Source organism: Gossypium hirsutum, chromosome D07, assembly GCF_007990345.1.
Source record: "Gossypium hirsutum isolate 1008001.06 chromosome D07, Gossypium_hirsutum_v2.1, whole genome shotgun sequence".
NCBI lineage: Eukaryota > Viridiplantae > Streptophyta > Magnoliopsida > Malvales > Malvaceae > Gossypium > Gossypium hirsutum.
This window is the reverse complement of record NC_053443.1, coordinates 57,649,777-57,793,389: the sequence shown is the minus strand read 5'-3', so window position 1 is coordinate 57,793,389 and position 143,613 is coordinate 57,649,777. Positions and strand designations below refer to the sequence as shown.

The following is a 143,613-nucleotide window of genomic DNA, read 5'->3' as shown; positions in this document are numbered from 1 at the left end:
AATAACATAAAAATAACCTTAAATTCATGAAAAAGGGGGGAACAGACCTGGTAGCGGTCATTAAGCATCTGGAGATTATACTGTTTATCAGCACGCAGTTCCTGAACAGCGTTAGCGTTTTGCAAGAAAGTAACGAGAGGAGCGGCGGCATCTTCCAAAGCTTTGAGACGAGCGACAACCTCGACTCTCCTATCGACCATGTCCTGAGGGACATCATCGGTGCGGTACAGGCTCTTATGGAATATTTGTCTTGTTCAAAAGCTCGATCTTTGCTTTCAAGATCTGTTCATCTGGGTATAGTTGTCGCTCTTGCAAGAACTCCAGCAATGGTTGTAAAGTAAAAGAAAAGAAAAGGTTGAGAGACAGAGGGAGCAAATCGACAGAAGGCAGAAGGAAGGAAGAGGAGACGCAATAGGAAAGCCAATCAGGAGGGTAAAACAGGGAGGGTAAACGAAGCAGCACCTAAACTGAGCTTTGGGGATGTATTACAAATCGGTGAATTTCACTGATTAGGTCAGGAATGTATTACACCCGTAATAGCATTACCATGAACCAAACAAGGGAATGTATTACCTGTCCTTACCATATGTCAAATTTTTATAATGAGAATATGTAGATATGCATGCATGGCTATCCAAAGCCGTAATCAGTGTATCATTTCATTTTCACATCACGGATTGTTGCTTCAACTTTTAAACTTAATTTGCTGCTATCTTTGCTCTCATCAGCGGTGACTTAGGTTCATGTTGGTCTTCACCTGCCTTTATGTACAAGCTTTAAACAATGCATGTCTACTCTTCATTTTTCAATTATCACGACAATTTTTTTTTATAATAATAGACATGTAGCCCACCTTTCTGGTTTGTTCATTTAAGTGCCAACACCATGGAAAAGATTTGGAGACATTTCTTTTTTATTACCACAAACAACCTAATAAAATCTTTGTCAATAATACATACAGAGCACAACAAAACACACACATACAACAGTATATAACGTCATCAAATTTTCACAAAAGATTAAGGTACAAATGTATTGCGTATGGTATTCATTAAATGATTTTATTTATTTATTAAAAAAGTCATAATTATGCTCATCCCTAGAGCAATGCCATCCTACTAGGTACGTTAATTTGTCAATATCTCCTTTGCTTCTATTTTGTTCTTTTAGCCATATAGTCATTAGGGTTTAACTTTTTTCAAACATTTTGCATGTGCTTTACCCGGTTTTAAGGGGTTTAAAAAGTAATGTTTTGAGCCATAATTTCATGCTAGGCCATTAAGGTATAAGTAGATTTGGGTTTGAGTTATTTTTATATTTTATATTTAAATCTTACCCATAATTCAATTTTTCTTTTTGGTTTAAAGTCTAAACTTTGAAGATGTATATCATCTCTACATATATTTATATTATATATGAAATAGTTAAACGAGTTGGTGTTATGAGTCAACTTAATATTACTTAATTGTGAAATTATTAAAATATCATTATTTTAAAGTGTAATTAATATTATTATAAAGGTATTTTCATATTTTCATACTTTTATATAATTTTCAAATAAAATAGCTGAAAAATATTTATAATTTTTTTGGTAGGATAAAACAGCTTTAAGCGAAAACTATAAAATTACATTAACTCCTCATAGAATCGAAATAGTTCATCTGAGCTAACTCCCGTACCGAGTGTGGAGGTTCTTCAAACAATTGGATTCCTGTAAAATTTGTAGCCGTAGACTTAGCCATATGGTCAGCAACTGTATTTTGAGTTCTCGGAATATGGCGATATAGACCTTCTGGTTCCGATGTAACAAACGATGAATAAGGCACAATTCCATCATATTACTATCAACAGTTCCACCAGCTAAAATCGTCTCTACCAAAAGGACATTATCACATTCAAGCTCCAACTGTTGGAACCCTTTTTTCCATGCAAAGCGTAGACCTTTTAAAATAGCTCTCGCTTCAATTTTAAAAATTGTGTCCTTACTTAGCAACATAAAAATTCCACATAGTCAATTTACATCAACATCTCTCAACACTTCCCTAATGGCAGCAAAATATTCGTTTAGCGATACCACTCTATTTGTATTTAGCTTAACCCATCCTCTATTTAGGGCTGACCACTTCTTAGCAGTAACCATAGGATTAACATAGACAAAAATGCATTCATCTTGACATAACTCATTGTCTAACTTGTACCCATATCCACAATTTCTTGAGCACAACTATGGCTACTAGAAAACACATACATGTTCCTATTTTTCCATAGCAACCAGCACACTATTGGAAAAAAAGTTCTCCATTCTATCTCGTGACTACTGCAATACCCTATGTTCTGCATATTCCATAAAATTCATTCATCAAGTGGCATAGAGAAAAAAATTTACTTGATTGTGGATCTGCACAACAAAACACCACACCGCCTTTGAAAATGTGTAGTCACGAATTGCATGGATCCCCAATTCGTTGACGTTGCTGCATCTCAGACAATGGCTTTCATTCTCCATATGTCTCATTGCTCTCTCTCTCCATTAGCCAATAATTTATCCTTCCACAAAATTCAAATGAACATCCTAACCCTTTGAGGAACCTTGGCTTTCCAGATCAACTTTTAAACACTAGAAGTATCAACAGAGTCAAATTGATGAATACCCCTATAAGTTTCAGCCAAAGAGAAAGCCTCCCTTGTTGCCCATCTCCATGATAGACGATCTGGTCCAGCATCAATTGAAGGTGGTAACATAACTGCTATCTGCAAAACAATATGGTCTGGAAGAAAACTCCTTAAACGATCCCAATCCCAATTACCATATTCATCCACCACATCATAAACACGTAACATGTTATCCAGTTGCACTGACCTTATGTGAAACACTCTAGCTTCAATAATGGTTCTCCAAATGAAATTTTAAGCCAATTTTTTAATCTCACCACATAACGAGATAGGCATACGAACCGTGGCTATGAAATAGTTTAGTATAGCTAAAAGAACTGGTTTTGCTAACGTTATCTTGTCGGCCAAAGATAATTTTTTTGCTTTCTACCCATTCAGTCTGTTTCAGACTTTATTAACCACAAACTCAAATGTACTTACTCTAAATCTCTTATGCAAAATTGGCAAGCCAAGATACTTCCCAAGATCATTAGCATGAACAAATCCCACTTTTCTACAAATAGCATTAGTTAAATCTTTCGGTACATTAGGTGAGAAAAAGATTTGGGACTTACTCCTATTCACCTTCTGCCCCGAGTAGTAACAGAACGTATTTAGGATACCCTTAACAATATCTACTTGCCCCAGATCAACCTCACAAAATAGCATTAAGTCATCCGTAAAAAACAGATGAGACAAAGTTGGACCTCTCCTAAACAACCACAAAGGTTTCCACCTCTCTTGAGCAACAGCTTCATCAATTAAATGACCCAACCTCTCTATACAAAACACAAACAAATAAGGCGATAGAGGATCTCATTGTCGTACACCTTGTGATGGCTTAAAATCCTCCGTAACCACGCCATTCCAAAGTACCTAAAATGATGATGATGACACACAATTTAGAATAACCTTATTTAGCATAGCTAGAATACTTGCTTATGAAAGCATATATTCTAAGAAATCCCATCTGATCCGATTATAAGCTTTTTCAAGATCAATTTTTAAAACCATCCCAAATTTCATGCCCCTGAAGTTTATCATAGAATGTACTGCCTCCTAAGCGATAATGATATTATTCGAAATATTTATGCCCATCACAAAACTGGCATGATTCTGTTTAGTAAGCTTCACCATCAATGGTTGTAACCTATTAACGATTGTCTTCGTGATAATCTTGTATAGCATTGTACATAGACTAATTGGCCAAAATTGCGTAATCATTTCCGAACCATGAACCTTGGGAAGCAAAACAAGTAAGGTTCTAGTTATCATAGTATCCAAAAGTTACCCTTCCATCACATGTTGTACCAACAAACATATCGATGACAACATCTCACTGCGATTGATAAAATTTTGTATGAAATCTATCAACTCTCGGTGCTTTAAGGGGAGCCATACCAAACACTACCTTACGAACTTCCTCATACGACACCACCCTTTCCAGACCATCTTTCTCAACCTGTGATGGGTGTCGAATCTACCAGTATAAACCTACATCTAATTTTGCAAATTTAAGCAGTATAGGGAGTAGGGTCGATCCCTCAGAGACTGGGTTTACTACAAATTGTTGCTCTCTTGACCAGATTTATTTCGGGGAAATTGTCGTGCCCAAGAAGTTCGGGGGGATAAAATTTGAAGACCTGAAATAAATAAATAAAATGCGTGAAAAGTAAAAGTTGAAAATAGAATAATAAAAACAGTTAAATAAATATGAAGAAAAATTAATTAGAATAAGCTTAGCTTTAGGCACGAGTTTTTCCTCGTCTTTGAACCGATCCTCGAAATTAGATGAACACCTCTTTTCCAATAAGGTAGTTATAGCTACCAAGGATGCCTCAGACACCAACTCTTCCTTGTGTAAATTAGTTATGGAATGTCCAATAACTAACCCTTACTGATCGAACAACCACGAAACGTTCGTGATTTAGAAGTCTGGCAGCTTTGCGTTCTAGAAGAGCTTAGCTCGAACCAATGTCTTCAACTGCGTGGGACATTTAAATCCGGTTACTACTTCCCTTGAAGGAACCAAACATCTATCTCCAGTTGGCACGCCAATGTGTTCACAGAAAACCGATTAGAAACGTTCCTTTCGGAATTTCAACTGTACGTCTAACCACACTAAATCAAACGACGTCTTTTTGACTTAGTGTTGATCTGAATTTATGAGCTGACAAAATCATACTCTTAATCCGGAGAAATAATAAGTACTGGAATTTAGGAGTTAATTTGCTCGGGTTCGTAACTCATGGGTTTTGACGAGGCTAATTCTGACCTAAAGTTGAAAATGGATTTAGTTGGCTAAGGTTTGGGACATGTTGGTATTGGATAAATTAAATAAGGTAAAATGGGTGAAAGGATGGGTGACGTGATTGAGTATGGGGGCTGGAAAAATATATTAAAGTGGGGTGGTTGACTATTGGAAATGAAAAGGGAATTTGAAAAAGTTGTAAATGGTAAGTGGTAACAAGCTGGAAATTTAGGAATTGAAAGTAAAAGAAACTAAAGACAATAAATAAATTCATGAATAGTTGAAAGTAAAGGTAAATAAGTGGTTGGCTACTGGAAATTAATAAATTGAAGGAAAAGAAACTAAAGACAACAAAATGCTACGTGAGAATTTAAGAAAAGATTGCTTTCAAAGATGAGAGCTTGATTTATAACTTGATTGATGATTAAAATGAACAATGTAGCCTCTATTTATACTAGTGGCCTTGCTAAATTAAGAGCCAACTAGTATAGAAAATGAAGGAAAAATATTCCATGATAAAAAAAAATATCCCAAAATAATCTCCCACTAAGTCAACAATTTCAGCTAATTATTCTTGGAAAAATTCTGCTTTGGCCCTCCTTCTTTGCTTCTTTCTTCAATCTAGCCCAATTGTTTCATTTTTCTTCTATTTAGCCCCAAATTGCACCCCTGCACAAAATTCAACAAAAAATGGAAAAATTAGTGGTGCACTCTCATAAATTAACCAATTTAATTACATAAAATATGTAACTTTGGCATTTAATCAACCTGTAACAAACTAGAAAATTTCCCCTGACACGAAAGAACTCTACTAACTAAATAGTCTGTTACATAGAGATTCTTGAAAAACCCTACTACATGTTGTTGCTATAATGCAGAATCAAAACAACAATCGTCACCCTCAACCTTTAAGCCCTCAATTCTATTTCTTTGGCGTCTAGCAAGTGTTCGACTATGAAAATACTTCGTGTTTCTATCTCCATTAATAAGCCAAGTAGACTGGGATTTTTGAAGCCACAACAGCTTCTCATGCTTTAAAATCTCCTCAACTTCCTGCCTCAACTCTATTTCATGATTACAAAGCCTAGAAGATGCCCTCAACTCCAATATCCTTTGCACCTGTTTAAGTTCCAAAATTAACTGGCGTTTCTAGACAAAAAAATTTCCATACACATATTTATTCTATTCCTAGACCTCTATATCAAATTGTTCTAAATTATCACCTTCTGGATCATCAGCTATCCAATTACTAGTAACCAGAGCCTTAAACTCAGCACGGAGCATCCAACTATCTAGGCAAAAAAATGGCTTGTACCCTTTATTTTGAACTAGTCTTAAGGATACTAAAATCAAACAATGATCAGACTTCAGCCGTTGAAGGTTGCGTACCAAGCATTCTAGTGCAAAGGAGTCACAGGCTGCATTACCCACTAATTGATCCAACCGTTGAGATAACCCCCTCTACTCCATGTAAACTGTGACCCACAACAACCTAAATCTTGAAGACAATTATTAAACAAAAACTCTTGAAAATACACACCAATTTCGTGTTGTAACCGCACCACCTATTAGTTCTGAAGCATCAAAAATTAAATTGAACTCACCAGCAATGACTAGTGGCTTATTAATCAGACATGCCAGAGAACATAAGTAATGCCAAAACAACATTCTTTTAGTCGGTTGGGGGCTAGTACACACCGCTGAACAAAGAAAACCTGACAAGTTATGACCACTATGAATCCTCATGTGGATCGCTTGAAAGTGTAAACCTAAGATATCAACAGTAACAGTGTCATTCTAAAGTACTCAAATCCCCCTAGCAAAACCAACTGCTTCAATTCTACAATAATTTAGGAAACTAATTTTGCCAATAATTCCACCAACACAAAAACCACTAACTCGGGTTTCAAACAAACAAGAAAAACATCCTGATTAAATTCATTTCTATATTTAACAACCATTTTGTGGAAACGGAGGACCTGGTTCCCTAAAAATTAAAAAATATAAGTTTTGAATCCATAAACAAAATGGCTAGAAAAAGAGACAAACAAACCATAAACAACCTCAAATTCACAATGGTCAACAACATACCTTCGCTTCCCGATTCGATTTCACATCCATAACTTCTACCACAGACGATGAAGAACCCTCCAAAATGGCCTACGTCTAAGACCACTTAATTTCTTTTACTATTCCCTCTATGGCCTCCGATATATCTACTCTGGACTGGCCATGAATCTTCGACCCAACATCAGGCGGTTTCTTCCGTTAAAACTCTTCATTCGATGCAATACCAATTCCGTGTTCTATGCTTTCTTTTCTGGTAACACCAAAGCGGAACACACCATTTTTTTCCAACTCTCGTCCTTTGAGGTTTAGTAACTCGAAAAGCCTTATATTTTACTTTGTCCAAATTCAGCCTAAGAGACACTGCCTAGACCTGTACTTGATCCATTTTTCCATCATAACCCAATAGGCCATTCTTAGATCCATCTTCAAACTCGCCAATACCCTTTTAAAAATTATGCCTATAACAACAATTAATAGGATTTAATTTTTGCATGCCCGTTTTAGGCCCATTACCTATATAAATCTCTTTCCCCTTAACCCTAGCCTCTCATTTTTTACCACTACCAGCCTCTCCAACTGCATTTAAACCTTTCCCACCCACAAATCTCATCAAATCCACCTCCAATTCAAACTTTTCTTCTTGTTTCCCATTATGATCGGAGTGCTTTTCGAATCCAATCTCAACTCCATCCGTCTCTAGGATGAAGAAACACAAGCCACCAAAGCAATTGTCAACTCCATCGACCTTTGCTACTGATAGACCTCTCTCTTTCCCCTTCCATCGGCGTTTACACTAGCATCCACGGATCAAACGATCCTCCTCAACCCGAGTATGTAGATCAGATTTCTCCACCGCTGGTTCGCTACAACCAGTACTGTTCTCCACCATGGTTAACTTACTCCGTAAACATAGGGTTGAACTATACTCGTATAACCCACACGTAAAGCATACATTTGGCAAAGACTCATATTCAACCCTCTGCATTCTACCATTGATTCTGACTTTGGAAATCAACGGCTTCTTCAAATCCACACACACTGCCAACCTAGCAAAACATCCTCTTACTGTTGTGTTTGTGTGCTCATTGATTTTAACCACAGGACCAATCACTTGGTCGATAACCCGAAGTAATTTTTTAAATAATAACCTTCCGATAACCTAGGTAATATCCAAACTACTTGGGTATCCACCTCATTGTTAGTTGTCGAAAACTTAGACGGACCAAGGTTTCACTGTTAAATAATATCCAAAGATTACCCACGGGCCACCCACCAATACCTTGTCAAAATCATCCTTGTCATGAAATCTGATAAGATAGAAGTCATTTTCCAGATCCATTAGTTGAAACTGATTCCCAAGTTTCCATAATGATGACACCTTATTGAGTAAAGCATTAAATCTTATTTTCTTCCCTAATAGTTTAATAACAATTGTCCAAGCCACCTTCCGCTCAATGAATTGATGTATGCAATCGGAAAAAGTAATTGATGAGACTCCATCCACCACCTCCTTAGCCACATCCCCATCTTGTAATTCAAAATCCTTCTCCATATTAACAGTTGAATTTTGTCCCGATAAGGCACTCAATAACTTTGTCTTATATGAATTATTTGCCACATTTTCAATCTGAATCGCCTGCCCATTCTCATCCACGGTTGGGTCATTCAAATCTTGAGGCAAATCTGTGTGCTGCCTTACCTTCTTCGTTGCGTTGCCAATACCACTATTCAAACTCGTAAAATTCGTCCCGACCCCAAAATCAACCAAAGACAGTGTTTCAACTTTTTTTATTAATAGAAAATATTTTCATCCACCCACATTGCGGGTGTGGTAAAATCTATATACATATTTGAATTTTTGAATTAATTCAATTGAGTTTGAATTACAAACTTAATTATAAAACAATATACATATTAATAAAAAAATATTTTTTTAAATGTCTTGATTTGAATGGAGCGATGGTCAAAAATTTAGTCAGATACTCGTCTAATACAGATTTGAACCTTGTTACTTCATCCCTATCCTTAATATTGTATAATTTTTTTAAAAGAAAATAATAAAAGCGATTTTTAGTCTGAACTCAAATAAGAAGATTAAAGTTCAGGTGATCATATATTTGACCCATTAGACAGATTTAATTACGGCGAGATAAAAGTAAACATTGACTTAATTAAATCATTGCATTATTTAAAGGAAAAATAAAAAAACAATAAGAATTATTTGTTTGAAAAATGAAAGTCAACAATACGCCATTTTCTCAAGTGAAATTTTAGATTTAATGATTTTAAAGACAATTATTTTTAGAGTTTCAGTTTTTTAATTAATTTTTCTTGCGAAAGTGTATTGCATTTAACATTTGTTTAATATATCATTTGGCAGTAGAATTTGACACTTTTTTTAATGTGGTACTTATATTTTTGGGGGATCGAATCTGGTACGAGTACTTGACAAAAATTATATATTTTGGTATCCAAATGTAACAATGTTAACTTTTAATGTTTAATTCGGGTTTTAAAGTTGATGTGGTGAAAATTAATTGTTGTAACTATTAGATTTAAACTTTTCATGACTTTGTTAATAGAATAAATTTTGTGTAGATTGTGAATTTGTTTAATTTTGCTTTTAATTTATCAAAAACTGTTCAATAGATGTGATTTTATTTGAGTTTTAGGATTGATTTGATTAAAGTTAATTTTTAATCTTATTAGCTAATAATGAATTTTCATCAAATCAATTCTAAAATCCAAATTAAACATTAAAAGTTTTACATTGTTACCTTTAGGTACGAAAGATACAAATACCCTATTTGACCAAAAAAATAACATAGGTACCAAATTAGAAAAAAAATGCCAAATTTAGATATCAAATCATGTATTAAGTGTAATGAGTACTAATGCATACAATATTTCAAGCCCGATTTTTAGAATCAAATTGGTGGTCAAACCGATCAAGCCACTGGTTTACCTATTTAACCGGTTCAATTAAATAAATTATTAAAAATTTTATAAAAAAATATTTAAAAAATTGAAAATCCAGTTTAAACGATTCAATGTTCTTCTCCATATCAATACCCTGATTGATTCCTGATCCATGAATCTGATCCAATAAGCTTGAATTATTTCCTAAGTCTTGTATTTCATTAAACTGTATAGCACGTGAACTGCTTATACCTTCCTATATATATATATCAGCTAACTAATCCAATATCTCCACGAATCACATAAACATAAAAGAAGCATTTTATAACTGTCCAAAACCTGTCTTTTCTTTTTTTTTCAAGTTCAAGATGTGTAGGGTTAATTCGACAATTATCGCATTTCTTAGTGTTTTGCTGTTTTGGTTTTCGAGCTTTGAGGTGACGTACAGTGCTAGGGAAGGCAAACAGTGGAGGAAGCAGAGCATAGCTGGTGGTTTCCGCCGTCTAATGGCGGAGGGAGGAAACTCTGACCTCGTAGCCGACGCCACTACCACCTTTAATGTGTTGGACTACGGTGCCAAAGGTGATGGACGCACAGATGACTCCAAGGTGCGTGTTACTACTACATTTAATATTAAAAAAAAACATAATATCATATATTTTAAAATTTTATTTTTAAAATTATTTGTTGATGTAACATATAAAAAATAGTATTATGTTAGCATTAAGTACATATAGATTGCCAGGCTAGTTACAACACCAACATCATTTAAAAGATTATGTTTTAGTAAAGATTTTCATTAAAAAACCGATTTAATTTTTTAAAAAATATTAATGATATTAAAAGAAGAAGTAAATTAATAAAAATCTTAAGAATCAAATTTATTATTATGCATATAAAAAAATATATTTAATTATTTAATTAAAAATAAATAAATAAAACCCATATTTTCTAAGCCTTGAACTTACCAAATCAGACAGGCTTCCACACTTTTAAGTTAATGATATCACACATATATATATATAAAAACCATTTACGATTTGATCCGATTCACATCTCAGTAAATTTGATCTCCAAATTTGAAATAAAGATGTGGTTGATTGCAAAACCAGGCATTGGAAGCCGCATGGGCTGATGCTTGTAAAGTTGAGGCATCAACAGTGATGGTTCCATCGGGTTCAACATTCCTTGTTGGACCAGTTTCTTTCTCAGGCCCCAGTTGTCAACCCAATATCGTCTTTCAGGTAAATAAATCAATTCAGTAAGTTTAATATTCCAATACTTCCGCATACCAAGAGACTAATGCATTAAAAAAAATGATGTAGTTGGATGGGAAGATTATAGCTCCAACAAGTTCCAAAGCTTGGGGGTCGGGCCTCTTGCAATGGATTGAATTTACAAAACTTAAGGGGATTACAATTAAAGGCAAAGGTACCATTGATGGTCAAGGTTCTGTGTGGTGGAATGACTCACCCACTGCTCAACCACAAGATTCCACAACTAGTCACACGGTAAGCTACTAAAAATGGTAAATTTGTCATCAAGGCCCCTGTATCGTGAGTTAATTTGGGACCAATTAATTAATGCATATTAAATTGTTAGAAAATAAATCATCCATCTCTGCACGGAAATATACTTCATGCTAAAGCACAAAAACTGGTTTTTAATTGTAAATATGGATGAATTTTTTTGATAGAAAAAACAATTTGCTCTTTGATAAGGACTAAATTATCTATTTTTTTAATAGAAGGGAAAAATTACAACTCCCCTCCCCTCCTAAATAGTTTTACTCAAAAATGAATTTTAATCTTAATTGTTTTTTATTTGCTTGTGTGTGGAGGCAGATAAGTGGCGAGCTGGATGGAAAAATGCCAAGCACCAAACCAACAGTAAGTCATCCTTGTTTAAAACTCCATATTTTATAAGCTGACTTGATTGATGATGATGATGTGGTATTGGCAACGCATGCATGCAGGCATTAAGATTCTATGGAAGTAATGGTGTAACAGTGAGTGGGATAACGATACAAAACAGCCCCCAAACACACTTGAAGTTCGATGACTGCACCGGCGTTCAGATTTCCAACTTCGTTGCTTCGTCCCCCAGTGACAGCCCCAACACCGATGGCATTCACCTCCAGAACTCCCAAGATGTCGTCATCTCCGCCGCTACTCTTGCTTGTGGTAATTTGTTTTTCAAGTTTTTCTACGTATTTGAAGAGTTATACACTCGTAATATGACTGAATATGTATCGGATTCTGGAATCAAATACCAATATTTCAAGAAAAATGAATACTTGAAGCAGCTTAGCTCTTATTCAAACTTAAGTACAAGTTTTGGCCTACAAAGATATAAATTATTAAAATTGTGAAATAGTATTTTGACTATCATAAAATATATATAACTTAATTTCAGCCTTCCCAAAAAAAAATTTCTGACTTCGCTCCTAGACTCAGATAGATATAGATACGTGTCAACACAAATACGTTTAAATTCTTTTAAAATCTTCTATATATTTAAAGGTTACATGAAAAGTAATATTACATGTTCATATTAAAATATTTGTACACATGTATCTAAATGAACAAGTTACTAACCAAGAGATTGCTTTTGGCTTGTGTAGGGGATGATTGTGTGTCGATACAAACAGGGTGCTCAAATGTATATATCCACGATGTGAAATGTGGACCAGGCCATGGAATCAGCATCGGAGGACTTGGAAAAGACAGAACCAAAGCCTGTGTTTCCAACATTACTGTTCGAGATGTCAATTTACAAAGCACATTAACTGGTGTCCGAATCAAGACATGGCAGGGAGGTTCTGGTTCAGTGAAACAAGTGACATTCTCAGACATACAAGTATCAGAAGTTGAAACTCCAATAATGATCGATCAATTTTATTGTGACAAAGGCCACTGCTCGAATCAATCTTCGGCTGTAGAAGTATCGGAGATAAACTACGTAAACATACGAGGAACCTATACAGTTCAACCGGTCCACTTCGCGTGCAGCGATAGCTTGCCGTGCAGTGGGGTTTCGTTAAGTACCATCGAGCTGCAATCAGTTAAAGAAAACCATCCTCTCAGTGGACCTTTCTGTTGGGAAACATATGGTGAGCTCAAAATTTTTTATCAACTGAACCACCAATTAGTTGTTTGGAGAGTGGGAAACCATCCAACGCTGGAACTCAATCCAGTTCCGATTCTTGTTGATGAATACCCGATATCAGTACGTAGCAGTTATATGATTAGTAGAAATATACGGTTTGGGGCTTTTAGTTACAATATGTTTCAAATTGGTACCAAGTGTATTGTAATTTGTTGCCTGCAGGAAGTTATGTTTACTCGGCAATGTAGGTAAAAGGATTTAGTTTAGTTTGTGGCCATATTTAATATGGGTGTGCAATGCAAAATTTATCATATACAAGTAAAAGGTATTTGGTTTGGTTTGCTATTTGCAATCCAATATTTCTATTCCACATCTATTCAAACATGAATATTGTACATATATCTTACTTGTGGATGAATCATTTTACGTAAAATAAAATAATTTTTAATTATATTGAGTGACTAAAACGTAAATTTCTAATAGTTTAGTGATGTAGAGTGTAGTTTACCCTTTAATTTATTTAGCTTTCTTATATTTATTTTTTGATGAATTTCAAGGGAAGGGTAAAGCTAAGGCGACCCAGGTCACACGTAAGGCGATGAACACCTTGGCCATTTAGGTCAATACACATATCAAACAAAATTTACTATTATTTTTTAAGGGTAATTTGCACCCTTAGTCATTAAATTATGGGTAAATTTTTATTTTAGTCACTTAACTAAAAAAAGTTATAATTTAATAACTAAATTATTCGAAAGTTTTCATTTAAGTCATCGAATTATTCAAAAAAATTTATATTTAAGTCACTAATTTTTTTTTTCTTTTTAAAGTTCTGCTAGTGAGCTTCAAGCAATAATTTGACGATTGGTATGGTGGATTAATATCCATCAACGAGAAAGAACATACCTTAGCTCCAAGTTGATCTATCTGCCAGTGTCGGAGATTGGTGAAAAAAGCTGTTTGAATTTTGGTGCGTAGATCTGTGATGTTCGAAGTTGTTTCATGAAAAAAAACTAAACTATAGAAGAGAAAGAAAGAGAAAAAGAGCTTTCATAGACAGTGTAAACAGAGAAAGCCATATAGTATTGATTTTAACAGTCTAATAATTTAAATGAAAACTTTTGAATAGTTCAGTGACCAAATAGTAATTTTTTTAATTAAGTGACCAAAATAAAAAGTTACTCATATTTTAGTGACTAATGATATAGTTTACCTTTTTCTTTAAATAAAATTCATGTTAAGCCCCTGGGAAACTTTGGAATTCCAGGAACTACCCTGGAATGAAATTATTTGAGCAGATTGTTTTTAGATGCCACTGATTAAATAAAAGAATAAAATAAGCTGAGACATAAACGGAGAGACTCTGAGGAGAAATAATATCAGATCCTCTTTCTAAGCTCTCCACAAAGGTAACCTAATTAAAACTCCTTTTTCTCCTTTTATTTTCCCCCTAAAATCTAAGTTCTTTTATCGAGATCAAAGCAGGTAAAAAACCGTTTATTTTCAATGATTTTTTCAAAGTTTTAACCCTTTTCATTTAACTCGTTTTTATTCAGGGCTTGTTTGATATATCTGCTTTTGTTATTATTATTTATTTTAATTTTTCTGGGTTTATGTTATTTTTCTGAATTTAGGATTCATTTTAACGCTTTGGGTTTTTCTTTTTGTGTATGTATATGATTATTCTTATGCCTTTGCTTTTTTTCCCTTTTTCTTTAGATTTTTGGGTTAAATAATTTTTGATATTTTCTATCAAGTTCATGTATATATCTGTTTATGTTTTAAGTTTTCTGGGTTTATTTCATTGTTTTTGAATTTAGTATTGAATTTTATTGGTTTGGGTCTTCTTTTCTTTTTTTTTTTGTAGATGTTATATTTGATGATTCTTTGTGCCTTTCCTTTTTGCTTTTAGATTTTTGGGTTGACTAATTTTTTTATTTTTTCTATCAAGTTGATGTTTTTTGTCTTGAATTTATTCGGGTTTCGAAATTTATTAGTGTTTTTCTGGGTTTTTAATGTTTGATTTGCTAACTCTTTATGTGAAAATTCGATGTTGCGAGCTAGAAAAGGGGAAAAAAAAGAGAGAGATGGGGTTGTCTTTTACAAAGCTCTTCAGCCGGCTTTTCGCCAAGAAGGAGATGCGTATTTTAATGGTGGGTCTTGATGCAGCTGGTAAAACCACTATTTTATACAAGCTCAAGCTCGGTGAAATCTGTCACCACTATCCCAACCATCGGTGAGTTTATGGAAGATTCACATTTCCCCTGTATTGTAATTACGAATTGAAAGAAATGGTTCGAAAGACTTCGTTTTGCTTTTTAATTTGAGTTTGATTCAACTGCTTGTTGTGTTTGAATCTTATTGATAACTGACTATGATTTTGGCCTAGATTTTGGTAAAAATATCATGGAGGCTCTTGTACCAAGAGTCGGATTGCATTTTGCCTTTTTTACTCAAGAAATGGACAAATTAATCTTTGTACATTAAATCAAAGAACAAATTGGTCATTCTATTAAAAATTTCATCCATTTACTTTTAAAAACTGGTCTTTGTATGTCAAAATGAGGTACACATGGCCATGTGTAACTTTTTGATTATTTTGTCAGTAACAGTAGAAATGGATGAATTTTTTTAACAGAAATGCCAGTTTTGTTTTTTATTTAACATACAGGGACTTATTTTCCCTTTTTTGAGTAAAGGGGGAAAATGCAATTTGATTCCTAGTATAGGAGCTCCTATGATACTTTTACCCCTCGAATCTTTATGTTATTGTCAGTTGGTCTCTGAACCAAATAAGTCCGATTGAAGTGCTTATATGTGAATCTTATTGTCTCGTTGATAACTGACCATGATTGTGTCCTTGGACCTCAGTCGGTTTGTGAATCAAATAAGTCTGATTCGGCTTTCCTGTTGTATGTGAATCTTATTACCTTATTGATAACCGACCGTGATTGTCGGTCTTGGCTCTTATGTTATTGTCAGTCGGTTTGTGAACAATGTAGTTTTATCTTTATTTGTAAAGGAACTCATATGATTCGTAGATTTGGAAGAAAAGTCAGATTTACTGCTTGTTTTATTTGAACTTTTAGCGGTATCATTATAGTTTTGAAGAAGAAAGGTTTATTAAATATAATTCTTTGATTAGTTGAGTGGTAGCTTTTACAGATTGATTTTTATAATGAGATGGATTTTGGTGGTTTACCATGTTAAAGGTCTATTCGTATTTTTTTTGAAGGATTCAATGTCGAGACAGTGGAATACAAGAACATCAGCTTCACTGTTTGGGATGTCGGTGGCCAAGACAAGGTAACACATTAATAAAAAAACCAATGGAACGAGGTTCATATGTAAAATGTATTGTGACATTTACTCAGATTCATCCCACATGTCAGTATTGTGATGTTTAGATGATAAATCACGAAGCATTATTTTCAAGAATTCTTGCATAGGGATCCAGGGGCATAAAACTTTCCGATAATGCATGCTGATTGTCATTCGTGAAAAGAATCCTTTTTGGCATTTGTGTTGTTGATACGCTGGACCTAGAAGCCGCATTCTTGGTGGAAATTCTTCTTTCTACTATATTTATTTGGATCTCTACATAGTCACTTTCTATCTTTCGGGTGCAGATCCGTCCTTTGTGGAGGCACTATTTCCAAAACACTCAAGGTCTCATTTTCGTGGTGGATAGCAATGACAGGGACCGTGTTGTTGAAGCAAGGGATGAACTGCACAGGATGTTGAATGAGGTATGTTGCGTAGTCAAATACGGAATATCCAATGAAATATTTTTCCTTTTTATCTTACATGGACATATATATATACATATGCTAACCTGTTTTTTGCCTTTCAGGATGAATTGAGAGATGCCGTTTTGCTCGTATTTGCCAACAAACAAGATCTTCCCAATGCAATGAATGCTGCTGAAATAACTGATAAGCTTGGTCTTCATTCTCTCCGCCAGCGCCACTGGTAAATATTACCTTTCGTTTTTGCCTTTTTCCCCACCCTCATGATTTAGGCTCACATTATTTGTGATATTTTCCGTTTTGATTTGGTGTCGTGTCGGTTACAGGTATATCCAGAGTACATGTGCAACTTCTGGAGAAGGCCTTTACGAGGGACTCGATTGGCTTTCCAACAACATTGCTAGCAAGGCAAGTGCTTAAACCACAACATTCAAGTAGAAAAGCATGTACTATCATAGAATAATAAACACGGAATTGAAAGCATCGGTCAGATTGGGTTTAGATAGAAGTCATAATTTGCTTTCTTTTGCAGGCATGAGGGAGGATGGGTGTTTGATTGTTAGCTCAACTCTGGCCAGGATAGCTTCCTCTGCTATACCGAAACTTTTTCGTAACGACGGAATGTTTATTAGATATGATATTGCGATATGCGCTTTGTTTAACCTCAACTATACCCGTGACTTTCGGAAATGGGAGTTCTTAGGGAGTGAAAATATTTCGACTGAATCAAGTTGATATGTTTTATTTTATCATCCTAACTCGATTTATAATTTTTTTTATTTGAGTCGAGTTGAGTGAAATTGCTCGAGTTCAATTAAAAAATTAAACATGTCAAATTAAAATCTTGTTACAATATATTAATTTCATTATATAAATTTAAAATTATATATATTTGGAAAAAAATTGAAGAAAAAAAGAATAAAATATTTTAATATGATATATTTGAATTGTTAATTGGTTTTAAAATTATTAATATTTTGAATTGTTTTTGTAATTTTTGTTGAAAGTGATTAATTTATTCATTTTTAAAATTGAAAGAGATTAAAGAGGTATTTACAATAATTTATTATTTAAATTATTCAAATTATATGATTTAATTTGAATTCAAAATATTTATTTAATTTAACTCGAAAGAATTAAATAATTTAATTTGATTAACTCGAAATCTATCTGTGTTATCACTAGTATTTGGTGTTCTTATTCGTCAAGTTAAGTGCACATGGAAGGAGTTACATGAAAACGAAATAAAATTTGATTAATTTCTCGAAATTTACCCATTTTATTTTATTTTAAATGTTCAAAACTCATTTAATACAATTAAAAGAATTTATTTGGACATGCCGGTTGAGTCTTATAAACGAGAATAGATTTGAGCAAAAGGAAAAAAGAAAGAGAAAAAATTCGTTTAGAATATAGGTTGAGCTTTACCTTTAATATTGAAGACCCAAGCTCAACTCAAACTCAACTTGTTTTTTAAGTTTATATTAGGTTAAAAATTATGTTAAGTTATTTTTTGAATAAAATATATATATATAACAGCAATAAAAGAAAATTAAAAAAAATATAGATGAACATAGTTTATGATTTAAATTAAAAGGAGGTTGTGAGGCATGATTAAGGTGGCTGTCCATCAACTTTCCCACAGTTGAAGACAGCCTAATCCAAAATATTAGCCACAACCTTTTTATTATGGTTGAGATATATTTATATTATAAAACCCAAACTTGGCTCTAAATCAAAGTTGATTGCTGTTCACGAACCACATTATCCGTTTTCCTTAATTAGGAAAGCAAAGCTAATCTTTTGTTTCTAAATTAGGAAATGGCCCCCTCCCATTTCTGTAATTTGCTGTCTTAGCCCTAACAATTCACATTAAATTCTTGATTTTCACCCTTAATATAATTAAGGGATAATATCATTTTTAGCCTTTCAACTTGGCAACTAAATTCACTTTGGTACCTGTATTTTTTTTCTACTTTGGCACTTAAACTTGACAATTGAGTCCATTTTGATCCCTGGACTTTAAAAAATGTAAAAGTTTGATGATATGACACTCTGAGATTCTGCCATACCATCACTTGAAAATTTACAAATTTATATAGATTTTCAGATAATGATGTAGTACAATCTTAGAGTGTTACAATCAATGCTTTAATAATTGGATTGGTGGTTAAACATGCCATGCCACTAGTTCTTGATTCAACTAGTTTGATTGATTCGACCGCCAAACCATTAATTAAAATTTCATAAAAATATATTAAACCAATTCAACTACCAATTTTGTCTCGGTTTTCTATTTTTATTGATTTCAAGCAGTTTCTAACTCAATTGATACAACCTCTTTGTTCGGACAATTACAGCAATCAGTTCTCAATCCATTCGATCTAGTCTTATTTTGACAAACCAGGTCACATCATCAAATCTTGATGAAATCCATATTTACAGGCCAAAATGAATCTAGTTACTAAATTCAAAGACCAAATGACTATATATTAAATATTAAAATATATTTTAAAATTATTTTCCTTGTTTTAAAATTTATCTATCATGCACAAAGTTAGCATAGCCAAATATTCAAAGTATTATGTATTAAAAAAACATATAAATTCATAAATAATAAAAACAATAATAAATTACTTCAAAATAATAATAAATAAAATACATTCAAGTAAGTATTTGATACATTGATAATATATTTTTTATTTAAAAAATAATATTAAAAAATATAAAATATAAAATATAAAAGTACTGAATTAAAACATGGTTAATTTTACCAAAATTTATAAAAATTCAAACAAATTTTGCTTTTCAAACACAATGGAGTTATTGATGCATATAGCAATCAATAAAAGTCTTTGTTTGCTATAATTTCTTTCAATGATTAATTAGTTAGGAATTAATACTTTTAGTAGAGATTTATGAAATTTTATATCTCTTATATTTTCCATTAGAGGAGGAATTTTTTAAAATACCCTTACATATTTAAAATAAATTATATTATTACGATAGTATTTTTGACTTTTTATATTTTTAATAAAATTAATTAAAAAATTACATATGGTATGATTTAAACACATGGCACCAACATCAATAAAATTTCAATCAAGGTACCCACATCGTACATTAAATCGTTAATTTAGTTAGTGTCACAAGTTAACTGAACACAACTCAGTTGAAAAATTATATGATTATGAGGGTACTTTTGACTTTTTATATAATTTTTAATAAAATCAATTAAAAAAGCTTACATATAGTGAGATTTAAACTCATCATACTAACATTAATTCAACTAAAACTTTATATTAATTTTAATATGATTATTAATATTTAAAAAAAAATTCAACCATTTTAATTTAAAAAATGTGTAATAGCTCTTACATCCTTATTAATTTAAAAATTGATACCTTTAAAAAAAAAGAAATTTAGTCTGTCAATTTTAAATATGAGATTATTTGTGTTAATACGCAATTCTCATATTAAACTATTTCAACCATTTTTCGAGCACTTTATGTTATGTGGGAGTTGGGAGATTCGATTTTTTATGTATGATATGATTTCTCGTGCATTGCCCCTTATAATTAACATGTATTAATTCATAACGTGACTTAGTTAAATTCATTAACTCAATTCGTTTATTCCTTTCTATTTTTATTAGTGTGGTTGGTTGATTTAAAAAATAAAAATAATAAACAATTTATATCAAATTTAAAAATTCTAAAAATAAAAAATTAATAAAATTTTCAAAAAAATAATTATTTAAAAATTTTAAAATAAAAGTCCAAATATTTATTAAATGATATGATTTTTTTAAAATATTATATTATTATTCATAAAAAACTCTTTAATGAAAAGATATTTTTGAAAAAGTAAGTAATTAATGATATAATATCACTTAAATTTGATAAAAGTCATAAAAAAATCTAAAAGGATTTCTTATGATTAAAAAATTCAAAAAAAATAAAAATTTCGATAAAAGAGATTAAAAATTCATAAAATAATTAAAAATTGAAAGTTTAATTAATTATGATTTATTAATCTTTTTAATATGTTTTATCAAAATTTCAGTTTCTTTATTTTAAAATTTATAATTTTTGGATATTTCAGTCTATTTTTAAGATTTGTTGGTTTTTTATAAAAATTATTAAAATTTAAAAGAAAGATTATACCATTTACAAAAAAAGAAGAAGTCAAAACAATATTTTCTTTAATGAACTCTTAATGATTATAATTTATTATTAGAAAAATTATTAATGAGTATTATTTAATATGTTTTTGAATTTTTTTATAATCTTAAATGAATCTTTAGAATTTTTTATAATTAATTTTGAATAATTTTCTATTTTTATCAATTTTTTAAAAATTTTGTTATGAATTTTTAAATAGTATTGGCAATTTAAAAAAAACAATTTTAATATTTTTGAAATAATTTATAATTTTGTAAGATATTTTTTAAATTTGAATTTTTCGTTGAATTCTTTATGATTTTTAGATTTTTTAAAATTATATTTTTTTCATTTTATTTTTGTAAAATATATTTCGACAACATATCATATATTAACAAAAATAATAAATATTTTTATTGATTGTCTTATTTGCTCACTTTCAAATATTATAGGGACTAAATTACTCTTGGTTTAAAGGGATTAAATTTTTTCAATTTCAAAGGGAACTGAGGGGTATTTATATTATTCAAAAACCATTCGATATATATTAAACAATACTTTTTTCACATTAAAAAAATTAAAAGAAACTATTTTAGCCAATAAAGTTTTACCTTAACAGCAATGTTAAAATCTTAAAAAATTTTAAAATTTCAAGTTCGAGCGTCATTATGTACAAATGATTCTCTATTTGTAGTAATTGATTTGAATGAAAACTCTCAACTTAAAACAAAAAAAATATTTTCAATTAAAACGGAATTGAATTGAAAGTATGTTCATGGATCGGGTTACCCGCCTAAGCTTGAAGGCCTGCTCAAAATTCGGGAGGATTTTGACAAAAATATTAGGTTTGAAAAATGGACTTGGGCAAAAAAAAATCCATTTAAAATATGAGTTGGGATCGGGCTTGAATATTCAAGACCTGAGCCCGACCCGACCCGTTTTCAATGTTGATAATATATTATATCATGTTATTTTTATATGTTATGTAATTTATAACTAAAAAATTAAATCAATAGTAATATTTAATACTATAATGTAAATATTAAAAAAAAGTTAAGGTCGACCCTACATATAAAATTTTCTTAAATGAAAAAACATAAAAATATTAAATTAAAAATAAAAAATTATATAAATATTTTAAAAAATAATATGGACAAACCTAAAATGGACTTAGATTAACCAATTATGGATAGACTTAAACAAAATTTTAAGTCGAGTTTAAACAAACATCTTTTTTAATATCATGCTTAAACCCGACCTACCCATCAACACTTCTGAAGCCTACAAATGATTTATATATATATATATATATATTTGCTTTCCCTTCACACACACATATATGTATATATAGTGGAACAATCTTTTTTTTCTATCCACGATAATTAATTAATTAATTAATTTTGTTGTTTATTTTTTACATATTTGTAAAAATTGATGAAGTTAATTAATTAATTGTATAATTACATAATGTTTACTCACTTTTACAACCTTTTAGCTAATTCTAATTTATTTGTTCCTTTTTTCTTTTTGCATGACAAACTTTTAGAAAATATCTGCCAAGAAAAATATTATTTTTAATTTACTTCATTTTTGAATATAAATTCCTTTAATTTATATATTATTTTATAAAAATATATATTAAGAAAAGACCTGGTACGTAAAGAAAATTCTCACATGCATGAGCAAGAGAAAGAATAAATAGTGAAACACATAAACCAAACAATATATATAAATATAATATGTGACATGCATGCAGCAGTAACTGACCATGCATGCATGCCTTTCTTATCATTAACACTATAATTAGGTTAAAAGCTCTTACTCTATAGCATTCAATTTAATATCAACAATTACTAAGCAAAAAAAAAAAAAACCAACTCTTCTTTATTTTTCTCTATAAAATCCCCATATCTACCTTCTTTTTCTTTCACATTCTCTCCCTCTCTTTTCATCTTCTTTTTTTTTTTAATATTAATTTAGTTTTCTCTCTCTCTCTCTCTATCCTCTTTGCTATCCTTCTCTTTTTTCAAAAAAAAAAGAGAGAGAAAAATGGATAAAAAACCATGCAAATCTCAAGAGGTTGAAGTGAGAAAAGGTCCATGGACTATGGAAGAAGATTTGATTCTCATCAACTATATTGCCAACCATGGTGAAGGTGTTTGGAATTCTCTTGCTAAAGCTGCAGGTAATTCCTCATTCTATACATATATTGCATAATAGCTACTTTATATTTTGAGTTTTCAAAAAAATTTATGAATAAACAATATTTTTGGATCATAAAGAGATTTTTATTTTATTTTAAAATTTTCATTCAATATATAGTAGTGATGGTTTGATATTGAGATATGGTAACCCTAATGATAAAAATTCTTTTAGGGTTGAAACGTACCGGGAAGAGTTGCCGGCTCCGATGGTTAAACTATCTTCGACCGGACGTTCGGAGAGGCAATATCACACCGGAGGAACAATTCTTGATCATGGAACTGCATACTAAGTGGGGAAACAGGTTAATATTGTTCATATCTAATTATTCTCAAAGGAAAAACAAATTATATCATATAAAACTTTGATTACCCTTTCATATTCTTCACTCTTCATTGGGTATTATGATGACTTCATAGTTCTGAATTCAAGTGGACCAAAAGAATGCACTTCTACAAGGCCTATATACTTGTTCATCAAATCCAAACTTCCCCCCACCTTTTGCACTTTTTTTCTTGAGGATTTCAAAATGTGGGGTTTCAATCGTTTTAAGCCACCAATTTGATTTTCAAACACATGGGATTCTCTTCTCATCAATATTTGTGGACATCAAATTTGTTCCATTTTATTTCTTCAATTTTTCATGGCTACCAAATTTATGAAGGTCCATGTGGAAATTGTACTACATTGAATTGGATTTCATTTTATTTTATTTTTCTTACCTTTCTTGTTTATGTTTCATAAAAATTGGACCTACCCTTCATAGATTTTACATGAAAGATCTCCAAATTAAGAATAAAGTGCTCTTCAATGATCTCTTCCAATATTCTTTTTTAATTTCTAATTAACAATCCAACTAATTTCTTCTAAAGGACCATATTGTTTTATTTTCGAATTATATTCTCTCTTTTTCTTTTTCTTTTTTTGTTAATCATCCTTAAGATTATAATTTTTTTTCATTTGATTATAAAAATGGTTATGATTTAATTTACTTTATTATTATTTCATACTAATATTAGAAGAAAGAAATATTGTAATGATATGTATAATGATTAGTGTGTCAAATAAATATAAAAGATGTACAGCTAATGAGAACAGATTGACAATAAAAGGTTTCCATTTTAAGCACAACCTTTTTCCAATTGGACACATGTTTAAGTGTTCTTTTAGGAAGAAAAAAGAAGCATTCTTTTACTTGGTTGAAATAGACACAAACCTTATATTTTGGATGCTTTTAAGACATGGTTGGCCCCTCTTCATTCAATATATATATGATTGTTATCCGAAATTTTTCGAATTTTTTTTTTAAATATTCGTGTCCAACACATGTTCGGATATGAATATAATATTCTATTATATAAAATAATTCAAATAAGCATGTGGTACCAAAGAAGAAAAGCAAAATGTCTGTTTTTACTTACTTAATGCGCATCTATCTATCTACCAAAAGGTAGCATTTGACTTAAGAGTTTCAAACATTTTCCCTTGTTTTTTTATTTCAAGTTTCCAGATTTAAATTAAGAACCCAAGTTTCCAGATTTCCCTTGTCTTTATTTCATGTTCTGAAATGATTCACTATTTTTTCTCAAGAAAATGAAGGACCAAAAAGTTGTGTTTGAATTAAAGGAGATATTTGAGCCAAATAGGGTTTTTGTTGGGATTTGAATTTCGGATCTAATAAATGTCACCTAAACAGGATTCGTAAAAGGATTTGATGCTAAAGAGTTGTTTGGTGCAGATGGTCGAAAATAGCGAAGCATTTGCCTGGAAGAACGGATAACGAAATAAAGAACTATTGGAGAACAAGGATTCAGAAACACATGAACAAACCAGCTGAGGTCTGCTATTCAAATCAAAGTGATTGTGAGTTACTAGATCAGCAAGCAAGCTCAAGCCAATTGCCTACAAATACAACAAATGCAGATTTCATGGGAACATCATATTCTCCCTTGTCATCGTTTGACTATTACAACAACATTGAAGCATTTTCAGGACAACAACAACAACAACAAATAATGCTCCAATCGCCATCGAACCAAGAAGATAATTATTGGAACATGGAGGATATATGGTCCATGCAGATACTTAATGGTAATTAAATAAATATCGATGTCCGTCCAAATTAATTGAGCTTAATTTGGATGATTAATGTTAGGGTTTTGTGAACTTATATAATATTTTGGATTAAGTATGGCTTGTAATAGGAAACATTGTAGTACTATAATATATATTATATACATATATATGAGAATTTTCAATGATAATTAGCTATTGTAAATACCCTTTGAGATGTGGATAAATAAGCAATATCTTTTTATAAAGGTAAAATTGTACTTTATTCCCTTAAAAATATAAAAATTTGATTTAATCCTTTAAAAATTATAATTTAATTTCAGCTCCTTTAAAAAAACTTCTAGTTTCATTAATTGTGATATGTATAAAATAATTAATTGTGAAATATAATGTAGTATTTTGTGAGATATTCTATAACCTAGCAAAAGGACAAATGTTTGATGGCAAACAAACATGGAAATGTCTATACTTTATATAGTATTAGAATAACTTCGTATTTATTGTGTCTTCCACAATATATATTTTTATGCCACATTTTGTAACGCTCAGAAGGTAATTATTAAAAAATTATTTAATATGTGATTCATAGTTAATAAATTATTAAAATCGGTTTTTTAAGTAATTTTTTAATTTAGTGTGACACTAACTTAATAATCACGTTAATAAGTGCAATAGTTTTTGTCTACAAAATTTAATATAAGAGAGGAATTCAAATATTTTTGTAATTAGGTGAAAATTTTAATATTTGAAATCTCTACGCTAGTTTATACCCAAAGATCCCATGTAGTTTGGTCGGGTTATTAGAATTTTTTTTATGCAAAAACTTTAGGCTTTTCATATGACCAAAATACCAAATATTATGAACAAAAGTCAACTTCCTTTAAGAATGACAAAAGTTAACTTCCTTTAAGGTTTCAAAAAGTTGATTTTTAGGATTTTACACTAAGATTTTGATTTTTGGACCCCTTTTGAAACTCAACCTTTTTTTAGTAGAATTTGAAATTAAACTTCGATTATGAGGATTGGGGATGAGTCTATTTTGATATGAATTATTAAAGTTGTTTGAATTTGGTTTTAACCTTGAGAGTCATATGTTTTGTAGACACCATAAATTAAGGTTTTCAATTCAATACTAGAGTTCTGTAAAGTCCAAAGTCAACCGTTTGCATAAACATTTGGTTTACCATGAAAATGGGTTTCTAATGAAGATTAGAAGAGTTCGCGTGGATTCATGATAGCATTGTCTACATCCAAAAACGTTGAAGACCTAAAGAATGCTTTGGTGAAACTCTGTAACCTATTTTATAATTGTTTTCTTTTAGGATAATGTAACGCCCTACACCCAACCCGAAAGTCGATCTTATAACACCCAAACTCGGCCTAGACATTATGGCATAATCTTGGAGGTTACATCAACCATTTGTAAAACTACTTTACTAAACCTTTTGAAAATCCTTCCGATTCTAGCAAAGATAGTTTATACAAAACCCATTTTGTTTATTTCTTTCAAAAAAATTTAGCTGTTGTCAAGCGTATTGTAAAAATAAAATGTCGACAATGGCAAGAAAAAAGAGAGCAAAGTAGAACACACAGATTTTACGTGAAAACCCTTTTTGGGGAAAAATCACAAGCAGAGGAGAAAAAAATTTATTATGTCGAATTCGAATAATTTATAAGGAGTATAGTAATGTAGTAAGGTTGAAACACCTTATTCAAATCAATATCAAACAGAGGACGTAAACTTCTATACGGATTCTTCTTGTGCCCCTGTCCTTCGCCCTCGTGGATCCCCCTTTCTTGCCACCTGTATTTTATTTTAATAAGAATTAGGGTCACAACTCTAACAATCTCCACCTTGACACGGATTCTCAATGAACAAGTTCTCCACATTTTCCATCAAACCCCTTAAGGGTTTATCTTCAACAATGAACACCAACCAAGTCTAAACAATGCTCAAACTTGGTTATAGGAAGTGACTTAGTCATCATATCTGCAGGATTATCATGAATACTAATCTTGCTCACAACAATATCACCACGAACAATAATATCACGAACAAAATGATACTGAACATCAATGTGCTTTGTTCTCTCATGAAATATTTGATCTTTCGTAAGGAAGATGGCACTTTGATTGTCACAAAATTTTGTACTGGTTTGAAGGTTTTCATTCAATTCACTAAAGAGCCCCTTTAACCAAATAACTTCTTTACAAGCCTCAGTAATCGCCATGTACTCAGATTCAGTGGTAGACAAAGCGACAATAGTTTGCAAGGTGACTTTCCAACTGATTACACAACCCCCAAGTCTCCAGCAAAATCAGCATTAACATACCCAATTACTTCATCTCTATTTCTTCTAAACTGTAAGTAAACATCAGTAGTGCCTCGAAAGTATCTCAAAATCCATCGAACTACTTTCCAGTATTTTTTATCGGGATTCACCATGAATCTACTAACTACATTGACTGCATATGATAAATCTGGATATGAACAAATCATAGCATACCTAAGAGATCCCACTGTACTAGAATATGGAACATTTTACATGTAGTCAATCTCATCGGCTAATTGTGAAGACAAAGTTGATAAAAGTCTGAAATGGGTCGCTAAAAGAGTAGTAATAGGCTTAACACTCTGCATATTGAACCTGCAAAGAACTTTCTTAATGTACCCTTTCTGAATTAGGTACAATTTACTTATTTTTCTATCTCTGAGAATCTTCATACCAAGTAATTTCTTTGCTACTCCTAAATCCTTAATCTTAAATTCTTCACTAAGCTGGGCTTTGACCTTTCTTATCTCTCATTTATCTTTCGCTGCTATTAACATGTCATTAACATAGAGGAGTAGATATACAAAAGAACCATCACTGTTCTTCTTAAAATAAACACAACTGTCAAAGTTACTTCTTTTAAAATCATGAGAAGTCATAAAAGAATCAAACCTCTTGTACCACTGCCTTGGTGATTGCTTCAAGCCATAAATAGACTTTTTCAACAAGCAAACACAGTCCTTTTTTTCTGAGAATGTAAAGCCCTCTGGTTGTTGCATGTAAATTTCCTCCTCAAGTTCTCCATGCAAGAACGCTATTTTTACATCTAACTATTCGAACTTCAAATCATACATGACCATAATACCAAGTAAGGCTCAAATCAAACTGTGCTTCACAACTAGAGAAAATACATTTGTGAAGTTCACACTTGGAATCTAACTATAACCCATTGCAACAAGCCTTACTTTATATATGGGTTCTTCAACTCCTGGAGTCCATTCTTTCCTCTTGAACACCCATTTATAATGAACAATCTTCTTACCTTTAGAAAGCTTCACAAGATCCCATGTTCTGTTCTTGTAGAGTGACTCTATCTCTTCTTGCATAGTAAACATCCACTTTTCTAAATCTTCACAGCTAACTACCTCGGAATAAGTAGATGACTCTTGATTTCCATCTATATCTTCAGCCACATTTAAAGCATAAGCAACTAGATCAAACTTGGCATACCTCTTTGGAGGTTTAATTTCTCTTCTAATTCTGTTTTTGGCAATAGAATATTATAGTGAAGAAGTAATAGTGTTCTGATTTTCTGTACTAACTTGAAGAGTCGACTCTGTTATAGATACTAGATCAATCTGAAGCTTCACTTGCTTTTGATGTTCTTTATTTGAAGAGTCTTTAAGAGATAAGTTAGGTAGCATAACAATTTCTTGAAAACCAACATCTCTACTAATTACAACTTTTCTATTTTCAGGTCACCATAACTTATACCCTTTTACCCCAATCTTATAACCAAGAAAAACACATTTAATAGATCTCGGTTCTAATTTTCCATTATCAATATGAGCATATGTAGGACACTCAAAAATCTTTAAATCGAAATAATCAGCAGGCTTACCAGACCATATCTCTTGTAGAGTCTTTTTCTCAATGAAACGAATGGAGATCGATTGATCAAAAAAACATGCAGTGGATGTTGCTTCAGCCTAAAACGACTTCGATAAATTAGCATTCGAAAACATACATCGAACCTTCTTCATGATCATTTTGTTCATTCGTTCTACAACGTTGTTTTGCTTGTGATGGTGCTAAAATGGCATATAGGTTAGACATTATTAGGATGTATTGTAATATGTTTTGGCTTGGATTTGTGGTGTTTTGGAATGCTTTGAATGATAATTATGCAGGTTGTTTGAGTGCTTGATGCACCAATGTATTGAACTATAGTTTTGGGCATGAAAAGTGTTTTAAAACTTGATTTTTAACCTTCTGGGTAAAAGTATCGATAATAAGGACCAAGGTGGTATCGATACTTTACCAAATGAGCAGTTTTCAAAATGGACAGAATGTCAATTTGGTATTGATACTTATAATAGGTATCGATATTTGTTTATAAAGATCGACACTTTTTCAGAGTATCGATAAAAAGGTTTTGATTTTAACTTTTCGAATTTAGTATAATGCCAAAATGGTAACGATAATGATTTTACTTATCTTAAAAATATCGATACTTATTTCTTAAGTATCGATACCTAGTTCAAAGTTTTGAAAATTTCTAAGTTGGTCTTTAACTCATGCTCGATTCTATTAATCAATATTTGTATGCTCGATTTAAATCATGTTGTATTCATAACTTCTATTATGCATGTATTTAGAGTAATTAATGATTTAAAATTTGATTAAATTTTATAAATTGTGTTAGAATGTTCCAGTAACTGTAGTAGCATCATGTAACTCGAGTTTGATGACCGGACCGAGTAAAGGGTGTTACAATTCGATCTACAACTCTCGACTCAATGTTTGTATAGTTCCTTCACGTTTTGGTTTATGGCATGTATCTAAAGATTGGGTCAATTTTGTATCGTAACAGTCATTTTGAAATCCTGAACTAGTAATGAAAGTTTGAGTCTAATGTATATGAATATTTAGACGCATACATGGGGTTGATTTAAGTAGATGAAATGGCTAAAATTGCAAATAATCATATTTGTTGAATTGGTCAATAAATGTAAATAGTTAAATTAGTATTCTTAATAAAAAAAATGTTAGTTAAATGATGGCATATGGATTGTGTTTAGTATATAAAATGTTAAATGGTTGAAATAGGCAAATGGCTATTGGTGTAGGTTGTTGTGAATTGGTACCATATAGATATTTCGAAAACAGTGAGTGACATCACGACATCAAACCATTAACGTCACAACGAGAAATCGACAGTGAGTGACATCGCGACCATGATCCTCTGAAGTGGCGATGTCAACCTGATAATTTTGAAAATTTGTATTTTAGTCTTTATTTGATCTCGGGTTATCAAAAAAGCTTTCATAAGCTCGTATAGAACCCAGTTATGATTGTAAAACATGTTATGAACGTATTATGAAATTAATAGCATGTATGAATTGTTAAATTGAATTGTAATTTATTGTAGTTTCTCCAGCAACAAATGTGGCATTCCATAGCTGGGACTTGGCGATCGGGTTAGGTATGGGGTGTTACAATTATATTATTGCAACCTTGGCTCTGGTTATCTAGCTTTGTATTTTGGTTGGACTTACCATAATAGAGCTTACCACTTTTTATTTGCTTATTTTTAGTCATTGGTTGTTGAACTTTTTCCCTATATAAGCATTAGTTTTTCATTTCAATGTAACATACTCTTTCCATCCAAATTATTTGTACTTTATTCTTATCTTCTTTTGTTTTTTTTTACAGCAGGTTTTCTCGAAAACTCCAACAGTTTGGTATCTGATTAATCTTCTTAATGGACCTACCATTGTGAGAATTTTTTTTTCTTCTATGAATTCAAAACCCCTTTCACTACACTTGCACCACCTATTTTCAATGAAGAAGGCTATCATGCCTAGGTGACAAAGATAGAGGTTCATTTGGAGGTAAATGATCTCTGAAAAGCTATTGATGAGGACTAGAAAGTTTCTCCCTTGCTTGCAAATCTGACCATGGCATAACTAAAGAATCACAAGGAAAAAAAACAAGAAGGTCCAAGACTAGAGATAGATTATTTACTACAGTCTCACCAGAAATCTTTGTCAGAATTATGACAAAGAAATTGGCATTTGAAGTCTGTAATTTCCTAAAGGAAGAATATGAAAGAGATGAAAGGATCAATGGGATGTACATTCTCAATTTGATTAGAGAATTTGAACTTCAAAAGATGAAAGATTCTATAACAATTAAAGAGTATTCTGACAGATAAGTCAACATTGCCAACAAAGTAAGGTTACTTGGCTCTAAGTTTCTTGATTCTAGATTGGTTCAAAAAAATCTTGTAACAATCCCTGAAAGATTTGAAGCAACTATTTCCTCACTGGAAAATGCTAAAGATCTATCAAAAATTAGTTTGGCAGAATTATTGAATGCTTTACAGGCATAAGAACAGAGAAGACTTTTGAGGTCTGAAGGGTCTGTCAAATGTGCACTGCTTGCAAGAGTTCATTTAAATCAGGGAGACAAAGGAAAGAATAAAAAAATGAAAACTAAGGTTTTTATTCTCCAAAAATCAACGGGGAAACAATATTTGTTTTTTCTCCTTACAAGCATTGTGGAAAGAAAGGTCATCCACTATTCAAATGTTGGAAAATTCCATACCAGTAATGTGAGAAATGTTAGAATATGGGACATCATTAAAAGATTTGCAAAAGCAACTTTCATAAAAAAAATAAGTTGCACAAATAGCTGATCAATAAGAGGAGGAGCAACTCTTTGTAGCAACTTGTTTTGCAATTAGCAACTCTACTGACAAGTGACTTATTGATAGTGGTTGCACAAACCATATGCCATTTGATCATAATTTCTTCAATGAGCTATATACTTCGATAATTTCCAAAGTATAATTGGTAATTGAGACTATATTGTTGTTAAAGGCAAAGGCATTATGGCAACTAGATGCCTTTCAAGTATAAAGCTAATCAATGATGTGTTATTTGTACTTAATATAAATTAAAATTTGTTAAGTGTTATCTAGTTGCCTGAAAAAGGCTTCAAAGTTATCTTTGAAACTGATCATTGTCAAATCAAGAATGCAAAAGGCAAAGATGTATTCAAAGTGATAATGAAGGGAAAGAGCTTTACTCTGGATTCTTTAGAGTAGGAGCAAAAAGCCTATGCTGCAACTAGGATCAATACAAAAGTATGGCACAAAAGGCTTAGAAATTTCAATCATGCTGCAGTAATAAACCTACAAAAGAAGGATTTGGTTCAGAGGCTACCTCACCTTGAAGCTAATATACCATATTGTAAACCTAGTTGGACCCCAAAAAACTCTTGTCACTTAAAGAGAGTAAGTATTAAATATTTTTCATTGATGACTATACTAGGTTGTGTTGGATTTAAGATACATGCACGAATGGGATGAAATTTATAAAAGTTAATTCAACCAAGCTGCCAATTTTCAAGTTTGGAAGATCAATAGACTTGTGATGAATTTTTGGATGGAATGCAGGAATTTTTGGGCTGAGATGTTTGCATAGCGTTTGAAGAGTTATCTCTTAGCTTCGAAACACACTTTGAATCACTCAATTACAAGTCCGAGAGCTCAAGTTATGACCATTTTTCTGAAGACTGTGTGAGTAGAATTTTTGAACAGGACTATTACGGGAAATTACGAGTTTTGGGCCTTAATTCGAGTTTTAATCATATTGGGTTCAATTTTTAGGCTTAATTTTTATTATATATGACCCCAATATTGTATTTATTAGGTTTTATTAATTATTTATTTCGAATTTTAGGATATTTTTTATTTAAATTTGTTTAAGAGTTTTATGCTTTTTAGTCAACAAGAAAGTTTAGCTCTACTAAAACTACTTCTTTTAGATTAGTTAGAGTTTTATTATACTTGAAGGTTTTATTTGGATGTGATTAGCTAACCTATACAAAAGCCTCTTCATTGTTCATTAAAGGATAAAATCAATCAATTCATTCATTAATAAAATTTTCAACTCTGGGGGTTAATTTCTTTCGTGCAAAATTGTTTTCTTGTGATATTTAGAAGCTGTAAGATTCAAGCTTTAAGGTCTGATAATGGCAAGAAGTACACATCTAATCAATTCAGTCTGTTTTGTGAAGAAGCTAGGATTGAACACCAACTCACTGCTCCATATACTCCACAACAGAACGGAGTTAGTAAGAGGAAGAATCATACCATAAAAGGGGAAAAAAAAAAACAAAATGCACAGAAGTGTTTGTAGATAATCAAGTGACTATTGCTATCTCAAATATTTTCGTTTTTCATGGGAAAACTAAGTGTTTCAATATCAAATTATTCTTTTTCAGAGATGTGCAAAAGGAAAGTTTAGTTGAATTAAAGTACTGCAAGATTGATCTTTAATTAGCATATATATTTACCAAAGTTTTGCCGAGGAGCAAATTTGAATCTTTTAGAGAAATGCTTGGAGTTTACAGTCTCACGCAAGTGACAAGTTTAAGGTAAGTGGAGATCTTTACATAAAGGCCCAGTTATATTTTCGTTAATCTTCTCTCACCACTCCTACCATTACTATGTAGAATTCCTTGTATAACCTTCATTACATCCATTCTCATCTGACTTAAGCATCAAAGAACAATTAAGAACACAAGCTTCAACACCCGCATTTACCTTTCATTTTACAAGATATTCTAAGCCTAAGGCACAACGTATTAAGCGTGTGAAGTAGGTTATAAATAATTTATTTTATAAATAAATCAAAAATCCGCAAGAAGCCATTAGTGTGATAACAAAAAGATGTGTAAGTTGCTAAGTGCCCAAGGTTCAAATCCTACCAAAAAATATCATAAACTGTTTCAAAAATTATTTGTATAATCATAATATAATATTATGTTTACTATAAATCATGTAATTTTTAAAAAACCTAACCACTACCTCAATGAATGTTAAACATATGGATAAGACTTACTATGGTTTATAATACAATCCCAATCACCTATCACAATCACAAAATTCTTAACTTCTTCCTCCATCGCAGTTTAGATCTATGATCCATACATATGACTGGCCTAACTTGAGCCATACAAAGACAGACACGTGTATTGGATATGGAATACAAAATAGAAATCTTTAATTTTGCTTTCCATCTGTTTCCAATTATGTGCATGGCCATGCAAACTAGAAGGCCGACGATTGCCTAACTCTTGAAATGGCCGCAAGGAAACCCTCACATGCCTATTTCAATATATATAATATTCACCATCCATCCACAATTTATCAACATGTTACCACATGGTTGTATATATAATATTCAAACTTAATTGATATATCAACAAACGAAGTTTTTTCTTTTCATTTAAGTTGTTTTCTACCACCTTGAGTAGTAATTATCCTATACCTAACACCCCATTGAGTACATGCATGTACAATAAACTCCCTTAATTTATTGATATTTATCGATTTATAGTTAAATACATATAATTATTGAGGTTGAGGTTTAGCACAATTGATTCATGTTATTATATGTAAAATTTGAGCATCCTCTTATCAAAACTAAAAAACAAAAATAAAAGTATATATAATCATAAAATTCGAGTTCAGCATAACTAGTTCATACAGTTATATCAGTAAGAGATGGCATTAATTATATTATCTATACCTTATATTAGTATAATCAAGTTACCTTTTATATTTGTCTTTGGTTTATGAAAACTAATCTTTTTGAAGTCCGAGGTTGCCTCTCATAATAATGTCATTTTAAAGGTTCGGACTTGAATTTTCTATCTGGGAGTGCAATATACATTACCATTACACCATTACATCTTCACACTTAGTAAATTAAAACTTAATATATATATATATAAAAAGTATGACATTGGAGTAGATGGAGTTAGGTCATTGGAATGAAATTGAATGGATGAGAAATCGCAATGTGCCGATCTTCTAACACTTTAGCACCCAACCTTTTATCCAAATTAAGGGTTAAAGAAGGCGATTCCAACACACCATTCATTGGGGTTTTGCAGTGTCTTATGTGGGAAAAGAAAAATAAAATTAAAGACAACACCAGCTTTCAATTGCTTGCCAAAAACATTTCGAAATTCGAGCCACTCGTTTCATTTGATCACATGTTTTATATGCAATAAATCACCATACGAGCAAAAGGGAAAACCTCCATGTGAAAGAACAAGGAAAAATTTTCACATGATTGGTCGGCCATTCTTCAAATATTTGCTTTCCAAATCAAACAAATGCTTTCATCAATCATCATTACTTAACAACCTTTCAAATCAACTAAAGTATAATCACCATTTTCTACTTCATTAAAAATAAATAAAAAATTATACCAAAAGGATCAAATTGAATGTACGAATACAATGGGATTTTAAGTTCAAATCCCATCTTACATGTATATTTTTATATATGAAACAAAAAAAAAAGTGATATTATCTTCAAAATAACATTTGTTATCTCATAAAATTAAAAAAAAATTAATAAAGATGACACCCACTCAACAAAAACACATAAATAGATAGATAAATAAATATCAACTAATCATTAATTAATATAATGACATAAAAATATTTAGTGTTGAGATTCAAACTCAAAAGAAATAGAAGGGTTTTGCGTTTTGGATATGGATAAGGGTAATTGTCATACGCTTTCATGCATGGCAGTTTTGTAATAAGAAAGCTGCGGTGTCGACAAGTAATCTAAGTCAGATATCATCAAGAAAATATCAAATGGAAAGTGACAAGCTGACCATGATGTCATATATAGAAAAAATAAAAACCATAATTTATACGTATTTATTAAAATATATTTAAAATAATATGCATTTTTTTAAGAAAATAACAAAAAAAATTTTATAATTTCTCAATTGATCAGATTGATAGATAATATTGAAATCCTTAAAATATTGAGAATTAAAATAATTATAAAATGCTTATTTATGACATGTGTGGAAAGGACTTGCAATTTGTTTTCTTCTCATCTTCAATTGCACGTGCCTCTGTATAAAGCTTGAGAAAGATAAAAGTGTTGTTTTGTAGTTTGAGGATTTTACTTGCTTCTCATGCCTCTTTCTACCTTTCCCTAAATCCTTTTTTTTTTAACAATATTTTCCTAAAAATTTAACATGTTTTAATAATTTCATAATTAAATTGGTGTTGTGTTCATCTGTGACACCAACTCAATCAAACAATTAAAATAAACGTAGATCTGATAAAGGAGTTACTATTGTTAAAAGAATATATATATTCAGACTCACTTTTTTTTCTGTTTAAAAATATTAACATTTTATTTAAATTTTACTTTTATTCTCAAAATTATACTTAATAGTAGCAAAATAAATAATTAAATGAATCAAGTTAGAAATGTTGATGAATTAGACTGACCTATATTGTTTATAACTATTAAACTTAAATTTTGCCTTGTTTATAAATATTAATTTAAATTTATATAAAGTTATGACAAAAAAATATGGATATAAGTTATTTACATTTTCATACTATATATTATAAAAACAATATATTTATTTATAAAAAAATATCTTATCAGTTTTTACCAAAACTTATTTATAAAAATAAATAAATTTTTAAAACTAGGATAAAATTTTATATTATTTATAAGAAATGTTATAAAAATTATACACTATAAAAAGGTTATAACCTAGCATAAATCTTTCTTTAAATTAGATTTATAAGTTTTTATAATCAAAACTACAGATTGTTTGCACCTTTCTCAAGTATTATGTGGCAGATGCTAGTTATGTTAAATACAAAAAGTTTTCTCTCACCATGCCGTGGGGTACGATACCATTTGAAATAATGGAGTCATGCACAAGCACCGGAGATGGCTCTCAAAATCTTTAATTTGAGGCATTCAAAGCTTCGAAATGTGATTGAAAGGATATTTGTTGTTCTAGAAAAAATATTTCTCATATTAACAACATCATCTTAATATAGTATAAAAATAAGATTGGATCGTGCTAACATGTTGCATACCTCATAACATCATTCGTAGGTGGAACTGAGAGGATCCATACTTTGAAGAGCACATGAAAGGAGATCTTAATAATTTTAATGACACATACACGATTTAGATTTAGATTTAGATGATGCTGATGATGATGAGTAATGGAGTATATATTAAATGTTAAAGGATGATAGTCCAACAATATGGAATGTCGAAGCAAGTAAATAAAATTACATACGATGTTTATTTTTCTTGTTGTTTTCATTAGTAATCGTATTATCGATTACTTTCTTGGACCAACATATTACATATGATGATTTGATTTCAATTTTTGTTACTCGTTTATAACTTTTTAAAACTATTAACTATGTAACTGTATAATTACAATTTGTACTACCAAACATGACATAAGGAATTACGATGTAATGGCATTCTATTTGTACTACCAAATATGACATAAGGCATTCTATCGTCCAAACATGTCTAGAGAATTACAATTCTTTGCAATTATAATAGAGTGTAATTACTACTTCCAATTACTCTATGTTGTCCAAACATGCCCTAAAAAAACCATCTAAAATATTTAATATTAAATTAGAAATAGTTTTTTTTTTTGAAAAATAATAAGGACAGGCGTAAAACGGGTTTTAGTTAAACATTTACAAATATGGACGGGCTTGAGCAAAATTTTGAACCCATATTTCGAGCTGCACCAAATTTAGACAAACATAAAATATATTAGTGCCATACATAGATCCGTTACGAATATGATCCAACTCAGCCCACCATCGATATAATTGTAGAGTTTTTAGAACTCACATTATCGAATTAACACAATAATATTACACTTTAAAGTATAATAAAGAAAATTAAAAATAAAAGAAATTTGAAATCTCATTACAATTGTGTTGATATTTCATTTATTTATTTAATTATTAGTATTATTAAAAAGATGGGTCAGGCTTCTTTTTAGGCTTAAACTGGGCCTGGATCAAAAGAACTAAACCCTAAATCAAAATGACCTGTTATTAGGTTTTCTTTTAGTTTGAAATGGCCCATACTGTATCAATTAAACTAAAAACTTCAACTTACCCAACTCATCTTCCAACACATTAATCAGATTATTATAGAGTTAATTGCACCAAACATCCCTAAACTATGACCCTCATTTCAAATTGGTCCCTAAACTTCAAAACATTCTAATAAAATCTCCAATCTATCAATGTTATATCAATCAGGTCCTTTCATTATTAAATTGTTATTTAGCCATTAAAAGATACATCAAATCTTATGCGGTATAATTTAAAATAAAAATTTTAAAGAAAAATAAAACGTTCCTGCATAACTTTTAAAAGTACAAAAAAAATCTAGTTTTTGATAAAAGTTTATGTAAAAGCTTCAAGAACCTTAAAATCAATATTTTAATGACACCCTTTTTTACAAATTTAAAATTTTCATCTTAAATTATGCCACATAAGATTTGATGTCTCATCTAGTGGTTAAATAACAATTTTAATAATGAAATTTTTAATTTATTGTAATTAAAAAATTATAATTTTATTAAAAGAGGTTTTAATTTTGAATATGATGTATGCATTTAAAAAAATAACATAATAAATAATATTGATAATCTAGTTTATTACATTCGCTTTGAATACATTAAAAATGGGATTTAAAATATTCAATACTTGAATTGGTTAAAAATAAGTTGAAGATTTGTAACTACCCAAATCTGCATTATCTCGCATCCGATACTAACTCAAACATAAAACTAAACCACTTACTCTCCAAAACCTGTGCCCCATATTAGTGTGATATTTGAAGGATTAGATTCGCATATAATACATCGAAAATTTGTCATTAAATTGAAAATTCAAAGTTAATATTTTTTTAATCATAATTCTTGTGACAGAGGCGAATTTTGAGGGTGCAAATAAGGGTCTTAACCTCATCCAAAATGGAAAATCTTCAATCCAATTCTTTCATTAATAAACAATAAAATTGTACTCCACCCTTCCCAAAAATTCAAAATATATTTTAATGTTTCAATAATTTATAATTAAGTTCCTATGGATTCGTATTACCATTCTGTATCTATTCTTTCTCTATATTTATGTTATTTTGTTTCTACTTTAGAGTTAATAATTTGAAGTATGACACTAATATTATTTAAAAAGAACATAACACAAAACACACAATTTATTTAATCAATATATCAAAATTTATATCATAGATTATTATCATTTTAAAATTTATAAAAGTATAGATAAACCTTAAATATGATTTATGATTATTGTTTTGTTAGCCTACTTAAAACTGTTCTCGTGGCTAAAAATTTGTTTACTAAGTAACGTATCAAATTGGGCGTTTGGTCTAGTGGTATGATTCTCGCTTTGGGTGCGAGAGGTCCCGAGTTCGATTCTCGGAACGCCCCTCCTTTTTCCTCACCTACTTTTACTTTGGTTAAAATGTGCTGTTAGTCCCTAAACTTCTATAAACTTTGAGATTTAATCCCTATAAGGGCTAAATTTCAAATTTACAAAAAAATATATAATCTTATGACATTTCTGTCAAATTTTGTTTAACTTATTATTTTTATCAATCATGATACAACAACTTTAACAGAAAAAACTTACAATTTTAATGATTAGACTAAGTTTTTAAAATAAATACAATTGAAAACCTTAATTTCTAATTTTTTAGTATAGAGATTAAATCTCAAAATTAATCAAAGTACAAGGACTAAAAACATATTTTAACCTTTTTCATTTTTTCTTTGAGGACAACAACAGGTTTCAATATATATTTATTCACCATATACACCCATCTCCTCTCCTTTCCTTTCACCTTATCCTCTCTCATTTTCTCTCAATCCAAACAGAGGAAGAAAAGAAAGCATTAGCAAGAAAAAATGGCTTCCTCAACACTCTCAACTCTCTCTCTCCGTTCCCCTTCTTATCCTTCACCCACTACTACTACAGCCCATTTTTTCAAAACCCCTTCTCTTCAATTCCCTCTCCGTTCCACCGCCACTACTACCCTCACCCACCGTACCACATTCCTCCGTCCTCTCAACGCCACCGCGGCACCCGAAAAAATCGAAAACCTCGGCACTGAAATCTCCAACTTAACCCTCGAAGAAGCCCGAACACTCGTCGACTACCTCCAGGACAAACTCGGTGTCTCCGCCGCTGCATTTGCCCCTTCCGCCGTCGCCGTCGCAGCACCAGATGCCGGTGGTGCCGCAGCTCCAGTTGTTGAGGAGAAGACGGAGTTTGATGTGGTGATTGAGGAAGTTCCTAGCAATGCGAGGATAGCGGTGATTAAGGCTGTGAGGGGTCTGACTAGTTTGGCATTGAAAGAAGCTAAGGAATTGATTGAAGGGCTGCCTAAGAAATTTAAAGAAGGAGTTTCTAAAGAGGAAGCTGACGATGCCAAGAAACAGCTTGAAGAAGCTGGTGCTAAAGTTTCTATTGCTTAGATTTAACATTTTCTTTCATGGGTTCCTCGATTCTATTTGTTGAAATGCTCAACTGAATTTCCTCCTGTACGGATAATGATAATAGGACATTTTTGGGTGTCTAAAGTTTGAGCTTTTTTATTGGATAAGGTTGCAAATTCCAGCTTGTTTTTCAAATTAGTACAATGTTCTATGAAACCTATCCATATATAGATTAGATCTAGATATCAAGAACCTCAAATGGCATTTTCTTCTTAAATCAGGACATAACAAAATATTGGACAAATTGGGGTTCTAACATTACTTGTTAGGGAGTTTGAAATTTGTTGCTACACGAATTCAAGCACTAGACTCAGGGAGTTCATCCATACTCCAAATCAAAGTTCGATCGATATCTGAACTCGCTTGTGTGTGATGGTGTAGTGTGTGAGAGAGTTTGAGATTATATTTTGTAAAAAAATCTTATATGGATATGGGTAAGGTGCGTTACTAGCCATTTGCATATGCTAAAGCAACAAATCAACACAGGCTCTATGGTCTTGTATAAGCTTTCATAAAACATTACAAGGATTATACAGTTTCATCAACTCAAAACTACCACTATAAAGACTAGATGATTTGATGATCATGCTAAGTTCAATGTATTGGATAAAGAAACTAATGCCTTATTCGTACATCAATCATATCCACAGGGTAATTTTCCCAACACAAAAGCAATTCATTTGTCATCCCCCGCAGATAAATGAAATAGTAACTCTACAGTTTCAAGTCTATTATCACAATGAGAAAAAATGCACAGACATAGTCAAGTCTACCAAGACCGTGAAAAAACACATCCACAGGCTTAAAATTAAATTTATGTCATCAAAAGGGTAATATGGAGTTTCTTCACCTGTAAGACAATGAGAAAATCCACAGCCATTGAAACAAATTTAGTCATCAACAGGGTCCCGTGGTGTTTCACCTGGACTGCGTTTGATGCTTACCACAGGGCACTCAGCATGCTTCACACAGAATTCACTCACAGTTCCAGCAATAACCCTGGACAAACAAATTTTCAAAAGCAAAAAATTAAGCACTTCCCTAAAAACCAACTTAAGTTCATCCTAGAGATTGCAATGAGAAGACAAGTGTTGAATACCGGAGGCATATGGGAGTAAAGCCTACCGTTGGAAAGGACCAAGTCCTCTGTTCCCGACAACAAGGAGATCGGGCCGCATCCTCTTCGCTTGTCGACAGATAACTTCCTTTGGATCACCTTCCTTGACCCAAGCTTCACAAGCAACCTACAGTCAACAAAATTTCATTATATGGGAAAATGCATATTAAAATGCTAAGTTCACTTAAGAATGAATTGATTACCCCAATCTCATGACACCTTGTGACAAAATATTCCAGCAAATGAAGCCCTCTTGTTTGGTCCCTGTGCTTCATGGTCTTGAAATCCTCAGGAAAGGCATATATGCTGTCCATGTCCTCGAATTCTAAAGGAAAGACATATTCAAAGAAGAAGCCATCACGTCAATCACCTGGCATTGGCTGATTTCATAGCACCCAAAAGCTTCAATGAAGCATTACAATATCCGTCCCTAAAACCACTGTGTACATGGGAGTTCATAGTTTCTGATCCAAAGCTTAAACATTTAGAGTGTATTTGGTTGGGTGGAAAAATGGAGGAATGGAAATAGAGAATGGAAAACTGGGAAGAACATAAATTTTGAGTGTGCTTGGTAAGTAAGAAAAGTGAAAAGAAAGAAAATAAGAGAGATGATCATTTTTCATACATAAAAACAAATCATTCCAAATTTAAATGATAAGAGAAGAGAAAATGATAAAGTGTATGTTAATTCAAAATTCTACATTTTTCAAAATTTTTATTTTCTTTCCTTTCATTTTTTAACTCTAACATGCAGTCAGTGGATCAAAAGAAATTTACTTTTTCTTTTAATTTTTCCTAAAAAAAAAATTATTTTACATATTTTTATTTTTCTACCCTTCAATTTTTCATCTATCCAATTTTTTCTCCACTCTACTAAGTAAAGCATTCAGCTATACATAAAACTTGTATCCAAAATGCTACGGTCCAATTCAAGTAAAAATTCAATATCAACATCAATCCTGCTACTTTATACAGCCAATTATAAAAGGATTCAAGTTTCAAGGGCAGGCTTTTAGCATCATTGAATAAACTATCACATTGCTAATTTTCTTTTTAGCTTAAATTATTATGTTAGTCCCTGTACTTCACAAAATTTGTGAATTTAGTCCCTACACTTTTCAAATTTTAAAATTTCAGTCACCAAGCAATAACTATTAAATTCATTAATTTATGTTCTACTATTTCCAAAATTTGATGGGACAAACATATTATCATATGTTAACGCACTAAAAATCCAGTTAATTGTTTAATGATTGTGATTTATGTTAAGACTAAAATTTTAAAATTCGAGAAGAATAGAAACCTAGAATGATCCCAGGGGAGAATATGAACTAAATCTATAATGGTATGCATAGTACAGACTAGCAATTGAATTTAACTAATCGGATTTATCTGCAACTTGTACTAAAATTGACCAATTCAAAAAGTACAGGGAGTAAAACAGAACTTTCATAAAGTACAGGGACTAATAGCAGAATTTAACCTTCTATTAATCAGTAGCCAAACCGATTGAAGAAATGATAAATCAAACTTAACATCTTTCATAACATCATAAATCGGAAAATCAATGCAGTTTCAACGAATTTCAATCATAAAAACAGCAATAGAATTCTCACACACACCCTACGAAACCCTAACACAACCACGCCCGTACAGAAAGCGCAGTCGTGTAAATTCAAATTTATGTGAAGAAAGTAGAAAAAGAGCGCAGAGAGAGAAAGAAAAGAGAAAGAACCGTCTTCATGAGGAGCTTGAACATGGAGGAAGAGAAGCTTGAAACCGGAAGTATTGGATCGAACGATCTTCTGAATAGTCCATTCGAAAGCTCCTCTGCTACTTATGGAAGCGTGAGGGTAACCTTTGATACTTGACTCGTTCACTGCTAACATTATCCGAGTTACGTTTGCCTCAGGCTCAGTTGTCTCCATCTTTACACGCCTCTACTCACTGAGTTTAATAACTTTTTTGTGGCTCTGTTTGTGTCTAAGCTTTTTCTTGGAACTCTCTAGTTTTTCGAGACTCAAATCAAAAAGAAGGCTCTGGGAGGGAGAGCTTAAAAGCGTGGAAGAGTGCGCCATTCACAAATGGTATACGGTAAATATTAGTAAGAAGGAATTGCTATTGTGCGCTTTGGCAGTTATAATTAACCCGTGAGTTTTCACTGAAAATGGCGGGTCGTACTTTTGTCTGCCTTTTTTTCCCCTTATTTTCCCTCAATGTTAGAAAAATATTTAAAAAATAAAATAAAAAACTAAAAATATGAAAATATTATAAAATTTTGATATTTATATTGTAAAATTATTGTTTTAGTACGACAGATTTAATTTTTTTACTATAAATATATATTTTAATAAATTACGTTAATTTTAATTTGATGTGATTTTAATATAAAATATATATACATAAAATAAAATTTGATGCACAGTCAATGAATGAGTATCCTATACCTATCAGTAAATAAAATAAAAAAATTATAGGCGACATGTAAATAAATATTAATTATAAATATTAATAACTCTCGAATCTTAAATTTAATATCTATGATCTCAGAATCGGGTTAGAATTTAGGATTTTAATATTTATTTATAAATTTTTTACAATTTTTACTTTTGGAGCCCAAATTTAAACAGGATAGAGATTTTTTTTTCCCTTTTAAATGTTATTGAAAAGTGGGAATCTCAAAAAAAATTGTCTTTTTATGTGTTTTATTTTTTGAAGTTGCAACATCCAAATGTATATAATTAAAATCAATCAATATTAAATATAATAGATATGTCCGAAAAGAGGAGGACTCAATGATTATTCGTTCACCGAAACTAGAAGTAAAAATTTTGGTAGATAAGGATCCCATAAAAAATTCTTTCGAGAAATAAGCTAGGTTGGGCCATTTCTCAATAACAATAGCTAAGGGACCCGATACTACCACTTGGATCTGGAACCTATATATCGATGCTCACTATTTTGATAGCCATACCAGTGATTTGGTGGAGATCTCTCACTAAATATTTAGTGCACATTTCAGTCAACTCTCCATCATCTTTCTTTGGTTGTGAAGCATGTATTTCCACGGTGCTCATTTTTCCAATTATAAAGCATGGCTTAGTGATCCTACTCACATTGGACCTAGCACCCAAGTGGTTTGGCCAATAGTGGGCCAAGAAATCTTGAATGGCGATGTGGGTAGAGGTTTCCGAGGAATACAAATAACCTCTGGTTTTTTTCAGATTTGGCGATCATTTAGAATAACTAGTGAAGTACAACTCTATTGTACTGCAATCGGTGCATTAGTCTTTGCAGCCTTAATGCTTTTTGCCGGTTGGTTCCATTATCACAAAGCGGCCCCAAAATTGGCTTGGTTCCAATATGTAGAATCTATGTTGAATCACCATTTAGCAGGGCTACTAAGGCTTGGGTCCCTTTCTCGGGCGGGGCATCAAGTGCATGTGTCTTTACCGATAAACCAATTTCTAAATGCTGGAGTAGACCCAAAAGAGATCTCACTTCTATATGAATTTATCTTGAATAGTTGGAATATACTCAAATTTAAACTCAAAATAAATTTAGATTAGAATTCCAGAAAATACCATTTAAGAAAAATTATGGAAATAGGTCAAATTTTTGAAAATTTATGAGAATGGATGACACCAAAAAAAAAAAAAGGTGCGGTCACTTGTGCAAAAAGCGCTTCCAGTTGAAAGCGTCTAGAAGTGTTTTACCTACATCGACTTATTCTTGTAAATTTTCAAAATTTCGACCTATTTTCATAATTAAAAAAAAGGCATTTTTTGGCATTTTAGTTATAAATTTAAATATGACTGACACTTAGTGAGATTTAATACAAAAAGCATTTAGAAAAAATTTAAAATAAAAAAAAATTAAAATTGATCAAATTAGAGTAGATAACTAAATTTACAACTCGCAATAAATAGTAAAATTTGACTAAATTTTTATTATATATTATTTTTAAATACACTCCAATATTTCAAATTTGTAATTTCACATACATAAACGTACTAATTGACTATTTTTTAAGAGGAGTAAATATTTTTACAATTTAACATTATATTTTATTTTTTTTAGAGTTAATTAATTGTTAACCCTAATACAGCCCAACCTGTTGGGCTTTTGGGCTATAAATCCTGTAATTATACGTTTTCTCTTATTTCTATTGTTTCTCAAAGAAATTTTTATAATATCACTGAACTTCGCAACAGTGGTTTATTTTTTATTCATTTTTGGTATTTAAATTTCACAAATAAATTTATCTTGATTTCTAAATTTAGAAAATAAAAAATTTTCATGATGTGGTAGAATGAGATTGTATTACATTCTTACTTAAAAACAAAAAAGTATATATAAATTTTTCTGTTATGATGTGGTACAATTTAAAGTATCATATACGATAGAGGCGAAGCCAGAAATTTTTTTTATGAGGTAAACTGCAATTTTACCTTTATTAATTTAAAATTTTAAAAATTTCAAAGGATCTAAATAGAAAACTTTTTATTTTAGGGGGAGTCGGAACACCTCCCAACCTCTGATCTCACCCCTGATATACGATATTCTAATAATCGAACTAGTAATTTAATCGATTGAAGTGATATATCAATAATAATTAAATAAATATTTATAATTTTTTTAAAAAGTTACTCCTTGTAATTTTTTTTACTAATTTTGAAATATTTTTAATTCAATCGATTTAGCTCCTTTTATTTGAGTAAGGGTGGGTTTGGATAGGTGATTAAGTGCGGTACGGTACGTTTAGCTTATTTTTTTGTCTCACACTATAATATTATTACAATATCTAATCTTATCGCTACCGCTATTTTTATGCTAATCGCACCTACCATCCAAATAAATCAATTATGGATTCCAAGTTTAGGAACTTCAGTCTCAAATAATTATAGCATCCCTAACAAATAAGAGGAAAAGAAAGAAGAAAAAGGCACGAAATACAGAAGACTACCCTATAGAGATGCACTTTGTAATGAAATAAGATTTCTTCTCAAATTCTCAAAGAGTTTCTATAGAGGAAAAGAAAAAAAAATGGGTGGCTTAGAACAACGTTTTCCTGTTCCTTACAAGAATCTCTCAGTCGAAATCAAGGTAAAAAAAGGGTTCTTCGTTCTTTCTCAGAATCTTATTAGCTTTTTCTGGGGGTTTAACGATTTTACCTATAATAGCATAACAAAGCATGAATTACCAAGGGTTTTAAAGGTTTTGATTACTGGGTTTTGTTTAAGATGGTTGTTTTATATTCTTACTGACAATTTCATGAATAATTGGTGTTCTTTCTTTATTATGATTTGAATTTTTCCCCATTTTTTTGTTTTATTATACTGCATTTTTTAAATTAATTTGAACAAAATATGATGAAGTATATGATTGATAGGAATTTGATTTGTTGGATTGGATTATATTCCTTTTGCTGTTGTAAAAAAATCCAGGCTTTTATTATTGCTAATGAGCTTTGCATATTCAGAAGTGAATTTTGTTGCTCTGGATTTGGTTTCTGAATTCATTAATATGTCCAAATTTCTTTGTAAATGTCTTGTCATTTATACATTCTCAATTTCATACCTTTTGCTTGGTAGGGGAACAAAACCGATCTAGTCGTTTGCCGTTACGACGATCATTTTCTTGTGAGTACAAGCCTTTCCACTTCCTTTTTTCCGATCAAACTTTGGGTTTTGGTATTGCATTTATGCGTATTTGTGTGATGTCGAGGGTGGTATCCATAACTTGTAATATGCTAATGATTTCTCAGGTTATGGCTACCCAGATTGGAACTATGGGAACAATACTACAAGCAAGGTTCGCCTCGTACTTTTTCTTTCGTTACAAAAGGGGAAGATCTGTGATTTTTTTATTATCGAGTTATTCTTTGAGTTATTCAAATTATTATGATGATAATCATAATCTGAAATGCATCTGAGCATGTATATTGTCGGTTGCCAGAAAGGAGGAAGGTTTTACGGTCCAGCCAACTTTCAATGTGTCCGTAATATTTGGCAAACGAGACGAGGTAAGCCAGATAGTTCTGTTGTATATGTTATCTTGGTTGTTCATACCTGTCCTGAATCTTGAATGAATGCATGATTTGCAGCCAATGCTACCGGCAATTACCCGTCAGCTTATCGAACACATAAGGTCTGTTTATTTTCTATTAAATCGACATTTTTTAGACGACGTAAATTAGGATTCTACTTCTAGTTTTGTCCATTGAATGTAATACAATAAACTTACAAATCTGTCAACAGTTTGAACTCAGATATCTCTTTGCTTTATATCTTGGTTCGTATTTGCAGTTCCTCGGGGTCGTCTATGCCTTTAGTTCTTTCTCTCGGTCTCAAAGACCATAGCATGGTACCGTTCTATAACACAAGTTTGTAATTCGCTTTTGCTTCATATGTTATATGAATGTTTTGCATATCCAACAAAGTAGACAAAATAGTGAAATTCATACGATACCCGGTTTTATGCAGGACACCTTGAAGGGCATTGTTTCGGCTGTGATTGAGAACCGTCTCTGGTAATGCATCAATGTTAAAGTTTCTCATCTTTTTGTGCTTGGGTGCTCGATTGTTTTCATTCTTCACGATTAAACTAAACCGGGCATCATATAACGCAAGTCGGTCGAATCACAGGTGAATATTTCAGCTTGAAACCTTAAATGGGAAATGAACTTGATGTAATTTTGTTATTGGAATGGTTATGGACCCTAAAATTATCCTAGTTTTTGCTAACTTGGTAGACTAAGGCTGGATTGTTAAATATTGGCCGTACCTCCCTCAAGGACAATGATGTTTGAATTGGACCAGGTCGGACTGGTCGGGGTATCGGTCTAGAGAATGGTTTTGAACCAGTTAGATTGGGAAACGATACCAACTAATTGAACCGGTGATTAAATCAGTTGAACCGGGTTTTTAACTTTTTTAATATTTTTTAATTTTTAATAATTTTATAATTGGGCCAATCAGATCGGTGAACTGATTTTATAATTTTAAAGTTTAAAATAATTTAATATGCATTTAAATATTTAATTGCATAATCTAAAATTTTACTTCTAATCATTTGAGCAAGCAATCTTGCAAACAACAGATAACAGATGATGTGATTATCATGTAAATGCATATATAAAAACCATAAAATATTTCACATGGTGAATGAATGGATCGTGTTCATTTTAGAAATACGTTGGGTGTCTAATAATAAATTTTCTTGTTAAAAATTTCGAGTATACTGCACTCAATTTCAAATTATAAAATGATCATTGAATTATTTGAAAGTTTTAATTTAAGTCACTAAGTTGTTAAAATTATTGTTGTATAGCATTCTTTATTCGCACTATCTGCACTAATCAAAAGTTTTTATTCCCCCTTTTTTTTCTACTGTTTGGTTTTTCATAAAACAACTTTTGAACTTCATAAATTTGTGAACTAAAAATCCAAATGGTATTCTTTTTCGATTTTTGACATTAACTGTTAGATGGACTTGGATTTAAGATATATTCTTCTATTTGTGGATGGGTATTAATTCATCATACAAATCTTGACTTAGAGCTCGCTAGTTAGACTTTAAAAGAAGAAAAAGAAAACTTAACATCCAAGTAACTAGTGACTTGAATAAAAATTTTCAAATAGTTTAGTGATTTAAATGAAAACTTTCAAATAATTTTATGATTATTTTATAATTTTTTAAAGTTGAACGACTAAAACGTAAACTTATTAATAGTTTAATAACTTTGAGTGTAGTTTACCTCTAAGTCTTTTTGGTACACACGTAAAAACAATGAATCAATGCAACTTCTCTTAGTTGGTAAGGCATAAAAGGCTTTGCCAAGTAAAGAATAAACCTTGTGAATAATTTTTTCACCAAAAATTAATTTTTATAGTAATAAAAAATATTATTACACAAAACAGGTTAGCGAACAAAAAAAAATAACTATAACAAAAACAATATGAACAAAATTATTTATAGTTAATTTATCAAATATGGAAATAAAATAAAACCATAATAAACAATTGAAATAAATGAGAATTGAGATTTTATGAATCGTTGAGGCTTGTGAAACACGGTTTCCTTAAGACAAATTCGGCCGCTCCTGCGTTACTTGAAGTAACGTTGGTCGAAAGTCTCCCAGGATCAAAAGCAGTGATCAAAGTAGTAGCACATCTATCGTGATCAATCGAACGAACAATGCATTTTTCTATCACCATAATATTTATAAAACACGAAAGATGGAAAAAGAGATTTTTGAGAATAACAAATTTCCGGCAAGAGAAATTCTTAGAGAGTATGAAAGTGTGCAAAAAAACCATTAAGAATCATGACATTTTATAGGCATGTAGAGTTTTGTAATTATAGAAAAATATCACTAAAATTTGCCATTAAATAAAAAATATAAATAGATTTATTGGAAAGTAAATTTGTGTTGGTCTAAAATAGACAAATATTTCACGTTGCCTACATCTTGCAAGTGCACCGACCCAACCCCGTATGGGGAGGACTAACACCCCCTTGCACATAAGACAAGGTTACAAGTTTAGTCATTCAATTACTTTTTAAGAAAGTTCACATATATAAACAAATCCCCTCACTTGGTATTTAACCAATGTGGGATCTAAGCTTTTTATTTTTTCTCAACAATATTTCCAAGTAGCTTACTTCGAGGCATATGATATACCGTTGTAAATGTCTCATGGATTAGAATATGAAACCATAAAATTATGATTCAACTATCTAGTTTTACCTATTGAAAATATGCCTCAAAGTTCCCACAAAATGCAAATTTTTCAACAAATATTCCTATAATTATTTTTTAAAAATTATTGTTAAATATAAAATTGAGAAAAAAAAATTGTTGACAAGTATTTTGGGTACACTATAAAATTGTATTTTTTGAGAAGTATTTTTTTATTAAATGCAGTAATTGATAGTTTCTTTTGATACAATATTAAGGTAAAGGATGGGGTAACACGATTCAAACCCGTGCCAAATGGGTATTCTTTAAAGTTAGATAACATTATCTTTATAATAATATTTTTCATCAAATGTGGTAATTTTCGGTACAATGATGTTATTCGTGGGTAAATAAACACTTGGTCAATAAGTCATAATTTGAGATTCATCAAATGTGGTAATTGATTATATCGCTTGTTAGTAAAATATTAAAAATTTAAATTTAATTATTATTTTTGGGAAATAGTTTCAATTAAATAAAAATATTATTGTAATAATTAATTACTCCAAAACGTATAATTGGTTAATTAGGATACATAATTCAAGGTTAAGTGAAACAAATTTTACTTTTAAAGTTCGAGTTGAATTGAATTTAAGCTCGATAATACTAATTAAATGTAAATTAGTTTGATTAATTGGCTTTGGCATTGCTATGTGAAAGGCAATCAATCTATGTCAAAAGATGAAACAGTTGTGTGTGTGTGGGTTCCATTTATAGAAAAGAGTAGCGGAAGAAGAAACAACTACATCAAAGGAAAACGTTAAACCATGTTATCTCTATTACAATTAAAATCCATGGTCCAAGTGGTTGAGTTAGTCGAAATTAAATTTATTAGTTTAATAGTATATATCTTTATAATCTTTAAAAAGTTAAATCAAATTTTTATTATTTTTTAGAGGATTAAAATATAATATTACCATTATTAATTTAAAATTTTATAAATTATAAAAGATCTAAATTAAAAATTTATTATTTTAAGGAGCAATAAGTCTCTTAGCGGCTCCACCATTGATGGTCTCTCTCGGTTTACATCCTTTACTGTCTTATCCCCATAAAAGACTAGGATGTTCGAAACCTATATGGAGTATCTTGATTCAGTGCATCCTGTCCTATCCCAAATTATGAATTTCCTGGCAATCAAACATCACTTGTGTTTAACAAGTTTGATGTATTCAGTGTTCATGTTTAAGTTATATGATAAGTAGATTTTAAATTTAAATTTTATTTTGATTTTAAGTTGGATTTATCTAGATTTAGTATATTCCGATTTTCAAATCACTATACTTTGTACTCGATTGATTTTTATTGTAGTTATTTGGTTATGTATTATTTGTGTTTGTACTATACATAATTTGTAACACCCCTTATCTGAGATTGTTGCCGGAGTCGAGTACGAGGTATTATCTGATTTAACTTACCAGTTCAGAGAATAAAAATTTGCTTTTAAAATTAATTCGCTCACGTTCAATCAATATGTCCCTAAAAATAACCCTCGAGATCCTAAAACATGCAACAAAAATGATTTGGATCCAAACCGGAAACATTAAAAATTTTCTGAATACTTAAACAAATCAAAAATAACTTATATCACTATTTACAGTAAAGCTGTCCACTCGCGCGACAGTCACTAATTTAATTATAACTCGAGTTATGAAACTCAAAATTTAGATCCGTAAATTTTTCCTGAAACTAGAATCAAATATCTTCTTAATATAAAATTTCCAGAATTTTTGGATTAGCCAATTAGTAAAGTTTATTAGTTAAATTCTCCCCTGTTTCTCTATTCGACAGTTCTGACCTCTCTATACTAAAAATCAGTTATCTCATTGTACAGAATTCATATAATGTTATAGTTTGTTTCTTTTGAAAATAGACTCACTAAGGATTCTAGATATATAAATTATGAATCATAATTATTTCTGTACAATTTTTAATGATTTTCTAAAGTCAGAACAAGGGACTTCAAAAACAACTCTGACCCTGTCTCACTAAAATTCAAATATCTCCTAATATAAAATTCATTTGCTTACATCGTTTCTTTCGTGTGAAAATATTCTCGATAAGCTTTAATTCTATGTCTCATTCCCTCTCTAATTTCATTTCTACTATCCTTGGTGATTTTTCAAAATCACATCACTGCTGCTGTCCAAAAACTGTTCCATTGCAAATTTTTACTCTTTCATAATTTCTTTGTATTTACTATCATTTAGGCATCCATAACACCAAACATGTTCTTAATTTGCCATTTCAATAGCTAACCATTAGCCATATCATATAAAAACACTCAAAATTACATGCCACAGCTTTACACATTTCGAAATCACATAATACCAAGATGTCTGTAGATAGTGTGAGACGAACTTCGATGTCCTTGTGATCCTCGAATTGACTTAGCGATACTATAAAAATAAGAAAAATAAAGAAAGTAAGCATAAAGCTTAGTAAGTTTACAAGTAAATAAATAACAACATTTATCATAAATAATCATACTCATAAATTTCATCAAACATTAGAATCTTTACTCGCTTCTTTACTTACTTGTTTACTTACTTGCTTACTTAAATAACTCATGATTATAACTTACTCCTCCCTTGCTGAATTTTTTTTCTCAACTGATAACTGAGATATTCTCAATCTTTATAACCCACCTAAATTTATTATTATGCTTTTATCTGAACTTTCATGTAACATGGTCTATTTATTAGCCTGTTGAATCATTTGGAATACTAAGGATACTCGGGTCTCCTGTCTGATAATACATGCCAAAGTTATGTCCCAGACATAGTCTTACATGGGATGTTTTCTGTACTGCCAATGCCATATCCCAGATATGGTCTTACATGGGAGTTCTCATATCGGTGCCCATGTCATGTCCCAGATATGGTCTTACATAAGAGTTCTTATATCGGTGCCAATGCCATGTCCCAGACATGGTCTTACATGGGACATTTCATAATCTCAATGATGCCAATGCCATGTCCCAGACATGGTCTTACATGAGATCTCATTCCTTTAATGTCATGACATTTGTATCCAATACATTACCAATGTTTCAACGGGGCTTTTATCACTGATTATCTGTCATCTCATACTTAAGTCAACGTTAGATATTTTCATGAAATAAATACATAATTGCTGAAAAATAACAGCATTAATAATAATTATCAAAATATTGCATTTATTTACCGTAAACTTACCTTGGTACAAAATATGATCAAATCTAGCACTTTAGTCTTCAACCTTTTTCTTTTCCCGGTCTAACTTCGGATTTCGTTCTTCTTAATTACGGAGCTTGGAAGCTTGAAAACCCTAACTATGGCTTCCCCCTTGCTAAATTCGGCTAAATGAAGAAGATGAGCATATTTTGCCATCTTTTCCCCTTTTTAATTCTTTTTTATTATTAAATAACTAAAATACCCTTCGCTTAAAAATATCCTATTTCACTTATCTCATATCCATTTTTGTCCACAATTTAACCAATGGTCTAATTTCCATTTAAGGACCTCCAATTTAAAATTTCATAACAATTGGACACCTCTAATATGTAAAACTCAATTTTTGCACTTTTTACAATTTAGTCATTTCGACTAAATTGAGTGCCCAAACGTCGAAATTTTCGAACGAAATTTTCACAAAATCATTCCGTGAAATTGTAGACAATAAAAATATAATAAAATAAATTTTTTTCCTCATTAAATTTGTGGTCCCAAAATCACTGTTCTGACTAGGTCCGAAATCGAGATGTTACATAATTACACTATCTTATAATGACAAATAATTATATTTCTCTAGATATGTTTGACTCTTAAAGTGTAAATACATAATTTATATGTATTTAAATATTAATTACTATAAAAAAGTATCAATACAAAAAATATATATATAAAAATAAGGAACAATAATTGAAATCGAATCATCATATGTAATATGTTAGTCCAAGAAAGTAGTCGGTTATACGATTACTAATAAAAATAACAAGAAAAATATATATTATACGTAATTTTATCTAATTGCACTAGTATTTCATATTTGCCGGGTTATTCCCTTTTTAACTTTTAACATATACTCATTTTTATCATCTAAACCTGAATCTGTATAATTAAAGATTATAAAGATTTTTTTTATGTATTGTTCAAAGTATGAATCATCACAATTCTACATATGAATGAAGTTATGAAGTATGCAATGCAACAAACTAGTACAATCCAACTATTTTTAATCTATATTGAGGTGATGTTAAAATGAGAATTTTTTTAAAATAACAAATGTCGTCTCACCCATATTTCGAAACTTTAAATATCTCAAATTGAAAAATCCACGAGCTCTCTCTCATGTCTATGTCCGACAACATCCTCTAAAACAGGATATTGTACTTTTTAATTTTTTATAACTTTAAAAAATTATTTTTATACAAGTTTAAATTATAAATGATTTTTTTAAGTTAAATCAGTTATGAGTGTTTGAAAAGCCATAGTGTAATTAGATTTTGATGTAAGTACCCGCATAATTACTCCAATTCTTATATTTTCCCCAAGAATTGAAAAATATAATTGAAGTGCTTCAATTACACACAATTCAGGGGATTATAATGGTTATCCAAACATGTCGCCCTTATGTAATTACAAACAATTACTAGATAGATTTCTAAGCACTACCTAAAATTTCCCATATAATTTTTAGATAAAATACTGAAGTTAGAAAAAAAAAAGGAAAAGTTACCATCAAAATCAATTGAATCTTATTTAAATTCACACATGATATAATAAATATCCAAATAAAAATAACTACTTAATAATAATAAACTAAAATATATAAAACTATTTAATTTTGTATTAAGAAAAATAAAACTATTTAATTTGTTATAAAATTAAGTGCCACTAAATATGTAAAATATAATAAATATTTAGCAAGAATTTGGACTAGATGAATACTAAATAGAGGTGTTGATGAGTAGATTTGATCATGGGTTAGTCACTCATCCGAAAAGTGAGAGGTTTGAATAAAAATATTGGTTCAAAAATAGGGGTTGAACAAAAAATAAGACCCGTTTTCTAAATGGGTCAGGCATCGGGTAAGATTTTTTGGCCCAGGCCCAGCTTGGCCCGAATTTATAATGTATTTTTAATTTGTTGAGAAACATTTATTTTAATGTTTTTAGTGTATTTGATATATTATATTTTTAAAATTTATTTTTATATAAAAAATTAATACGGACGGACCGGGCTCGGGTTTAACATTTTTTATCTGGGTCAAGCCTAAAATTTTGCATCGACCCAACTCAAACTTGACCCGATCCATGATCAAGTCTATTCATGAGCTAGGTCGGGCTTAGATACGATATTAACACATTTTATACTTGGTCAAGCCTGGCCCAACTCGAAATATGAGTCTAAAATTTTGCTTAAGTCCGTTCATATTCGTAAATAGATAACACAAGCCCATTTAGGCTTAGGCATATTGTTTTAAAAAAAATAAAAATATACTTATATTATTTTTAATATTTTTTATTTATTAAAATTTTATGTATAGTCACCTTAACATTTTTTAATGTTTACACTATAATAGTATTATACTACTATATATTTAATTTTTATGTATTATAAATTACATAATATAAAACATGATGAACTTACAAAAAATGAGCTAGGCCGAGCTTGAGTATTAAATGTTCAAGTTTGAACTCGATCCACGTTTTAAATAGTTTAATTTTTATTTGACAAAGTTCATTTTTTAAATCTAATATTTTTCCTTAACGTTTTAGTAGAAAATTTCCCAGTATAAAATTTAGACTTAATCATGAACCATTTGATATAATCAGTATTGAATGAGATTTTGTTAAAGAAATAACAGTTCAAAATTTCTCTTTTCATTTATTGAAAATTTTTCTGCATTTATCAAAACCATATTATTACGTATGGTATATGAAGATGATTATTATTATTATTTTCATCTTAACATTAGTAGGCTTATTGGTATAGCTGAAAAATAAAAAAATTCTATCAACCATGTCAAATTTGGATTCTTCAAAAAATGATTGGAGGACCCAAACTTTCTGCAGCTAAAAAAGAAAAAAGATACTTAACAAAAAACATTGACAATATAATAAGCATGAAATAAATTGAATTGTAAATAAAAGATAATAACTTACAATGAGTACTGCGATATTGTTTCTCCAAAATCTTTACACCAAAGCTCTGATACCAATTACAACAGATACATGAGATAGTAGATAATATTACAAATTTACAACATAAGATTAGTAGAAAGGAAAAGGTTTTTACAAAGAAAGGAAAGATAGTGGATAAAAGTAAAGAGAATGGTGGATGAGAGGTGAATGGAGAGAGATTTTCTAAACTTTTTTCGATGCCACTTTTAGGCTTCCTTTCTTCCCCTTTTATAGGAGAATTCTTGAGTTCTATTTAATTTTCTCTGAATCCCGCATAGTTTTTCTGATAAGAATAACATCCCATTATTGACATGGTTGCTTCCACGTTTCTTTCTTTTTTGTCTTGTCAAATCATTGATTTGCTTCCACGTTGCAATCTTTTTTGTTTGCATCTGGATTAGAGGTGTCCATGGGCTGGGTGGCCTGGCCCGGCCCGACAGTCCGCCCGAAATATGGGAGGGTTCGGGTAAAAATATAGGCCTTAAATATGGGTTTGGGCAAAAAACGAGGCCCATTTAGAAAATGGGCCAGGCTTCGGGCACCACTTTTTTGGCTCGGGCCTGGCCCGGCCCAGCCCGAATTTAATAAATATATTTTTTTTATTTTTATTTTTTAATTTTAAAATACTTTTTTTTTTATTTTTTATTTTTAAAATATTATTTTGGTGTTTATTAAAAAATGGGCTGGGCCGGGCTGAGCTCGGGCTTAGGATTTTATTCCCGGGTCGGGCATGGACAAAATTTCAAGCCCATATTTTGGGCCGGGCCCAGGCCTAGGAGGCGGGCCAAAAATTTTTTTTGGGCCCAGCCCATGGACACCTCTAATCTGGATGCCGTTTTCTTTAAGTTGCCTCCTATTTTGTCCATACTTGAATGTTTATTTTCTCAAGTTGCTTACTTGGTTGTCATTTTCCCACATGGCTTCCTTTTTTGACTTTATCATTCTTGGATATTATCTAAATTCATTTCCTCTATTTCATCTAGATGTAATGAATCTATTGACAATCCTGGTGAGTTCCAATTCTCCCACGTGTTCTTGATTTCTTCTATTATATGTGAAGGAAAATCATCAATCTCCATGTCAGCTATCATTTTCAATAGTTGCACGGATTCTTTGCCTCTACCTTCCTGGGTGTTTCCAGTATCGTATGCCGATATTCTTCTTCCATTAGTCCAGAGATTATAAGTTTTTTGTTGAAGTAAATATTGAGCTTTAATCATTAAATCTATTCCTGCTTGGATTTGATAATAGCTAGGATTATTATAACACTTGTCAATATTTTTTGTCAAATGTCTTTTTCCTTCTCTAGCTGCAGAAAGTTTAGGTCCTCCAATAATTTTTTGAAGAATCCAAATTTGATATGGCTAATAGAAATTTTCTTTTTCAGCTATACTAATAAGACTACTAATGTTAAGATGAAAATAATAATAATAATAATCATCTTCATATACCATACGTAATAATATCGTTTTGATAAATGCAGAAAAATCTTTTAATAAATGAAAAGAGAAATTTTGAACTGTTATTTCTTTAACAAAATCACATTCAATACTGCTTATATCAAATGGTTCATGCTCAAGTCTAAATTTTATAGTAGGGAATTTTTCATTTAAATCATTTGTAAAAACATAGGCTTGTAAAAAGTATTCTGAAAAAACTATTTGAAATTGAGCTTGCTGTTTACATATAACTCCATTTATTTTTGTAAATATTTTATTAGGTAAAATATTTCTAGCCTTATTATATAAACGTACCCTAAACATTTTATTTATAATAGGGCTAGCTGTTCCTTTATTAATAAAATATTGAAATATATCAAGAAGATTATTTTTCTCCTTAATATTTAAATAATTAATTTCTAATTCTTCCCAATCTCTATATAAAATAGATTTTAATAATAAATCATGAGCTTTATTTTCTTTAGTTATTTTTTCAACTAAAAATTGTGAAAGCTTAGTAAGAGCTTTTCTGAAATTAGCTATTTGTTGAGAAATATGAGTTTTCCATATTTCATTAATAAAATTATATAATTCTAGTGGTAAGCCTAGATTATAAAAATATTATATTTCCTGAATTTGTTGTTGTTTCAACAAATTTTCTGATGAACAAAACTTTTCTGCTCCTTTTATTATTTTAACATAACTGGCTTGGTATACTGAGTTTGGATCTTGGGACCAAGGGTATTGACTTATCGTTTTTGGTGTAAATGATAAATAAGTTCCAACTGGTTGTCTTACTATTGGATAATTAATATAATATCCTTGATTAGGATAAAAAGATGCTTGTGCATGTATCATCACAAATCTTTGATTAAGATTTGTTATTTTCCCTTTGTTGGGTCTTTTATGGACATTAACCCATTCACCAACTTTTTCTAGAGGTTTTTTTACCTCTATCCATATGACCTATTAAGATAATCAACAATAATATTGTTAGTTCATTTTACATATAATACTTTAAAATTAAAAGTACATAATTCATTGTATCACCTAATTCTTCTGGGTACTGTTTCCAAACTTTTATTAGTAAGGAAATGTTTAACTGCCTGATTATCAATTTTTATAATAAAATTTCAGGTGCTAAATATATGAGAAAGTTTTTTATTCATTTCTTTATTGTTAATAATTCTTTTTCATATATAACATAATTAATTCCATTTGGTTTAAATTTTCCTGAACTATATCCATATATTAATTCTTCATTTTTTTTATTGTTTTGGCTTTTAAAATACAACCCCAATAGTTTTGTGAGGCATCTGTTTCTAAAATTAATTTATCATCATGTTTAGGTAAAAAAAACTTTTGGAATATAATTTATTTCAGATTTTAAATTTTTTATGATTTTCGAGTCTATTTTAGACCAAATAAAAGGTTTATCCTTTTTTAGTTTTTCATATAACTTACCTATTTTTTCAGATAAGTTAGGAAAGAAATTTATTCCATAATTAACAATTCCCAAAAAATGTTGAAGCTGCTTTTTATTTTCAATGTATTTAGGAAATTCTTTTATTTTTACTATAATATAATCTTGTAGTTTAAGATTTGCAGATAATTTTAATCCTAAGAATTCTATTTATGTTTTTTTCAGTTCTATTTTCTGAGGACTTAGTATGGTTCCATGTTTTATGAATTCTTGAGAAATGATATTTAAATGTTTTCTATGTTTTTCTAATGTATCTGAAAATATTAAAATATCATCTATATAGGCTACACAAATTTTTTTATATTTATTAAATATAGAATCCATCCATCTTTGAAAGATTTGTGGTGTATTACATAATCCAAGTGGCATTACTTTCCATTGATAATGTCCATTAGGTGCATTAAAAGGTGTCAAAAGCTTGGATTATTTTGTTAGCATGATTTGCCAGAATCCTGATTTACAGTCAAATTTACTAAAATATCTTGCTTGTTTAGCTTGATTAATTAAAACATCCTTTCTTGGAATAAAATATCCATCAAAAATAATATTTTGATTTAATCTTTTATAATTAATAACCATTCTAGCTTTTTCTCTTTTTATTTCAGCATGATTTCTTACAAAGAAGGTTGGACTAGAATGTGGACTATTAATTATTTCTATTAATCTTTTTCTAATAATTCTTTTATTTGTATATCAAATTCATTTATATCTTGTTTAGTATCGATCATTGGTTTAACTCTAATAGTTTTATTGGGATTTTCCAATTTAATTTCACAATATCTAGGACTATTTTGTCATAATTTTAATGGTTTTTCACTCAAATTATTTTCTAATATTTTAAATAACCAATGACTTGTTTCAAGTTATTTAATTTGTTCTTTTCTTGATGGTGTAAAATTTTTATCACAAACAAATTTATGATTTTCTATTAATGGTATTTCTACAAAAGTTTTTTCTACAGATAACATAATTAAATTTTTATCAATAGAAAATAGTAAATGTTGGCATATAAAATTATTTCCTAATAATATTCTCCATGTATTGCAGGAAATCATAATATTTTAGGTATTACAAATCTTACATTATTTATGTAGAGTGATATATTTCTAGCTTTTATTGGATGTTTCATAGGTTTCCATTTTTCTAAAAGAATGACATTTTTTCTGCAACTACTAGTTGTAGCGCCAGTATTTAACAAAGCATGCAAAGAATATGTTTTATATTCTCTAAATTGAAATGTAATTTTAATATATGTATAATATTTCCTGAATTGAAAATTTGAAAATGTAATTATATCTCTTGTTCCAAGTTTCATTTGTTAGATAATTATTGAAGTTTGTATTTCTTCTATTCTAGTGTTTCTAGAATTTCTACTTGGTTCTGTAGGAAAAATAGGAATGTGAATTGTTTTCATTCCTATTGGTGTTGAAGGCATAGAACTTGTACTTTTATTTTCCTCTTCTTCCTCTATTTGAGTATTTGAGGGTAAAACTAAATTATCATTTGTATTTGTTATAGCTGTATTTTTAAAATATAATTTATCATCAGATAATATATATTCTATTGTACTTACAAGTTTATAAGTACTGGTACTAATTATCCTTTCTATCATCCAATCTATTGCTATTGATAAATCTCTTAAATTTAATAATTTTAGTTGTATTTCAGTAGTGAATTTATTAGGTTCAAAGAGTTCTATAATTTTGTTATTAATTTCTTTGATTTCTACTTCTGCTGTATTAGTATATTCATTAATAGAAGTCCAACTGATTGTTAGATCTTCTGCTAAATCATTAATTTCAGAATTTTTTGTCTGAATTCTAAGGCATAAACATTCTTCTGTCAAAGGATCTGTAATAGATATAAAATAATTTGGTTTAACTTTAAATTCTATTACTCCTACGTGTAAATTTGATTGAATTCCTCCAATAAGTGCTTTTATTGAATTTTCAAATCTTTTATCTAATAAAACTGCTATTATTGATATATCATGACATTTTGTAAACAAAACTCTTATAGTTATCATTATTATTCTTAAATGTATATATCTAACTTGAGGTTATTTCTTTTTAATCTTCTTAATTTTATCTTTATTAAAAAGTGGAATTTCTTTTAATCCACCTCTAGTATCTTTAGCTAGTGTATTACCACTTATTTTTTCTATAGGTCTTTGACTCCATATATTATATTTAGATATTTTATAAATTTCTTCTTTAGAAATATGATTTTTATTAATTTTTTCTATCATTTTATCAGAAAAGTCTTTTTCTTCTCCGATTATATTTCCTAATTTTATATCTTTTTGTTCATTCTTAGGAATTTCTTCTAATTGATTATTAGAACTGCTTATTGTATTAAACATAAATATATATTCTTCTTTATCTGTATCAAAATCTGTTTCTGATATTAATTTATATAATATTTCCTCGGGATTTATTTCCTCTTCTGAACATATTTCTAAATCTTGTTCTTCAAGAGTTTTAATAATTTTTCTTGCACTTTTTCCTTTATTAAGATAATTTGGTGCTATATGTCATTCTTCATTACATATAAAACATTTAAATATTTGTTCTTTTAGGTTTTTTAGAAGTTTTTCTTCTGACAAATATTTTCTTTTTATTATAACCAGTATTTTTTTATTTCCTGGTTTCCATCTAACTAGGTTATATCTTCTATTTTTCTTTTTATGTTTTTTATAAGTATTAAGACGTACAGGTTTACATCTAAATTCTCATTCATTTTTTAAAATTTATGTACAATACTTATTACTTAATTTATGCTTAATTTGTTTAGAAGCCTTACTTTGTAGACAAAATAAAGTTATTATTTCTTTTGCAAAATTAATTCTATTTCCTATAGAATCTATGTTTTCTGGTTTTACTCCAGTTATTTTGCTATGCTTTTTTAAATAAGAATTGTATTTTTTTTATACAAATCTCATCCCATGATGGTGGTAATTTATGAAAATATTGGTTTTTCTAAAATTCTATATTTTCATTTTTTAGTTTTTGATATTCATGAAGAAATTTTTTAGAAAATTCTTCTAAATATCTAATGTCACATAATTTATTTTTGACAATATATAATTAGACTGACAATCCCGATCTTTTTGATCAGTATAGCCACAAAATTCTATTTTTAGAATAAACGTTAATCCTTTTAAAAGATCTCTGGGAGTTCCAAACTAGTTAATTAACTGCCCTTTTTGTTCTTTACCTTTCTTAGATTCTTCTCATTTTCTTAGAAATTGTAGAACATCTCATTGAAATGTTCCAACAAAATAGTTTAGAAAATTTTCTTTTGACCAATACATATTGTTGTTGCTATTAACAACAATAGTCATAGATTATGCTCAATCATCTATGATTTTTTCATAGTCTGCTATAGGAACATTAGTTAGATTTAAGTATATTCCTTCTTGAGCAACATTTCTTTTGTTTAGATCATCTATTTTATGTGGGACTGGATGAGTAGATGATTCTCCTAAATTTTTAGATTTTATTTCATTTGTAGCAATGTTTTTGATTTGATTACCAAAAATTCTAGTTGTATTTTCAACTTTTTCATAATCTTTATTAAAAGATTTAGATAGTCATCTATTTGAAGACCTGACTCTATTTTTCTTTTTCCATAAGGATCTGTTTTATCAGTATCCATAGGTTCTGGTATTTTTATATTTTCTTTCTCATTTGTTGAAGTATTTTCTTCATCAGAATTATAACCGGTAACATTTATATATTCTAAACTGATAGAATTATTAGAACTACTACTATTGTCTATAGTACCGTAATTTAACATATAATGATAATTAAATAATGTAAACAAATCTTTATATTTTTCATAAAGTTGTTCTATTAGTTTTAGATATTCTGTTCTTTCATTTTTATCAGATGTCTTAATAAATTTATTTGTCCAATGTTCTATAAGTTGTTTATAGGATTGGAAATCATATTTTTGTTGATAGTATTTTTTTTTTGTTTTTCAGGTTTTTTATTTCTTTTATTTGTAGAAGATGATTCTTCTGAGGAAGTATCTTCTTCTTCTGACAAAGTTAATCTTATATTACTATTTCCATAATATGAATGTTTTAAATCTATTTCTTGTTCTATATTTTGATTAATAAGAACTTGTTCTAATTTATTATTAACATCAGATAAGATTTCTTTAGATACGTTGTTCAAATCTAATTATGTAACTTCACCTAAATTATTTACTTGTTGTTCTATTTTATTTATTTTATCATATAATTTATGAAAATACATAGAAGTAATATCCATTAAACTATTAAAACCTTTACTCAGAGCTGAAATATTGTTTTTATTTTTAGAGTCAATATGCATGGAATGATTGCGAATTTTATCTTTGTATAGACAATCTATTTCTTCTATGAATTTTATCTTTGGTACCTAAAACCTTCTGTTATCTTTATTTGTCTTTGTTCTAAAAGAGCCAACAGTCTCACACAAACATTAATAGACAATAGTAAGACAAAATAACAAATATATGAATTAATCCAACTTAGAGCAGATTTAACACCGAATTACCTGAATTTATTCTAAATAAATAGTATTAAAAGATACGCAAATAAAATATTTCTACTTCTATATCAATGGAATGGAATATAACATGATAATAAAATTTCAAAATATAATAAAATAGTTAAAATATGATATAAGCCCTTATACTCTTCTCAAATTTGGAATTTAGTTATTCTACTTTTATTTTCAAGAATTTAATCCTTTATTTTTTAGATTTTAAAATTTAAGTCCAGTTGTTAACATTAATAAATTTGTTATTATGACATTTTAAAATAAAAAAATTCACCCTCAACAACCATGTAATTAAAAATAACATTGTAATGAACTTAAATTTAATAAAATAATTTTAACAATGTTAACAAATAAACCTGAATTTTGAAATCTGAAAAATAAACAGACCGAATTTCTAAAAATTAAAAGTATATAAACTAAATTTCAAATTTAAGAAAAGTAGAGGACTTATAACGTATTTTAACTAGAATAAATAAGTATTGCTTATAAAAGCGGCAAAAGCTAACTACTCTCTCACATACACACTGATGCAAAGCTCTTCACTTTTTTATTTTTGCATATTGTGGTTTTCACACTTCATTAAAGTTTGCATCTTTCAGACAGCAAGAAAGACATCTCTGCAACTTCAACTCAAAGTAAGCAACTTTTTCTTTTCATGAAAAACATGTTCATGCTATATTATATAACCATTTTATTTCTCTTTTTAGGACAGTTTCATTTGTTGGGTTTGTCTTAAAATTGTTTAAATTAAGTATCTTTTCATGTTTTCTTATGATTTTAAACAATGAAAGTTGAGTTCTTTATTTTTTTAATGCTAGTTCATGTACTTTTGGTGTTGGACTTTTAGCTCAGGCGTTCAAAGCTGGTTCAAAGATAGGAATTTTTTGGAGTTACTGGGTTTATTTTTGTTGAAAAATAGTGGTTAAAGTTGGAATCTTTAATGGGGATTGAAAAGGGAAATTTGGGTGATTTTGTAATCTTATTGACAAATTAGAGAAACGCCATTTGCATTTTAAGCTCTGGGGAAATGGCTAGAGTAAGGAAAAGGAATATACATTTAAGCAAACTCTGTTCCTTTTCGTGTTGTCGTCGACCGAGTCAACCGAGTTCGACCGATGAATATGACAGAATCGGTCAAAAAGGGTACTCAAGAGTAGTGTATTGTAATGAACCTGATTGTGAAGAGCAAATTCGTTTAAAGTATAGGAGAAATTATGTTTCCACTACTAAGTATACAGCAGCTAATTTTATCCCAAAGTCTTTGTTTGAGCAATTTAGGAGGGTTGCAAACATATACTTTCTTGTTGTTGCTTGTGTTTCATTTAGTCCGTTGGCACCTTATTCTGCACCGAGCGTTCTTGTGCCGTTAATCGTGGTGATTGGAGCTACAATGGCTAAAGAAGGCATCGAAGATTATCGGCGAAAACAGCAGGTCATGCTTGTGCCCTTCTTTGGATTTCCACCATTTTTTTTATTGATACTCGGCTCCTTATTTGGTTTTTAATATATATATTTTTCTTTTTCTGTCGGTTTATGTAACATATCTGAAGTAGCTTTTCCTCGGTTTCAGGATGTAGAGGCAAACAATCGGACAGTTGAAGTTTATGACAGAAATAGTTCTTTCAACGAAACCAAATGGAAGAATCTCCGTGTCGGTGACATTGTTAAGGTGCATAAGGATGAATATTTTCCGGCTGATCTACTCTTACTTTCTTCGGACTATGAAGACGGTGTTTGTTATGTTGAGACGATGAACCTCGATGGAGAGACTAATTTAAAGTCAAAGCATCCGTTAGAGGTAACATCTTTCATTCGTGATGTAGAGACTGTTAAGGGATTTAGAGCGGTGATTAAGTGTGAGGATCCAAATGAACATCTTTACAAATTCGTTGGAACATTGTACTACGAATGTCAACAATATGCACTTTCACCGCAACAAATCCTTTTGAGAGGTACTAAACTGAAAGGTCCTGATTATATCAATGGTGTGGTTATCTTCACTGGACACGATACGAAAGTAATGCAGAATGCTATGGACCCTCCTTCGAAGAGGACAAGGATAGAGAGAAGGATGGATAAAATAATTTATGTCCTTTTCAGTGCTTTGATTTTGGTATCATTCATAGGGTCTCTACTTTTCGGAATTGAAACTAAAAAAGATGGTGGCGATTACGGAAGGTGGTATCTCCGACCGGATATCACGACTGTATTCTTTGACCCGAGGAGACCTTCAGTGGCTGCTTTTTTGCATTTCTTGACAGGTCTGATGTTGTATGGGTATTTGATACCAATATCATTGTATGTTTCCATCGAGATTTGCAAGGTTTTACAAAGCATTTTCATTAACCAAGACCAGGCTATGTATGATGAGGAAACCAAGAGGTCGGCACATGCACGGACATCTAATTTGAACGAGGAACTTGGTCAGGTCTTCACTATACTCTCTGACAAAACCGGAACTTTGACATGTAACAAGATGGAGTTTGTGAAATGCTCGATTGCTGGCACTGCCTATGGTTTTGGCATGACTGAGGTTGAAATTGCATTGGCTAGGAAAAGAGGTGAGACATTGGATGAACAAAGGGATATTGATACAGTGGAATCTAGAGAACCTGTTAAGGGTTTCAACTTCCGAGATGGACGCATTATGAACCGGAAATGGGTGCACGAACCTTATGGAGATTACATAGAGAAGTTCTTTAGGGTCTTAGCACTTTGCCATACAGCCGTTCCCGAAGTACTAGACCCCGGTAAGATTTTTTATGAGGCTGAGTCGCCAGATGAAGCAGCATTCGTCATTGCTGCACGAGAAGTCGGTTTTCAGTTTGTCAAAAGGAATCAAACCAGCATACAACTGCGTGAACTGGATCGTAGTAGTGGGGAAATAGTTGACAGGTAAACTTTTCGGAACCTTCGATTATATTCTTAGTCAAACCAGCTGTATGTTGCTTTTCAGTTTCTCCTACTTTTATATTTTTTTCCGGGATCTGCTATTTGAACTTTGGTTTACATTGCATATGAACGAATAAGTTTCTGCATTTCAGAGTATACGAGCTTCTTCATGTGTTGGAGTTCAGTAGCACTCGTAGAAGGATGTCCGTAATAGTAAGGAACCCAGAAAGACAGTTATTGCTCCTTGCTAAGGGGGCAGACAGGTCAGAACTCGTAAACCATAAATCTGCATTCAGACATATTTGGTGTTGAACTTGATTTATCGCTATGTTATTCAGTGTGATATTTGAAAGGCTGTCAGAACAAGGACGGATGTTCGAGGCGGAGACCAAAGAGCATATCGAAAGGTATTCTGAGGCAGGATTACGAACTTTGGCAGTCGCTTATCGTGAGCTTGATGATGATGAGTATAAAAGGTGGGAACAAGAATATGTGAAGGCCAAAACTTCTGTAAGTGCCAATAGAGATGATTTGCTGGATGTGATGGCTGAGTTGATTGAAAGGGATTTAATTCTTCTTGGTGCTACAGCTATTGAAGACAAACTACAAAAGGGGGTCAGTTACAGTAGTCTTCGTTTTCCTTGAAGTACTTGTGTCCGACAGTTGTGTCCAATTCCAATTTGCAAATATGCACCAACTTTAAAAAAAAACGAATATACTCATGTTATATATCCGTACAATAACACTGGGGTTCAAGTTACATGGTTGTAATCTATGTATGTAGATAAGATTTGTATGAACAGCTATATTCCTCTGTTATGTAGGTCCCAGACTGTATTGACAAGCTTGCACAGGCTGGAATAAATATATGGGTATTGACCGGTGACAAGAAGGGAACTGCTATTAATATCGGGTATGCCAATGCCAGCAAGTTGGATTCAACTTTTCCAGTATTAATAATGCGTATAAACATAAATGGTATAGATGCTATATTTCTACAGGTATGCATGCAGTCTGCTAAGACATGGAATGAAAGAGATTTTGGTCATACTTGAAAATCCCGGAATTGCAGCCGTCGAAAGGGATACGGAAGACTTTGCAAAGGTATAATTCACATTTGTCTTAAAGTGATGTTGATGCAATCTTTCATGGGGAAAATCTGAATATATAATTTTTCTTAGGCTTCTGAAATTGTAGAAAAGCAAATAGACGAAGGAATATCTCAAGTAACTGGCGGAAGCAGCACCCAGTTTGGTTTGATTATCGATGGTCAGTCCTTGATTTTTGCTCTGGACGAGAAGCTCATAATGCGCTTTATGGAGCTAGCAATGAAATGTGCTACTGTTATATGCTGTCGATCTTCCCCGAAACAAAAGGCTATTGTAAGTGTGGTGTTTAGGATAATCAAGTAAACTATCAGAGTTTCATGAAGATTATCAAGCTTTGGCATGAAAATAATCTGATAGAAATTTAGAAGATATGCAGGTTACTAGATGGGTGAAATCAGTAACAGGTAGAACGACACTAGCAATTGGTGATGGTGCAAACGATGTTGGCATGATTCAAGAGGCTGATATTGGAGTTGGCATCACTGGTGTCGAAGGGATGCAGGTAAATATATATATATACATATTTCATTTTGGTAGGCTTTAGTATCCCGGTTTCGGTGTCAATTTGTGGCCAATGCTTGATAGTTCATCCATGTTATTCGAACAATTCAATGATACAACACGATCTATTATGAACCGTAACTGTCTAGATTTCTGATTTTATGTTTAATGACTACTGCAAATTGCAGGCTGCGATGTCAAGTGATTTTTCGATTGCACAATTTCGTTTCCTGGAACGTTTATTATTAGTGCATGGCCATTGGTGTTACAGGCGAATAACCATGATGGTAAAAGCTAGTCAGTCCTGCTCTCATCTCTCTCTCTGAAACTAAACTGAGATAGTCTTATGATTTTTGTATCTTGACTCTAGAGAATGATATTGTTTGCTGTTCTGTTCCATGTTTCGGGGACTTATTAGGCAAACGTTTAAGAATACAAACTATGCATGCATACATCTAAGTTTATTTTTTCTTGTATACTGCAGATATGCTACTTTTTCTACAAGAACATCACTTTTGGATTTACTTTGTTTTGGTTCGAGGCCTACTCTTCTTTCTCCGCTCAGCCAGCTTATAATGATTGGTACATGTCAAGCTACAATGTCTTATTCACTTCACTTCCGGTAATTGCTCTTGGTGTTTTCGACCAGGATTTTTCAGCCCGACACTGCCTTGAGGTAAACAATTCTTTCTATTCTTTCTTTATTCCTTGAAGATAAATTTGTTACACATTGACAATTAGAAAGGAAGTTGGGGGCCTTAAAATGAAACCCTAACTCAGTTTTAACCACGAGTTACACGTAATGACATAGTTGTGAAACAATGGTAGTTTTCTTTATCAATCTGACCATTGCTCTTCTCAAAATTTAAACCAGGATTTTGATTTGAACTATGTTTTTCTGCTTCAGAAAAATTAAACCGTGTCAATCTGTTGGCTTAGAATTGTTCTATATCTCGGATCAATTTAGTACATTCGTAGGAATACATGGCATGTCAACCGAATACCATTATTTACTATTCTTCTATCTATACGTAAATGTTATTTCACTTGGACCGACAATCATTTCATTTTTCTTTTGCAGTATCCTTCATTATACAAAGAGGGCATAGACGATGTCCTCTTCCGCTGGACCCACATACTCGGCTGGATGTTTAATGGAGTTCTTAGTTCCGTAATTATATTCTTCTTAACTGCAAACTCAATAACTGGTCAAGCATTCCGCAAAGACGGTCAAGTTGCCGATTATTCGGTTCTCGGGCTGACGATGTATACATGTGTTGTTTTGGCGGTAAATTGCCAAATGGCACTCTGCATCAATTACTTCACATGGATCCAGCACCTCTTCATATGGGGCAGTATTACCTTGTGGTTTAAATTCTTGTTGGTTTACGGTTCGATTCCACCGACATTATCTACAACGGCATACAAGGTTTTCATCGAAGCTTGCGCTCCAAGCATTCAATATTGGCTCACCATCATCCTCGTTGTTATTGCTACACTACTACCTTGGTTTTCCTATAGGGCTTTTCAGACTCGGTTTCGATCTATGGTGCGTGATTGTATACAAACATGAAGATCGTAAGGATTGAGCATGATATGGCTGAAACAAGATTGTCGGAAAGCATAGGTACCGGCTTTGCCTTGACAGATTCAGATCAGAGTCTGAAGGTAAGGATTAGGGTTACTTTTTTTCTCGGTGTTGGTTTTAAGTATAGGTCAATATGAGAGCATGAAGATCAGATGAAATGGAACCCCAACATTTGATTTATTTTTTCATAAGCGTAACTTTTAAATGTTAAATGAAGGTGATGATGAATTCTTAAATTTTTTTCAACAATCAAAATGAAATGTAGTCCAATTATAGTAGATTTCATACAAGGACTTGAAATTTGCTAAGGAAAAGCTTATGTAGAACCTTCATGCAATTATCTTTAGGAAAGGGCATACAGATTTCAAATGCTAGTATCAACCTAAAAAAAATGAGATTTAGTATGTTAGGGTTCATTCTCCTCAACCATTGAAACCCAATATCCAACAAGTCAGAGTTTGAATTTTAGCATCCCTCAAGCCGTTTCTTTATATTCTTAAGTAAGGATTCGAATCTCAACATCTACATCAAGTGATATCTTACACTGGATACGCAAACTTTAGGAATGGTATCACTGAACTTTAGGATTCCCTCTCTGCATCATATCAAACTAATCTTTAAGGTCATTTGTAATGAATGTGACCAAGTTTCTCATGCCACAACTCCAAGCCAGAAACTTTAGCTTTGTTCCACACAATAGATTGAACTGAATTGCTGCAGTTGTAAAAAGTGAGTGTGCCTTTCATTATCTTCCCACTAGACTTTGATGAAACCAAACACTTTTCTTTGATGAAATTGACAAGTATACCTTAATCACACAATTGACTAATACTTATCTAGTTTTACTTTTAGTCCATCTACAAGAATAACATTCTTCGAATTTGGCACTCCAGGAACATTAAGTGTTCGTTTCCTAAGGATATTAACATTTTTACTATTGGATTTAGTACCTAAGTGTAGTATTTTTGTCTATATGCACATGTATTTTTCGAATAATTTTATTTAATAAAATATCCATTGATTACATTAATATTCTTTATATACTCTCCTTAAACGATTTTTGTACGCAAAGCAAAATAGAAGCAAATATTAGCTCACTGATTATCTAATATTTGGTTAATACTAAAGCAGTATTATGTGGTTGAATCGTAATAAGGAAAGATAACTTGCATTAGTAGATAATCTAAACATGTCCTTAATCTAATTGGAAATGAACAAATCGATTGAAAGACTAATATGTCATATATCAAGTCCAATTGGGGAGATGTTTTGTCTTGAGCATCGGAGCGAATGGCTCCTAAAAATTAAAGATATTTTATGAGAGCAACACACTTATGAAAAAGTCATTAGACGAGCATTTATTAAGTGGCTTTCGTAATGGTATGTAATTAAAGAAGCCTTAGTTACAATATTATAGTGGAATGACTTCGTGACTAAATAATTTTATAATTAATAGATAAAAAGTTGGGACTTAATTTTAAATTATTTGAGTTCTAATTATCTATGTCTGATCGGTTCCTCCACTGGTTCGTTAAACCCAGAAATAAATTGCATGTAAAACCAAATGGATAGAAAAGAACATAAATGAATGAGAATGATAAAGTTAGAGAAATGAGACGCTTTCACAAATGAATATGTTTTTTTACGAAGTATAGAAATGACTTTAGAATTAATTTAAGATTTTTTGAATTATTATTTGATTAATTATAATTAAATAACTAAAGTTCAAAAATAAAATAAAATAAATTAGTCATTATAAATCTATTGAATAAGGAAATTAAATATATTTTCTCATAAATTCTTTTACATTAAAGTTGTCTTGACTTTAACGGAATTAGAATTGGATTGAGAAAAATATTTAAATGTGAAATTAATTTAGTTAGTTTAAGTAATTGAATGGATAATATTTATTTTGAGAAATAGAAAATAAATACTAGTAATATTTACTAGCGTGTGTAAGGCTGTGTTTTCTATTTAAATAATATTATTTTACAATGACTTATTTAATCAGGATTCTTATTTTCTCCTTGTAAATAGATGACAACAGTTGACCTAAAATCATAAATTTCATACACCGTTATTCTACGAGAAAATAGTGAAAATTTATTATCTAAGAATAAATTCTATTTTATGAGAATTACGATATTCATCGGTTTCTATTAGAGAGAGATTACTTTCATACTGAAAGTAATCACACCGTTTCTTTTGCTATGTGTGGACGTACTTCAAGGTACAAGGATAGAAGAAAAGGTATTAATTGAAAGTCAAGATCGATTTGAATTTATTTCGCACAAAACATAGATGCTTTTCGATTATAGTTTATTGCTATAATTCAGAATTGTTGGAGGAATTTTCATCACTCCAGGTTACACACAATAATTTCTTCTTTTTCTTCAGGATGTTAACACAATCAACATGGATATGTCCAAATTCGTAACACTCATGGACTAGATTCCTTTCTTATTCTCTCTCTCAACCTCTTCTTTGATAACCACACCTTTGGTTTTATTCTTGGGAATGGTTTTAGTGGGTTCAAACTTCTTAGATCTTCTGGATTGCTTCTTAAAGGCTTTGTTGAAGATTTGTGTAAGCAGGGCAAATGGTATAATTAAGATCTTCAATCGCAATGGAGTTGGCAGTAGACATTGCATCTGTCACTTGCAAAGAACTACTTCTTTCTCCTTTGCCTTTGTTTCATTTGACTTCTTCTAGGTTTATTTCAAAGGTTTGCAACAATCCAATTAGTTCATCAATCTCAACACCTTTCTAATCAATTTGAGTTGGATTATTCTTCTTCAACAGCAAATGCTCGATTTAAACAGACCCCAAAGCTTTGAATAAAATTCACCAATAATTTCTGAATCCTACATTCTTAGGTTCTTGAATTTAGTAGTTAACATCTGTATCTTAGATCATTTTATTGTGCTAGTTCTTTCATGAACAATTTCAAAGATGTTTCATATCTCCTTAACAGTTATACACTTTGGAATCCTCTTAAACTCTTATGCATCGACACCACAAAATATAGTATAGAAAGCTTTAGAAAGTTGCAAGTCATTCTTCATCAATGGTGTAAGCTAACTCAAATTTATGATTTCTTCATGCTTCCGTATCACTCATAAGTGGTTGCTATCCAATGAGAACAAAGCACCAAACTTTCTCAGCACTGAACTTGATGAAGGCTTTCATTCTTGCCTTACAAAAAGCATAGTTGGAACCCTTCAACATAGGATGACGAGCAACTGAAGGTTCTTCCATGTCTTGCAATTAACAACACCAAAAAGCATCACAAGGTATGTTAAGTGGGAGGCTTTAATATCAATTGTTGGAATGAATAGTAGAAAAATGCTAAAAAAAACAGTGTTGAATGGAAGTGATGGCTGTAGTGACCACTAAATGTGGCACTGCAATAAGAACAGAATAAATTGTTTACACAATTTAGTTTCGCTACGTTTTCAAAGCCTAGCTTAGTGAGTAAATTTATTATCTTTGAACCCAGTACAATAAGTGATTCAAATTCTATCACGCTCTGGTATAGCTACCTCGCTTTTATACCTAAAGAAGTAGATCACTCACCTCTAAGTTCTCTCCCTTAGAACTTAGGCAATAAACAAAATTTGTTCTCTCAAATGAACTCTCAAAAATGCATTTCACAATGAACAAAAGTGCATCCCAAAATACTCAGTAGAAACCTAATACAAGTCTTTTAAATATATAAAAGTTTCAAGACTTGCTAACATACTAAACCAATTACAATCAATTTTCCCTATCAAACCAACATCTAAAATAGCAAGATATAATATAATAATAAAGACAAATGTAAAGCAAATTGTTAGAGATATATCTTCAATGCTATCCCGATCCAATCTCCACAATTCAAGGGATCCAATTGCTTGATTCAATCTAATCCAATCTTCGAGGTAAGTTGCTCCTAATGGATTGATCTTTAAAGACGAATTTGCATAGTTCCACAATATCAACATTATTCAAAGCCCAAAGGTTTTGTTTCAGAAATTGTCAACTTTAAATATGATGAGTAATAGAGTATGTCACAATGATAGTCGTAATAACCACTATCGTCAACCACTTTAAAAACTTACCTCAACAAAAATTTATCCATAAATACATTTATGATTGCCATTATTTAAAATTCTTGAATTTTAAAACGTTAAACTTATAAAAAAATATGCTAAAATTTTAAAATTATTTATCAAAATACATCTTGAAAAAGTAAAGATAACATTTACACCTGCTCTTCTATATCCTTAAAAAGAAGGAAGTAACGTCCAACAAATCATCCCCCTTATTATTTGGTCCACTACATCGAACAAAGTGTTGTTGTTGTTGTTGTATAAGCATAAATACAACTGTCCCCGGTTCCATTTGTTTTTGAGTTATTGCCAAAGTCGACATGGAATGACACTTACTCTTATGTTATTGGTGGATCCAATTATATGGTTTTTATCCAAAACCACTACCAACATCTGATGGCTAATATGTTCATGGATGCATGAACCTTCGTTTATTTCCCATTACCTGCGTGCTCCACCCTGATACCCTAAACTGATAACAACCCTGAAAATGACACCTAGCTAGCTACCTATTAATTTGCTTTAAAACAAACTTCATTTATGTTATTCGGGGTGGGATGTGAAAGGCTTTCTTTTTCCATTTTATTTTGGCTTTCTATTTTATATTTTACCTTTTATTAAATTATACCAAGTATATCGAATCTGTTAAACTTTGGTTGAAGTGAGTTCATTCATACCTGAAACTAAAGTTTGATATGTAGGTTTATCTATATACTACGTGAGAGTGTAAATTTAAATTTGTATTGTATAAAAAAATATCAATTTTGTTACTCTTTACTAAAAAAAATTCAATACCAACAATGTGACATAAGGTACGTTCTTATTAGACTCATTATTTTTTTAGATATTATATGCGAATTTAATGATTAAGATATGTTTTATGGGACAATTTGTTAATAAAGCCTATATTCTATATAAGTATGATTAATTTTTCTTTTAAAGTTTTGAATATTGAATAAAACTTTATAAATTTAGATTATGGTACAACAAAAAAAAATATGTAACGAGTTTATAGAAAAAAAAGTATATAAATATTAAGTATGGGTTTGATTTCTAAATTTTATATTAAATGATAAAAATACCTTCAAAATAATTTTTTTTTTTGTTTTGTAAAAATAATGTGATTAGTAATTTCATAACTAAGTTAAACTCGATCGATAAATGATACCGGCTCCATAAAATTCTTAAATAATATTTATTTACATTTAAATATCAAATTAGATTTTAAATTTAAATGAAGAATTTAATCTTTGAAAAAATCTAAATTTTCTAATGATTACCTTTTCTTAATTTTTGAGAAATTCATTAGGTTCTTCAAAATCAACAAGTTCATGCATCCTCCACAATATAGTGCACCAATGGGTGTTGATTTGTGGAAAACAAATTATAAGGTAGAAAATAAGTCACACTCAAAGCCATCTAGAAATTACAACTCAAATAGTTTATTTAAAAAAAATACATTGTAGGAATTATTAAAAAAAATAATCTCAAATATTTTTAATTAAATTACTCGTAATTACTCTCACTTATAATTTAGATGATAATATATGTTTAAATGTGTTTAAATTTACATCTTTTTCATTATTACAACAATAACAATACCAACTGAATTATCACTATATCGGTAATTTAAATTTAATTTTTTTATTATACCAATAATACAGTCTATTTCAAAATTCGATTTATTAAACAAAATAAATCAAACATAATCCCTTAATATAAGAATTTTTGCAACCTTATTATATATTTTAAAAAAATTGATTCCCAAAATTTGAGGCCAACTTGCCTTTGCTTCTTGATCTTGAACATGTTTCTTTTATTTTTTTATATGTTTTCCACTTAACCAAACGGCATGCCTTAGCTTCCTTAAGCAATGCCTTACATTCTAGAAAGTCTACGGTAATTCTTTTCTCTAGAACAAAAAAAATCGATTAATATATTGGGAGGTCCCTGTATTATAAGAATAGTATCAAATTTGTTCTTTGATTATTAAATAAATCATTTTAGTCCCTATACTATTTAAAAGAATCAAATAACTCCAAATTGTAATAGAGCTAACATTTATTGTATAAAAAATATCTTGAAATTATTTTTTTAATTACAGTTCAATTCCAAACAAAAGATTCCATTTACACAACCATAAAAACTTTAAAAATATTAATCCTATTAAACGATAATTGATACTTTTTAAATAGCCAGTATTAACTCTATTCCAATTTGATCTTATTTGATTCTTTTTAATAATATAGAGATTAAATTGATTCATTTAATAGTAGAGGGACTAATTTGATAAATCATTATAATAAAGAGACCTTTATCATAATTTTAGAATGGTTTAAGCTATTAAAATAATATAAAAGCTTAATTGAATTTTTTAATTAATAAATTTATATTATTTTTGCAAGAATTCAAATACAAATAATTGAATTTTAGATTCTGAATTCGTTTTTGCTAGATAAATAAATATCTAATCAAATAAATTTTATAATTTAATTTTTATTTTGAATTAAATTTTAAATTTTAAATATTATTTTTTTTAATCCAACGTAGCTTTTCATATTCTATCACACGCGTGAATAAATAATAATAATAGTTAATTACACCAAACATTCTATATTATGGTACTCGTTTTAAATTCATCCTCAAATTTTAAAACATTCTAATTACATTATCAAACTATCAATATTATACCGAGGGGCAAAGCCAAATTTTTTTTAAAGGGAACAAAATTAAATTGTAATTTTTATGATAGTAAAAATGCAATTTCACCTTTTTAATAGCTTATATCTTTTTAATTTTTAAAGGATTAAATCAAATTTTTATCATTTTTAGGGAGACAAAATGTAATTTTAGTTTTACTAATTTTAAATTTTAAATTACCTAAATGAAAAATTTTCCATTTTAGAGGGGGCTGGGCCCCTTCCACCCCAGCTACGCCCCTGGTTGTACCCATAAAATCCCGCAATTACTAAAATCGTTAATTTAACAATTAATGAGGCACCAAATCTTATGCAACATACTTTAAAATGAAAATCTTAAAGAAAAATAAATATTTTAAAAATGGATGTTGAATTTAAGGTTTTCGAAATTTTTACAAAAATTACCATTCACTCTCTCTTTTTCGATTTTATTTTATTTTTAGTTTTAAAAGTTATAAAAATATTTTATTTTCTTTTAAAAATTTTATTTTAAATTATGTTATATAAGATTTTACGTGTCACTTGATGGTTAAATTGACAATTTCGATAATAAAAAGACTTAATTAATATAACATCGACAATTTAAGAATGTCATTAGAATATTTTAAAGTTTAAAAATGAATTTAAAAGGTGGATTATAATTTAGGGATGTCTAATGCAATTAAATCTAATAATACTAATATTATTTAATAAAAATAATAATTTTGAAGATTGTAAATATTACCCTTGTTTCCTTTTTCTTTTTCTTTTTTTCTTTTTTAATAATTCATTGTCTCTCTCGGATATAAATAGGTTCACACGCTTCTCAAAGAAACTTCAAAAAATTGGAATTTCTTTTTAGGCTTTACCTCTTTTATTTATTTATTTATTATCAGAAAGCTTCAGATGCAGAACGGCAGCTCGGAATTGTCGCTTTGTCCCAGCTTTAACATCTATTCCTCCGATAACAACAATCTCGTTGATATCGCCGATACCGTTAGCCGGGATTTCAAAAACGACGCCGTTTCCGAAGATGAAGAATTCGAGTTCGTTAATACTCTTTCCGAGAATCCTGAAATGTCCTCTTCGTCGTTTCCAATCTTCAACCGCAGGGATGGTGATAACGTGGAACAAGCTATCCGGATTCCGTTGAGAGATCTTTTCATCGGCGACAGAGATATTCCGTTTTCATCGTCGTCGTCTTCGTCGGAGGCGGATGAGCTTGAAGGATTGCCAGCTGATACCTACTGCGTTTGGAAACCGAAACAATCGCCGGAATCATCACCGAACAGTTGTAAGAAGAGTACATCGGCGGGATCATCATCTTCTTCGAAACGGTGGCGTTTCATAAAGGATTTGCTTAAGAGAAGTAACAGCACAGGCAACGTCTCGTCTTCTTCGTCATTTTCGTTTTTGAATTTAGATAAAAACGAAGAAAAAGTAAATGAAAAAACAGCAAAGGCGACGACGAAGGTGAAGAGAGATGAGAAATCGCCGGCGGCTAAAAGTTTCTACGTCGGCAATAAGGTGTTGAAGGAAGGAGATAAACGACGGTCGTATCTGCCGTACAGGCAGGACTTGGTTGGAATTTTTGCTAATATTAAGGTTTAAGTAGAAATTCCCCTTCTTCTTAAGAAAAATAAGATCATATCTGTAAAAAAAAAAAAAGAGAAGAAAAAGTCAGATTATTCGAATGTAAATATTATATTAACTTTTATTTTTGGATTTAGAGAAGAATAAAATGAATAATTATATATAAATTTTAATATAATTTATAATAAATAAATTTATTTTTTTAATTTTTATTAATAATTAATACCAATATGTCTATGAAAAAACATTTTACATTTATCAATACGTCAGATCACAACCAATTTTATCTTCCCATCATTTCAATAAATTCAATTCAATTTAAATTTTGAATTTTTTTAATCCATTATGAAATTTTAAATTTTTAACTTTTATGGAAACAATTATCTTATATTTTCTTTTGAATAATTTATTTATTTTTTCATTCCCACCAAAGTTTCTACCTAACTAATAAGGAGTAGATCCTCATGATTTTTTACCACTAAGATTAGTTTAATTACTTATAATTAATATTCTAAGATAATCAAAGAATATTCAATTATTGCTTCACATTTTTAACTAAAATATCTAAATATAATAACAAGTTTAGGTGGAAATTATAAATTAGGAACATTGACTATAAATTTTATATATTAATAAACACCCTTTTGGTCAAGGCTCTAACTTAGTAAGGAAGAAATAATTGTGGAAAATAATTTTTTTTAACAATCTCATTATAGTATTTAGTTTTTTTTAATCTAATCGGTAATTGTGGAAAATTATTAAAATTAAAATATTTTATTTAATTAAAATGATTTTATGAGTTTTTAAGAAGGATTAACACTATCAAAATTTTCTACTAAAATTTTCCAACAATTCCGCTCTCCATCGTCCTTTTTAATTAGGTGGTCGTATCGTTAAAAAGAAAAAAGAAAGTTCATATGATACAAATTTGATTAGATTATATATTTGTCTTGTATAATTATTAAAGCGGAGTATCTAATTACACAATATAAAAATTAAAGTAATTTTACATACTTCCATAACTATTAATATGATTAATATTTTAACGATTCAACTATTATATTTTATTGCCTATTCATGTAGATCATACATATTAAATTTGATATAAATTTAACCGTTGAAGATATATTAATATATAGAGTATTTTAAATTGATAGATAGAAATATCGAATCAGTTCAAAAATTATATCCATAAATTCAACTATTGAATCATTAATTTTTAATATAAAAATAATTATGAAAATATGTAAAACTATTTTAATTTTTACATTGCGTTATAATATATATCTAATTTGATTTTCAAATTTTAAATTAATGTAGCTATTCCAACATAAGAATGGGAACATGTTAAACCTTCCTCTCTTGTTCAAGGAAAAAAAGAAGCCCAAAAAGTAAACTCTAGGTCTAGCCTTGGACTTTTGGGCCACGATGGAGAAATATTTTGTCATCTTATGATAAGACTTTTGACTTTAGGGTTTTGGCCCAATACCACTAATTAATTCTCTTTTTACCCTTTTTTGTGGCCTCAAAATCAATTCTTTAGAGTAGCCGTGAAGCTTAATGTCATCCCTCCTGATCCGAGATACAAGGATCATGTCAAATCTTACCAATTTTGCATTTCAATTTATTTAGTATATTGAATTTTAAAAAATTATAAAATAGTTATTACATAATTCGAAAGTTTTTGTTTAAGTTTAAATTTTTTTTAAGTAACTGATTATTAAGGTTTTTTTTTTTAAGTTTAACTAGCGAGTTCTAAGTGATAATTCAACGATTGATACCCTGGATCAGTCCTAATTGACGAGTAGAAAAGCATACTTTAAATCTAAGCCGACTTGATAGTCAATGTCAGAAATTAAAGAATAAAATTGTTTGAATTCTAATTCACAAAATCATGATGTTCAATTAGTGCGGAAGGTGCGAACAAAAAAGCCGTACAAAAACAATTTTAACAGCCTAATGACTTAAATGAAAAGTTTTGAATAATTCAACAATTATGTTGTAACTTTTCGAAGTTGAGTGACCAAAACGTAAATTTATTAATAATTTAATAACATTAATGTAATTTACCCTAATTAAAATATAATGTTTAAATCTAATGCCCTATATTTGATTTTCCATAATCCCATCTATCAATTCTTCCAGTTGCCTACAATAATTATAGGGAGGAAAACATTTAACAAAATACAAAAGCAAGAAAAACAGCATACGTGTCAGTCCCTAAATAGCTATAAGTCAATTTCTTAAGGACATCCAAAGACCCAAAAAGATTTTTTATCAAACCAAATATAAAAATCTCCACGTGGCAGCTTAGCTTATAAAAAAGTTTCACGATCCTCATGCAAACCGGGCCCACAATCGACCACGTGCCTGATTTGCCTTTTTTTAGTTTTATTTTTTATTTCTTCTTATTATTTCATCTCTTCTATCTTCAATCGTCATTTTCGTTTTCTTTTTTCCTTCCAAACGATGTCGTTTCCCCTGCAACTCATCAGTTGCAGAGCAGCTCAGGATTTTCACAGCAGGGATTCGAGCTTCATTAATGGAGTTTTTATTAAAACGAGGATGACGAGGAAGAAGAAGAATCAGCTCAAGGTTTTAGCAATGTCGAGTGATAATTCAACGTTGAAGATGAACTTGAATGAGTATATGGTTACTTTACAGAAACCTCTGGGTATTCGTTTCGGTTTATCGCTCGATGGAAGAATCTTTGTTCATGCTCTCAAACGCGGAGTAATGCAATTATTTTTTTCCTTTTTTATGAAAAATCAGTTGCTATTTTAGTGGTACTTTTTTTTTGTGATAAAATATTTTTCTTTTACAGAGTAATGCGGAGAAATCGAGAATAATAATGGTAGGAGATACGTTGAAGAAGACGAGCGATTCGTCTGGTGGAAGCTTTACTGAGATCAAGAATTTCGGCGATGCTCAGTAAGAGATATTTGAAAATTGTTTTGGTTTCTTTGATGCTTTGTTATCAGTTTTTAATGGCTAAATATCTTTAAGTTCATTTGGATGCTAAATATATATTTTTTCTTCATATCATACAATTTTGCTTTTGTTTTTAGGAAATCTCAATGGAATTACTGAAATTATTCTCTCTTTTAGTTCGTGAATTATGAGCATGAACTTCGTTTGAATGTGAAAAATGTTTGAAATGAATAGATTTGATAGTTTGGTTCATTTCTGCTAATTGTTTAATTTAAATTTTGTTGATTGTCCCTTGCCATATATCTTTTGTTTAAGCTAACTTTTGATTAACATTAAAGATCAAAAGCCAGTTATAATTAATCTGTGCTATCTGCTTGGTTTGATCAAAAGATGAATAAAGAAGTTAATTATGATACATCATTCGTTAGTTTTTGGTTTTGGTTTCTTTAGGGAGATGCTGACGGAGGAAACAGGATCTTTTAGCCTTGTCCTTGAGAGACCCTTCTCGCCTTTTCCGATTCATGAATTGCATCAATTGAGTGATCTTGACATTTTGTTTAATAGAGGTCGTATGCCAGTTGCCACTTGGAACAAAGCTTTATTGGCATCTAATTTACAAACTACTGAGGGTGGGGGAAATTCTGGTTTTGTAGTATTTTCCTCAAAGTTTCTAGCATCACCAGGTTTAAAGTTCTTGAATGATCAAAATGGACATGTTGGTTCCGGATTGCAGAAGAACATTCTTTCTTCACCAGTTAGCCAACTTGTTTGTATTTTTTCCGAGAAAGAGCCTGGAGATGGAGAATGGGCTCATGGAAGCTTCCCTTTGGAGGAATATATTAAGGCACTCGAACGTTCCAAAGGCGAGCTTTACTATAACCACTTTCTTGGAATGCGTTACAGCAAGGTACAATGTACATCTCTCCAATGTTTGATAGCATTTTGAAGGAATGAGTTTTATTGACCATCTCACAATGCACTGCTCTCTCGCACACAATTCTTATTTTCTCCCCCTGTTTTCATTAACTTCCTCTTGAACCACTACTCTTTGTATTTAGATTACAGAACAGATTTATGTGGGGTCATGTATACAGACAGATGCTGATGTCAAAACTCTGTCTGATGCGGTGAGTGCGTAGAAACCTGTTATTTGAGAAGAATCATTTCCTGTTAAATGTCTGATATTAGATTATTCATCTTACCAACTTCTTGATTTATGATGCTTTCATTTTGAGACTGATTCTGCTGATTAATAAGTTATATATTTTGTTAAGAGTTTTTAAACAAACTTCATAAAGAAAACGATATGCTTGGCACATCATTTCTTCACTTGTTCTGGAATTATGGGAACCAAACACTAAAAATAGGTCTCAATGACAACGAATTATGAGCATTACTCTATACTATACAATTACCTCCGCTGTATTTGCTTTTGGTTAGTGAATGTAGATGATTGTCTGATGATCAGTGCTTTTCCCGCTTCACATTAAAAGATATCTTGGAAAGAGGCTGTTACTGTTGCATCAAATTTCTGTATTTTTCCCTTTCTTCTTGGCCTGAGCCCTGATGGGGGGTTTTAAGTCAATTGAGTTTTCATAGCATCAAATTCTTTTATTTTCCATTCTATGCCCCTCCCATTTAATAACTTGGAATTTGGCACCAGGGAATCACAGCTGTATTAAATTTTCAGAGCGGGGTTGAAGCAGAAAACTGGGAAATCAATTCCAAGTCAATCAATGAGTCATGCCAAAGATTGAATGTCCTAATGATCAATTATCCTATTAAGTAAGCAAAAGTGGTGGTGTAATGTTCTGTTTATTTCTGAGAGATTCTCCGTGCAACATTTCATCTTTTACTGTATTTTTCAACATTCTCATGTGCCTTTAACTTGTGAATATGTATTCTGTGCTAAGAGGGAAATGGATGCTGGAATTCATAATGATCCAGCATATACATTGTCAGCATTACATCATATTAGCCAGATATAGCTGATTAATTTACCCATATTCCTTCTACAGGGATGGAGATTCCTTTGATCTGAGGAAGAGATTACCGTTCTCTGTTGGGCTTTTATTACGCTTGTTGAAAAAGAACCACCGCGTGTTTGTTACTTGCACCACTGGTTTTGACCGATCCCCGGCTTGTGTGATTGCATATCTTCACTGGATGACTGATACTCCACTTCATGCAGCTCATAATTTTGTCACTGGACTGCATACATGCAAGCCGGACAGGTACTTTGTTATAGCATTCTAGTGCATATGATTATGCTTGACTTATCAATGAGCTTTTCTTGTGACTTTTCATATTCATTGTTTTGATTCACTATTATAGAGATTCATTTGCTTAATCACAGCTTTATCTCCACTCTTTCAGCTCTCTTCTGTTCATGCTTGACTGCTGCATAGATTCTCATATGTCATATATGATAGATACGTATTAATGAATATGATTAGTGTTTAGCGTGAGATATAACCCTTGCTTCTGCAATCAATTTCCTGGTCTTATATTTCTTATTTCATGGAGTCTAGTGTATTTCTTAATATTTTCTGTCCAAAATGGAAAGAGAAACTTCTAAAAGATGAAAGAAAAACTTACTAGTATTTTGAATACGTGGATACATTTTTCATTCTGAAATATGAAGGAATTTTTTTGGATCTCTTAATGTTTTATTATAATTACATTGGTACACCTATGGGAACTAAATATGTGCGTCTTTTGCTAATATTTGGTGCATTGTGTTCGTCATGTAGGCCTGCAATAGCTTGGGCAACATGGGATCTAATAGCTATGGTAGAAAGTGGTAGACATGATGGACCTGCGACACATGCTTTGACCTTTGTGTGGAATGGCCATAATGAGGTAATTTGTTAAAGCTTGTCTCTTTTTGTTTCTGTGTTCAGCAATGCTACACAACAGGAAGAAATAGGCAAGATGGTTTTCCTTCACTGATGGGTAAGGAATTTTGAATTCCTCATCCTATTAGCCATAATGGCACCATCCTCTTCCTGCAATTTTTCAGTCCCAAAGGCTTTTCCAAGTAAATCTAGGACTTACTCTATAATGTAGTCAGAATTCTGAGGCATCCAAGATTTTAAGCCATGGTTGTTCTAAAGTTGGAGTGTGCATAGATGACTGGTCTTTGTGAAGCTTTTCAGGAAGTTCTTGTCTTTGTCATGCAGGGGGAGGATGTCTGCCTAGTTGGAGATTTTACAGGAAACTGGAAAGAACCAATAAAGGCAACCCATAAAGGTGGAGCTAGATATGAAGTTGAAATCAGACTTCCTCAAGGAAAGTAAGTTGTCTTCGTTCTATAACTGTTTTCCCTAGTGCTCCTTACTATAAAAATTATTATTACCTGGGAATGAAAACCTATATGGTCGATTATCTACAAAATTTATTGCTTTTCATTGTTAATATTAAGTATGCATGGTTAAAGAATTTTCGAACACTGCTGCTCATCATGCAATTGGTTAATATGTTATGTATACACTAAAACAAGGTGTCTCTATTAACTTCAGATATTACTACAAGTATATTATTAACGGGAACTGGCGGCATTCAACGTCTTCACCAACAGAAAGGGATGAAAGAGGGAACATTAACAATGTGATTATGATTGGTGACACTGCAAGTGTGAGGCCCACAATTCAACCACAACAGAAGGTTAGTCTCTGTTAACATTTTCCAGTAACTTCAGGGGGGGAAAGGTTTCTATATATCGTTGCTGACTATTGTTTGCCTTTGATGTCTTAGGATGCCAATCTTATAAAGGTGATAGAGAGGCCCTTGACAGAGAATGAAAGATTCATGCTGGCCAAGGCAGCTCGTTGCATTGCATTCTCTGTCTGTCCAATCAGACTAGTCCCCAAGTAGTTTTTGTCATTGCAATTCCACCAAGTGGAATGTGCTTTGGTCTCTCCTTGAATCTCAAATACATTAGCACATGCCAAATCCTTGTGCAAAATAGTCTTAGCCCTTCGGTATGAAGAGATCTGTCCAATGTAATTCTTTCGGCTGAATTTTGTTTGTATACATTTAATTGGTCTATCTGTGAATAGAAAGCTCAACTGCTACTCTTATAGCATATCCAAGTGATTGTTATATAGATTTTTATCAATTAATATATAGTCAAAGTACTTGTTAAATGTCTGGGTGATTTTCGCACAAGCTAACTGCTTCAATAGATTTTGTTGTTTTGAATTCTAAGAACTGTTATAAAACATGAAACTGCCTTTTATGTTTTTGTACAAAAGATGCCACTGCCTAATAATAGGGGAAGGTTGTAGATGTTTTCATTCGGAGTTTGGATCTGCTAGATGCAAGGGGTGGTAGCCAACTGAGCTAAACTTTGGGCTCAAAAGAACCTGACCAACTTGGAGTGGTGCATTTTGTTCTTCAGCCCATAGTCACCTATGGACCCCCAAGGGCATGGCAATTACATGACAACATTATGAGGTATGTGACAGCAGGTAAGCATATATTTCTAGGTCTAACCGCATTCATCTCCCTCTTTTGTGTTTTAGACAAGTTGAAAAGATGACAACAAAGATGTTGGCCTAACAGTTTTCATTGCTTTATAATGTTGACATTATTGCAAAACCATATGACACATATATATAAGAAAATCTAACTTTTCTAATAATAAAAGACCCATCATTTTCTTGGAAAGAAAGTTTGTGTACTCACAATGTTAGACTTCAAGTACTCAACTAGGAAAATTTATAATGCAGCTCTAGTGGTTTCTTTGTAGGGGGAGATGGGTTAAGCCATCCTCGGCCGACTCATTGGGTTGAATTGTGACTTAAAATTGTCTGAAGAAGCTCTATTGCTATTTCGCGAGGCAACCCACAACGATGTAACTGAAGGTGGTCTTTCTTCCTGCTCTGCCTCTATGTTTGATTATCGGGCATCGCATCAGATGATCAATAATTTAACCTTCAAGGAACATGATTCGGTAAGCTCGAAATGAGTAGATTATTGGTTTTATTCTTAACAAATCTAACTTTTATGCTGTGTTTGGTAAAGAACATTGTTTAATTTAATGGTTGAGATACATAGCAGCTTATTAAGTTATTATTTTGTAGTTGAATCATTAGATTATTATTATTTTTCTCCTATCAAAGGGATAATGTCCATTTTTTTTTAAACAAGGGAGGTCATAACACGAGGACAACTTGAGGACAGAAGTAAGAGTTGCAGATATTGAGATTTGAATTTCCAAGCTATCTAAGATCTCTTAAAGGTAATTATATAAACCAAACTGAATTAAGGAGTTTTTATATACCCTTGGCTAATTTTTTTCTGTTAAACTAAACGATAAAACTAAATTTCAGAAGATGAAAAATTTAGAAAGTTACTTTTCTTTCACATATCACAATAGATTTAGAGAAAGGAAAAGGTATAGTGAGACCCTACTGGATTAGGGATAGTGAAAAATGTGGTTGCAAATAGAGACCCTAGCTAGAATGTTGACATCCAAAATAAAATCTTTGAAAGAGAAGCAGAGCCAGACATAGTTAATTTGTAGCAGACAGATGAGCCAACAGCCATGTTTTAGAGATAGGGTCTTATCTCCAATTCTCCATGAAACTACCCATCACTCTAAATCTTATTCACCTATCATGTCCCTTCTTCCTACACCATTGATTTTTTTTTCCCTTTCATTCAAGATTATCCGACCCTTAGTCCAAACACCAATTTTTATTTTTGGGGTTTGTATTTGATGCACCAATAGCATATACATCTATGCACTATTAGTGAATCAGATGATATCACATTACAAAAAGAATCTTAAAACAAATACCAAAACCGATCATTTTTAATGAGGTGTTGCGAGAGAAAAAGAGAGGGCTGTGTGGGTTTGAATTTGGATTTGGTTCATATATGTGTATAGCGGTGTTCATTATAACAAAATAAAAATCTATGGTTGGAGGACTTGCTCATATATTGTATTTGTCTATTAAAAGTAAAGAGTAAAGAATATAATAATGGTTTGAATTTATACAAAGTAATATATACTATTATTCAGAAACTTAAATAAGAAATGTGATTTCTCTATATACTGAACACTACGTCCAAAGGGAGCTGCTTAAATAAAAGGTAAACCACTTGCAACTAAGGCGGATTCTATGGATGAACATCCTTAACCACCAGACCAAATACAAAAATTACTTTTTAAACTTAGTTTTAATTACTATATAAATTTAAAACTTGAATGTTAACATCTTCAATTTATTATCTTATTCTTAGGTTTGCAAGTTCTTTTATACTTTAAACGAAACCTTGATATATAAATAGGTGGTATTATTCTTGCTTGTTTCATATATATATATATAGACTATGGTTACTAATTATGTGCATGTCCCAACAGGCATAATAAAATATATATATTAAGATGATGAACAATTTTATTTTATTTTTCCTTTTTAAAGGTGTAAGCTAAACTGATGAAGGGAGAAAGAGAGCGAAAATTGATCTCCAACGTTGAAACCTCATCTACAAAGGTAGAAGCTCTCATTCACTAAGCTTTCGCTTTCGCTTTCAATATTATATCCTATAAGGAATTGTTTGATAATAAAAGTATGGTATAAAATCTAGTGTTTTCTATATATGAATGTGATCCCTTGGCGGCAATAATGTCCACGGCTTCGGTCTCCGGCTTCTGCCTCTCTTCCAATACCACCTCTCCTTCTAACTCACTCCGGCAACCCACATTGCGGCGGCCCTCTATCATCGCCAACCTCAACTCTTCCACTTCTCCTCCTACACTCATCCGAAATCAACCAGTTTTCGCAGCACCTACTCCTTTGCTCACTCCTTCCAATTGGGTATCTTTCTCTCTCTTTTCATACCTGTAAGTTCAAATGTCGGGTGCCAATGCGTTTGATATAGACATTTATATTTTTTTCCTATTTGAAAAATCATATTTTCGCAGCCATATCAAATAGGTTTCAACAATAGACACATAATTAAGAGAAAATATAGAACCAGAGTAACATCAATATTAACCAAAATACGATTACAATTTTGCATGAACAAGTTTGTTTCCTTGTGTATATTAGAGTTAAAATGTGTCATTAGTACTTTTAATCTTTCTAAATTTGAAATTTAATTTCTATACTTCTCGAATTTCAAAGTTCAAATCTTTATTGTTAACACTATAAAAATTATTTGTTAAATTTAAGTTCATTACAGTGTTATTTTTTTATTTATATTACTACCAAGTGAGTTTTATTTTATTTCAAAAAATTACACCAACAATTTAAAAGAAAGATAATATATTAACAATTGAATTCGAATTTTGAAATTTAAAAAGTGGAAAAACTAAATACCTAAAAATAATTATGAAGAGTACAAGGACCTCAGATATATTTTAACTGTATATTAGATAGAATTTTAACTGAGATTAAGTCTTGGTTTTTTAGAATTTTAAAAAAAAATAAAAAAAATAAAAAGGAACTCTTAATGTAGGCTATAAGTGAGTTTCCCCATGAAAATTTATGCATGGCTTGAAGACGTCGATTGCCTTACTTTATGTTTGTTTTTTTTAATTTGCGCACCACGTGGTACCTTATCAATGGTCCTAATTGCTCACATAAGCGCCCTACTGGTCTGATGATACGTGTGTGGTCGTGATTAACCCAAATTATACGTGGATTTTCTTCTCATTTTATTCTGAATCTCGTTAGGCTCCTCTATGTATGTATTATGTCCAGATGTAGTATTCATTTATAATTATACTTGTGATTCTTTAAATTTTTTTTTTATAAATTTAGTTTTTAATATTTATATTTTTATCTAGTTAATTCATATTATTTTATTAGTCAAATTTGAACTTCTAGTCTTTTAAAAAGAGTTGAATTTGATCATTAATTTTTCAAAAAGAGTCCCGTTGTTATTTTTTTAACAAAAATATTAATTAATGTTAAATTTTAAAATATGACAATCTACTTGTATTTTATTTTTATTTTTTTGAAAATTTATGATTTTTTTATATATTTTAAAATTTTAAATATTATTATAATTTTAAATTATTTGTTGACATAACATATAAAACAAATAGTGTTATGTATTGATTTAAATCGACTAATATATATATATTGCCAAAAATATATTAATTTTGTTTGATATTTTTTTATATATTTTTGAATTGAATTGATGTAGAGACATAATTGGATAATTATGTTTTCATTAGCAGTACCAAGTAAAAGTTACAAAATGTGTCTGAACTTTATTGGGTTTTTGAAAACTTGCAGAAAGAAACCATGGGAGACGAGTCATACGAGGAAGCCATTGAAGCTCTCAAGAAACTGCTCAAGTAATTAAAACCAAAAATACAGAATGTTTTATTTTCATATTTAATTTTTAATTGCTTTCTGTTTTTTTTCATTATTAAATTTATATTAATGTTGGGATTTGAGTTTTAGTTTAGCCAGTGTTGTTGTGGTCCCGTGAATTAAGTGCATTTAAATACATAATTTAAATATTTCTAAGTAATAATAAGAATTATATAGAAAAACTGCATTACTGTTCAATTTTCTTTCAATATAATTAAAATATTGTAACCTTAATAATTTGACTTGAAGATGATTCATTGATATAATCTATATGGTAAATATATTAATCTCCGACTCAGTTATTAAATAATTTTACTTTTTGACAAGTTTCACATCCAACTCCCCCTTTAACGATCTAATCACAGTACTGTAAAGTTTTTCAAACATTCAACTTAAGCATATTTATTTAGCCTTAGATAAGGTACAATTAGCCTTTCAAAATCAGGTCTAGTTTAAATAATTATTTATTTATAAAAAATATATTTTTATTTAAATTTAATTATAAATATATAAATATTAATAAAAAATGTTATTTTAATATTTTAATCGAATAACTTTGGGACCAAAAATAAGCCCAGGCGAAGAGAAGAAAAAAAAAAGAGCTACAATCTGACTGATGAACATAATTAATATTTGGGATGATATATTTAGGTACTGATGTTTAGGGGGGGATAATGTTTAATTTGATTGGTGAGAAACGAAATAGTTGAAGCAAGGGAGGGAATTTGTGGAATGCAGTGAGAAAGGAGAATTGAAGAGTGCAGCGACGGCAAAGGTAGAGCAAGTGACAGCTGAGTTGAAGACTGCTGCTTCCTCCGATGAGTCTGTTGACCGCTTGAAACAAGGCTTCATTTACTTCAAGACTGAAAAATACGAGTTTGTCTTCTCATCCCCCCATTTCCCTTCTTTGCTTTTATATTTTCCTTCCAAGTCGAGTTCGAATATTAATCGAGTAGTTACAACTTATGTTTGAGTTCAAGCTTCTAGCTCAAATTCAAAATTTTTTGCAGAAAGAATCCTGCTCTGTATGGTGAGCTTGCCAAGGGTCAAAGCCCAACGGTAATATATATTTTCAACCTTGTTTTATTGATTTGGAGGTTCCAATGGGAAAAAGATTGAGTTAATTTGGAATATGAATAAATGATTGCATGCAGTATATGATAGTGGCATGCTCGGACTCAAGGGTGTGCCCCTCTCATGTTCTAAACATACAACCAGGTGAAGCTTTCGTGGTCCGCAATGTCGCCAATATGGTGCCACCATATGATCAGGTTCTTTTTTCTTTATCTATTTGTGCTCAATTGCGGTAAATGCTAATGACAAGTAGAACTGAGAATTGTAAACTGAAACTTATTTCAACCATTTTGTCAACTCATTGTTTATGTTATGACAGAATAAGTACTCTGGAACCGGATCTGCTATCGAATACGCAGTTTTGCATCTCAAGGTGAACACTTCTAAACTTCTCTTATTTGAATTTGGGTGTAGACTTCATATATTTAGACATATCTAGAGGCCCTTGTACTAAAAATCAAATTGTATTATACTCCTCAAAAAACAAACAAATTAATCCATGTATATTAAATAAAAAATAATTTAGCCTTGTTGTTAAAATTTTCAAGATCAGTGTACATGACTTTGATTTTAGTAGCAATAACCAATTTACTCTTTCATTTAATATACAAAAATTAATTTGCCTAGTTTTTATAGTTTAATTTCTAATGCAATAATTTCAATGGTACTTTTACTGTATCTAAGACGACTATGTTCAATTTGTTTTACATTTTTTCATGTATTTAGAGATCAGCACTAGTTGAATTCGAGCATGCACTAAAATTGGATACCCAACACGATTTGATGGACCTGTTTTCAGGTGAAAGAGATCGTGGTCATCGGACACAGTGCCTGCGGTGGAATCAAGGGGCTGATGTCATTCCCGTACGACGGAACCACTTCAACGTAAGCCCTAACCCTAAATTATGCATTAATAAGTTGTGAAAATGGTGGATTTTAATTAAGTATTATGAATGAGAATAATGCAGTGATTTCATAGAAGATTGGGTTAAAATTGGGATGCCTGCAAGGAAGAAGGTTAATGCAGAAAATCGTGGGGAGCCCCTGGGGCTTCAATGCACCTTTTGTGAGAAGGTATTCATCTTAAATTTAAAATCTCTACAATTAAATAATGCTGTTAATCCATATAGGGAAATAATAACAATATTAAGAGGTTTTAAAACCAAGCCTCACAGTGAAACTGGTCAAACCATCTGTTCCTGGTTTTGCTTAAATAAATCATAAAAACATCCATAAAAATAAAGAAAAAGATTAGAAAATAGAGAAACCTAACCTTGCTCAATTGGTCCATCCAATCCATAGGTCAAACAGTCTAATCCCTCTAACTGGACCAATTCCAAGCGCAACTGTTTGACTAATCGGTCCAAACCGATCCGGTTTAAACAACATTGCAAAAAACTGACACTACAATTTACGTGGTTTCAGCAAAGGAACTTAATCCAAATTTTATATTTTTAGCTCCTTACAAATATTAAAAATTAATTTAATTTTTTAACATAAGTTAAAACAACTACAAAATATAACCAAATCAACACAAAACACAAACGGACTGAAAATTAGAATAATCCGAACTTAAACCAATTGATCTATCAAACTAATACATGATGAGACTAGAGATCCATAAGTCCCAGGATATTCAAGGAACCAAGTCTTAGTCTTTGCTAAGATTATATAGATATAGACGTATGTGTGCATGAAAATGGTTGATATTGCAGGAAGCAGTGAATGTATCGCTTGGAAACCTGCTAAGTTATCCATTTGTGAGAAATGGGCTGGTCAACAACACCCTAACTCTAAGGGGCGGATACTATGATTTCATCAAAGGAAATTTCCAGCTCTGGACTATCGACTTCCAGCTCAGTTCCTCTCTCGCACTATGATCTGTATTTTTAACATAATATATGAGAGAAGAACATGCAAACTTCATCCACTTAAATCAATGACACCCTCTTTCTTCCTTATTTCTGCATCTCTTTGTTTCTACTACCATCTTTGTTCATGATGGAGATTACTGTACATTCTCCATTACATTTCCTTTACTAATAAACTATGTTCCATAGACTTGTTCTATTTTCTCTAAGTTCTTTGAAGGATGTGTAGAAGGTTGTATTAACCCATATTAATTTAGTTTAGTTTCAATAGGGCTTGAATTTGGATTCAAATTAATTAAAGAATAAACGACCTCAATCTAAAATGGTTCACAATTATTTTTTTAAAATATTGGTTAAAATATATCATAAGTACCTACACTCTTCACAAATTTGAAATTCAGTCCCTGTACTTTTATTTCTAGGAATTTAGTTCCTCTACTTTTAAGATTTTAAAATTCACGCCCAACTATCAAACACTGTTAAATTTGGTGGTGTGACATTTTGAAATAAAATAAATACTCGATAGCAGCAATGTAACTAAAACAATGACGTTGCAATGAACTTAAATTTAACAAAATAATTTTAAAAGTGTCAACAGTTGAACTTGAATTTTGGAATCAAAAAAATAAAGGGACTAAATTCTTAAAAATAGAAGTACATGGACTAAATTCCAAAAATGTGGATTGAGGAGAGTACAAGGACTTATGGCATATTTTAAACAAAAATATTTGAATCTGCAATCCTAAATCCAAATCCAAAATGATCTAAAGTTCAACTTGAAATGACTAGACTCCAAGTTAATTCTAAAATGAGTCGAACTGCATACGATTCACAAATTAAGATCCATATTTTATTCAAATTAAAATGAATCAACCCAGATCAGATTACCAGTTGGCGTTATTAGTTGTGTTATTGTCAAAGAAAAGGAACACAAAAGTGCCTAATTAGAATAGAGTTCTTGCTCTTTGGGAATAAGCCAACCAGTAAAATGAGAAGTTCCAAAAGGTTACTCCAACCATAAACATGAACCTCCTCTATACGTAACAAGATGGCAATCGGTTCCAAAATCACCTATTCTTAGTACCACAGACAACTGCAACAGGAAGTATTCCTCGCCTAGGTTTCCCTTGTCTTTTTTCAAAGAATTTCGGGATTCTAATCTCACTAATGCATCTACTCTTCTCACAAATGATTAACTCTTAAAAAGACTTTTAATAGAAAGAGAGAGAGAAAAGAGTGTAATACCCTACTTGAGGTGTGGAAATAGCAGAACTAATATCTACAAAATTCTTCCTTGGCGTCTCAATTCCTTGGGTAAACGATCAAAATTTCCGGCATTTACATCTGCCTCTAGCATTGGCCTGTTTCCAGTCTTCCAAACAGTGCCCTCTGCTAGGTGCTCCTTGTTTGGTGTCAGCATTACGAAATTTGGATCGGCTCTTTGATAGCTGAAAAAAAAAGAGAAATATATATCATTACTTATAGACATGCTAGTATTAATCACATACATATAGATCACTGGGTAGACTGTTCTCATCAATATATAACAAGGTAGTACACTTAATTGAACAAAGGAAAGAAACAAATGAACCTGGCTTCTCTTAAATTTTCTATGCGGAGGCCCAATCCATATGCAGTAGTTCCAGAAATGCGATCCCTATTTGCTACAAATTGCATAAAATATGTAAGTGCTAAAAACCATATAGTAATTAGAGCTGAACAAGAAAACTGACACAGACTCGTACTTTAGTGTTTGATTTGTTCTAATCTAAAATCATACCAGTTTGGTTTGGTTATTACTTAATTGTATTCGATTCTATTTGATTTGGTTTTTAGTTTACAAGTAAAAAATCTACAATTATTTGAACCGAACCGAATGCTAATTTTTATTTAATTTTAAATTTTAATATAAAAGTAAATATTTGAAATTAAATTAGTGAAAATAAATTCAAAATATTAATAATAAGTTACTTTTAAAAATTTTAGAAACCAATGAATTGAAGCGATTCAACTAAGTTTAGTTATCTTTGGTAATCAGCTCAGTTTCGGTTTGAATTTTAAAAAACAAAATACTTCACATTAACTGCAACCTGTTTTTCAAACCAATCTGATATGAACCATTATCACCCCTAATGCTAATAAATAGGCATATATTACAATTTGACCTCCAAATCATACCCATTTTCTTATTTTGGTACCTAAATTTTTTTATCCCATTTTGGTACTTAAACTATTCCTCCATTATATTTTTGAACATTTTTGTTCAAAACGTTAATAGTATTAAAAAAAAGTGACACACCTAACCAATGAAAACGCGTCACGCTTCTAACGTTTTGACATGCTATCGTCAATGATGCAACCATTGACTGATAACGTGGCCGCTGACCCTTGACCGAGGTTTACCAATGTTGATTGGCCTTTGATCGACATTGACCTTTTTAATATATATTTTTAAAAATTTTAGAATCTATAGAATTTCCTTTGTTAATGAATCGTTTTTATTTTATATAATGTTTAATATCTTTTTTATTTTATATAATTGATATGATATAAAAATTGACTTTTTTAGATTTAATAAATTAGTAATATTTTTATATATTTTAAATTTATATATTATTAAAACTTACATTTTTTATTTAATATTTTTATATATATTTTTTTAAATTTGAATATTTTTAATGAATGACATTATGACACATCACCAATTGCTATATGTAAAAGAACACCACTTCAAACATTCTCATTGGTTGGTTGTTGGACCAAAAACTATAACGAAATGATAGTTTAAGTACAAAAAATGAAAAAAAAAAAAGTTGAGCATCACCGTGGAAAAATGGATATAGTTCAGATGGCAAATCCTGACATAAACCTAATAAATAACCACCTATGATTACTTATATATTGAATTCTAGCATGTAAAAGGGAATACCTGAAATGCTGAAAGTGAACGAAGGTTTCCACCATGACTTGACAGCCACAGCTAGTGATGAGCTGAGAGGTCCCAACTTTCCCTACAAAAAACAGAATGCATGCGTCTTTTGGAGTTACAGTTATCAATAGGGAAGACAAGATTACACAGCAAATATTACCTTCAGTAAGAAGTTTTTATTGGCTTGCCAGGACGCAGCTAATTGAATGGTGGAATCAGGTATGTTGTTTGATATTTTGGCATCATCCATCCTTTAAAAGTATTACAAAGTCAGATATTCGGTATATTGATCACATGTTAACTTCTGTGATTGGAATACCTTGTTTGTAATTCAAATCCAAAGTCAATGTAATTAGTTATTCCAACAACTTCACTTTCTTCAAAGGGATTCTTCACCTGTTTCATTGAATCACTTTTGTCAGTATCATGCCACAAACTGGTGTCCAGAAAATAAAAACAAAGTGAAATAATAGAACAGATAGAACACACATGCTTTTCCACCAAAAAAAAGAAAAAGAAAAAAGAGAAACGGGGGCCATTGTATTGCAGATTGTACTCCAAAATATCTTTTATGCGCCAAAATTGGCATAACAACAGAATCTGAACAAGGTCTTTCTTCCCATATGTAAGTCAATTTCTACTTGAGGCATATAATTTAGTATAAAGCCTTCAAATTCAAAGCTTGGATCCCAAATAAAATGCCTATGCTCACAAAATGATAAGACCATGATTCATATCAGCTTATTGTAGGTATGATCAGCTTTGAATCTGGAATGCATGTTTAGCCAGATGCAAAGTAGATTGCAACTTGGAAAATTGAAAAAACAATGAACTCCATTTGTAATTTCAGGTTGAAAGGAGATAAACAGAGCTTGATAGTTGAAAGAACAGATCAATTTAATAAATAGAAGAAACAGACAGGGAAACATACCCTCCTTTGGACCACCGCATGTTGATAGAACGATGCAATGAACTGCAGTTGAGGATTATAAAAGATTAAAAAAAATCAGCACAGAATACAAGTTAGAAACAGAAGAAATCACCTGTAGACGCACTTAAGGGGATAAGAAATCAGACACCATAAGCTGCATGTACAACAATTTACAAAGCAGTATCCTTACTGATCAAACAGTTTTACAATGAAATGGTTTGAAGGTTTAAGTTCCAATAATATGACCAAAGTGATTGGATGTGCAGCAACCTTGGCTCTAAAAAAATAAAAAGAAATCCTGTAGCTACTAATGTTTTAAATCTGACTAAATTTACAAAACAAGTCATCAAAAGGCCTTCCACCCTAATTAGTAATCTAAAAGCTCTAGGGAATGAAGCAATTGCCAGTTCTCCATGAAAGACATCTGTCAGAATATTAAACTGTGAACAAACCTGAGAACTTTTAGCAAGTTCAAGGCCAAAAGTAAATGATGGACTCAAGGGACAGCCTGATCCTACTCCATAACCAATGGCACAGCTCCAGTTTAATTTATTTTTATATTTCATCTCATCTTCACTTCCATCTGAATATAGAAGAATAAAAAGTACCATTTAGTTTCATTTATAATATAATCACACATGAATTATGCAAAAGAAGAAACACATGCTGACATTCAAGAATCAACATATTCGGAACAAATTTATAAGTAATATGCAACATAGAAAACCCACAAAATAATTACAAGGGATGTACTCTTCAGTGTAAGGAATATTCTACTTTAACTACCCTTAAATGATTATGGTCTCCGATTTCCATAGTTAGAGTGTAAAACGACCACACTACTTAAAGCATTCTCATAGATGATAGCAAGAAGTTACAGATTTTTTCATATAAAGGACATGTTAAATCCTTCCAAATTCTCATGGCTGCAAAGTACAGTAGATACTAATGGCTGATGTCCAGATTTTGTCAGTATAAGTAAAAACTGCAGCCTTCCCAATTTTAACTCCCTAGTAAGAGATTTTACATCTCACTAAATCTAGCAATCAATACTCCCCTGACTTTTACCTGTTTGAACCCCTTAACTTCTTTTATTTGAAAACTAGTTATGCAGAAGAAAACCTGATATACATTAGTTAAAGTTTATCAAAAAGACAAACAAGCACACAAGTTCTCAAATTCAAGGAGTGATTTAGCAGTGCATCATAAGTTTTTATGAGCTAAGCCCTCAATTTGCAAAATGCATATGATTATGAGCAACTTACATTGTGGCTCGTACTGAACCCCAAAAGTCAACCTTCCCAACTTGCTTACGAGCCATGCACTCCTTGGCAATTGATCTTTAACTGCAGATGATAGAAATTTTTTAAATATAAGTTTGTTTCCATACACTTGCATTCCTTATGTAGAAACTTTAAGGAACCTTGACTGATAATAACAATCCAAATTTAAAAGCAGGGATTTATTAGTTATTACAATGAATCCAAAACACATACTGGCAAAGGGCATAACTGTGACTCCAGCTGATAACCATCCTGATCCATATCTCAATCCCATGACACCGTAGTCTTCAGCAGTTACTCTGCCAGGGAGTTATAGATTTCATCAGCAGAATCAATGTGACAAATGTGACAAAAGTGGTAGCAGGAAATACCATGAAGGTGTGCTTAAAAAATATGATTTACCTTTTCTTTAACAGCAATGGCAAAATGCCAAATACCCCAAAACCATATCTCGGAAAGTAAGTGCAGGACCTCATCCGTAAAACACTGAAGCGAAAGCTCACCATGAATTATGCAAAAACCAGAAGAAATGTGGAAAGAAAGTGAAACTTTATACTTCAAACTGAAATGCCTTACGGATCAGAATTTGATACAAAAAGGTCCATGAATGTATGAGGATCATCCACATCACTGCTCATATAATATAAAAATATTATTTAAAACAAGTTTGTTCAAAATTCTTTACTACATCGCATAAGAGAAGCAACTGAAGAATATTACAAAGGCATTTGCTAAAATCAAGTAAAAAGGAAAAAGAAAGTTGAAACTTACTTTTGCCAGCGAAATGACGCATTTCCAGCAATTCTCTCTTCAGGTTTAATATTAAATGGACCAGAAAGCTAATCATGTTAAGGAATTAAAAAGAAAAAGGAATATTGCTTCTTATTACGATCATCAATTCTTTAAATCTCTTTTTTTTTTTCAATTCAATAATTAAAAGGATACGGTTGCCATCATATCAACATTAGGATCATCGATTGGTTTCAGCATGAAAATAGTATTAAAATGTCTAGCTTCTTCAAAATAATCTTCGAACAAACATTTCAAACCTAGCTTCCCAAACAACATATTATAAGAACTTTCCAACATCCTGCAAGAAAATTTTCAAATTTTTCCTTAAATTAACAAAAGAAAAAGTTTTGAGTGCGGAGATTGAAGTGAACCTGGTACGGGCGGCGAGAGGAGGAAAATCGAAGAGAGGAGGAACGAGAACCACCGGCGGCGGCGGTTCTTTATTAAAATAATTCCCCATTTTTTTGCTGAGAAAGATTCTAGGGTTTTAAAATTTTTCGCTTTGATTTTTGTTTGAGAAGTGAAAATAGAGTGAGTTTTGAGGAAGAAGAAGAACTGAAGCAAAATCGCCCGCGCATCTCGGTCTTTTAGGATTTTAGACGGTTTCAGCCGAAAACATCATTATGACGTGGCAGTATATCAAAATTCCAAAAATAAATTTAAAATTATCAAAAAAGTTTAATTCTCTTTTGGGTAAACTACCTAGTTGGTCACTTAATTTTAGGGTGCTTTCATTTTGAGTGACCAAAATGAAATTTTTGCAATTTTGTCACTTATCTTTTAGGGTGCTTTCATTTTAGTCACCCAAGCGTTAAATCTCTAACGACAATTAACTGCATATGCCACATCATATCTTGAATGGAAGATAAAATTAATTAATTAATTAATTGCAATGCTTTTCATTACTTTTAGATTAGCATTAAAGATTCAATATCAAATAATCAAAAGAAATTTGAGTTTTGTAGACAACTATTAAAGATAATAAATTTCACTGATAATTTTTAACAAATAATTTCAAAACATCAAAATAAATTAAATAAATTGTTGAAAATTTTTTATCCATTGATAATTTCAACTGATTTGCTACTATAATTTTGAATCTTAATATTTAAGAATTTATATTTCAAAACTCAAATTTAGAATTTTTGGCAATGTGATAAATAAGTACAATTTGATAATTTTTGTCTATTATTTTAGTTTCTACTGCTTTTTCACATTAACCCTTAATTTTTTTTACCCCAATCATTACTTAAAAAGACATTTTGGGGGTGACCAAAATGAAAGCAACCTAAAACATGATGTGAAGTGCATAGTTAACCACCGTTAGAGATTTAATGTTTGTGTGACTAAAATGAAAGTGCCCTAAAAGTTGAATAACCAATTTACAAAATTTTCATTTTAGTTACCAAAATATAAATGCCTTAAAAATTGGATGACATCCTTCTTCTTCTTCTTCCTCTTTCTAATCATTGGCCCAAAAGGCTATTTGAGCCCAATTTACAACCAACAACAATAAGTGGTAAAACATATTATATGTTTAAAGAGATAATACAAGTTTGAAATATTATTAAAAGTGATAATCATAAACTGAGTAAATACGATAGACACAACACAAAATCTTATTATAATTATTTATATTAGCAACTTAGACATGCGATGTGAACCTTTGTTTTTATTTTATATTTTTGGCTCTCTTATGGTTGGGGTGTTGTTTAGAAATCATTTTCTTCATCTTTGACTTGAGCCAAGATTGCATTTGCTTTCTCGATGGCAACAATTTATCTGCAAATTAAATACACCAAATGTAAAGTTAACAAGCTACACCAAAGTGCCACTGTCACTAACACCGAAGTGCGAAATCACTGAATTGCAACAAAATATCATTATCACTAGCCCATATAAAAATTTATTAATGACATGCCATATATATCCTACTAGTTCCCATTTTGTCTATATGGACATTTAACACTTAAATTCATTACATTCACTTAACAATTAAACGTAATTTAAAGTTTACACTTTTTACGATTTAATCCTTATTTATATAAAAGTCAACAATCAACAAAATATTACTTGACATTTAATTTACTATTATTTAACACTTCGTTTAAGTTCTTTATCTAATTATTTTATTTCACTTACCTAATTTTTATACACTTTGCAATTTAGTCCTTTTTACTTCAAATACACTACACATAAGCTATTCACTTTGTTATTTAAATTCACCTTCTAACACCTTTACTTTAAAATAAAATTCACAATACACATCAACATTTTCTTATATCAATTAATCCCATAAATATTACTATAACCAATTTAACAAGTACTCAGTTAAGTTTATTACGTAAAATAAATTTATTGAAGTACTTACAATCAAGTGCTTGGATGAGCTTTTTTCTTCTTGCTTCACTCTTTTGCTACTTTTTTTCCCCTTATCAAGCCCCTGTTGATTACATTTGTCCTCTTTCTCTTCATTAGCATAACACACATATATAATATTTAAGATCATATCCTCTTTCTCTCTCCTCGAATGTGAACACTAGCTAACTTTACTAGAAACTTAGCTTGCTATGAGGTTGCTTTATTGATTTCACTAAAAATCCATGAAAGAAATTTGAAGTTTTTGAGCTTGATGTGGTTGGAAAATGGTGGAAAGGACTAAAATGAAAGAAAATGAAAATTGGCTAAAAAGAAGGTAGAAGGTGACATGAAAAGAAAAGAGATGAAGATGGGGAGATTTTTCTACATATTTATATATTAAAAATCTATTTAATTTAATATTTTAAGTTGTTAATAATATTTAATTTAAAAAATCTAAACATCATCGTACACATCTAATGGCCCACATTTAATTTCAATCTCATCCACAATTCATAACACTCTCTTAGTTTAATTACGCTTCTAATTCATCCTTTTTTCCATCAATCTAATTCAATCATTCTTATTTTTAATACTCACACTTTTGCCCCAACACTTTTTTCACTATTATGATTTAGTCAATAACTCAAATTAATTTCTCTCAATACAAAAATCTTTTTAATTCTCTACAATATCCAAATACCTTTTCTACTAATACTCATGATTCCTGTTTCATTTACTTCAAAAATTCTAACACGTGCAAGTTCTGAAATAACACTATTCTCTCTCAAGGGGTGTTAGGGATGTTACATCCACGTTGGAGTATTTTATTGTAAATATATTACTATGATGTCAATCGTGCACTTTCAGTGATGACTAGTCCATAATTTGAATATCTTTTACATGCACAATCTTTTGTCACCAATAGGTCCTTACTAGGTCACTTTATAACCTATGTCGGGCCTTAGGGGGCATATTGTTGTACCAACTAAAAATTTAGGCTTTAAGCCCAAGATAATCAATAGCCTAAAAGGCCCAAATCCTATAAATGTTTTATTTTTAGGTATACAGGGCTCGATTCTTGGCTATGTAGTTTTATGCATTTTAGGTTTCATTATCGCAACCTCTATAGTGTCATACTTATGCTACTTAGCAACATGCTTCTTCTCTTAAAAATAAATATTCTTTGGCAACAAACTTTTCCTCTTAAACAATAAACTCCTCATTGAACAAAAAAAAACTTTTACTCCTTAGCATAAAAATTCTCCTCTATGAGAACAGATCTCCCCTTTTTGTAGTAAACTTATTCTCTTTGGCAAAAAAAAAAACTCTCCTTCTTCATTAGCAAAATCGTGTTTCATACAGTTTATACTCATACTCTTTAATAACAAACTATCGCTTTGTATAGTCCATACCTATTCTCTTTAGTAACAAAGTATTGCTTCATGTACTCCATACTCTTTCTCTCTAGCAATAAAACCCTACCCTGGTATAATTACTTCCATAAATTTGCTCCAACTTAATCGATAAAGCCTAATCCTCCAAGAGATGCAATTAAGTTAGATAGTTTGACTTCCAAATATTTTCTCCCATATAATTTATAATGTCCAACCTATTAAGAGATGCAATCACATTATACAACTTGGATTTCACAAAATTCCCTCAAGGGATACTATTACGTCAAACAAATTGGCTTCCATAAAACTCCTTTAAGGGATACTATTAAGCCAAACAAATTGACTTTCACAATAATTGTTCAAGGGCTACAATTTTGCCAACAAACCAATCCCTACAAAATATAACTTAGCTTAAACTTGGTCATGAACATAAATATCTAATGTTTTTCATAACTATCCAATAAGTGGATCGACTCAAAATCCTACTTTAACTGTAGGATTTGCGATACTCTTACATAGAGCATTGTAACACCCCTAACCTATCTTTGTCGCCAGATTGGGGTTACGGAGCGTTACAGTACAAATCAGGACATTTATCATCAAATAGAAATAAAAATATAAAATAAATGATAGCATTCAATAGCTTATAAAAATTAGGGTAAAGATACATTTATGGGCCTTAAATCGAGCTTAAGGAGCCCTAAAAATAGTTTGGGAACAGTCTTGGACTAATTTGAATCGAAATAGAAAAATAAGTAAATATTTAAAAAATTTAAAAATAGGGGTCACACGGCTGTGTGGAATAACCTAAGTTGTATGGCTTCACACATGGCTGTGTAGCTTCCCCACACGCCCGTATGATTAGACCATGTAACTAACTGTGACCGTGTGAAAAATCCTGCACCTAAAAGTTTATAAGACACATGCCCGTGTGTGTCACATGACCATGTGGTCAGGCCATGTGGAATAGCCCAAGCCGTGTTCACCTTAAAATGGTTATTAATGGATATATATATGTGTGATGGATGATATAGAAAGCTTAAATGCGTATTAAAGTGACAAAAAAAACACTTATTTACAAAGTTTTATAAGTCCACCACAAAACATAATCTCCAAAAGATATGACCAAACCAAGTGGACCAAGTAACATATTCATGACACCTATTACATATGAGCCTTATACATGCCAAACACACATCACACGCTCACCATTTAGCTACTTCATTCTCAAATTATACCACTTAGTCACATTCCTTCACAAGGCACACACAAGAGACCAAACTCACCTATTAACACAAGCATATACCACTTATTTCAAAACATATATATATACGCAAGTAGGTTAGGCATAGGCTCAAAACATAACAAACTAACATATAACCCTATACATGCCATTTATAACCATTAGCTCAACTTATTAAAAAGATACCAAAATAGTCAATGGATAGTGTGGTTGTGCTCCGACGAAGATTCCAACCGGTTGAGCCTTCTGATGATCTACAAAACAAGACAAATAACTATATAAGCAACTAGTGCTTAGTAAGCTCGTATAAAGGAAACTTAAACTTACCGAACAATTTAAATTAAAAAACCAAACCTATTTTCATCATGTCATATGCCAAACTTCCTTTCCTATATACACCACCTCATAAGGTTAGTAAGTATAACATTACATGTAAGTTCCAAGTAAATCATGGCATATATATAATAAGCATTTAAGCTTTCTATATCATCCGTCACATATATATATCCATTATACATTATTCTAATTTGAATCCACATAGTTAGTAGATGATAAGTAAACATAACTTTTATGGAACATAACATATATTAAGAAATAAATTCCATGCAAATTTTAACCCATCACATGATAAATTTTCATCATTTTCATTTCATATATGCATATCCATCATTCCATTTCATATGAACATTAGTAGCATTAAGTTTTTATACATGTCTTTCCATTAACCTTTACTTACCCGTTTAACCGTATAGAATAACATTGGATACTTCGGAACACCTTTCCATATAACCATAACCTTTTCAATAATGCTCACACGAGCTGTGAAATGGGCTTGCTCACACGAGCTGTGGGTCGGGATGTTAGCTACATGATGCTACTCACAAAAGCTGTAGAGAATCCACAACAAATGTAGGACCTCGGCCATCGGTAAAACATCCAGGACCAGCACCTAAAACATATAATCCCTAATGACATATCATTTGTATCCTAAGTGTTCATAAGGTTCAAACGAGTCTCTTTCCATATCCTTATCCGTGACCTTCATTTTCACATTAACATTTCAATATTTTTTCATGAAATTCACATTTTCCATACTTAACTTTAATTCTCTTTTCAATATAATATCTCATATAACCATTCATGAAATTTACATGTTCCTAAATTCATCACTAACTCACTTTAATCATTAAATTCAATTAACCATGTAATACATGATAATCAATTCACTTACCTTAATTATTTAATAGCAATTAACAATTTTACCATTAATGAATGATTCAATATATGAACTTACTTGAACTCATAACAACTTCTAATACAATCAGACCATTATTCTGCTACTTTGACTTTTTCGCAATTTGTGTCTGTTCAAGTTATTTCTTGACCTAGATAAATATTTTTATTCAATTAACTCCATTTCAGCATTTAAAATAATCAATTTAACTTATAGCCCTTGATAATAAAAATTCATGAAATTGCCCTCAAATTTTACCTTTTATGCAATTTAGTCCTTAAACTTGAAACTTACAATATCACCATTTTAAACCATAAATCATGCTAGCCGATTTTCATCTAATCATACAACAACCCATATTTATCATCAATTTACAATATTTTCCTTAAATTTTACCATTTTCATAAATAAGTCCACAAACCTTAAAATCATCAAAATTACATAACAAAATATGTCTATTTAACAACCAACCTTAACAATCTACCAAAAAAATCAAAAACATATCAAATTCACCCATGGCATAGTTTATAACATTGAAAATTTTTACAATTTGACCCCCAGGTTAGCTAGATTAAGCTTATACGAGCTAAAAAACATAAAAATAACTAAAAACAGAAACTAAAATCACTCACATGCAAGGAGGAATTCAGACCGAGGCTTCAATTTTTCTCCCAAAATACATTCGGCTGGTAAAAATAACAAATTGGAGAAGATGACACTATTTCATCTGTTGTTTAACATAATTTATCACCTAATTACCATTTTGCCCTTATGTCATTAACTTATAAAATGACAAAAATATGCCCATAATTGTCCACTACTAATGTATATGGTATAATAACCCACTAAGTCCTTTAATTAATATTTCATAGTCATTTGACCCCTTTAAGATATATAATTCAACTTTTGTATCTTTTACGATTTAGTCTTTTTCAATTAATTAACTATCTAAACATTAAAATTTCTTAACCAAATTTTAATATGACCCTAATAGAACTCCGTAAATATTTTGTTAAAATATTTAATAAAATATTTACGGGCTCTGTTTATAGAAACGAGGTCTCGATACCTCATTTTCTAAATCCAATTGACTTTAGGGACACACGACTTAAACTTACTTATTCATTCAAATAACATAATTTACCATATCGAAATCAAATATAATACAATATTTGACTTGTAAAGATTAAATAATAATCTTTACGGACTCACTTGTCGGATTTGTGGTTCCAAAATTACTGTTTTCGACACCACTGAGAAACGGATTGTTACAAGCATGCATTCAATAGGTCACTTTATAACTTGTCTTAGACCTAAGAGGAAACAAGTGGTACACCAGAATACTAATTATATATGCTAGCTGTCAAGCAATAACGACGTTAGCTAAACTTGGTACAAAAGCAAGCCACAATTTATCTTTCCTCGTGTGCTCCAAGAATAACTTGAATCTCTTAGAAAATAATGATTGCTCTATTATTGTAGAACATTTTACATATGCCTTCGTTGATTATTATGACTCAATCAACAAATGAAATTTTCGACATGTGTAACCTAACCGAATTAGATACTACAATGAGAACTTAGTTAGAAAAAAATACTAGAAGTTTTTTGGTCCATGAGAACAAATGTGATATGTACCCTAGAAAGTGCACTACTTAGTCTAGCAACAAAAATTATTGATAAATTTATAGGGAACCTCATTCCTAAAAGATGTCAATGGAAGCAACAAACTCAAAAGACAATGCAAGACATCCTCACCAATTAAAAAAAAAGACCCTTAACAATAACTAGTATCACTTAATAGATACAACCAAGTCGAACGACTTGACTTCCATAGCTTTGCTCTCATATAATTGATAGAGCCAAATTCCTCAAAGGATGCATATACATCATATGAATAACTCTAGTAGATCATCTATCAAAAGATGCTTAAACGACCAAAGTATCACATCTAACAAACATTTTGACGCATGCCTTTACCAAGCCCATCTATAACCATCCTTGTACCCAAATGAGGAGCAAGTGTTATAGATCAATCAAAAAACAACCTTAGGGACCAATCATAAGTGTCACATATATCAATCTCTTCATAGAGGTTCACCTCAGTTCATTTAATCTCATATTCTCTACTATCTTACATTCTTTATTACAAAGCTTCCTCGTTTCGGTACTCCTTAACTTACCATTGCCTTACAAGGAAAAAAACACATGAACCCAAGTCCAATTCACTGCCAAATATACAAAAACAAAACGCAAACAACTTACACATCTTTTATTATAATTCATGCAATATATATGAAAGTGGGTATACCATGAGAAATAGGTGGAGTTGATTCATATACGCAAGAGTGGTATGAGGCATGGGATTTTCATGGGCACCCCCATAATTAGGGCCACAAGTTCTCATGAAGAAATGGACCCCAAAAAGAAGAAAGCTAACAAGCCTTTTCCATGCTCCCACCACCACTACTATTTTTGTCCACTTGGGTTGCCTTGGACTTTGCTTTTTCAATAACCTTTAAACTATAATATATAAATATTTTTGGCTCTTCTTTTTCACAAGAATATTCGCCACTTTTTAAATTTTTTTTTCCCGATATTCGTGTATATATCCATTGCCTTATTCTAGTACGAGTGGCCACATTCATAGTCAACTTTTTCTTTAGAGAAAATTTATTGAAAATATGGTTGTATGAATTGGAGAATCCAAACCCTTTTTTAAGTTGGCTACCTCCTCCATTTTTGAATCGACAAACTCCTGTTTGCTTCTTAATTTTCCATGATTTGAGAGATTTTGATTTACTTTTCAACACTTTTGAGGAGATTAAATAGGAAATTGCACTAAATATGGTTAAAAACCATAATCTTAACACTACAATTAAAAGACAGAAGAGCCAAAAAAGAAAAACAAGGGTCCGCGCAGCAAACGGAGGCGCCAAATTTCGAGGGTGGGTTCTTTAGAGGAAAGAACAATCAATAAACAGTTGGTGTGGCGTCTCGACGTTGTGGGGGAATTCTCTCTTCTTCTTAAAATTTTCCTTGAATTCTCTAGTTTAAAAGGGGAAAAAAACCAATACCCATTTTTTTGTTTTTTGCTTTCTATTCATTGATTCATTTGGTTATGGTCAGTTTCACGTTTTAAACACCAAAAAGAGAAGAACCCAGATTCAGATTTTGCCTTATTTTGTTGTGAGTATTGAAATGTTCCTTTTTTCTTATTGTTTTTTTAGTTTAATTCTCTGTGATTTGGGTTTTGTTTTGCCATGAGTAGAGATGAAAATGTTCATATATATATACGTATTTCTTTTGGTTTCTGAATTATTTTAATGCAAAACTTGGATCCAAAATGAGTTTTTTAAGAAGAAATTAAAGGATTAGATGCATTAAAAAGTTTGGTCAGTTGGCCTGATTATCTTTGTTTTTCATTGCTTCTTGATATTGCAGAGGGGATTATAATGGCTGCTAGTATAGCTTATGTAGGTGGTCATTTGCAATATGGGGTGAACTTTTGCATGGGGCAAAGTTATAAACAAGCTATTTGGGTCCCTAGTGTGACATTCAATGGATGCCTACAAAGAGAACTGTCATGGTATTTGTTAAGAATCTTAATTTTAGTCTATTTAGTTTCTAATTATATCTATGTATGATTGGTGCTTTTGTGAAGAATCTTATTTTTATTGTAGAGTTTTAAGTTTTCAACAAAGCTTCTTATTTATATCTATGGATTCTTTTTGGGAGATTTTTCCAGGTCATGTGGTGTATCCAAGTTTCTGCAGATCCGTAAGTGTAATTTGTTTCAATCTCGAACGAATGAGAATTGGAAGTCCTTTGGGACAGTCATCACTTCTGCTTACTTAAGAGATGGTTCAACAAAGTATTTCGATTTTGCTGTCATTGGTAGCGGTGTTGCAGGTCTTCGTTACGCTCTTGAAGTTGCGAAACATGGATCTGTTGCGATTATCACTAAGGCTGAGCCTCATGAGAGTAATACGAACTATGCACAAGGTGGTGTTAGTGCAGTCCTGTGTCCATCTGATTCTGTAGAGAGTCACATGCAGGATACAATTGTAGCAGGAGCTTATCTTTGCGATGAGGAGACTGTCAAAGTTAGTTCCGGGATTCTTTCTTTTAATTAGCAGGTTTTCGTCATCGATCCTGACTGAGGTTCTGGTCTATTTGTTCAGGTTGTCTGTACTGAAGGACCTGATAGAATCCGAGAATTGATTGCAATGGGTGCTTCGTTTGACCATGGTGATGATGGAAATTTGCATCTGGCAAGGGAAGGGGGTCATTCTCATCACCGAATTGTTCATGCTGCCGATATGACTGGACGAGAGATTGAACGGGCTTTACTCGAGGCAGTTGTCAATGATCCTAATATTTCTGTCTTCAAACACCATTTCGCAATCGATTTGCTTACTTCCCAGGTTCATATCCGCCCCATTTGGTGTCGATAACTATAACCTATATTGAGACTTGTATAACATTGTGCTAAAACGAAAGCCTTGATGGTTTGCAGGATGGTTCCGACACGGTTTGTCATGGCATTGATGCTTTAAATACTGAAACGCAAGAGGTGAAAACATGGTTTTATCTTAATAATCTTTTTCTACTTTCATTTAGTATTATTTTCTGAATATATTTCATGTATGTAACTCGAAAATAATTGTTTTTTGTTTTCTTTTCTTTCCACTGGCTCTTGCAGGTTGTCCGCTTCATTTCAAAGGTAACTTTACTCGCATCCGGTGGTGCAGGACATATCTATCCTTCAACAACAAATCCTCTGGTACTCTGTTGTTTCGAGTTTTCCCTTCATTTCATTGTTTCCCTTGTTTGTTGCTTTATCACTCAAACTAGTGCTTATATAGGTGGCGACTGGGGACGGGATGGCTATGGCACATCGAGCTCAAGCTGTGATTTCCAACATGGAGTGAGTCATAATCATCTATGTGATTAATTTGTTTTTCTGAATTTTGATATAAAAGATACAATGTAGTTCATAATACGTAATGGAGTTGTTTTTGATTCTTTGTATTAGATGAGATCATCTTTTGGTTTATGATATACAAATGGATTTGGGTTGTTGGAGTTTCTTTGACTGTTTTTATGGAACTATTGTTTCTCAGGTTCGTGCAATTTCATCCAACAGCCTTGGCTGATGAAGGTCTTCCTATCAAGCCAAAGAAAACTCGAGAAAACTCATTTCTTATTACCGAAGCTGTAAGAGGTGATGGAGGCATCCTTTACAATTTAAGCATGGAACGGTTTATGCCTTTGTACGATGAGAGAGCTGAGCTTGCTCCTAGAGATGTCGTGGCAAGAAGTATTGATGATCAACTCAAAAAGCGTAATGAGAAGTATGTGTTGCTTGATATAAGTCATAAACCGAGAGAAAAGATCCTCTCCCACTTCCCGAACATAGCTAATGAATGCCTCCAACATGGCCTTGATATAACTCAGCAGCCAATTCCCGTGGTTCCTGCTGCTCATTACATGTGTGGTGGCGTGCGTGCTGGGCTCCAAGGAGAGACGGACGTGCATGGCTTGTATGCAGCTGGTGAGGTTGCATGCACAGGTTTGCATGGAGCAAATAGACTTGCTAGCAACTCATTACTTGAGGCTTTGGTTTTCGCACGAAGAGCTGTCCAGCCCTCTATCAATCACATGAAGAGTTCTAGTCTTGATCTTAGCGCTTCGAGCTTATGGACCTGTCCACTTGTCCCAAAATCACTAGGGAGTGATGTAATGCACAAAATATTAAGGATAACAAAGGAAGTGAGGAAAGAACTACAATCGATCATGTGGAAGTACGTTGGGATTGTTCGATCAACTTCAAGACTACAAGAAGCCGAGCAAAAGATTGGTAAGTTGGAAGCCAAATGGGAAACATACTTATTTGAGCACGGGTGGCAGCAAACAATGGTTGCCCTCGAGGCTTGTGAAATGAGAAACCTCTTTTGTTGCGCAAAGCTAGTGGTGAGCAGTGCCCTTGCTAGGCACGAGAGTCGTGGACTTCACTACATGACCGATTTTCCTCATTTGGAGGAAAGCAAGAGGCTACCTACAGTGATATTCCCGAGTTCCCATACAACCGGCACATGGAGTTCACGACAACTACACCAGCAGCCTATAGTTAATTCCATGGTCTGATTCTCTATTCATCTTCCAAAAATCTTGTATTTATCACATTATAGTTTATCAATTATTTCATAACTTGCATTGAAAAACCTTTGGCAAGGAAATAGATCTGCCTTTATGGCATATTTAGGACAACTTCAAAGAAAAGCTAAGGTTGTCTTTGTTTTTTCTTTCGCCCATCTTAACTGCCTACGATTCATTCCTATGGAAATAAAGAAAAGTGTTCCATTCATCTTAAAATGATCATATCATGCTTTATACCTGCAAACCATGATTGCTACGGTAAAAGTACCATGAAATCTCCTATATTAGGAGTCAGATTGCATTTTGTCTCTTTTATATTAGTATGAGGCACACATGGTAAGTCACGTGTCACTATCTGATTATTCTATTAGCTATTCTAGTTTTTAACCGTACAAATAAATAAAATTTTTAACAAAAAAAAGATCAATTTACTCTTTGATATGACATGCATGGATTAATTTACCTATTTTTTGAGTAAAAGAGATAAAATACAATTAATTCATAGTACAAAAACTTTCATAATAACCGCATCTTATCAGATTACATATTAGCCATTGTTATCTATATTGCTCCAACTTTTCATATTTTTTTAACGTATCTGTGTATGTGTATGACATCCATCTTGTACATATATTGGTACCCACTAATATCTTCTAAATATATGAAGAAATATAGAAAAATTAAACATATATTAAATACATACTTGTATCTATCACACTTAAATCTGAGTAGAATAGTTATATTTAGAAGATATTCACAGGGTATCAAGGTAAGGATAATCTTCTTGTTCCTGTTGCTTAAAGGTTCTTCAAACTTTTATTGTTGTAAATTTCCAATGCATTATCTTAATTGGTAAGCTAATTTTGAGATTCTTATACCTGCCTCCTTTTTTTACTTATGTTACTCGGACAGTGGTGAGTGTTAGAATATGGGTACATTTTCAATTTCTAGTAAAATGTTGGGTGCTATCCAATATCAGCATCGTTATCTTGATTAGACAGTTGGTCTCTTTACGTTGAAGAGGCGACAACTCTTCTGTTCTCAATGCCAGAAAACATAATTACATGGTTTTCAGGCAAGAACATGTTACAATGTCAGGAATCTGTTCCTGGAAAGATCATGTCCCCAAACCGAATGGATAAGAATACAGAACCTGGGAAAATGTGTGCAGAAATTTATGGAACAAATCCAACACATGTATTAAACAAGGCCTATTTTTGCATCGTGTCAAAGAAAAAAAAACAAATTATCTGGCCAAGGAAAGGATAGATTTCTGTACAAATTCTAGAGACCATATTCTGAGTTCAGCCTTCTATCGAGTCTTGAACAACCAGTTCTGTAAGTTGCTGAGGGTGAATCTAGAATATTGTTTTAGGGTAGAGATGAATGATAAATTTTTGGGGTCAAATTATAGATTTATCATTATATTAATTTATAATTTCATAAACTTTCAAGGAATTAAAAGGTATATTTACCATTTTTGAGGACCGAGACCACTGCATGTCCTCCTTATCTACCCCCTTGCTTCGGATATCTAACTCTCATTAACATTTTCAAAACAATATGCATTTTATCCTTCATATTAAACTTCTTGGTTCTAATAATCTTTTTTATGCATGTTGATTGTGAGTTAAGAGGTTTTGCTTGAAGGCGAATAAAGAGCTAAGTGTGAGTAGTTGATAAGTGCCTACTTGTTATACATTTTCAGTCCTTTTCCACCTCAGCTTAAGCTTATTTTGAAGTGAAATTGCTTGTGATTTAGTGTTATTCTAAGATTTTAGGGTTTAGGTTGCAGTGTAGTAAATATAGTTGTTTGGTGATGATTTTTAGTATTTTAGCATTCAGACAAATTGTTCCTGTTTAAGTAGGTGATACGGGGTTGCGCGCGGACCAAGATTGAGTTGCCAAGTCACGGGAAGTTCCTACGAAAACCCTAAACAATCAGATCTGAAACGAAACAGAAAATTAAAAGATTAGAACTTTGAATTTCCAGATCTGAAATAAAATCCCCAAATCAGTAAAGAATCAAATTGAGAATAGAAATAAGTGTTAATAAGGATTCTTGAAACCCTAAAAGAGATTGTGATTCTACCCAATTGAACACCAAGATAGTTTTCCCCAAATTTCGACAATCTAATTTCACCCAAAAAGAGTATGGAAGAACCCTAGAAATTGGGGATTTTTGGGCTGATTCCTTAAGATAGAAAAATGCTGAAAACACAATAAAAACAGAAAATAAATTAGATAAAGATTCAGCACAAGTAGAAATAAAGAAAGAATTGACAGTAAGAAATTAAAAGATAAGTCCTAAGAAGCCTTGAAATCCCGAAAGATCTCACAACTCCCTTCAAACGGCTCTAATCTCCCCTCCAAAGAATATCAATGGCAAGAAGAAGGTTGAAGATGGCTCCCACAATCAAAAGATTGTTAAAACAACTTCTAAAGAAAAATCCAAGAGAGAATTCTTGGAGAAAAACTCAAAGAGAATTCTGCACTTAAACAAATCTGAAATTTAATGTATTTGAATAGTTGTTTACAAGGTGGCCAGCCATGCCTTTAAATAGGCCTTATAACTAGTCCTAATCTAATTAGAAAACTAAAATAAAAAAACTCCTAATTATTTTAATATGGAAATTCAGTCAAAGGTCTTTTATTTGGGACTCTTGGACTGAATATAAAAATTTAAACTAAGTAAATAAATAAATAAATAATAAAAAAATAAAACTTTACAACTTGGGCCACTTTGACAATTTGGCCTGATTTTCAACTAAGTATAGGTAGATTTCTTGATTGGGCTAGGAATTTGCTTATTGGGTCTTGCCTTCAAGAATTTGGGCTCGTGATCCATCTCCTTCCGAAATTGGGTCTTTGATGCTCGTAACGGAGATCCAATGCGTGTTGGCTGCAAGATTTGGTTTCTTGGACCAAGATTTCCAAGATTTGAAATCTTGATTTTCTTGATTCTTGAAATCTCTTCGAACAGCATAATTGGGACAAAATTCGGTTTCTTGACTTTCTTGAAAACAAGAAAGTGAATCTTGATTTTCTTGATTTGAGCCCATCACCTTCTTGACCTTGGGTTAGGCCTTTGTGACTCGTATCAGTAGGAGTCAATCAGTGGTCAACGTTGTAATGAAACTAAGGTTCATGAAGGTGGAATAAGGAGTGACAACCCAATAGCTGAAGTCACGCCATGGATGCAACTAATGTTGCAATGTCGTGAAGTCTAGAGGCCAAAGAGAGGCATTGTAGTGACCATGTCACGACGTGGATCACTTGATGTCGCGATGTTTCAACACCAACTATTAGAGCCCTAACAGTTACTCAAGGGTAAAGAGTGGAAAATCAAAACTAATTCGCGAGGTTTCGAAGATGAAGTTGTGATGGTGCATGCAACTGACAAATTAATGAAGGCGACTTTGATCATTTCGCACGTTTGATGTTCAAACTCTGAATGTATGCTGGAACTTCAAGTTGATCCATGGAATGAAGTTAAACTTTGCTGAATTTCAAGTTTTTATGAAGGATCTTTCTCTTTAGTTTACTTTTAATTCTTGTTGTTAATTGTGAAATCATGATGATGAATGTAGATCAAATTGCTTTAGTTTTCACGTCTATGGTTGGGTTGTCAATGTTAAACTGATGAGATGTTTGGTTGATTGACTTAGTTGATGAGCTTAACATGTTTTTCCTTCTCAACTTAAAACATGCATTTAGGTTAGGGAAAATTAAAGATAGAAATTAATCGGGATTAAGTCAATCAACTTTATCAGAATCGAGAAATTCGATATATGTTGAATCTAGAGGCCAGAGTTGCAATAGAATGGTAAACCTTAAGATTCGAAGTGAGTTAAGAGACCGTGGAGATTTAGGGCTTACAACTGTATGTTGAATCAATTTAAAATTCCACTCCATAGTTGTTAGGTGGATAAATCAATCACTACCATAGCTTGTTGAAAAAAAAATATTAATTGAGAGTGTTTTGTTAGTGTTTAGAGTTCTCTTAAGTGTCTTAATGTACTGATAATGATTTTCTTTCGATTAGGCCAATAATTCTATGTTGGAGTCGATTGATAATTTGCTCCACTAGTAGTCGGGTATTGCAAACAATTCGAGGATAATAATTCCTTTAAGAGTATTAAGTTGCAAAAAATATAAAAGTGACTATGTGTGCATACAAATACAAATTCATATATCAAGCTCGAAATTCTCCCCAGCTTGAAGTTGGAATTTTTCTTTTGATTCTTGATAGAAGTTCATTCAGTTTGACGCTCTTACTAAAAGTCAAATCTATGGATTGGGCAGATACAAAAATGATTCTGATTTCAATGTCACGAATTTGAACGTTATAATAAATACCGGCTCTAATTCTTTCACTTATCTTCTGAAACAAAATCCGTTTAACACACTATAAAAAATAAATATGATAATATTATACAAAAAAGAAATCATTATTATTCCAATATATTGTTACAGCATAAATTACTAACATATAAATATATAACATCAAATTTCTCAACCAAAATTTATAAACAAAGTAATTATCTACTTGAACTAAATTAGGTTATTAGCTTGAGTTTTCAACTTATGCTGCAGCAATTACGAATTTTGTTCAAGCAAATGACTAAAACGACTTTAAAATTTTAACATTAATACTCTTCTCCTCAGCCTTCAAATTTAACCCTGAAAAACTTCTCCATATCATCTCTAGTTTGTACCATTGGATATGAAATATATTTTAAAATGTTGGAAAATATTGAACATAGACTATTTTTTTTGAAAAATTATGTTTGAAATTTCCGACAAAAAACACTTTTAACAAAAAAAAAACATTTTATTGAAAAATTATCTTAAGATTCTTGAGGATAAAAACCATCAAATTTTCTCAATTTTTCAGATTTCAATCCAACAACTGTATTTTTTGCTTTAAAAAAATTGATCAAGCAACTCAAATTAAAAAACCTTCAACCTTAAACGGTGGTAGATGTTGTTGTGGCATCCCGCAGGGCAAAAAGCATGCCCTACATAACACGTTTTATAATGAAAGCATGTCTTACATTGCATAATTTTGCCCTGTAGGCACTACATCAACAGAAGTCACTTTCTGCTAGACGCACTTTTGTCACGTGTCGGTATGTCAAATCAAAATCAACTTATTTTCTTAAATAATCGAAAAACAGACATATTTCCCTTTTATTTTCTCAAATTTGACATTTATATCTAATTTTGCCAACAAAAGATACTACTACAAGTGAAACTTTTTTTTATATAATACTAGGGGTAAAGAATGTGGCCAACATTGTTTAAACTCGTGCCAAATGAACATCTAACAAAAACTTTGATCACCACTTCATTTAAGTCAAAACATTAAAAACAAAATTTAATAAACTGAAATCAAATATAAAAAATGAAATACAAATATGAATTATCAAAACTTTCATTTTTTTTAATTATAAAAAAACTGAAACTAGTTTAAATCCAACTTTTAAGTCTAGAATTCAAATTTTTTATAACTTAGTCTCAGCTTGATAGAATTACACCATTGAGAACAAGCCATTCGGTGATCTTTTTCTAGTCTTTTTCCCCGTAAATAAGGGGGAGGATGCCAACATGTGGCGGTAAACATCGAGTTAATTAAATTATTAGTAAATTTATATTTTTATCGTTTAGTTTTAAAATTTTATAAAATGACGATTAAATTATCCAAAAAAATTCATTTAAGTTATTGGCAATTAAAATTTTTTTTGTATGGCCTTGCCCTATTTGTATTGCATGTACCGATTGAAAGTTCTAATTTCACTTCTCTTTTATAGTTCTTTTTTGTTTTTTAGGAAACAACTTTATAACACCATGAATTTATAAACTAAAATCCCAAAAGCTTTTTTCTTTGTTCTCCAATACTGCTTATTAAATCGACTTGAATATAATGCATGTATTGCTGAATTCTAGCTTGAAACTTACTAATTTAAATTTTTGAAAAATAATTTAACTAATCACGTGAATAATTTTTTAAATAATTTAATGACTTAAATAAAAATTTTCTAAAATTATTTAAAAATAATTATCTTTGGAAAATGTAGATAGACCATGGTCTTATTAATGTCACCTATAGCAGAAAGTAAAGTAAACAACAGTTCTTTCAAATTTCAAAGAAAAAGCTAATGGGCCATATGGACCACCACCATGGCTGATGCTTTAAAGTTCAAAGAAATGGTGATAGATTTCTGTCTTTTTCTAATCAATGGCTGAAACCCATAATTAAAACCATCACAAACATCTCATTTTCACCCTTCACACTAAAAAAAAAAGCTAGAGTTTTAAGTAAGTAAGATGATAATGGAGGAGCACTGGAAACTGGTTTATGTGATTGGGATTTTGGCTTTAGGATTTGCAGTGAAAAGCAATGCTGATGGTTCAATCTCATGTGGGTTTCCAGCCATATATAACTTTGGGGATTCAAATTCAGACACTGGTGGAATCTCAGCGACCTTAAATGAAATTCTACCACCAAATGGTGAAACCTTCTTTGGACATCCCGCCGGCAGAGCCTCCGATGGCCGACTCATTATAGATTTCATAGGCAAGTTTTCTTTTATTCAAGAAATATCTATGGCTTCTTCGAATTTACATCATTTTGTTTTTGTTTCTTTTTGCAGCTGAGGGTATTAAGTTACCATATCTTAGTGCATATATGGACTCAATTGGGACAAATTTCAGGCATGGTGCTAATTTTGCAACCGGTGGTTCATCAGTTAGACCACCTGGTTTTAGTCCATTCAATCTTGGGATTCAGATTTCACAATTCATTCAATTCAAAGCTCGTACCACTACTCTCTATAATCAGCTCAGCCTCAATAGTAAGTTTTATGCCTTCCATCTGTTTGCTTTTTTTGCACAAAGAGACCATAATTTTGAAACAGGTAATACTGATACATCATGGATGTTATATGGCAATGCCGTATATTAACTTTTCCTTTAAGATTTGGGTTTGGAGCTTGGGAACGGTTCACCCCGGTCTAGTGTAAGGATGAGCGAAGAGCCGTAAGACCGGGGTTTGAAGTATGATAGAGAATGGGGGAGAAGAGGATGAGTGAAATCTCAAAAGAATAGGGTTCTACTATAGGAAGGAGGTTTGAAGTATGATAGAGAATGGGGGAGAAGAGGATGAGTGAAATCTCAAAAGATGGGGTTATGCCGTGGAGAATGAGATGGAAAAAGGTGGGAGAGGAGACCCCTTTTCCTCGGCCTTTTTAGGTATGTATAGGGATCTGATTCGCTATTATGTGCAGGGTGGTTGTAAGGTATAGAACATATTTATGTATAACGAAGTGTTACATTTGATATGAAATGCATGAGTCTTTAAACATGATTTGCTCATATTTGGGGTAAAAGTAGTATGGATGTTATTGTACTAAGAGTTGGATTGCAATTTGCTTCTACTAAAAAAATGGATAAAATAGTCTTTATATGTTAGATTAAAGAGTAAATTAATTTTTCTTTTAAAAATTTCATCTATTTTTATTGTTAGAAACTAGTTGCACACCATCATGATCTACCCGTGGCACGACAGGTGCTATTGTCTAGTTATTTCGTCAACCAGTTAATTTTTAACCGTACAAATGAATGAAACTTTTAACACAAAAGACTAATTTGCTTTTTTGATGTAATGTTTGCGGATTAATTTGCTTATTTTTAATAGAGAGAGGTCAGATGTAATCTGATTACTAATATAAGGAGCTCTGTAATACTTTAACCCCATATTTGGATACGAGTGTTGAGTATACATGTTTATTTTTTCATGTTTTTCTGTCTCTTTAAAGGGCGGTATCCCTATACCCTTATAAAATATAAGCATAAAGCTGAAATGAATACTTTAAAATAAGTGGGATTAACATAGGATGGTGAAATTAGAACCCAAATGTACTGGATGCTCAACTTATAAAGGTGTATCTTAGGAACCAATTGGATTAAGTCTGGATTCCCTTAATTTTTATACATCATTTTTATGTGGTAGAATATTTAAGGGTGCAACTTTTATGAAGTTATATATTCTTTAATATTTCCACGGATTCTATTAGAAATTGATTTCTTTTTTTTTTTAATTAATTTTTCTTGGTGAATTCTGTAATCAGGAAGAATCCCTTTATCCATTAGCAATCTACCAAGGCCTGCAGAATTCTCACAAGCTTTATACACATTTGATATTGGACAAAATGATCTTGGTCATGGTTTCCAAACCATGTCGGAGAAACAAGTTCGAGATTCAATTCCCGATATCGTAGGCGAGTTGTCCAAAGCTATTCATGTAAGTTTTTCAGTTTCGGTTTGAAATAGATTTGCATGTTGGATATGACTATGGTCAAATTTTAAGTTTTTCCATACATTTGGAGGATCCTAGGAGGGGTCATATCTCCTTATCCATGCATCGGACACTAATACTCCAAGAAAAATGAAAGCTGGAATAACATAGGCTCTATAGCTTTATCAAGCAAGCTAGAGCAGTTTGATTTTTATCTCAAACTCAATGAAAGCTCGACTCAAACTTTGATCCTTGCGTTTCTTAATTACTGCTTTAGCTCAGCTTTGAGGTATATTGGACAATGCATAGTCGAAGCAAATAATTACCATAACCTGTGTTGGTTTCAGATACTATACAATGAAGGGGCAAGGTTCTTTTGGATACATAATACAGGTCCCCTTGGTTGTTTGCCATATAATGTTATATATGGCAAAAAGCCCGGAAACGTCGACAAAAACGGATGCGTGAAGGCCCAAAATGAGGCAGCCATGGAGTTCAACAAGCAACTTAAAAACAAGATAACATGGTTAAGAACTCAACTTCCTTTTGCCAAATTCACCTATGTTGATGTTTATTCAGCTAAATATGATCTTATCAGCAACGCCAAGAAACTAGGTAAAAACATCTCATATTTGGATTTAAATACGAGTGTTGGATATGAACATGTTGCATTACTTTTACTCTTCATTTTACTTGAAGTATATGTATTCAACACGGTAAAAGTATCATGGAGGCTTTTATATTGGGAGTCGAATTGTATTTTGCCCTATCTACTAAATTGGGCAAACTAATCTTTGTACGTTAGTTCAAAGATCAAACCGACCCTTATGTTAAAAATTCCTTCAAAGATCAAACCGACTCTTATGTTAAAAATTTCATCCATTTCTACTGTTAAAAATTAGACTATGCATATCAGTACGAGCTACATGTGGCTCACCACTTGTCATTGTCTGATCATTCTATCAATCACGTCAGTTTTTAACAGTACAAATGAATGAAATTTTTAACTAAGCTCTTTGATCTAAAGTACATCGACTAATTTGCTCAATTTTTTAGTAGAGAAGGCGAAATGCAATCTGACTTCTAGTACAGGATCTCCATGATACTCTTATCTATTCAACACCCATATAAACTTGAAAAGAAATTGTACATATCCATGTTGGAGGTAAATTTACCATGAAGGTTATTATACTAGGAGTCGGATTGTATTTTGTTCTCTCTACTAAAAAAATTGACAAATTTGTCTTTGTATGCTAGATTAAAAAGTAAATTGGTCATTCTGTTAAAATTTTATCTATTTTTATTGTTACAAATTACGCTTTGTACGTCGGAATGAGGTACAAGTGACATGCCATATGTCACAGTTTGATTATTTTGTCAACCACGCTAGTTTTTCACAGGACAAATGGATGAAATTTTTAACAGAAATGATTTGATCTAATGTATAGGAATTAATTTAACTCATTTTTTAGCAAAAAAATAAAATGCAATCCAACTTCTAGTAAAAGGATTCTGATTGTACTTTTACCCCATGTCGGACATATGTATTATGTAGACAGCTGCTATATTACTGCAATATTTGTTGATATGGGCAGGTTTTGTCGATCCATTTAATTTTTGCTGTGGAAGCTTTTATGGATACCATATAAATTGCGGGAAAAAAGCGATAGTGAATGGCACAGTTTATGGGAACCCATGTGATCATCCATCAAACCACATTAGTTGGGATGGCATACATTACTCTGAGACCGCTAGTATGTTGGTTTCAAATCGCATTCTCAATGGCTCCTTATCTGATCCTCCTGTTTCAATTCAAGATGCTTGTCATCATCAAACAGATATATGATGATGATGATGAACCGATGATATCTACAATCCTTGTTAGTTTCTAAATTTTCAGATTTATGATTAGATTAAATTTTGAGTTTTGTAATTTTACAAGGTAAAAAAGCGACAAAAACACATCAATTAAATTTTTGAACTCTCAAATTGCATCAATTCAATTTTTTGATCAACGTTTTTTGTTGTAATGGATGTTGAGATGATGGTTTATATAAACTATAGTTGTTGATGTAGTAATATCATGTCAGCAAAATTTAAAGAAATAAAAATAATATATTTAAAAGGTTTTAAATCTAAAATGAACTTGGATAATAATTCATTCAAGCTCATTTTAGAAGTAATATTTGTTTAAAAATAATTAAAAATAATAATTAGTAAAAATAAATAGTAATTATTTAAAAAAGATATCTTTTTAATTTTTTAATTAGTAGTAATAAATGGTTTTGTTTAGTAGCAAAGCATTGAATCATATCATATATATCATACATATCCTTAAAAATAATCCTAAGTTATGTATATAAAATGATGACATGTGTTTGTTTACACGTCAGCGTTTTATTTATTAAATTAATGTAGGTCTCATAATTTAAATAATAATTTAATACATTAAAAGGTAAAATTGAAATATATATTTTAAATTAGAAATGAAATAACTTATTTAAAAATTGTTAAAAATTTATAACTATTAAGATTAAAATTAAAATTAAAATTAAAAACTGGTTAAAGTCAAACTTATTTAAAAAATTTGCTTAACACAAGTTTTTAAAAAGGGTAAAACACTTTATAAATATTGTTTTAAACATTTTTAAAATTGATTATAATATGTTTATAATATGATAAAAACATATTTAAATATTTAAATAATATATTTAAAATTAGGTTTCCAATTAGAATCAAAATAGTTAATTTAAGATATGTTTAAAAAACTTATACTGTTATATTAAAATTAAAATAAAATTGGTAACATTATTTTTAAAAAAATGAAAAAAATTAAAATTGTTTAAAAACTATTTAAACATAATATAAAATTACTTGAAACTGTTTATAATTTTTTTTAAAATAAAATTTTCTTAAAATGCTTTTTAAAAAAAGAAATTATTTACAATTTAAATTTGGTAATAATTTTTTAAATATATGTATGTTTATTTGATACATTCTCTTATTTTTGAAAAACTGTTTAAAAATTTTAACTTTTAAAAGAATTAGAAATTTATAATTTATTTGAAAATTTATTAAAACTTTATAATGATTCAAAATATAAAAAAAATTATATAACATGTTTAAAATTAATAATAATTTTTTTCAAAAATATGTTAGAACTTCATAAATAATAGTGGTATTTTAAAATTTTCAATTAAATTAACTTAGAGAGAATCATTAGGTTAAGAATGAGGGCTTAAAAAACTAATTAATTTAATTTTCTAAATATTTAGTTAAATTTTAACAATAGAATTTAGTTAAGTCTTAACTTAGTTGAGATCGATGTTGTTGCCAGAACAGGAGAATATGAGTGTAAATTTGTTGAAATAAGTTTATCCTCCTATTTAGAATTGGGAAGAGATTATGAATAGTTTTAAGCATTATATAAAAAAATAATAGAATTTAAAAATTTTAAAAATAGAATTTAGTTAGTAACATATTTAAAAAATTATAATTTTTAAACAATCATTAAAAACAATGACTTTTCCTTAGAATACTGTTTTCAAAATTTATACACTATTTAGTATTAGAATAAAATGTTTTTATGATGTATTTTAGGTATGTAAAAATATTGTTTAAAAACTTAAAATAAATTAAAATAAAAATATTTTTATGAAATAATATAAATTTATTTTTCACAATATTACTTAATTTTAAAAAATCAATATATTTTAATTGATACATACAACTAGCACATGCATCTCTCATGGGGTGAGAACTTTAGTCTCTCAATCCGTGCGGCCTTAGGAGATTTCTTCGCTTTAAATGCACCTAAGCTAGCCTAGCTCTTGAAAGAAGAGAATTTTCCCGAAAATTCTTTGATGCTTCAGAAAATATAGCGAAAGCAACTAGAAATGAAAATAGCAACAAGAGAGTTGAAAAGCAACAAGAGAGTTGAAAAACAACAAGAAAGCAATGCACACCAAGTGTTTGAGTAAATGCTCTCAATATATTCTTAACTCAAGAATAACTAAATACAATGGGATGATCGCAAATGAGGGGGAAGGTCTCTATTTATAGTTGAGCTCCCCAAAAATCAATGGTATATATTGAGTTACATCGACGGTGAAGATTAAAGCCAATCTACAATTGAGAGTCCTAAGGGATTCAAACTCTATACAATCTTATCCCTTCAGGATTTACCCTGTTAACTCTAGTTTGACTGGAGTGTTTCATTGGGTCACAAAGGCTTCAAGTAGATGGGCTTCTTTATGGATTCCACGAGTCGAGCCAATTTAAGTGGGTTAAATGAGCCCCATTTAATAAGTTGACCTCTATAGGGAATTTTGTGCGTAATGATTACAGGCTTTTATCCGCGACCCGTGACATTCTGCTCTATCTGTTCTCGTAACACCATTATTGCGTTCTCGGAATAACACTGGTTGGACTCATCTTAGAACTGCCTCATGTCTCAACCGATTCCCAATCATTCTCTCTATCTGGTAGTTCCACCCCTCAGTACATTTGCCTTGGCTGCTATTGTCTTTTAACTCGAACCGTTCCTCTCTTTTGTACTTTTCATTCGCAAGAGCCCACCACTCTTACCTGCCTACATCATGACTTGCCTCGATTAGGATCCCTTTGATCTGCACAATTAGGCTTCGACACACTCACATTAAACACCGGCTTAACCTTGAGTCTCCCTACTAATTTTGGTTTGTAAGCCGCTTGGCTTACCCGCTTTAGAACTTTGAAGGGGCCTCTGTGTCCTTGCCAAGCCAATAAGTTAAAATGAAAAACACTACCAAAGTGTTTGAGATGTACCTCACTCCTTGCATTTACTTGTCTCAACTGTCTAGTTTGCATCACCATTTTTCCCCCAAAGTCTGACGCACAACCCACCTCTCTCTTAGGTGGTAGCCCCATTGATAACTCAACAGGTTTCATATTAGTTTGTTGCCCCTCTAGCATTCCCACTAGGGTCTTCGTAACACTTCTCTGATCTACCGAGTTAATGTTCTTTCCCTTATGAACATCCTCATCTAGTTGGATTGCCGACAATACATCTGTTCTACCCCTTATGTCTTGACTTATCGGTACAACACATTGTTGTTGTCGAGTATCCATGATACATATATAGTCAGCAAAATGAACCAAAAAAGCATTAATATAGTCAAGAAAGTCTAAGCCAAGAACAAATTCATAATCATCCAAGTGAATTACCTCAAAGTCTCATTGCCTTTCTATTAACCGATCTGTAGCTCAACTCCTTGTGCTAGTCCCATAGTTGGGACCTCTTTTGAATTAAAAGTCTTGATCTTCTTAGTTAATTCAATAACTAAGAGATCAAGTTTACCCATGACTTTTTCTAGTATGAACAGGTCTGATGCTCCCGTATCAATAAGAGCACTCTTCCTCTGACTTGCGATGTTGATGTCCATATACATCAACCCTTTTTGCTTGTTATCCCTCTTCGCTTTAGCAGAATTGAACATCATTGACCTAAGCTTCAAAGACTCACTCTTTGGCTCCACTTCCACTTCTTTACTGATCATAGAAGTATTGGATCGCTCTAGTTAGTTGATTTGGCGTAATTTGATACATCAAGTTAGACTCTCCAATACACTTGAGGAGCTTATTCTCAAGTAATTTAAGTGTTTTATATATATATTTTTTGATTTTTTTTTCTAAGCATTAATAAATGTTTTTGTGTAATTTTACACCCTTTTCAGACCCAATTTGGCCACACGCGCCATAGGGGACCTAACAATATGACCGAGTGGTGTAGAAAGTTGATAATGACCTGAACTTGAAAAAAATCATCATTTAGAAGGGGGTATTGCGATACTGAGGCATGGAAGTCATGATACCTCTGACAGTGCTGAAGTGAAGAAAATTGAGGCCAAATCTAGTGCTATCGCGATACTGAGTAATGGGTATCGCAATATCGAGACCCCAACACCCCCAATTTAGCTACTATTTTTGGTTTCACGATACCGCTAACTGACATGTGAAAAACTGGAGGGGCAATTTTATGTCGAAACAAGTTTAAGTCTTTTTTTCATTTAAGAGCATAATGGTCAATGTAACAACTTGATTTTTCAATGGTGTCGAAAACAGTGGCTTGAGGCCACCAAATCCGACGAGTAAGCTCATAAATTTTATTATTTAATACTTACGAGTCAAATGTGGTTTTAAAAATATTTTTGAATTTGTAATTTATGTTTTATAATGAATTATTAGGTTTGAGTGGTAAAATCCTAGGTCAAGTGATTTTAGAAAATGAGGTATCGAGATCTTGTTTCTATAAATTGAGTTGTAAATATTTTTATAAATATTTACGGAGTGTCACTAAGGTAGTAGTAAAGTTTCGTTGAAAATTTTTAACGTTTCGATAGTTAATTAATTAAAAAAGACTAAATTGAAAAAGGTGCAAAACTTGTTAATTATAAGAAATAAGTGATTAAATGGCCTAATTAGTAAAAAAGGGAGGACTTAAGGACTAAATATGCCTAAAATAAAAGGGCGAGGCGACATAAGTAAAAAAAAAGCCATTTAATGGCAAATTTGTAAATTTTATGAAATTAAAATTAAACAAATTGGATTTTAAGGTTTTCTAGGCTTTTCTTCTTCAAAATTTCGGCCAAACAGCCATGGGAGAGAGAGTTTAAGCTGGTTTTGCATTTTTTTGCTTCATGCGAGTCCAATTCTTACCCGTTTATTGTAATTTTTTATGTTTTTGAGATTGTTACAATTAGGTCCAACTAAATCTTACCTTAGTTTTTGATTTTTTTAAAAACTTTAGAAGTTACCATTGATGAATATAAGATGTTATTAACATGGATTTAGAGCTTTAATTTTGTTGTATGATGATTTTATTAAGTGATTTTGTTAAATATTGATTTTAGGATCAAATTAAGAAAATGTTAAAATATTAGGGTTTGGTCGTAAATTTTTGGTTTACTAAGGGCTGTATGATGGCCTAGAATATTTAGATAAATTATTAATTGAGGAAAATTAGTTAATTTGATAGATTAACTAGTTAAGGGATTAAATTGCAAAAGTTATAAAAGTTTGGGGTAATTGTGTAAATTTGGGTATTAATTGTGAAATGAATTGGAACTGAAATATATGCTAATGATTGAGTAGTTTTATATTTTAGATCAAGATCCCGCAGATACTAGTAAAAAAGGAAAAATAGCGAAATAGTCCCTGAACTTCTACAATTATTACAATTCAATCCAAGTAAATTTGTACGGTTAAAATTTAATATTTATATAAATTTGATGAATGGTATTATGTATTTATTCTATTGTTGAAAATGAATTTTTGTTGGAATTATAATATTGAATTGAATATTTAGGTTGAATGGAACGCGAGATTTGAGTAGATTTATTATTTGGCTTATGACGCTATTGAAGGAAGATATCGAAAAATTACCCAAGTAAATCGGGGTTCAGCATTTGTTGCAAACTCTCGTGTTTTACTTTCTGTTTAGCTCTTTTGAGCTTCTGTTTAGCTCTTTCGGGGTTTCTGTTCAGCTCTTACGAGCTTCTGTTCAACTTTTATGAGTTTCTATTCAGCTCTTATGAGCTTTTGTTCAGCTTTTGAGCTTCTGTTGACGTATCTGGGAGGCCCAGCTCTTATGAGCTTCTGTTAAAGATGTACTTTTATCTGTAAGTCGTTCTTCGATTTGAAAAAGTCTTGGTAAGGTGATTTATTTATCGAATTTTGAAAGATATGTTATTTATTTTTGTATCAATTTGTAAACGGATATATTTATCAATTGAAGAAGTGATTGATAGGGAATTATCAAAAATGATTTTATTATTTGATTTATTATAATTAGTTCGATATGATTTTTTTTTATTTACACTGTCGAACTTACTAAGCTTCATTAAACTTATTTGAGTTGTTTAATGTCCTTATAGATTTTTGGAAGGTTGGACGATCGGATCAACACTCAAGTCACACTATCCAACTTATTCCGGTAGTTTTTGAAATGTTCAATACGGTTTATATGACATGTATAGGCCTTTGTGTGGATTGGATCAAAGTTTGACTTGTGTAAATGTTATGAATTATATTTTGTTTGTATAACCAACTTATATATATATTGGTTTGAGAATGAGACATATTAGTGATGTTGGTGTGAATGATATATGTTTGTATGTAATTATTTTGTGGTGAGCCTTAGTAGAATTGTTTGATGAATTAAATAGGTAAGTTTGGATATTTGGTTGACATGTTTATAAGTTGTCATTTGAGGTGTCTAAGAGCATATTGGTTGATTGTGGTGATGATGAATGTTTAAGACATGATTTTAGTTTGTGTTGAATGTCTTGATATGGCTTGATGATGTGTGATCTGTTGAGGTTAAATTGGTAACAATTTGGGTGAGAAATGTGGCTTGGAAAATGGCCTATTTTCGTCCACACGGGCAGAGACACGGGCGTGTGTCTCAGCCGTGTGTGACACAGCCATGTATCCCATGTATCTTTTAAATTGCGCAAGTCAGTGTGCTCACATGACCTAGCACACGGATGTGTGACTTGGCCGTGTGATCCAAGTCAGAGAGTTACACGGGTATGGACACGGGCTAGACACAGTTGTGTGTCCCTATTTTGAATGCCCACATGGCCTGAGACACAGACATATCTTCTAATCGTGTGAGTCATACGGCCTGGCCGCACGACCGTATGCCCCTTACAACTTTGAAAATTTTCAATATTTTTTGAAAAATTCTTTGAGTATCCGATTTAGTCCCGACTTGTTTCTAATGCATATTTTGAGCCTCAAAGGCTCGTATAAGGGACAATATGTTTTATTTTGATTGGTTTTTGACATGAATGTAATATGATATGAAATATCTATTAATTTAACCTGTAAACTCCGGTAATGCTCAGTAACCTTGTTCCGGTGACGGATACGGGTTAGGGATGTTATAGTTAATGTCAGATTAAATGTTAATAGACTATAACTACTACTTTATAAGCTTTTGATTTCAAATTTTGTTGGCTGAACGTTTTCTCCTTAGGTTCAGAGTTCTTAGTTTAGGTTTTCATTTTTTTCTCTTCTTTTCTTTCTTTTTCTTTTCTTTTTCTTTTTGTTGTAGTATTTTTATTTCTTTATTTTTGCTGGAACATTGTGGATGGAGATGTATCAAATGTTGGTGCTTCATCGGATGTTTATCTATTAATGAACATTTTCTCAACTCTTATCTTTTATTTTTTATGCCTACTATGTGTTTGTCAAAATGCTTGTTTGGAATTTAATTAATCATGTGCTGAATCGTTTTATTGGTTGATTGATGAGTGAGTTACTTAGCTAAGTTATTATTAATGCCTTGATTGGTTGTTTGTTTAAGTGTACCAAATTGCATATTACACTAGAATTGATGTCTCTAGTGGAAGATTTAGATAAATGAAACTGAGAGAAGACTTTATTTTGTAGGACTTTAAGACACTTGTGCCGAATAGTAAGACCAAGCGGAGATCTATATGCCTAAATGAGACCGAGAGAAGAGCTTAGGTTCTATCTTTTAGTATAGGATGAGACTGAGAGGAGATTCCTAACTTGGAGTAGCAATCAATATAATGATCATAAATTTATTAACTTAGTTAATAATCCATGACTCATTCAACTATCATTTCAATCCATTTACATTGTTCCTAGTAAAAAAGAAAAAAGTTAGTTCGATATTTTTATTTGTTAATTTATATATAGCTCAATTCTTATTTTATTTGAACTTGCACTAATAATTTCTGACTCGATTAGATTAGTAATTGTTTAACTTGTAATTAACTTGATAAACACATTTACCAATTTGACAATCCCTTGGGTTCGATCCTTGGAATACTCGAAGTGTTCCATTGTACATTTATAAATATTACAACTGACCTGTCACACTTGTAGTAATTCGACAATCCCTGGTGCACGCATGCCGGGATGCGGTCAACTGTCCTGCATCCTATGCGGACCACAACACAAGAAACACTCCATTGGCTTTTTCTCGTTCTCTTTAACTCTCTTGGCTTCAACAGAACACACAATTGAACCAATTCTCATTGATGCTCTATTTGGTTCATCATCCCCTTCAATAGCAGATAGAACAGATAATTTCGGACAACCCCTCACAATATGCAGACCTTCACAAATGAAGCACCTTACCGATCCCTTTGGTTTACTGTTAGGCTTCTATTTCCTATTCGATGGTTTCACATTACCATCATTGTCGTTGTTATTCTCGACTGGTCCATATTCATCTCCTCCACCATTTCCCCTTTCTTTGGGCTCGGAAGGCTCGAACTTAATTCTCCTTGGAACAAACTCAAATAAGGACTCCGCTATGGTCATAGCTTTGGAAAGTTCTTGGACCCCTTAGTGTTGCAACTCTTACTTCACTCACGACTTTAGCCATCTATGAAGGAGAAAACGCCTCATTCTCACCCAAATATAAAATATGAAGCATGAGTTCACTAAACTCCCGCACATACTCCCGCACATACTCCCTCACTATGCATTGTTAGGTAAAAGCTGGCGCAACTTAGCTTAAGCCTCATCCTTAGCATACTCTGGGTAAAACTGTGCATTGAATTCACTATGGAACTCCTCCCAAGTCCTAATAGCGCTATCACCTTGCCTTTCATCTGTGGACTTACGACGCCACCATAACAAAGCAACATTGGTAAAATACATGACAATAGTATTTACTTTGGTAGCATCGTCCACGATGTCTTTGGCACGAAAGTATTGCTCTATTCCCCACAAGAAGTTGTTTACATCATTTGCTAACCTAATCCCATTGAACGCTTTCGTCTTCGAGATATCCACCTTAGGCTTGGGTGTCGGACCCAACACCCCATTACCCAAAGCAACTTTGCAGATATTGAGCTCCCCCTTGAGTTCCTCAATCTGTTCTTTTAAGGTTAACAGCGTAACCTCGAGAGCATCATCTTTGTTAGTCAACTCACCCACAACGGTATTAAAGGCCCATTGCATCGCATCCATATTATCATTAAGGGCTTCTGCCGCTTGGTCTTTGACTTGATCTTGCCTTGATTCCAGCTCTGTGGTACGCCCATCAACTTTCTTAAGGGTCTCCTTCACATCACCCATAGAGCCCTCAAGTTTGGTCACCCTACCATCTAAAATTGACAGCATATCCCTCGATCGGTTTGTTTTCTTGGCCCTCCCCTAGGTTTTTATTGGCTCAACTTGCTCGTCTACTCATTTTGACATATCAAAGGGCGCATTCAAACACTGGCTCGAATACCAACTATCACGGGGCTATAACTTTAGTTTCGCAATCCATGCGGCCTTAGGCAATTTCTTTGCTTCAAATGCACCTAAGTCAGCCTAGCTCTAGAAAAATGAAAATTCTCTCAGAAATTCTCTAAGGCATCAAAAAATATAGCGGAAGCAACTCAAAACGAAAAAAGCAACAAGAGAGTTGAAAGCCACAAGAAAATAATGCACACCAAGTGTTTGAGTAATTGCTCTCAATATATTCTTAACTAAAGAGTAACTGAATATAATGAGATGACCACAAATGAGGGAAAAAACCTCTATTTACAGTTGAGCTCCCCCAAAACCAATAGTACAGATTAGAGTCTATCTACAATTGAGAGTCCTAAGGGATTTAAATTCTATATAATCTTATCTCTTTAGGATTTACCCTATTTACCTTGGTAATTTTAGTTTGACTAGAGTGTTTCAATAGGCCACCAAGATTTCAAATAGATGGGATCCTCTATGGATTCCACTAACCAAAATTTTTAAATATATATATTTTTAATTTTTTTATGAATTTTATTTAATATTTATATAATGTTTAATGATTTTTTTAAAAATTAAATATTTTTATAATTTAAAATTTATATTTAGAATGAATGTGAACAAGAACTTAGTTTTTTAAAATATATTTTTTAAATTTTTAAATTTTTAGACTTGTCACTGTCACATAACATTCAAAGATAGAAAACATCGGTTAAGGGACTTAATTGATGGAATTTGAGAGTTTAGGGACTTAATTGAGTACAATTTTAACGAACAACTTAAATTTTTTTATACCAAAGTTAGGGAATTTTTTAGCATTAAATCTTATAAATATATCTAGAAACAAAAGAAATTTAATTTTTGGATAACTACAAAAATAGTCATTTATGTTGATTTAAGTTTATATTTTGATCACTGATATTTTAATAATTACAATTTGATCATTAACATTATCGATTTATAATAATTTAATCTCTGTATCGTTATCTATTGTTTAAGGTATAACGAAAATGACACATGATTGCTAAATGATGAGTTGGATGCCACGTCTTTAATATATATAATATATATTTTTCTTTTTTATGCATGTGGGGCCTGCACCGCAAGTCTTTTCTTTTATTATTATTATTTTTCTCAACAAACCAAATAGTGCAGTGGCTGGGGGAACTTGTGTTGGTAACATTTGCTGCATTTCAGTATAAGGCCTAAATTAATTTCTAAAGATATATAAATATCATCTTTAATTTTAATTAAAATAATTAAAATTTTGGAGAGAGAAAAAGATGAAACTATATGCCAGGAAAAAACATAATAAAAAATAAATAAAATTTGAAAATGCTTAAATCAATAATTAAAAAAACTGATAAAAAAAATCAAAGTTTGAAAAATTATAACCACCATTGGTGGTTTTATCAAATTCAAAAAGTTGGTTAAAAAATTTTAAAAAATAGAAATAGAAAATTAAAATTAGAAAAGGAAAAAAATTACCTACTTAGAAATTAAAAGAAGTAAAAAAATTGACTGCACGGAAATAAAACACGATATGAATGCAAAGAAATAAAAGACGATTAAATTAAAAAAACTAAAATGATCTAAAATTAAAAAAAAATGTTTGTTTATTTATTAAATTTTTTAATTTTTAAAAATTGATAATGTAACATTTTATTATTGGTACCTAAAAATTATATATTTTAATGTCATCCTAATATAAATTATTCCCGTCATTTGAATTGTTGAGAAAATAGTGAAGAAAGGAAAAACAAAAAAAAAGAGGAAAGACTAAAACAGAAAAAAATGTGGTATGGGCCCCACATGCATGAAAGAATATTATTATATGTATACATATTAAACACGTGGCATCCAACTCAGTGTTTAATAGTTATTTGTGAATTCCGTTACATCTTTAATAATAGATAACGACACAATAATAAAATTGTTATAAATTGATAACGATAATGATTAAATAGTATAATTGAAATATTAGTGACTAAAATATAAACTTAAATAAACATAAAGGACTATTTTTTAGTTTACCCTTTCTTTAATTGATGGTACATGTAAAAAACAAAAAATTTTTTTAAAGAAAAAAGAATGGTAGAATTTCAATTTTAGATAATATGCTAAAAGTTTAAATATAATTTTATCCAAATAAACAAACAAAGCTTCTTTTTATTATTATTTTATTTTAAAAGGATTGTCCAATTTCAGTTTTTATATAATTTAGTACTTCAACTTTTTTTAATGTCATTAGTTAGTCTGAATACGTTGATTTAAATTCTTAAGAATTTCCAACACTGTTAAAATTCTTTGTTGAATTCTAGTCTATTAGATTGTCATCTTTTTGTTACAAGGGCTACCGAGTGAATGTTTTTCTTAAATTTCAATGTAACACTAGCAAATTTCACAAATGAATTTTAATGGTGTTAACAACTGAGCCTAAAATTTTAAATTCAATAAAAATAAAGAGATTAAATTTTTGAAAAAAAGTATTGATATTAAATTTAAAATGTACGAAGAGCGTAGAAACTTAGAGCATATTTTGAGGTGCAAAATTTTTACTTTATAATTTAGTTCAAAAAAGTTAATTGGCCCAACGCAAAGTGTAGTGGAAACCATACTAGTTAATATTTAACGAGAGGGCCCAATAGAATACTTTAAAAATTTATAGGGACCTATGAAATAATTTAAAATAATTTTAATACGCATCGATGATTTTCCCCATTACAAAACTCATGATTTTCCCGTTTCCAACCTCGAAAACTTCATATATTCCACCAAAAATTCAAGTTTTTCGGTTTTTTTTTAATCTCCTCTTTTCTTTTCCAAATTCGGTTGAGAGGAAGGAAATATGACTTCCTCACGATTAGGGCTTAAAAACTCAATGATATATTATTTTAAAAAAAACTCGATGATATTACAATTTATTGAAAGGGACAACAATATATTCAAAATATGGACCGTAAAATAGATATAAAAAGTAGAAAAAGAAAATATTATTTAACAAAAAAAATATAGTCAAGCAACACATGAAAAAGAAAAATAATCATAAAACATAAAGAAAAGTTCCTTTTGAAAGTTTTCGGATGTAATCAAACTGCAAAAAGTATAAAGTATTTTTAAGGGTAAACTATACTATTAGTCATTAAACTATGGGTATGTTTTTGTTTTGGTCACTAAATTATTCAAAAGTTTTCATTTAAGTCTTCGGCCTATTGAAATCCATGTTATATGACTTTCTTTGTTCGCATTGTCTGCACAAATCGGAAGTTCTCTTTCCCTTTCTCTTTTACAATTCACGGTTTGTTTTTCATGAAACAGCTTTGGATGTCATGAATTTGCAAATCAAAATTCAAATGGTTTTTGTTTCTAATCTCAAAATCTAACTGTTAGATTGATTTGGATCTAATATATGTTTTCCTACTTGTCGATGGGTATTTGTTTCGCCGAATCGTTGATTGGAGCTCATTAGTAGAACTTTTTAAAATAAAAACTTAACAACCCATTGACTTGTATAAAAACTTTTGAATAATTCAGTGATTTAAATGAAAAATTCCAAATAGTTCAATGATTAAATTATAACTTTTTTAATTAAGCGGCAAAAATGACTAATAATATAGTTTACATGCAAAAACTAGTCTTGGCCTCTCAGAAGTTTGAAATTACCTTTGTAGATAAACAAATTTGACTTTTTGATTTTTGATTTCCAGATTTAAATTTTATGTATCAGACATCTTGATGACATGTAGAAGTATATTCTACAAATTTTGTATTAAAATTATTTATTAAAGTTTGTATATAGTTTAATGATATGAAAGGTTATCATTATTTATTTAAACTCGTTTATTTTTTTATTTAAAGATTAAAAAATAATTTTTATTTTTTCCTAATATATAATATTTCAGTCTGATTTTTATTTGTTCCAATTTGACCAATTGCTCCATGATGAGTTATGACCACTTGCTTTTTCCAAGTATATACTAAAAAACAACTTTTCCTTTTCCCAACAAGAAGAACAAAAAAAGTAGTTTCATAGTGGATAGTCAATTTTTTTTTTTAAAATAAAAAGATATAATAATTTTTAAAAATTTGAAATAATTTTATTGATTTAATTGAATTGATTTCTAATTTATTCGTAACATTAATTTAATCAATTTTTTTTGAATTATTAAAAAATTAAAAAAGTCAAAATATTTTATCACAAGAGAATATTTATAGGATGGGAAAAAGGAAGTTGACGTCATGAACCAAAAAGAAGAAAGAGGGGTGCCGAAGTTGATGTCTTTTTGTATCTAATTTTTGATATATTCTATCATACTCAAACTATACAAAAGTAGCAAAAGGCAGAATTTCTTTTCAATTGTAAAGTTCAAATATTAAAGGTTTTGAAATTTCATTATATCTATTTTTTTAGATTTTATTTAAAATATAAAATGATAAAAATATTTTTATAGTAATGTTTGTTATTTTAATAAAGGAATGGTTTTTGGTATTTTTTTCAACTGCAATTGGAATTTGGTTGATGGGCGACATCAATTCAATTAGCCCTTTAAATAATTGTACAGATTTATATCTATCAACCACTTACTAGTGTCTTGGGGTTAGAACTTTAGCCTGGCAAACCGCACGGCTTTAGGCGATTTCTTTGTTTCAAATCTTCTTAAATCAGCCTAACTCTTGAAAAGTGAGAATTCTCTTGAAAATTCTTTAAGGTATTGAAAATAAAACGGAAGGAAACTCAAAAGCGAAAGAGCAACGAGAGAATTGAAAAAGCCAGAAGAAAGTAACGCACACAAAGTGTTTGAGTAAATACTCTCAAATATATTCTTTAACTCAAGAATGAAATACAATGGGATGCTTACAAATGAGGGGGAATGCCACTATTTATAATTGAGTTCCCCCAAATCCAACAATACAAATTGAATGTAACGACTCGATTTTCAATGATACCTAAAAATGTAATTTTGGAACCCCATTTTTGCAAAACGAGCCGTAAATATAAAATAAGAATATTTACAAAGTTGTTATAAAAATATATTGAAGATTTGTCCAGTAATTTTGTCGAATTAATAGTTAAATAAGGCTTAAGGACTAAATTGTAATGTCCGATCGCTATAGAGTTTTAATTGATAAAAGGCTTGAGGACTTATATGAAAATTAACTAAATGTCCAAAATGATAAATAAACCATTTTCGAATAGGAGATAGTGGATGGTGATGACATTTTCCACTAAACTTGATTAATTATTAAATTAGATTAATTAAACCATGATTAGGTGAATAAAACTAAATTAATTAAATCTTAATCAAACTATATAAGTTAAATTAGTGGGGGAAGGTGACATCTTCTTCTTGCCGTCCCTTGAAGGAAGAAACTTAAGCAAATTTTTTAACATTCGACTGCTTATTTTGTGAGTGAATTCAAGTTCTTTTCTTGTAAATTTTATAGATTAATGATCATGAGAGCTTGATTTAGCTAGCCCATGTATCAAATTGATAAACTGTTAAAGTTTTAGAAAGTTGCCATTGTTGATTATTTGAAGAATTAGGCTTGAAATTGATAGATTTTAAGCTTACATTATGAAAAAGGACTAGATTGTAAACTTAATTTAACTTGTTTGTTAACTTTGTTACATTAGGGACCAAATTTAATAAATGTAAAATCTATCATGAAATTATGTTAGAAATAGAACATATAAGGTCCTTAATGAGAATATGTGAAATTGAATTTTAATCCAAAGTTAGGAATTGAAAGTTATGTTTATCTTAAGCTCAGAGACTAAATTGAATAAAATGTAAAATATGAGAAGAATAAAAAAGAGATTTATATAGGATCATGCATATCATGACATAGTATGAAAATATTGTTGGAAGATCAGGTTCGGAAAACTTTTTACAACACATATCATGACATAGTATGAAATTATGTTACTTGCATGCTTACCAATTATCATTCCTTTCAATAGAAATTTGAACATATTATTACAACACATATCTCATCACTATTATACTCATACACTTACCAATTTTCATAGATATCATCACCTTTTATATATATACATACCTCTACTTGAACATTTCATATATAAAAGTCAGGCTAGAGACTCACTTGATACTCCCCTAAAGTAGTTCAAGTTCCAAACTCAAACATCATTCTCGAACCAGCAGTAACAACCGGAGAGGGAATGATCACTGATTAAACCAAAAACCCTAGCTTCCAACTTAAGGAGAAAAAGATGTCATTGAACTAAGGAAAATAATTAGAGAGTAGCGTATTTAAGAAAGAAGAACCTTTTTACAAAACCCTTCTCACACATATAAATATGACCCATCTTACTTAGTGAAATTTAACAAGTGTCACAAATTTTAGAACTTGTCTTTCTTAATGGTCTACAGTTTCCGAGTGAAACATAAATGAGAATCCTGCATTATAGATATCAGATCAGTCTATCCAGTTGGTTATTAACCAAGTCACTTTACAATCTAACTAACACAATACTTCAAACAAACAAGGCGTACTATACCTTTGACATTAACTCATACCATAATTACCTTTCCATTTAATAGAATATTTCTCTTTAGATAAAAAAACAATCTGAAATAAAATCTTCACTTGCTTACATGGCGGTTACTAGACGCCCACATATATGCGCCGAAAGAAACAATTGGATGAATCACACTTCACTAAATAGATTATTTTACTAGAATATGCCTAAATGTTGGACTCACCAGACTTTGAATGTGACACATAGGGTGTAAGTGGATCTACAAGAGGAAAAGAAATATGGATGGAAAAATGGAAACTTATAAGGCCAGACTTGTAGCAAAAGGTTACACTAAAAAAGAATGTATCAATTATGAAGAAACCTTTTCTTCAGTTTCCATGCTCAAGTCAATCTATATATTGCTATCTATTGCAGCGAATTTTGGTTACGAGATATAACAAATGGATGTTAAGACAGTGTTTTTGAACGAGTTTATAAATGTTTAGGGATAGAAATGTGGTTTTTCTCGTTCTATATGTCGATAACATTCTACTCACTGGGAATAATGTAGGGACATTATCATCGATTAAACTGTAGTTAACCCAATAGTTTAGCATAAAGGACTTGGGAGAAACTAATTTTATTCTAGGCGTTCAAATCTTAAAGGATTGAAAGAACAAAGTGATAGCACTATATTATAATTCATACATTGACAAGATATTGGAGCGTTACGAAATAATCAATTTGAAGAAGGGGAATCAACTCTTCGTATCAAGATTTTATCTATCTTTGGAGGATTGTCTTAAGACAGCGGAAGAAAGAGAGAACATAAGAAATGTTTATTATGCTTTGGCAATAGGAAGTCTCATGTATGCTATGTTATGCACACGCCTAGATATATGTTTTGCAATGGGGTTGGTTAGTCGATATAAGGCGAATCCAAGACCAAGAGATAGATAAACAGTTAAGTATATACTTAAGTATTTACGTAGAACAAGAGATTATATTCTTGTATATTTTGAAATAGATCTTACTCCTATCAAATATATTGATTCTGACTTTCAAACATGTCAGGATTCGCGAAAATCGACACCGAGCTGTGTTTTTATCCTAGGTAGCAAATCGATTAAAAGGCTAATATACTGTCTATCAAGTGCTAAGATGGCTAGTTTAACTAGAAGGGTTGAAACCATAGAGCTTCGGAAAGTAAAAGAAATTAAACTGGTAAAAACTAAAGAAATTTCTCATATTTGTGAAATCATGGGACATTCTACTCTTGAATGTCCAAACATTTCACTTTCAAAGAAATGTTGCATGATCAAGCTACTATTGTGAAAACATTCAAAAAAAACCCCTTTCACTCAATACTCAAACGCTTACAACTCTTAATGGAGAAACCATCCTAACTTCAATTGGTAGGATAATAATTGTGCTTGCTTCACTTTGTCTAAAAAACCTCCCACCACCATGACCCATCCAGCTCCGCATGTCAAAAGTTTAGATGAGACATTGCAAGAATTCATGCAAACACAAACAAATGTCAACAATTAGACTTCACAAGATATCAATGAAATCAAGAGCACACTTTTTATGTTGACAACCTCATTACGCATTCAAGAAAAATGTAAATTTCCTGATCAACCTCAACCTAATCTTTCTACTCAATGTCATGTTTCTTATCCCAACAAAATTCAAAAAGAAGATGTGAACTCTATCACAACTCTTCAAAGTGGGAAGGCCATTGTTAAAAGCATTCCTACCAAATCCCAAGAGCCCTCTCTCGCTTCGCAAAGTAGTGGTGAGGGTGATGGTAGGCCTAAAAGTTTTAACAACCTAGACAAAGAAAATGTAGGGTTTCTGCTCCTTTCCCTAAAATATTGAAACCAATAAGGAATCTGAATCAAAATGCTAAAATTTTAGAAATTTTCAAACAAGTTAAGATTAATATTCCTTTTTGGATGGGATTAAACAAGTTCTGTCTTATGCTAAGTTTTTGAAAGATATGTGTACAGTTAAAAGGAAACATAATATGCAAAATATATATCGGTATGTTGCAAGTGTGACAGGTTAGTTGTAATATTTACAAGTGTTGCAATGGAACACTTTGAGTATTCCAAGGATCGAACCCAAAAGATTTCCAAATTGGTAAATGTGTTTACCAAGTTAATTACAAGTTAAACAATTACCAATCTAATTGAGTCAAAAATTACTAGTGCAAGTTCAAATATTTTTTTATAAACTAAGTTTAAATTATCAATTAAACTAACTAATATAATTTTCTTCCCTATTGCTTTAGACAATGAAAATGATAAAATGATGGTTGATTGATTCGTTAATCGCTAACTAAGCTAATAAACTTATGTCGATTATATTATTTGTCACTCTTAGCTAAGAATCTCTTCTTGGTCTCATTCTAGACTAAAATATACCACCTAGGTTCTCCTTTTGATCTCACTCTAGGCATATAGATCTTCTCTTGGTCTTATTGATGTTCAATCTGAATGAGTAATCCAAGAACTTAAAGACAACCTGCGTTGTTGAGTTATTGAATTTGAAGAAAATTGGGAAATATTCTTACCGTTGGCTGAATTTGCCTACAACAATAGCTACCAATTGAGCATCAAAATGGCACCTTAAAAAGATTTATAAGTTCGTAAATGTTGAACATTGTTATGTTGATCATAGTTGGGTGAAAGAAAGATAGAAAAAACAAATTTGGTGTGAGAGACAGAAGATAGAGACAAAACTATTCGGGACTACATTTGACTGACAGGAATCATACGTTGATTTGAAAATATATTGAGTTTAATGTTGGCGATCAGGTCGGGCAAGGGGTGTTACATTGATTCCATTTATATATATGTGAACAAATTTAGAAAATTAGTGAATTTGAAATGTTATGTGATATTTGGTTATAATGAAGTAGTGTAAGGTATAAAAGTGAAAGTTTGATTGTGTACAGGGCATGTAATTGAAACATGCGATCATATATAGTGTACAATATGAAATATGGATAATTACAAAGATAACATCAAAAAATTTGAAATTGATGTCCGTGTGATCATAGTAAAATGTTAGGATATGATTGACATGCTAATAGTGTCTTGTGCGTACTTGTACGAGGATTATTACAGATTTTAGTGAGATCCAATATTTGTTGTGGATTCTAAGGTATTATATGAAACATGCTTAGCTCAAACGAGTAACTTGATGTGTCGTGATATAGGGTTGGCCTAGACGGGTAACCTGATGTATATATATATTTAGCTCAGACGAGCAATTTGGTGTGGTGTAGTTGACCCGTGTATCCGAGTCTGTTTTACTAGGGTTCTATTGGGTGAAAGTTATAAATGGAATTAAAAACTTGAAAATGTAATGAATTGTGCTTAATAGACAAATAGAATGTCATGGAATGGATTTATATGTAATATATGCATCTTATTGATTAAAAATGAAAAAAGGTGAATGTATTCAATCATGTTTACTTGGTATGAACTTATGGTTTGTTGATGGAATGTGTCATAGAAATAAATATATCAAAAGAAATGAAAATTAGTATGCTTCGATCATATGTAACATCTAATGATTATGGATATTACTATTTGCTCATATTGATTGTGCTTTCAGTGCTATGTTCTAGCCAACAATATGCCAAACTAAGGTTGCATTTATACTTTCACAAAATTAAGGTAAGTGTGTATTTTTCATTTGAACTTACTAAGAATTCTTAATGCTTACCTTAGTTGTTTCCCTCCTTTTTAGATCGCCACCTTGCGGAACTCACTGAGCCGGATCATCGCAAAAGCTCACACTATCACTGAATTGGGAGTAATATGTTTATTTTGGTTTAAAGGTTGTGGCATGTATATAAGGATAAGTTGTTTTGGAATTGGTGAATTGTTTGGTGAAATGGTATGCTTGAATTTGACTTAAAGATTAATTAGCATGTGAAACTAGTGTGTGTATCAAATGATGTATAAATTAAGCTATATATGGATGATGCTATTTAGGTGATGTTTTCAAATTTGCACTTGACATATTTATATGCTAGGATTTGAATATAGAAAGAAATGGCAAGTTATTTAATTGATGGCTTGAATATGTTTAAGTTTTGTACATAAATGTTTAGATATTTTGAATGATCATTGTCATAAATGTCATGAACTTAATTTAGCTTGAATTTTACATGTTTTAGCATAGGTAGAGGTAGTATGTGTTGCCGAAACCATTTTTATTTTGAAAAACAAAAATAGTGTCGATTTAAAAAAATGAAAATTGGGGTTGCCACCGATATTTTATTGAGGTGTGATCGGATCACCTTGAAAACACTTTTGGTCTATGAGTTTTAGTAAGAAAATGGGTTCGGGAGTCAGTTACACATGACGAAGGGTTAGCACCCTCGTAATGCCCAAAACTGGTACCGAATTGATTATTTGTTGTCTTAAAGTCAAATGTCGAAAATTAGAAAAGATTAAAGACGATTTCCCTTTTTTATTAAGGCCATATTTTAAAACAATGCTTGGATAGATTTGAACGAATGTAAAAGAGGCATTCTTATCTCGAGGCAACCAAATGTCGTATCCCGTAAGTTAAGATACAACGTTTGAATTCCCGAGCATAAGCTAACCCTTAAAAAATCTTTATTGGAACTTTGTGCATTTGAAAACTAAAATATTTAGCTGTTTTAGTTCGACGAAAAAAATTGAAACCCCGTAAGTTAGGGCACGATTTCTCATCGTTCCAAAGACGATATATTGCAAACTTCATTTTTCCTTTTTACGAATTTGGATTAAAGCGAAAGTTCAATGCAATGTTAACAAAGATATAAATTTGATTCATTTGAAATGAAGAGAAATAAAATGATCAATTTTTGGTAAATAAATCAGAAATTTTAACTATAATGTAATGTTCGGAATTAGAAAACAAATGTATGAACATGGAACAATATACGCGGGTTGACTACCATACAAATATGAATATACAAACTCAAATGCACATAATAGGTTTTTAAACTCAAAATAATACATGAACAAAACTCAATACCAAATAGATAGCACATAAAATAGAACAAAGTGAAGCAAGTAATAAGCTAAAAACTAGTATACAAACCTGTTCAAAATAAAATGAACACATGCAACGAATTTAAAAGAAATAATAAAAAAATCATTTAAAATTACATACAAACATTTTAACACATATAATATGTAGACATAATATACAAAATATTTAAATAAAAGATGTGTAAAGAAGAATTAAAAGGTATATTATATAGAAAAATAATAACAAAGTAAATTAAAAAAATGTGTATAATTTAAAATAATATATAGATGACATTTAAAACAACGCATGAATTAAAACAAATAATTTATGAATATGTATTTTAATACAAATAATATCCATGATTTGAAATGAATAGAGTAATTTACAATAAACAACACATAATAAATTTGAAATAATAATACACAATAAATTTAAAAATTTTGATAATAATTTTAAAATAATAATATGTGATACGTTTAAAATAATAATACATGATTAAAAATATTAATGTTAATGATGAATTTAAAATAATAATGTTGATAAATTATAAATAATAATGCATAATAAATCTAAGATAATAATATATAATAAATTAAACGATTTTAATAATAAAACTAAAATAATATTAAGTTTAAACACCAAAATAATATCAGATTTAAAATTAGATAAAAATGGAGTAATAAATATTTAAATGTATTTAAATAATAATAATAATTAAATACATTAAATTATAAGGATTAAATTGGAGTCAAAACAGAATTTAAAGGAAAGAAAACGAGATTAAAAAAACTGTCCAGGGATTAAAACGTAGTGCGCATGACATGGGGGACTAAAAGGGAAAATTTCCCCACTCCTAAAACGCGGCGGTCAGATGCAGACTTAATTGAAACAGAAATAAAATACAAAAAGGACTGGATTGAAACGCGCTTGAAATGTGGAAGGACCGCGTGCGTAAATTGTCTATTTACTGCAGAAACACGCGGATCCCTTAGGCAGACAGATCGTGTCACGGTTTATAGCTAATACAACACCGTTTTAGAGCTATTGAAACAAGCCCTAAACGATGCCCTTTCTCACACTATAAATAGCCCCTTTTAAAACCCTAAAATCAGAAGGCCACCCCCTATTCTCTCTGCCGCTGTGCAAGCCTGAAGCCCTCCACTCTCAACTCCGATTTGGGACGGAGTAAGCGGAGATTCTGACGGCGCACTCACGAAGGTATGGCCTCTTTCGTTTCTCCTCTTTTACTTTTTTTCGCATATATAAAAAATGAATATCAAATCGAAGATAGAAAATAAAGAAAAAAAAACTCTGAGAATCACCTTCTAAAAAAAAATTGATATTCGATTTCTTTTGTATTTCTATTTTTTCGAATCCCCCCTTATTTTATAGATTTTAATTGCCTTTTATAGCTGAAACGAAAAAGAAAAATAGATAT

At 31.1% G+C, this 143,613-nt stretch overlaps 13 protein-coding genes, 1 long non-coding RNA gene, 1 other non-coding gene and 2 pseudogenes across 22 annotated transcripts in view; 12 read left to right on the top strand and 5 right to left on the bottom strand.

The window, feature by feature from the left end:
• Positions 1-512, bottom strand: part of LOC121219594 (eukaryotic translation initiation factor 3 subunit E) — a 1,251-nt gene extending 739 nt beyond the window's left edge. The window contains exon 1 of the mRNA XM_041098019.1: positions 48-512. Within this exon, the coding sequence (XP_040953953.1) occupies positions 48-200 (153 nt within the window). The 5' untranslated portion in view covers positions 201-512. The remainder of the gene's footprint in view (positions 1-47) is intronic.
• A 4,772-nt stretch (positions 513-5,284) lies between these two features.
• On the bottom strand, positions 5,285-8,352 carry LOC121219593 (uncharacterized). Its single transcript, XR_005916457.1, has 2 exons — positions 6,995-8,352; positions 5,285-5,572 (listed from the first exon to the last, which is right to left on the bottom strand). It is a non-coding gene; the product is annotated as an uncharacterized lncRNA (long non-coding RNA).
• Positions 8,353-10,205: 1,853 nt separating this feature from the next.
• LOC121219590 (polygalacturonase At1g48100-like) lies at positions 10,206-13,231 on the top strand (annotated as a pseudogene).
• Positions 13,232-14,262: 1,031 nt separating this feature from the next.
• On the top strand, positions 14,263-17,498 carry LOC121219592 (ADP-ribosylation factor-like; annotated as a pseudogene).
• Positions 17,499-22,846: 5,348 nt separating this feature from the next.
• LOC121219591 (MYB-like transcription factor EOBII) lies at positions 22,847-25,357 on the top strand. The gene is made up of 3 exons (XM_041098018.1): positions 22,847-23,097; positions 23,289-23,418; positions 24,853-25,357. The coding sequence occupies exons 1-3, from the start codon at positions 22,962-22,964 to the stop codon at positions 25,211-25,213; spliced, it is 627 nt and encodes a 208-aa protein (XP_040953952.1). The 5' UTR covers positions 22,847-22,961; the 3' UTR covers positions 25,214-25,357.
• A 2,120-nt stretch (positions 25,358-27,477) lies between these two features.
• LOC107926436 (uncharacterized) lies at positions 27,478-29,296 on the bottom strand. The gene is made up of 3 exons (XM_016857283.1): positions 29,208-29,296; positions 28,503-28,720; positions 27,478-27,668 (listed from the first exon to the last, which is right to left on the bottom strand). The coding sequence occupies exons 1-3, from the start codon at positions 29,294-29,296 to the stop codon at positions 27,478-27,480; spliced, it is 498 nt and encodes a 165-aa protein (XP_016712772.1).
• Positions 29,297-39,462: 10,166 nt separating this feature from the next.
• TRNAP-UGG (transfer RNA proline (anticodon UGG)) lies at positions 39,463-39,534 on the top strand. Its single transcript has one exon. It is a non-coding gene; the product is annotated as a tRNA-Pro (tRNA).
• Positions 39,535-40,011: 477 nt separating this feature from the next.
• LOC107926542 (50S ribosomal protein L12, chloroplastic) lies at positions 40,012-40,686 on the top strand. Its single transcript, XM_016857422.2, has one exon. It carries the CDS (start codon positions 40,012-40,014, stop codon positions 40,579-40,581), a length of 570 nt encoding a protein of 189 aa, XP_016712911.1. The 3' UTR covers positions 40,582-40,686.
• A 387-nt stretch (positions 40,687-41,073) lies between these two features.
• LOC107926543 (universal stress protein A-like protein) lies at positions 41,074-43,796 on the bottom strand. Its single transcript, XM_016857423.2, has 4 exons — positions 43,455-43,796; positions 41,923-42,044; positions 41,728-41,846; positions 41,074-41,601 (listed from the first exon to the last, which is right to left on the bottom strand). The coding sequence occupies exons 1-4, from the start codon at positions 43,645-43,647 to the stop codon at positions 41,493-41,495; spliced, it is 543 nt and encodes a 180-aa protein (XP_016712912.1). The 5' UTR covers positions 43,648-43,796; the 3' UTR covers positions 41,074-41,492.
• A 2,784-nt stretch (positions 43,797-46,580) lies between these two features.
• On the top strand, positions 46,581-48,631 carry LOC107926362 (proteasome assembly chaperone 3). The gene is made up of 7 exons (XM_016857202.2): positions 46,581-46,825; positions 47,314-47,361; positions 47,487-47,533; positions 47,678-47,744; positions 47,826-47,869; positions 48,028-48,085; positions 48,205-48,631. Exons 1-7 carry the CDS (start codon positions 46,766-46,768, stop codon positions 48,253-48,255), a joined length of 375 nt encoding a protein of 124 aa, XP_016712691.1. The 5' UTR covers positions 46,581-46,765; the 3' UTR covers positions 48,256-48,631.
• Positions 48,632-64,612: 15,981 nt separating this feature from the next.
• LOC107926468 (probable phospholipid-transporting ATPase 8) lies at positions 64,613-70,468 on the top strand. Of its 5 annotated transcripts, none has more exons than XM_016857313.2 (12): positions 64,613-64,735; positions 64,948-65,532; positions 65,671-66,995; positions 67,145-67,255; positions 67,331-67,607; positions 67,817-67,905; positions 67,994-68,096; positions 68,174-68,374; positions 68,478-68,603; positions 68,791-68,889; positions 69,087-69,278; positions 69,684-70,468. In XM_016857313.2, the coding sequence occupies exons 2-12, from the start codon at positions 65,128-65,130 to the stop codon at positions 70,173-70,175; spliced, it is 3,420 nt and encodes a 1,139-aa protein (XP_016712802.1). In that variant the 5' UTR covers positions 64,613-64,735; positions 64,948-65,127; the 3' UTR covers positions 70,176-70,468. The 5 variants fall into 5 exon arrangements, with proteins under 5 accessions (XP_016712802.1, XP_040953950.1, XP_016712801.1 ...); XM_041098016.1 differs by having other exon boundaries at positions 64,616-64,735; positions 65,427-65,532; XM_016857312.2 differs by having other exon boundaries at positions 64,616-64,735; positions 64,919-65,532.
• Positions 70,469-77,773: 7,305 nt separating this feature from the next.
• LOC107926473 (uncharacterized) lies at positions 77,774-78,659 on the top strand. The gene has a single exon (XM_016857319.2). The coding sequence runs from the start codon at positions 77,866-77,868 to the stop codon at positions 78,568-78,570; it is 705 nt and encodes a 234-aa protein (XP_016712808.1). The 5' UTR covers positions 77,774-77,865; the 3' UTR covers positions 78,571-78,659.
• Positions 78,660-80,958: 2,299 nt separating this feature from the next.
• On the top strand, positions 80,959-85,631 carry LOC107926470 (phosphoglucan phosphatase LSF1, chloroplastic). Its single transcript, XM_016857316.2, has 10 exons — positions 80,959-81,285; positions 81,377-81,483; positions 81,934-82,390; positions 82,542-82,610; positions 83,147-83,268; positions 83,502-83,717; positions 84,237-84,345; positions 84,666-84,778; positions 85,005-85,149; positions 85,240-85,631. The coding sequence occupies exons 1-10, from the start codon at positions 81,022-81,024 to the stop codon at positions 85,357-85,359; spliced, it is 1,722 nt and encodes a 573-aa protein (XP_016712805.1). The 5' UTR covers positions 80,959-81,021; the 3' UTR covers positions 85,360-85,631.
• Positions 85,632-85,966: 335 nt separating this feature from the next.
• Positions 85,967-92,966, top strand: LOC107926472 (carbonic anhydrase 2). 2 transcript variants are annotated; one of them, XM_016857318.2, is made up of 12 exons: positions 85,967-86,440; positions 86,638-86,728; positions 87,918-87,989; positions 88,084-88,313; positions 89,742-89,803; positions 90,561-90,698; positions 90,833-90,881; positions 90,977-91,093; positions 91,216-91,269; positions 91,696-91,781; positions 91,865-91,970; positions 92,612-92,966. In XM_016857318.2, the coding sequence occupies exons 4-12, from the start codon at positions 88,122-88,124 to the stop codon at positions 92,774-92,776; spliced, it is 969 nt and encodes a 322-aa protein (XP_016712807.1). In that variant the 5' UTR covers positions 85,967-86,440; positions 86,638-86,728; positions 87,918-87,989; positions 88,084-88,121; the 3' UTR covers positions 92,777-92,966. The 2 variants fall into 2 exon arrangements, with proteins under 2 accessions (XP_016712807.1, XP_040953949.1); XM_041098015.1 differs by having other exon boundaries at positions 85,999-86,440; positions 86,642-86,728.
• An 821-nt stretch (positions 92,967-93,787) lies between these two features.
• Positions 93,788-99,330, bottom strand: LOC107926471 (uncharacterized). Its single transcript, XM_016857317.2, has 14 exons — positions 99,074-99,330; positions 98,856-99,000; positions 98,682-98,749; positions 98,487-98,540; positions 98,313-98,396; positions 98,124-98,209; positions 97,893-97,973; positions 97,080-97,210; positions 96,628-96,669; positions 96,016-96,092; positions 95,857-95,947; positions 95,697-95,778; positions 94,359-94,431; positions 93,788-94,215 (listed from the first exon to the last, which is right to left on the bottom strand). Exons 1-14 carry the CDS (start codon positions 99,160-99,162, stop codon positions 94,047-94,049), a joined length of 1,272 nt encoding a protein of 423 aa, XP_016712806.1. The 5' UTR covers positions 99,163-99,330; the 3' UTR covers positions 93,788-94,046.
• An 8,025-nt stretch (positions 99,331-107,355) lies between these two features.
• Positions 107,356-111,304, top strand: LOC107926544 (L-aspartate oxidase, chloroplastic). Of its 3 annotated transcripts, XM_016857425.2 has the most exons (9): positions 107,356-107,939; positions 108,064-108,123; positions 108,379-108,523; positions 108,683-109,040; positions 109,119-109,361; positions 109,454-109,510; positions 109,640-109,720; positions 109,803-109,864; positions 110,061-111,304. In XM_016857425.2, exons 3-9 carry the CDS (start codon positions 108,390-108,392, stop codon positions 111,082-111,084), a joined length of 1,959 nt encoding a protein of 652 aa, XP_016712914.2. In that variant the 5' UTR covers positions 107,356-107,939; positions 108,064-108,123; positions 108,379-108,389; the 3' UTR covers positions 111,085-111,304. The 3 variants fall into 3 exon arrangements, with proteins under 3 accessions (XP_016712914.2, XP_016712916.2, XP_016712915.2); XM_016857427.2 differs by lacking the exon at positions 108,064-108,123 and having other exon boundaries at positions 107,356-107,882; XM_016857426.2 differs by lacking the exon at positions 108,064-108,123.
• Positions 111,305-117,216: 5,912 nt separating this feature from the next.
• LOC107926559 (GDSL esterase/lipase At3g27950) lies at positions 117,217-121,376 on the top strand. The gene is made up of 5 exons (XM_016857443.2): positions 117,217-117,676; positions 117,753-117,953; positions 119,229-119,401; positions 119,743-120,010; positions 120,991-121,376. Exons 1-5 carry the CDS (start codon positions 117,427-117,429, stop codon positions 121,239-121,241), a joined length of 1,143 nt encoding a protein of 380 aa, XP_016712932.1. The 5' UTR covers positions 117,217-117,426; the 3' UTR covers positions 121,242-121,376.
• The last annotated feature ends 22,237 nt before the right edge of the window (positions 121,377-143,613 follow it).

Excerpts from the sequence above, each read along its gene's own strand:
- LOC107926471 (XM_016857317.2), bottom strand. The coding sequence starts at position 99,162 with ATGGGGAATTATTTTAATAAAGAACCGCCGCCGCCGGTGGTTCTCGTT. Across the intron at positions 98,210-98,312 it reads CCATTGCTGTTAAAGAAAAG|AGTAACTGCTGAAGACTACG; the intron begins GTAAATCATATT and ends ACTCCCTGGCAG. Across the intron at positions 96,093-96,627 it reads ATGCGGTGGTCCAAAGGAGG|GTGAAGAATCCCTTTGAAGA; the intron begins GTATGTTTCCCT and ends TCAATGAAACAG.
- LOC107926559 (XM_016857443.2), top strand. The coding sequence starts at position 117,427 with ATGATAATGGAGGAGCACTGGAAACTGGTTTATGTGATTGGGATTTTG. Across the intron at positions 117,677-117,752 it reads ACTCATTATAGATTTCATAG|CTGAGGGTATTAAGTTACCA; the intron begins GCAAGTTTTCTT and ends TTCTTTTTGCAG. Across the intron at positions 120,011-120,990 it reads CAGCAACGCCAAGAAACTAG|GTTTTGTCGATCCATTTAAT; the intron begins GTAAAAACATCT and ends TGATATGGGCAG.
- LOC107926543 (XM_016857423.2), bottom strand. The coding sequence starts at position 43,647 with ATGGAGACAACTGAGCCTGAGGCAAACGTAACTCGGATAATGTTAGCA. Across the intron at positions 42,045-43,454 it reads TCAAGCTCCTCATGAAGACG|AATTCGAGGACATGGACAGC; the intron begins GTTCTTTCTCTT and ends TCTTTCCTTTAG. Across the intron at positions 41,847-41,922 it reads CAAGGTGTCATGAGATTGGG|GTTGCTTGTGAAGCTTGGGT; the intron begins GTAATCAATTCA and ends TGTTGACTGTAG.
- LOC107926362 (XM_016857202.2), top strand. The coding sequence starts at position 46,766 with ATGGGTGGCTTAGAACAACGTTTTCCTGTTCCTTACAAGAATCTCTCA. Across the intron at positions 46,826-47,313 it reads ATCTCTCAGTCGAAATCAAG|GGGAACAAAACCGATCTAGT; the intron begins GTAAAAAAAGGG and ends TTTGCTTGGTAG. Across the intron at positions 47,745-47,825 it reads TATTTGGCAAACGAGACGAG|CCAATGCTACCGGCAATTAC; the intron begins GTAAGCCAGATA and ends CATGATTTGCAG.
- LOC107926544 (XM_016857427.2), top strand. The coding sequence starts at position 108,390 with ATGGCTGCTAGTATAGCTTATGTAGGTGGTCATTTGCAATATGGGGTG. Across the intron at positions 108,524-108,682 it reads CTACAAAGAGAACTGTCATG|GTCATGTGGTGTATCCAAGT; the intron begins GTATTTGTTAAG and ends AGATTTTTCCAG. Across the intron at positions 109,041-109,118 it reads GCGATGAGGAGACTGTCAAA|GTTGTCTGTACTGAAGGACC; the intron begins GTTAGTTCCGGG and ends CTATTTGTTCAG.
- LOC107926542 (XM_016857422.2), top strand. The coding sequence starts at position 40,012 with ATGGCTTCCTCAACACTCTCAACTCTCTCTCTCCGTTCCCCTTCTTAT.
- LOC121219591 (XM_041098018.1), top strand. The coding sequence starts at position 22,962 with ATGGATAAAAAACCATGCAAATCTCAAGAGGTTGAAGTGAGAAAAGGT. Across the intron at positions 23,098-23,288 it reads TTCTCTTGCTAAAGCTGCAG|GGTTGAAACGTACCGGGAAG; the intron begins GTAATTCCTCAT and ends AAATTCTTTTAG. Across the intron at positions 23,419-24,852 it reads CATACTAAGTGGGGAAACAG|ATGGTCGAAAATAGCGAAGC; the intron begins GTTAATATTGTT and ends TGTTTGGTGCAG.
- LOC107926436 (XM_016857283.1), bottom strand. The coding sequence starts at position 29,296 with ATGTCTAACCTATATGCCATTTTAGCACCATCACAAGCAAAACAACGT. Across the intron at positions 28,721-29,207 it reads GATCATGAAGAAGGTTCGAT|AATTAGAAGAGAAATTAAAC; the intron begins GTATGTTTTCGA and ends TGCCAAAAACAG. Across the intron at positions 27,669-28,502 it reads TCTTGTGAAGCTTTCTAAAG|ATTTATCATATGCAGTCAAT; the intron begins GTAAGAAGATTG and ends GTTCATATCCAG.
- LOC107926470 (XM_016857316.2), top strand. The coding sequence starts at position 81,022 with ATGTCGTTTCCCCTGCAACTCATCAGTTGCAGAGCAGCTCAGGATTTT. Across the intron at positions 82,391-82,541 it reads TTGGAATGCGTTACAGCAAG|ATTACAGAACAGATTTATGT; the intron begins GTACAATGTACA and ends CTTTGTATTTAG. Across the intron at positions 84,346-84,665 it reads TGTGGAATGGCCATAATGAG|GGGGAGGATGTCTGCCTAGT; the intron begins GTAATTTGTTAA and ends TTTGTCATGCAG.
- LOC107926468 (XM_016857313.2), top strand. The coding sequence starts at position 65,128 with ATGGCTAGAGTAAGGAAAAGGAATATACATTTAAGCAAACTCTGTTCC. Across the intron at positions 68,097-68,173 it reads ATACGGAAGACTTTGCAAAG|GCTTCTGAAATTGTAGAAAA; the intron begins GTATAATTCACA and ends AATTTTTCTTAG. Across the intron at positions 68,604-68,790 it reads CTGGTGTCGAAGGGATGCAG|GCTGCGATGTCAAGTGATTT; the intron begins GTAAATATATAT and ends TGCAAATTGCAG.
- LOC107926473 (XM_016857319.2), top strand. The coding sequence starts at position 77,866 with ATGCAGAACGGCAGCTCGGAATTGTCGCTTTGTCCCAGCTTTAACATC.
- LOC107926472 (XM_016857318.2), top strand. The coding sequence starts at position 88,122 with ATGTCCACGGCTTCGGTCTCCGGCTTCTGCCTCTCTTCCAATACCACC. Across the intron at positions 91,094-91,215 it reads TGGTGCCACCATATGATCAG|AATAAGTACTCTGGAACCGG; the intron begins GTTCTTTTTTCT and ends ATGTTATGACAG. Across the intron at positions 91,971-92,611 it reads AATGCACCTTTTGTGAGAAG|GAAGCAGTGAATGTATCGCT; the intron begins GTATTCATCTTA and ends TTGATATTGCAG.